The 144,179-nt window shown below is 33.4% G+C and overlaps 1 protein-coding gene across 1 annotated transcript; it reads right to left on the bottom strand.

Moving 5' to 3' along the window:
* Positions 1 to 49,290: 49,290 nt before the first annotated feature.
* On the bottom strand, positions 49,291 to 135,568 carry LOC139499075 (uncharacterized). The gene is made up of 20 exons (XM_071287746.1): positions 135,144 to 135,568; positions 129,837 to 129,954; positions 128,043 to 128,117; positions 126,734 to 126,757; positions 125,853 to 125,936; positions 117,397 to 117,495; positions 116,742 to 116,837; positions 116,095 to 116,196; positions 115,380 to 115,484; positions 101,330 to 101,404; positions 98,711 to 98,762; positions 88,194 to 88,424; positions 79,509 to 80,048; positions 74,845 to 74,951; positions 73,378 to 73,831; positions 70,434 to 71,209; positions 67,416 to 67,446; positions 63,438 to 63,709; positions 55,485 to 55,512; positions 49,291 to 50,037 (listed from the first exon to the last, which is right to left on the bottom strand). Exons 4-20 carry the CDS (start codon positions 126,749 to 126,751, stop codon positions 49,622 to 49,624), a joined length of 3,486 nt encoding a protein of 1,161 aa, XP_071143847.1. The 5' UTR covers positions 126,752 to 126,757; positions 128,043 to 128,117; positions 129,837 to 129,954; positions 135,144 to 135,568; the 3' UTR covers positions 49,291 to 49,621.
* Positions 135,569 to 144,179: the final 8,611 nt, after the last annotated feature.

Genomic DNA, 144,179 nt, shown 5'->3' with positions numbered 1-144,179 from the left:
TCTTATTTAATATCATACAAATTATCTCACTGGCACTCATACCACATCTCTTATTTAATATCATACAAGTTATCTCACTGGCACTCATACCACATCTCTTATTTAATATCAGTACAAGTTATCTGACTGGCACCCATACCACATCTCTTATTTAATATCATACAAGTTATCTCACTGGCACCCATACCACATCTCTTATTTAATATCATACAAGTTATCTCACTGGCACTCATACCACATCTCTTATTTAATATCATACAAGTTATCTCACTGGCACCCATGATACCACATCTCTTATTTAATATCATACAAGTTATCTCACTGGCACCCATACCACATCTCTTATTTAATATCATACAAGTTATCTCACTGGCACCCATACCACATCTCTTTTTTAATATCATACAAGTTATCTCACTGGCACTCATACCACATCTCTTATTTAATATCATACAAGTTATCTCACTGGCACCCATACCACATCTCTTATTTAATATCATACAAGTTATCTCACTGGCACTCATACCACATCTCTTATTTAATATCATACAAGTTATCTCACTGGCACCCATACCACATCTCTTATCTAATATCATACAAGTTATCTCACTGGCACTCATACCAGATCTCTTATTTAATATCAGTACAAGTTATCTCACTGGCACCCATACCACATCTCTTAATTAATTTCATACAAGTTATCTCACTTGCTCCCATGATACCACATCTTTTATTTAACATCAGTACAAGATATCTCACTGGCACTATTACCACATCTTTTATTTAATATCAGTACAAGTTATTTCACTGGCACCCATGATACCACATCTCTTATTTAATATCATACAAATTATCTCACTGGCACTCATACCACATCTCTTATTTAATATCATACAAGTTATCTCACTGGCACTCATACCACATCTCTTATTTAATATCAGTACAAGTTATCTGACTGGCACCCATACCACATCTCTTATTTAATATCATACAAGTTATCTCACTGGCACCCATACCACATCTCTTATTTAATATCATACAAGTTATCTCACTGGCACTCATACCACATCTCTTATTTAATATCATACAAGTTATCTCACTGGCACCCATGATACCACATCTCTTATTTAATATCATACAAGTTATCTCACTGGCACCCATACCACATCTCTTATTTAATATCATACAAGTTATCTCACTGGCACCCATACCACATCTCTTATTTAATATCATACAAGTTATCTCACTGGCACTCATACCACATCTCTTATTTAATATCATACAAGTTATCTCACTGGCACCCATACCACATCTCTTATTTAATATCATACAAGTTATCTCACTGGCACTCATACCACATCTCTTATTTAATATCATACAAGTTATCTCACTGGCACCCATACCACATCTCTTATCTAATATCATACAAGTTATCTCACTGGCACTCATACCAGATCTCTTATTTAATATCAGTACAAGTTATCTCACTGGCACCCATACCACATCTCTTAATTAATTTCATACAAGTTATCTCACTTGCTCCCATGATACCACATCTTTTATTTAACATCAGTACAAGATATCTCACTGGCACTATTACCACATCTTTTATTTAATATCATACAAGTTATCTCACTGGCACCCATGATACCACATCTCTTATTTAATATCATACAAGTTATCTCACTGGCACCCATACCACATCTCTTTTTTAATATCAGTACAAGTTATCTCACTGACACCCATACCACATCTCTTATTTAATATCATACAAGTTATCTCACTGGCACCCATACCACATCTCTTATTTAATATCATACAAGTTATCTCACTGGCACTCATACCACATCTCTTATTTAATATCATACAAGTTATCTCACTGGCACCCATACCACATCTCTTATTTAATATCAGTACAAGTTATCTCACTGGCACCCATACCACATCTCTTATTTCATATCATACAAGTTATCTCACTGGCACCCATGATACCACATCTCTTATTTAATATCATACAAGTTATCTCACTGGCACCCATACCACATCTCTTATTTAATATCATACAAGTTATCTCACTGGCACACATACCACATCTCTTATTTAATATCAGTACAAGTTATTTCACTGGCACCCATACGACATCTCTTATTTAATATCATACAAGTTATCTCACTGGCACTCATACCACATCTCTTATTTAATATCATACAAGTTATCTCACTGGCTTTAATACCACATCTCTTATTTAATATCATACAAGTTATCTCACTGGCACCCATGATACCAAATCTCTTATTTAATATCATACAAGTTATCTCACTGGCACTCATACCACATCTCTTATTTAATATCATACAAGTTATCTCACTGGCACTCATACCACATCTCTTATTTAATATCATACACGTTTTCTCACTGGCACCCATGATACCACATCTCTTATTTAATATCATACAAGTTATCTCACTGGCACTCATACCACATCTCTTATTTAATATCAGTACAAGTTATCTCACTGGCACCCATACCACATCTCTTATTTAATATCATACACGTTATCTCACTGGCACCCATGATACCACATCTCTTATTTAATATCATACAAGTTATCTCACTGGCACTCATACCACATCTCTTATTTAATATCAGTACAAGTTATCTGACTGGCACTCATACCACATCTCTTATTTAATATCATACAAGTTATCTCACTGGCACCCATACCACATCTCTTATTTAATATCATACAAGTTATCTCACTGGCACTCATACCACATCTCTTATTTAATATCATACAAGTTATCTCACTGGCACCCATGATACCACATCTCTTATTAAATATCATACAAGTTATCTCACTGGCACCCATACCACATCTCTTATTTAATATCATACAAGTTATCTCACTGGCACCCATACCACATCTCTTATTTAATATCATACAAGTTATCTCACTGGCACTCATACCACATCTCTTATTTAATATCATACAAGTTATCTCACTGGCACCCATACCACATCTCTTATTTAATATCATACAAGTTATCTCACTGGCACTCATACCACATCTCTTATTTAATATCATACAAGTTATCTCACTGGCACCCATGATACCACATCTTTTATCTAATATCATACAAGTTATCTCACTGGCACTCATACCACATCTCTTATTTAATATCATACAAGTTATCTCACTGGCACCCATACCACATCTCTTATTTAATATCATACAAGTTATCTCACTGACACCCATGATACCACATCTCTTATTTAATATCATACAAGTTATCTCACTGGCACACATACCACATCTCTTATTTAATATCATACAAGTTATCTCACTGGCACCCATGATACCACATCTCTTATTTAATATCAGTACAAATTATCTCACTGGCACTCATACCACATCTCTTATTTAATATCATACACGTTATCTCACTGGCACCCATGATACCACATCTCTTATTTAATATCATACAAGTTATCTCACTTGCACTCATACCACATCTCTTATTTAATATCATACAAGTTATCTCACTGGCACTCATACCACATCTCCTATTTAATATCATACAAGTTATCTCACTGGCACCCATACCACATCTCTTATTTAATATCATACAAGTTATCTCACTGGCACCCATACCACATCTCTTATTTAATATCATACAAGTTATCTCACTGGCACTCATACCACATCTCTTATTTAATATCATACAAGTTATCTCACTGGCACCCATACCACATCTCTTATTTAATATCATACAAGCTATCTCACTGGCACCCATACCACATCTCTTATTTAATATCATACAAGTTATCTCACTGGCACCCATACCACGTCTCTTATTTAATATCATACAAGTTATCTCACTGGCACCCATGATACCACATCTCTTATTTAATATCATACAAGTTATCTCACTGGCACTCATACCACATCTCTTATTTAATATCAGTACAAGTTATCTGACTGGCACCCATACCACATCTCTTATTTAATATCATACAAGTTATCTCACTGGCACCCATACCACATCTCTTATTTAATATCATACAAGTTATCTCACTGGCACTCATACCACATCTCTTATTTAATATCATACAAGTTATCTCACTGGCACCCATGATACCACATCTCTTATTTAATATCATACAAGTTATCTCACTGGCACCCATACCACATCTCTTATTTAATATCATACAAGCTATCTCACTGGCACCCATACCACATCTCTTATGTAATATCATACAAGTTATCTCACTGGCACTCATACCACATCTCTTATTTAATATCATACAAGTTATCTCACTGGCACCCATACCACATCTCTTATTTAATATCATACAAGTTATCTCACTGGCACTCAAACCACATCTCTTATTTAATATCATACAAGTTATCTCACTGGCACCCATACCACATCTCTTATTTAATATCATACAAGTTATCTCACTGGCACCCATGATACCACATCTCTTATTTAATATCATACAAGTTATTTCACTGGCACCCATACCACATCTCTTATTTAATATCATACAAGTTATCTCACTGGCACCCATACCACATCTCTTATTTAATATCATACAAGTTATCTCACTGGCACTCATACCACATCTCTTATTTAATATCATACAAGTTATCTCACTGGCACCCATACCACATCTCTTATTTAATATCATACAAGTTATCTCACTGGCACTCATACCACATCTCTTATTTAATATCATACAAGTTATCTCACTGGCACCCATGATACCACATCTTTTATCTAATATCATACAAGTTATCTCACTGGCACTCATACCACATCTCTTATTTAATATCATACAAGTTATCTCACTGGCACCCATACCACATCTCTTATTTAATATCATACAAGTTATCTCACTGGCACACATAACACATCTCTTATTTAATATCATACAAGTTATCTCACTGGCACCCATGATACCACATCTCTTACTTAATATCAGTACAAATTATCTCACTGGCACTCATACCACATCTCTTATTTAATATCATACACGTTATCTCACTGGCACCCATGATACCACATCTCTTATTTAATATGATACAAGTTATCTCACTGGCACTCATACCACATCTCTTATTTAATATCATACAAGTTATCTCACTGGCACTCATACCACATCTCTTATTTAATATCATACAAGTTATCTCACTGGCACTCATACCACATCTCTTATTTAATATCATACAAGTTATCTCACTGGCGCTCATACCACATCTCTTATTTAATATCATACAAGTTATCTCACTGGCACTCATACCACATCTCTTATTTAATATCATACACGTTTTCTCACTGGCACCCATGATACCACATCTCTTATTTAATATCATACAAGTTATCTCACTGGCACTCATACCACATCTCTTATTTAATATCAGTACAAGTTATCTCACTGGCACCCATACCACATCTCTTATTTAATATCATACAAGTTATCTCACTGTCACCCATACCACATCTCTTATTTAATATCATACAAGTTATCTCACTGGCACCCATACCACATCTTTTATTTAATATCATACAAGTTATCTCACTGGCACCCATGATACCACATCTCTTATTTAATATCATACAAGTTATCTCACTGGCACTCATACCACATCTCTTATTTAATATCAGTACAAGTTATCTGACTGGCACCCATACCACATCTCTTATTTAATATCATACAAGTTATCTCACTGGCACCCATACCACATCTCTTATTTAATATCATACAAGTTATCTCACTGGCACTCATACCACATCTCTTATTTAATATCATACAAGTTATCTCACTGGCACCCATGATACCACATCTCTTATTTAATATCATACAAGTTATCTCACTGGCACCCATACCACATCTCTTATTTAATATCATACAAGTTATCTCACTGGCACCCATACCACATCTCTTATTTAATATCATACAAGTTATCTCACTGGCACTCATACCACATCTCTTATTTAATATCATACAAGTTATCTCACTGGCACCCATACCACATCTCTTATTTAATATCATACAAGTTATCTCACTGGCACTCATACCACATCTCTTATTTAATATCATACAAGTTACCTCACTGGCACCCATACCACATCTCTTATTTAATATCATACAAGTTATCTCACTGACACCCATGATACCACATCTCTTATTTAATATCATACAAGTTATCTCACTGGCACTCATACCACATCTCTTATTTAATATCATACAAGTTATCTCACTGGCACCCATGATACCACATCTCTTATTTAATATCAGTACAAATTATCTCACTTGCACTCATACCACATCTCTTATTTAATATCATACACGTTATCTCACTGGCACCCATGATACCACATCTCTTATTTAATATCATACAAGTTATCTCACTGGCACTCATACCACATCTCTTATTTAATATCATACAAGTTATCTCACTGGCATTCATACCACATCTCTTATTTAATATGATACAAGTTATCTCACTGGCACTCATACCACATCTCTTATTTAATATCATACAAGTTATCTCACTGGCACCCATGATACCACATCTCTTACTTAATATCATACAAGTTATCTCACTGGCACTCATACCACATCTCTTATTTAATATTATACAAGTTATCTCACTGGCACTCATACCACATCTCTTATTTAATATCATACAAGTTATCTCACTGACACCCATACCACATCTCTTATTTAATATCATACAAGTTATCTCACTGACACCCATGATACCACATCTCTTATTTAATATCATACAAGTTATCTCACTGGCACTCATACCACATCTCTTATTTAATATCATACAAGTTATCTCACTGGCTCCCATGATACCACATCTCTTATTTAATATCAGTACAAATTATCTCACTGGCACTCATACCACATCTCTTATTTAATATCATACAAGTTATCTCACTGGCACCCATACCACATCTCTTATTTAATATCATACAAGTTATCTCACTGGCACCCATACCACATCTCTTATTTAATATCATACAAGTTATCTCACTGGCACCCATGATACCACATCTCGTATTTAATATCAGTACAAATTATCTCACTGGCACTCATACCACATCTCTTATTTAATATCATACACGTTATCTCACTGGCACCCATGATACCACATCTCTTATTTAATATCATACAAGTTATCTCACTGGCACTCATACCACATCTCTTATTTAATATCATGCAAGTTATCTCACTGGCACCCATGATATCACATCTCTTATTTAATATCATACAAGTTATCTCACTGGCACTCATACCAGATCTCTTATTTAATATCATACAAGTTATCTCACTGGCACTCATACCACATCTCTTATTTAATATCATACAAGTTATCTCACTGGCACCCATACCACATCTCTTATTTAATATCATACAAGTTATCTCACTGGCACTCATACCACATCTCTTATTTAATATCATACAAGTTATCTCACTGGCACCCATACCACATCTCTTATTTAATATCATACAAGACTTAGTACAATATCATGAATATAATTAAATGTATAACTAAATTGACATTTAATTAATTGAAAGTTTATTGTTAACTGAATTTTTTTAATAGCAAAATCAGCTCAATGGTCATATAAATTAAATGATATTTTAAAGTATTGTTTAATATGCTTGACTAGAATAAAATGCCATTTCTGTTATAAACAGTCCATTTGTAGTTAAGATTATCATACATACATGTACTGGTTAACATTGAGACTTTAAGCACAGTAAGCAGTCAATTGGTGGTATAAAAAAATTACAGCATATCAAGAAAATTAAAGGTTACTATAATATAAATATTCACTGAATATATGAAATCTTGTAATTCCAAATTGCTATTTCAAACGAATATTTTTCCAAGGCACTCATCAAACTCAGATACATGTATGATGCACTACAAATTTATGCACTAATACTTCCTATTCCAATAATTTCAATTGCTATTTCAAGTGAATAATTATCCAAGGTATTAACAGCCATCTAGCATGTCTAAAGTTGAATGATCTTTCTTAGAAATTATGAATTTGCTATTTATTCAATGCACTATTTGCTTCTTGTCCAGTTTACTCCCAACATCACTTCATGATAGCGGGTATACGTACTGTACTGTACAATGCTGTTTGAGCTATTCATTTTTTCTAAAATCAATGAATTACTTTAAATTATGAATTCATCCTCTCTTTCATAACTTGCAACTATTACCGATTGGCATTTATATTTCCTACAAATCATAAGTGTTCATTTATTATTTGTAGACTACTTCCCTTTTCAAGCTTGGAATCACTCTACAAAAAAAATATATATATATGTTATATATTGAGAATGAACTTGTTTCTTTAATTTCTATGTATTGTGCAACACATATTGTAAATAATCTTAACTAAAATAGCTACATGTATCATTTCCTTCTAAAACTTAGTACCTTTCACCATTTGATGAAATTATTGTATCCTGTAACTGACAAAACAGACATACCCCACCAAATGTCCCGAGAAAACAGTTTTTTTTTTTTAATATATATTACAACATTCCAGGATAGATCAAAATATAATAGATAGTCTTATTAGCTGTATTTCAAAATATGAATAATTTTATGTTAAAGGGTCTGTTATTCAGTTTGTTGGGTGCGTCTAAACACTGCTAAGAAGTCCTTAGTGCACCAAGGACTATACAATGCCACTAAGGACTAGAAGGACTGCTGTTATACGTATTATTTTTACATATTATGTCAGAGATTGATATTTAATGCATAAATTTCAATTTTTATAGAAAAATAATCATGAATAAACGAGATATTCAACATTATTTAGACACGTGCCCGTTTTTCTTTGATGTGCCGAAAATCAATGAAGCGTTTGACACGTGTCACATTACATAACTGAATACACGGGAATCATGCTATTTGTTGTGTTTAAAGCCTCGGTCACACCTTACCGGATGGCTCGAACGGACGCCTAACGGATAACCTTTTTTCAATCCGTTCATGTTCGTTAGACGTCCGTTCTTATCCGTAATACGTCCGTCCATATCCGTTGCATGTCCGTTAAGCGTACGTTTTATCCGTCGACGTCCGTTCTGTCCGGTGGAAAATTCTGAGCATGTTCAAAACTTTGAACGGACATCCAACGGATAAAATGTCCGTTGCACGTCCGTTAGGCGTCCGTTTTGTACGGTACTCGTCCGTTTCGTTTCCGTTTTGTATCCGTTACGTGTCCGTTATACATCCGTTGGAGGTCTGGAAGATAAATTCACCAACGGACTTCTACCGGACGTTTAACGGATAAAACAGATGTTAAACGGATGAGAAACGGACTTCTACCGGACGTATAACGAATAAAACGGATGATGAACAGACCTGAAACGGATAAATGCCAATTGAAAATTTCGCGTCAGAAATGCCAATTATTGGTATGTCAGATTTCTTAAGGTTCATGAATTCCTATTATTCATAATCGATCTTAGAGTATAGGCACGTCTTCACTATCAAGCAGTTCCTTTTCAGGCCAGACACTGCCCTTTGGTGGATATTTGAAGAACAAACCAAAACCAGTTACACAGAAACATTTTGAATATTTATGCGATTTACATATATTATTATTGTCGCCTTTGATTTTCCGTATACCTTGTTCATCCGTTTTATCCGGTACGCTTCCGTTAGGTGTCCGTTTTATGCGTTACTCGTCCGTTGGATGTACGTTCGACATCCGTTCTGACCGGTACGTGTCCGTTTCTCGTACGTTGCATATCCGGTGTGTGTCCGTTATGCATCCGTTACACGTCCGTTTTATTCGGTCAGTACATCAACGGATTCCCAACGGATAACAATTTTATCAAAGGACAACTTTTATTTTCATCCGTTCGGCGTCCGTTCGTGCTATCCGGTAAGGTGTGACCGAGGCTTAATGGACAAGCTTGGTAAAGTTGGATACTAATAAATGAATTGTTGTTGAAATATTATTCATGTTTTTTTTCAGAATGAAGAAGTATTTTTTCCAGTGTATTTTGCGGTTAAATTATTATTTATTTTAAATATTTTAATTCACATTTATACAGTTATTTACATTACATTTCATAGCACTGAATATAAGACATTCAAATGTTCAAAATCGCGGCTGTGTTCGGGCAACCCTAGGTCTTTTTCTTGGCAAGTCTTTGGGGGTAATGGCATGGTAAGTCGTACAGAGTACTTGTCACAGTATTTTCTTTTTCAGCAGTCAATCTAGACTTGTCACTGTCTTTCATAAGTTTATGAAAAAGACGATCTTTTTGATCAGATGATTTTGTAAGCCAGCATTGATACAATAATTGGTGGCGCTTATAGTATCCAATCAGCAGGTAATTGCCTTGGCTATACAGTGCTCGTCTTAAATCGGCAAACTTATAGTATCCAATCAGCAGGTAATTGCCTTGTCTGTACAGTGCTCGTCTTAAATCGGCAAACTTATTATATCCAATCAGCAGGTAATTGCCTTGTCTGTACAGTGCTCGTCTTAAATAGGCAAACTTATTGTATCCAATCAGCAGGTAATTGCCTTGACTGTACAGTGCTCGTCTTAAATCGGCAAACTTATAGGATCCAATCAGCAGGTAATTGCCTTGGCTATACAGTGCGTGTCTTAAATCGGCAAACTTATAGTATCCAATCAGCAGGTAATTGCCTTGGCTATACAGTGCTCGTCTTAAATCGGCAAACTTATAGTATCCAATCAGCATGTAATTGCCTTGGCTATACAGTGCTCGTCTTAAATCGGCAAACTTACAGTATCCAATCAGCAGGTAATTGCCTTGTCTATACAGTGCTCGTCTTAAATCGGCAAACTTATAGTATCCAATCAGCAGGTAATTGCCTTGGCTATACAGTGCTCGTCTTAAATCAGAAAACTTATAGTATCCAATCAGCAGGTAATTGCCTTGGCTGTACAGATGAGTGCTCGTCTTAAGTCGGCAAACGTATTGTATCAAATCAGCAGGTAATTGCCTTGGCTGTACAGTGCTCGTCTTAAATCGGCAAACTTATAGTATCCAATCAGCATGTAATTGCCTTGGCTATACACTGTTCGTCTTAAATCGGCAAACTTATAGTATCCAATCAGCAGGTAATTGCCTTGTCTATACAGTGCTCGTCTTAAATCGTCAAACTTATAGTATCCAATCAGCAAGTAATTGCCTTGGCTATACAGTGCTCGTCTTAAATCAGAAAACTTATAGTATCCAATCGGCAGGTAATTGCCTTGGCTATACAGTGTTCGTCTTAAATCGGCAAACTTATAGTATCCAATCAGCAGGTAATTGCCTTGGCTATACAGTGCTCGTCTTAAGTCGGCAAACGTATTGTATCCAATCAGCAGGTAACTGCCTTGGCTGTACAGTGCTCGTCTTAAATCGGCAAACGTATTGTATCCAATCAGCAGGTAATTGCCTTGGCTGTACAGTGCTCGTCTCAAATCGGCAAACTTATAGTATCCAATCAGCAGGTAATTGCCTTGGCTATACAGTGGTGCTCGTCTTAAATCGGCAAACTGATAGTATCAAATCAGCAGGTAATTGCCTTGGCTGTGCAGTGCTCGTCTTAAATCGGCAACCTTATAGTATCCAATCAGCATGTAATTGCCTTGGCTATACAGTGCTCGTCTTAAATCGGCAAACTTATAGTATCCAATCAGCAGGTAATTGCCTTGGCTATACAGTGCTCGTCTTAAATCGGCAAACTCCAGCTTGACTAGTTCGTCTGGAGAATTTTCACAAGTTCTGGTATACTTTTTGGTTTCTAGTTAATCGCCGTTTTGAACACATGATTTATTGATTCATGTTAACAGATGTTATTTATTTAGACGTAGTTTATTTCTTTTGCGTAATATGCTATGGTTCATTTTCAAAATTTATTATCATATGAAGAACACGTTTGAGCAATATATTTGTGGACAAAAAAGAATTTAATACGATAATAAATGTTTACTACATCCAACCAATATAATAAAAGATGTGGTATGATTTTGCGATGAGACAACTCTTCACAAGAGACAAAATGATACAGAAATTAATAACTATAAGTTACCCTACGGCCTTCAACAGTGAGTAAAGCACATACGAGTAAAAGCACATACCACATAGTCGTTATTTCATAAATTATTTCATACAATATGTTAAACAAGCAATGTTGTAATAAGAAAGAATACAAATTGGATTTCTTTCTCACAAACATGTTCTTCTTAAAGAAAATAGAATTAAAGAACTAGTATTTGAAAATATTTAATTTTATTTAATTCTTTATTTATTTAAAGAGGATTGCCAACAGCCAGAGGCTACGCGTGGATCTCCTAAAGATTTTTTAAAATATTTCTGTCGGTCTTTTTCATTTTTTTTAATTTTCACATCATGTGGTTGAGCTTTTTAGCTATTTTTTTCGACAATATTCTGGTCTCAAAGAAAAAGCATAGATTCATTGTTATTTAAGACTGATTGTACGGACTTGTACATATCTATAACTTCTGTGCAGATCTCATCTATAGCTAGTTTCGAGTGATTTAAACGACTCAGAGAAAATACCCAATTTTACAATTCATACTAAGATTGGGTATTTTCTCTTAGTCGTTTAAATCACTCGAAACTAGGTGAGACATGCACAGAAGTGATAGATATGAGGGCGCAGGACATTTTAGCGAAAAAAATAAGTACTAGGGGACATTTGAGCGCCAACACTACAGTCCATTTTAGCGCCGGATTAATCCGTTCACCTGTATTCCAGGCTATCTAACGAACTTTTAGCATTTGATTAAATCTTTTAGACATTATGTGCTTTATTTTAATGGACATCATATGTTTTATATTGTGATGTATTGAGTCTGTTTTTTTTATGTATTATGCTAAGTATATTATAAGGTACATATGATAATGGGTTAAAAATATTTCGCTAAAATGGGTTAACAATCAGACGCTAAAATGGGATCTACTTTGGCGCTATAAATCCGATTTGTTCGTTCAAATGTTATATCAATTCGCTAAAATGACGTCCGCCGATAGATATGTATTATAGATATAGAAAATTGAATATTTAATCAACAACAAAGAAATCAAAAAAGATATCAGTATTATATAACCAAGCGCCTGTGGTTTTATATACAAAAAAGGCAGTTTTGTATTCTTTGATGTCAAGTTAAAATCTCCTTGCAGAAACGACCATTTTTTTTTCTGTGTCCAGTAGCATCGTAAACTCTTAAAATATTTTCTCGCATAATCGCTGGACATCGGTGGGCATGCAACATTACACAGTGTGACACGTTTACAATGAAAATTAACACTCAGACTAGTAATTAAGTAGGACAATACATAAACCCGGGACACAGAAGTACAAACAATAGACCATCAACTCTGAAAACCAAAAGTAAAATAGAAACATGAATTACGAAAAACATGCAGGGGCGACATCAGAGAGTGAGGAGAACTTGCTTCTTGCAAGTCAATTTCCGTGAAAACAATTTGATATGAAGACAATTTTTTTTTTTTCTTTTTCTTTGAAATTTGAAACATGAGGCCTCATTTGCCTCAATGTAGTTACGGCCCTGAGTTGGCGCACATCAAATATAGCACCTATGGCAACTAGCTTTGTCGGGAAATAAATGAAACAAAAGCAAAATTATTTGTCCTTTTAATCATTTTAAATAATCTTTTCGATACAATTGTATATATATGTACATAAATATTCTATATGTTCTAAATTCTGATTATCACAAATACCGGTGCATTACGTTTGCGCGCATTACCATTACATTTGTGCGCAAAAATCATTACGTTTGCGTGCATCTATTGATTACATAAACTTAGGTAAAATACAGATAATAATACTTATTTATTCATTTAATTGTTCTGTTTACAAGTATAAGTACCCCCTTCGTTAGTCTAAGTCCTCTGCTCACCAACGAGGAGGTGGAAGTGGGATTTAGTAGATGTAGGAAGATGTGGTGTGAGTGCCAATGAGACAACTCTCCATCCAAATAACAATTTATAAAAGTAAACCATTATAGGTCAATGTACGGCCTTCAACACGGAGCCTTGGCTCACAGCGAACAACAAGCTATAAAGGGCCCCAAAATTACTAGTGTAAAACCATTCAAACGGGAAAACCAACGGTCTAATCTAAATAAAAAACGGGAAACGAGAAACACGTATAAATAACATTAACAAACGACAACTACTGTACATCAGATTCCTGACTTAGGACAGGTGCAAACTACGATATCATGTTGAGCTAAACAGTGTAAATTTAATCTGATTTGGATGGTAAGAGAGCAAATACTAGTCTAGTGGTACATACTGCCCCAATTTAAATCCATGAAAAGTGTAAAGTTGTTCAAAATATTTAGGACAGTAACTGAAAGTTCCGTCAATGAAACGTTATTATTTAATTATGATTTAATTTAGAATTATAGTTTTACCTGAGTTTACCTGTAAAATTAATGCGCGCAAATGTAATCAAAATCTGCGTGCAAACGTAAAACATAGTTAAGTTGATATAAAAGTTGGTTTTACATAAAATGGTTGAAGAAAATACAAAATGTAACTTGTAAATAAAAGACAAATTTAGCTCAAACTTTATGATAACTTTTCCTGGACCCCTTTGTTTATGGGCTTCTGTCCCGAATTCTCCAACTGGCAATAAACATAGATATAATAGATAAGTTATAGATATTTCATATATTTTGGATAGTTTTGTGGTGTTTCGTAAATTACACCATAGCTTTTGGTGAAACCCCCGGCAATAACCTCACGAGACGAAGTCGAGTGAGGTTGCCGAGGGGTTTCAACAAAAGCTATGGTATAATTTACGAAACACCACAAAACTATCCAAAAGATATGAAATATCTGTTTTAACCTATCGCATATATTGCTGTTGTAATTTCATATATGTTTGTTAGTTTACTTTAAAAATACTTTTATAAGAATCAGTCAAATTACCCTTTTTGGACCTTACACATTAAGCTCCGCCTTCTTTCTGAAATAAGCCCGGGCTTCTGAAACAGCGGGAACATCAGTTAGACAAGATTTTTCGACAGCGATGGATGCACATCTACATTGGTGACGGGTAACGTTACAGACAAAAGAAATTGGATGTTCTGCATATGGCTGCAAGATATATTTTAAAAGTTTTCCGGAAGTTACCCCAGATTAAAAGTTGAACTGCAAAGGGTTAGTGAATTTTTTTATTTTATCAAAATGTTAAATGTTCGAAATGTTTAAATTTTTATTGTTAATTAATTTTATAATTCTGTGGAAATTTGAATCTCAAGAATCTGTTAGTGAGTTTGGATGAAAAATTCCACGTTTTGATTTGTACCAGAAGCCCAAGTCACGCATTAATTAACAAGGATTTCAAAATGTCCACGATTAAAATTGCATGTGATGTATATTCTACTAGATAATTTAAACAAAACGTTCAGCTTCATTTAAAGGAACCTATCTATTTTTAATTCTCAAACATAATTATTATTACTTAAGCAACCTCGTTAACAGTTTAGATTTATATAAAATCGGGTGAGAATCCAGGATTTTTAAAGGGGGAGGGGTCTAGCAAGTCAACTTTATTTAAAAAAAAAGGACTACGCATCAACCATACATGAAGCTCCTTGAAAAGGGCGTGCCTTCCGCTCCCTTCTACCCAAAAAAATCTGCCTCGGCAATTTTAAAACCTTTTCCACCATATATTCATGTAGCTGTACAGTGGAGGCTATGGGACTACAATCTAAGTAGACATCTGAATCACCGAACATCAACTTATATTTTCATATATAATTTGATAATTAAATTTTAACACATTTGTACCTTTTTTAAATTTGTTCTTGACAATTTTTTGTTCATTTAAAAATATAGGGACAATGGAGTTGGTGCACGTGGGTTCGATTCCCACCCTAGGCATTCATTTATATCGGCTGGTGCAAAGCGGGCAGTTTAGCTTAGTGGCCCAACATTGACTCTGTTGTTCATATGTGAATTAAAAAATTCAGGCGGCCTCTTTCAGGTCTTGCCATCTTTGTTTTTCTTTTCGAAAATCATACACAACAAAACCATGGTATAATTTTGAAAATTATACCATAGATAGCTATGGTATAATTTTCGGTTATTGAGATTTATACTCTTGTTGCATTCCCATAGGTTACATTGTACAGCTATAGGTTAAGGAGATGTTGTATGATTGTACATGAAAACTATCCACCCAACACTAAAGGACGAGGATGTTTAAAACTATAAGGCATTGAACAATAATCAAAAATGACCATAACCCATACAGTTTTGGTCGGTGAGAATAAAATGCCCAGCATGACAAATTCTGAATTTGTCAAAAGAGAAAACTGATACCATTAGCATGATTAGTTATGTTCTTATATTTATTTCAGGAGATGTGGCATGATTGCCAATGAGACAACTATACACCGGAGTTCAAATGAAAAAAAATATAAGCAATGATAGGTCACCGTCTGGCCTTCAACAATGAAAACTCCCATAATGTATAGTCAGTTATAAAATGTCCAACATAAAAAAAATTGAAACAGTTTAAAGATATTAAAAGAGAAAAACAAAAGGCCTTATCTTCTATACTATTAAATGAGAAGACCTCATTTTGTGTGTTGCTTCTCTTCCTTCCTTTTTAAATTAATCATCATGCCTCTATATCCAATAGGTACCACATGTATAGTCCCATTTGTCATCCTCGCTTATGATATTATTCAGTTTGGGTTCTTTTGGGAGGAAAACGAAAATAAAGGCGTACCTATACTGTTTCCGTCAGCCGACTTACTTTTAAGTCATAGACAAGACTTTAAATTTTAACTTTGATAATTGCAAATCTCGAGCTTTGAAATTATTTCATGATAATTTTGATAATTAATCATAATCATAATTTATCTCAGGTGCACTATAAAAAAGTAAAGAGATGTGGTATGACTTCTACTGAGAATATCTTCCACACTGATCATTTACTAGCTAGTCAACAGCAGTGGCGGATCCAGAACTTTCCCTAAGGGGGGGCCCGCTCCAGTCATGCTTCAGTGATTCCCTATATAATCAACCAAATTTTTCCCACGAAAGGGGGGGGGGGGGGCCAGGGCCCCCCTCTGGATCCGCCTATGAACAGATTGATGTAAAGTACAACTTAACTTAAAATTCATATATTTCAAAAACATATTAAGAATTAGGTGCGACGCTAAATTCTTCAATAAACTATACAGACTTGTCTTCTTCTGTGTTCATAGTTGGTTGTTTTTTCAAGCAAATAAAAAAATCAACAAGTGTTGAAAACACCTTATTTTATATAGATTAACCAGCAAATAAGATAAACAAGTTTCTGGAAAGCATTACATACTAGTACATGTATTTTGATTGATTGGTGTTTAACTCCACTTTCAGAACTATCATGACTATAATTGTACTATTTCCTGGAGGTCTGTGTATATTGGTGGAGGAAGTTGCAGTGACATGCAATACACCCGTTTTTGCAGTGTTAGACATGTACCTTTCAGAATGTGAAATTGAATTGTTAAGAAATATAATCATGATTATGAGATATGACAAAATAATGTTTGACCAATAAATTGTTTTATATTTTTTCCTACCACACTTTGAATTCATTTAAGCTGTATAGGAAAAAAAACATTACTTTTAATACATGTAATCATGGTAATAGGGAATTTTCAAACCGAAAGATATACATGTGCCACTTTAATATAACTAAGTGCAATGTTTTAGCTCAAAATAGTCCACCTTCAAGTTCGTGTGCACTTTCTAGTAAATTTCAAGTGTCAACGCTTATGATAATATGTCACAGTAGGAACCAAAAGTGCAGTTATATAACTCCTTCATAAAAAAACAACTTGATACGGGTGTACGTGGTGTATAAATATTAAACTTTAACTTCTGATTGTACCAATAAAGTGTTGTAAAACCATTTCAAGCGAATGCTTTACTTTTTCCACAAAACAATGTTAAATTATGTTCATCCGATTAAGACTACGACACCTATAATGCTATATATATTAGTCTAGGTCAAACAGGCAGCTTCCCTTGTCATGGTTGTCAATATTGTTACCCCACTGACCTGTCCAGTGGCAGATCCAGGAGGGTTCCCAGGGGTTGGAACCTCCCCTTTTATGACGATCAATATTGTATACTTTTGAATTGAGGCATATGGGGTTGGACCCCACTTTTTATCCTGGGTTTTGACCCCCTCTTTGGTATAGCTGTTATGGCCCTCATCCAGTTTTAATACACTGAAAAGTACTGGATTTAATGCTAGGCGTTTTTTTCTTAATTACCTGAACTATTACTGACTGGTACTAAATCGACCTCGATAATTGGTATACTGAACATGTACTGAACAACTGAAAAAGATCTTGACATTTTTCCTTGCGGTAATTTCAGGCAATTTAAAAGAGTTTTTCAGTTTAAAATGACCGTTTCAGTAATAAAAACAGTTACTAGTGGAGACACCTATCCAACAACGCAAATTATCAATAGATGTCTAGTGGACAACACACAACATACGAGTAAAAGGAGGTGTGGGATATACGTCAATGAGACAACAATCAAACAACACAAATAACAAATAGACATCGAGTGGACAACACACAACGTACGAGTAAAAGGAGTTGTGGGATATACGTCAATGAGACAACAATTAAACAATCAAAAGATGTCTAGTGGGCAACACACAACGTACGAGCAAAAGGAGATGTGGGGTATATGTCAATGAGACAACAATCCAACAACACAAATAACCAATAGACATCTTGTTGACCACACACAGCGTACGAGAAAAGGAGGTGTGGGATATACGTAAATGAGACAACAATTAAACAACACAAATAACCAATAGACATCTAGTGGACAACCCACAACGTACGAGAAAAAAAGGAGGTGTAGGATATACGTCAATGAGATAACACTCCAACAACACTAATAACCAATAGACATCTAGTTGACCACACACAGCGTACGACTAAAAGGAGGTGTGGGATATATGTCAATGAGACAACAATACAACAACACAAATAACCAATATACATCTAGTTGACCACACACAGCGTACGACTAAAAGGAGGTGTGGGATATACGTCAATGAGACAACAATTAAACAACACAAATAACCAATAGACATCTAGTTGGCAACACACAACGTACAAGTAAAAGGAGGTGTGGGATATATGTCAATGAGACAACAATACAACAACACAAATAACCAATAGACATCTAGTTGACCACACACAGCGTACGACTGAAAGGAGGTGTGGGATATACGTCAATGAGACAACAATTAAACAACACAAATACTAGTAACCAAAAGATGTCTTGTGGGCAACACACAACGTACGAGCAAAAGGAGGTGTGGGATATATGTCAATGAGACAACAATCCAACAACACAAATAACCAATAGACATCTTGTTGACCACACACAGCGTACCAGTAAAAGGAGGTGTGGGATATACGTAAATGAGACAACAATTAAACAACACAAATAACTAATAGACATCTCGTGGACAACACACAACGTACGAGAAAAAAGGAGGTGTGGGATATACGTCAATGAGACAACAATTCAACAACACAAATAACCAATAGACATCTAGTTGACCACACACAACGTACAAGTAAAAGGAGGTGTGGGATATACGTCAATGAGACAACAATCCAACAACACAAATAACCAATAGACATCTAGTTGACCACACACAACGTACAAGTAAAAGGAGGTGTGGGATATACGTCAATGAGACAACAATCCAACAACACAAATAACCAATAGACATCTAGTTGGCAACACACAACGTACGAGTAAAAGGAGGTGTGGGATATACGTCAATGAGACAACAATCCAACAACACAAATAACCAATAAACATCGAGTGGACAACACACAACGTACGAGTTAAAGGAGGTGTGGGATATACGTCAATGAGACAACAATTAAACAACACAAATAACCAATAGACATCTAGTTGACCACACACAACGTACAAGTAAAAGGAGGTGTGGGATATACGTCAATGAGACAACAATCCAACAACACAAATAACCAATAGACATCTAGTTGACCACACACAACGTACAAGTAAAAGGAGGTGTGGGATATACGTCAATGAGACAACAATCCAACAACACAAATAACCAATAGACATCTAGTTGGCAACACACAACGTACGAGTAAAAGGAGGTGTGGGATATACGTCAATGAGACAACAATCCAACAACACAAATAACCAATAGACATCTAGTTGACCACACACAGCGTACGAGTAAAAGGAGGTGTGGGATATACGTCAATGAGACAACAATCCAACAACACAAATAACCAATAGACATCTAGTGGACAACATACAACGTACGACTAAAAGGAGGTGTGGGAAATATGTCAATGAGACTACAATCAAACAACACAAGCAAGCAATAGACATCTAGTGGACAACACACAACGTACGACTGAAAGGAGGTGGTGTGGGAAATATGTCAATGAGACAACAATCCAACAACACAAATAACCGATAAACATCTAGTGGATAACACACAACGTACGAGTAAAAGGAGGTGTGGGATATACGTCAATGAGACAACAATTAAACAACACAAATAACCAAAAGATGTCTAGTGGGCAACACACAACGTACGAGCAAAAGGAGGTGTGGGATATATGTCAATGAGACAATAATCCAAAAACACAAATAACCAATAGACATCTACTGGACAACACACAACGTACGAGTAAAATTTTGATAAACGATTCGCGAAATTTATGATTTAACACAATGAGAGTGTTGATCATAAAAGAAATAGGTTTAACAACTTGTGAGAATTGGATATCGCTTGATATCCTATTCTCGCTCGTTATAAAACCTATAAATATTGAAACGATTATGATAAAATGGTTTTTAAGTTATTTTGTAATAGCCTAATCAGACATTTTGAAAAGAAATTGAATAATTGCAACAACAAAAAAACAATAATTCTGCTCGTGAAAGATTGGGTTCCGCTTTTTGGTGTTCGTAAAAAAAATATGGTGAATGATCTTGTGCAGCCTATTTTTTTTATTGCAAAAATCTAACAACAACGTTTATTGTTTTCTTTTATGACGAGACATCGTACATTTGCAACTGGCATTGCAAAAGACTGGATTTACATGACTTATTCCGACTCCAATTGTTGGCAAGTAGAACAACGAAGTCCAATTCCATTAGATCTGATTATATTATCGTTAAACTTTAAATGTAAACAAACAGCTATCCGTTTCTTTCTAGTATTAAATGATAATAAGTGCTTCCTACATAAATGGTATCCATATAGCACAGACGTTAACATTGTAGTATTAAATGATAATAAGTGCTTCCTACATAAATGTATCTATATAGCACAGACGTTAACATTGTAGTAATAAATGATAATAAGTGCTTCCTACATAAATGTATCTATATAGCACAGACGTTAACATTGTAGTATTAAATGATAATAAGTGCTTCCTACATAAATGTACCTATATAGCACAGACGTTAACATTGTAGTATTAAATGATAATAAGTGCTTCCTACATAAATGTATCTATATAGCACAGACGTTAACATTGTAGTATAAATGATAATAAGTGCTTCCTACATAAATGTATCTATATAATAAGTGCTTCCTACATAAATGTATCTATATAGCACAGACGTTAACATTGTAGTATAAATGATAATAAGTGCTTCCTACATAAATGTATCCATATAGCACAGACGTTAACATTGTAGTATAAAATGATAATAAGTGCTTCCTTCATAAATGTATCTATATAGCACAGACGTTATCATTGTAGTATAAATGATAATAAGTGCTTCCTACATAAATGTATCCATATAGCACAGACGTTAACATTGTAGTATAAAATGATAATAAGTGCTTCCTACATAAATGTATCTATATACTACAGACGTTAACATTGTAGTATAAATGATAATAAGTGCTTCCGACATAAATGTATCCATATAGCACAGACGTTAACATTGTAGTATAAAATGATAATAAGTGCTTCCTACATAAATGTATCTATATAGCACAGACGTTAACATTGTAGTATAAATGATAATAAGTGCATCCTACATAAATGTATCCATATAGCACAGACGTTAACATTGTAGTATAAAATGATAATAAGTGCTTCCTAAATAAATGTATCCATATAGCACAGACGTTAACATTGTAGTATAAAATGATAATAAGTGCTTCCTACATAAATGTATCCATATAGCACAGACGTTAACATTGTAGTATTAAATGATAATAAGTGTTTCCTACATAAATGTATCTATATAGCACCGACGTTAACGTTGTAGTATAAATGATAATAAGTGCTTCCTACATAAATGTATCTATATAGCACAGACGTTAACATTGATAACTAGTTGATGTTTTGTTTTGGAGTGAAGGCTTTTGCATCTAATTTGATTTAAAAAAACATGATATAGAGAAGGAAAGCTATGTGTAAAGAGTTGAACGCTATTCTTTTTGTAAATTTATTTAGATATAAAAGCGTTGACCGAAGTACATTTTGTGTGAAACGCGGAATCGCGTCATTCTAAAAATGTTCGCACAGTAAACGCTTTCACAACCCTATACAATTGCTAAAAAAAGTATTCAATACTTATAATGACATTTTTTAGCTAAGACTACGATAAAAAACCACATTTTTTTCTTTTATTTACCTAAATGCACTTAATTGTGGAAGCTCGTGTCATCATGAAAGTTACACTTTATTTTGAAATGAAGGTTGATTTCTAAATGACGCGAGATTAATGTTAGCCAATCTAAATAACGTATTAAAATGAAACATACATGTAAGGCCAATTAAAATTTATTGATAGATTTTCATCCCCGCCCGCCCCTTTGAAATCGTGCCGCCCCGATTTTTTTATTGTGAAAAATTTACGATTTCCGGATTTTGTTCATTTCCGTTACCAGTAACCGTCAATCATTTTGTTTCATTCTAAACTTCCTGTTTCAAATTTCGGTTTTCATATTTCTTGTTTCGAGTACTTTAAAACGATTATGTTGACATATTCTGCTGCTCAATGATGACATATCATCTAGCGAGAATAGAAATGATTTACCAGAAGTGCATGAAATATTCGGGTTACGAGTAATACGGCGTGTCGAAGAACGAAAATCACGGTAATGCACAAATAGGATTTTTTTTTTTTTTTTTTATAATTCATTGACTTTGTGTCAGAGAATTTGGGCTGTGAATGATTTCCAAAGCGAAAGAATCGTGGAACACATTGGTACAAAAACATAACTGGATTAAAGAAATTGACACAAGCACAAACTTGTTAGATCTATGAACGTAATTTGACGGTTAAAAAAAGTCGGCAAACATACACAGTCATTTGATTTACCCATGGCTATTGTTTTTGTTGAAAAACACCAAACACCCTGTGTTCCAATACCCTTAAAACAATCATTAAACAACTTCACGTTTTGCATGAATAATTATATTTGCTTTTGTATAAGAATCTTGAAAGCACCAACCCTTCTATTTCAAACAGTATTTGAGTTTTCATTTCATTCATAATACATGTACTTGTGTTGCATACCAATGCATTTGCATCATTATATATAGGGACTACAAACCATTGCTTAGACAGCACAATGAATTTGGAATTGAACTGAAGAGAGAATTTCTCCATGATTTTACTGTTTATTGAATAGGTTTCTAAAGTATCAATTACATGTAGAAATGTGGTTGCCAAACAGAGATATTTATTTAAGAATTTGAAAAAAAATATGTACGATTCTGTATACATGTATAACGTAAGGGTACCCAAATTGCACCGAGTACCCAAATTGCACCTATTTAGAAAAAATAGCAACGGAAATCTTACAACATTTCCTAGAGACTAAACAATTTGTATTTTTTTGATTTGTTACTATGCACGTCTTTCAACATAGGTAAACATATTTAGATATACACAAAACGTTCACAGTATTTATCAACAGATGGACTGTTTACTGAAAAAGCAAAATGTTCGAAAACGTCACCGTACGACGTCATCAAAACGTCATCTTTTTAAAATTAGCAAAAACAATATATCATAAGCATCCATTTTGTAAAATATGAAGAGTAAACATGGACTAATATCCAATTGTTCAAAATATTTGAAGAAATTAAACAAAAGCTCGGTTATTAGACTTTTGACGATGTGAATTTAAGCATGGATGCAATTTGGGTACTCCTCATTACAGAATCCTGGATAGTTTGGAGGTTGATTCAAACCCATTTTTGTATGGACTCAATATGGATTAAAAATCAAATTAGTGTACCTATACAATGAAGAAGGATAGGGCTACAAAATAAACACAGTATGGACATATTTTACTTGATCATAAAAAAACGTAGGTGCAATTTGGGTACCGTCACGTTACACATGTTTATGATATAAGCTAATTATAACAGTTGCATATATATGAAGTGCACGTCACAGGATAGTTTCATATAAAATAAAATTTTAAAAATAAAATCCACCCACCCGCCCCATTTTTTTCAAAACTTTGGATGAAAATCTACTAATTAATTTTAGTTGGCCTAATGTAATTTTTTATATTTGAACTTTCTGAAGTGGAGTTTCATTGGCAATCATACCACATATCCTTATTTCTTATATTCCAACAAAAAAGTGTAATGCTCATAATATCCCATGTATCATTTTACACTCATAATATTCCATGTATCATTTATGCTCATAATATCCAATGTATCATTTATGCTCATAATATCCCATGTATCATTTATGCTCATAATATCCCATGTATCATTTTACACTCATAATATCCCATGCATCATTTATGCTCATAATATCCCATGTATCATTTATGCTCATAATATCCCATGCATCATTTATGCTCATAATATCCCATGTATCATTTTACACTCATAATATCCCATGCATCATTTATGCTCATAATATCCCATGTATCACTTATGCTCATAATATCTCATGTATCATTTATGCTCATAATATCCCATGTATCATTTTACACTCAATCTTTGTGAAATGATAAGATCAATTAAGATTGATGGTGTTAAATATCGGATAAAGAATAGATGTATATCATTTTATAATATGTTCATATCCTGCCGAAACAAACCTTGGTTGCACTCTTATGCTAATATTGTAATTTTATCTATAAAAGAAATGAAAAAAAGAAAGTACTTCATTGGATTTGAAATGTTTATCTATTACAATAATTTGGTGTACGAAGAAAAAAGATTGGAAATAATTTTTTATATGTTTTAAATATCGAATAGGGTGAAGAATTTTGTCCTGCATTTTTTTAAGTTGTAATATCTGTGTCCTGCCTTTTTTCTTTTCACTCTATTCGGTCCTGCCTTTTTTCATTGGTTTATTCTGAAATTTTTATTTACATAAATTGTCATCCTGCCTTTTTTCCCCCTCAAAACTCCTGTCCTGCCTTTTAAAAAAAATCAAATTGCATCCTACTGACTAGTTATCCGCCTCAGAATGTAATACAATTTGATCAACACGATTTCAATGTGCCAAATGAAATGCTTGTTTGCTTATTATTGTAGAAATTACATCTATATACATTCCGGATTTCAATATGTCGTTACAAATAGATAGATAGAGAATTATAGTGTAACTATCTTGTAGGCTTTAACATAAAGTTTGACTACGTTATATGCATGGAAATGCAGTACTCTCAGATCTGTTCCTAGTGTCTTTTTGTTGTTAGGATGTACAAGTACCCGGCCACGTCCACTTGTATTTTTGTCTATCTGATGAGTCAAGCCCTTTTCAACTGATTATTATAGTTAGTTCTTATGTTGTACTGTTATGCCACTGTCCCAGGTTAGGGGAGGGTTCGGATCCCGCTAACATGTTTAACCCTGCCACGTTATGTTTGTATGTGCCTGTCCCAAGTCAGGATACTGTAATTCAGTGGTGGTCGGTTTATGTGTTACATATTGTTTTTCGTTCATTTTTTATACAATTAAGGCCGTTTGTTTTCTCGTTTGAATTGTTTTACATTGTCATTTCGTGGTCTTTTATAGCTGACTTTACGGTATGGGCTTTGCTCATTGTTGAAGGCCGTACGGTGACCTATAGTTGTTAATTTCTGTGTCATTTAGGTCTCTTGTGGACAGTTGTCTCATTGGCAATCATACTACATATTCTTTTTTATATGTAATGATAACAGTGTTTAATTGATTTTGTTTATAAAAAATACTTGTAATATTCAAAGAATAAACCTCGATAAAGACAGCTCCAATGTTACCGTTTCATTATCAAATAATTTAGTTTGAATGATTCGTTTCTAGCGTTTATAGACAAAGGACGGTTTATAAAGCTTGACCTCCTGTATCAGCATCTGTCTATTGTATAAGAGTGTATATATTAGGACTTATATATGTCTCGGTTTTCTGTGTCGATGGGTTGCTGTCTCATTTAAGTATACTCCATTTCTCCTTGAACTCAAACCATAATGATACATTAAGACATACAAAATAAGGCAATTCCTAGACTTTTCCAGCCTGACAGTAAACCCTTCCTAAAATTGTGTGTCCGTTGAGCGGTGTGGGATGTACAAATATATATGCAGCTACGTCCGGTCGAAACATAGAAGTTAAGTTCGATACCTCGTGTAGGGAGTGTCACGCTCTCAGCAATTTAAAGAACCCTTGCAGCACTTCATTTAGAGAAGCATAGCTGGTCTGTTGCAAGGTCACATTTATGTCCGGCCTATCCAAGTAACATTTACGCCGCTTTACTTCCCAGTGGTAATCAAAATCTTTCACCATTTATCCCGGTCGACCTGGCGAGCATGTAATATTTGTCACAGGCTTTATAAGCAATCAATAAATCCCTTTATTTATATATCATATTGTGCTAATTTAAACATACCCATAAAACAAAACAGTATGCAATATGTTTTACTCTTGTGAATGAACGAATTAATCGTGCAAGAAGATTGTGTTTTCATGTTCTCTTTCTCCCTTACCACTTCTGTACACTCGTTGATCGATTTTTTCATGGATCTTTATTAATACAATCAATGCTTTTAAATAAGGTCGCACTGTGTTTTTTCCGTTCACCGGATATTAATGGTGGTGTTCCGTATATACAGGAAGATGTATTGTAAATTTGATTATCTAAGCGATTAACAAAAATAACCAAATAGAGGTCAGAAGTGTTGTTACGTTTTCAATTTAGACTCAGACAGTTCTTGATATATAATTGTTTGTATCAACATATTTATTTCAGAAAGCTTCGAATATCTTTCTTTCTTTGTACAATCTGAAAGATACAATTACTTCAATTCGTTTAATACTTAAGACACTGTGACATTTTGTAACGTTATCCCATTAAATGTGTATTGTTGTTATAACACTAGTTTTGATAGTAAGGCTCTACATTTATGGTGACTTAAGTAACACCGGTATCACTCAGATTACAATTCTACATTGACAGGTAAGTTTGTATTTAGCCTATAAAATACTTATTTAGCCTTGAGAATTGAAAGGTCAGTTTATCCCATTCATACAATAGGAGTTGATAAATTTGGCTTCATGCCATTTACCTTGTCCAAAATTAAGGTCACTTTATTTTTATTGTGATATTGTTAAAGTACAAAAGAACCCTATATTCTGACAACTACATAAATTTTGTGCATCTTGATTTAATTGTTCAAAATCTGTTAATGTTTAATTTTTGGGGTTACTTTCGGCTTTTTTTAATTTCTTTTCATGGATTTTTTTTTCAGATATATAAAAAACTATCAGCTTGACTTTATAGAATGAGACTATGCTTGCAGGTTCTCTTGTTTTTTTGTTTACACCAAAATCTGAAGGATTATTATTTAGTTGCAAAATATTTTAAATGAGAGCTGAACTTTTTTTCTATCTTTAAATGTGCATTGAAGGTAATGTGAACAAGAATGAAGAAAACATCTTGGTCCCAATAAACATCTTTAATCATGATCAGCATATAACATTCCAAATATTAATTTATTATACTTATATCAGTTCATATAGAATAAACTTTATCTAAAATTATGAAAAGTTAATGAAAATGAATTATTTCCAAAGAATTGTTGCATAAATGTAGAATATACTTATGTAAATAAAATATTCCAACTGTTTTTACAAAAATCGTTTTGCGTTTATCTTTTGAAACAAAACAGTAAGGTATGTCTATCCTAATGATAGAAATATCCGAGTAACCGAAACTTTTAGTAAATGTCTTACATTTTGACTCTAGTACCTCGAAAGTAGCATATTAAGGTATATGTTTTATTACATATTTGAATTCACTAGTTAAAAAAAATCGTGTATGCAAATGTTCGTAAAAAACCTCCGTGGGATCAAAACGGTATTGTATGTCCTTAAGGTACTGCAAATTCAGGCCAAACATCATGAACCAATATCAATAGAAAACAACATATGGACCAGAAATGGTTGTACGAATTAACTGCTAGAAGAAAAAAATACAATTTAAGCAAAATGAACTTATAATGAACATACAATGAACATAATGAAGAGCAGAGATTAAAAAAAAAATGCTAACAAATCTAACCTGAAACCACTAAATCGTCCTAATATGAATGAAATATTTGCTATTGTACCTTAGTCAAACATCAATCAATCGACCAAATTATTTCAAGCTGATTGATGAGTAAAATTAATTTCATTAATGGTCTACATCAGGAACGTTCGGAGATCTTCGTTGACTTTGCTTATAGTGTGTCGTTGATTCGAAAAGAAACACTGGAGTGGAAACACTGGAGTAGTAACACTGGAGTAAAAACAATGGAGTAGAAACTCTGGAGTAAAAACACTGGAGTAGAAACTCTGGAGTGGAAGCACTGACAACACTAGTATTCGAGTAGAAACACTGGAGTAGAAACATTGGAGAAGAACGATTGGAAACTCCGGAGTAGGAACTATGAAATAGAAAAACTGAAGAAACACTGGAAAACTTGGAGTAGAAACACTGGAGTAGAAACACGAAGTAGAAACAATGGAGAAGAACTAATAGAATAGAAACACTGGAGTAGAATCTATCATGTCCATATAAATAACCGTAACTACAATATCAATTTGCCTTCAGCCACATTTCTGATCTGATACACCTTGTTGTTATCACTTGTAAATGTACAGCCCGTAACAGAGAAGTGATCGAATTCGCGTTTCTTTACCGTCAGAATAAGTTACGTTATCGACAAACTTATTTCAGAAGTGACATTATATAATTTTCTTCATCGACAAAATATATTTCATGTCTAACGTGTAAGTTTTCATTGTTTAAGTCGAAGTTTTTTTAAAACAGTAAAACATTTTTTATAATCAACCTCTGTCATTGGCATTTTCATTTTAACGGTAAAAGCTTTTAAGGATCAAATACGGGATCTCCGAAATTTCTATCATTTGTTACGAGGAAATCATTATTCAATCGAACATATGTCTTTGTTCATGACGCATATTATGAAATACAAAGGAGTTGAAATGATAATACTTTCGAACTGATGGAAACAAAAATACATAATCTAGAATGTGTGTTCTGTCATAAACAATGGCTTCGTCGTGCGAATCGACGAGATCATGTTACATGTAACTGATCTTGGCTGTAGAAACAGTTGGTGCGACCTCGATAAAATCTTTATCAATTTAATATAAGCGATAAATATTCATGACTTCAATGATAATTATCGACTCCTAGTTATCGACTCCTAGGAGTCGATATTAAGAATTGAACGATGGACAGTTAGTGCGTGAATTTTTCTTGCTACCTGATTGGAAGATATTACGAGACGTGAATAATCAAAGTTTATGGATTGGTTAGGACAATCCAAACCTAGTAAATATCCTTCAATCCCGTAGAGTATCGGATTTGTCCTCTCTATTTTAGCAATTAGATTTTGCCTGGTCATTAATCATGCATATTCATGATATTGGTACACAGGTAACTTTTATCTATGAATAGTCGAATCTTCTGGAGTCGTTAAATGATATATACTACTTCATAACGTGTGACCTCACGTGTGTGGTTAAATTTGTTGATTGATACACGTGGCTATTCTAGTAAATGAATTAATCTACAAAGCGAGAGCACTTTCCATTTTCATCAGCTAAGAGTCGACTAGCCCTCTTTGAAAGGCTAATGCTTGTGAAATTATTGGAGTCACATCCACTGTTTCTACTGTAAACATGAACTCGTTGGTTAGTGCAATGAAGACACTTTTAAAGATTGAGATTGTTGGTTTATTCTTTACACCTTCGAGGTATTAAAATTATTTCAGTGTTTATTTAAAGTTAAATTTATTTTCAAATCTCTTCTGTTTAAAATTGTCGAAACTTCCGTTTAAGATTTCTGTGGTAAACTATCATTTCTATAGTTAGGACCATTTTATAATAAATACCCTTTTGTACAAGAATACTTTCTTTATAGAAGTATAGATCTGGTGGTTATAGATCTTTTTTATAACTTTCATTATTGTGACGACGCGCTATGAAATTCAGATTAATTTATAAATGAAGTTGTATATAAATTTTTGGTCATAAACACAAATCTTTTTTAAAAAGTTCGACGAGTGCGTCAATGTTACAGTAGTCTGTTTACTGTAAGTTACTAAGCTTGGCCCGATTCATCTGTCATTTATGGAAACTAATTCACCACTTTCTGAGACATTAATTTTTATTTCACCATCAGACATGGAGCTACATTTGTAACTAAAGGAAAACTCAAATTAAAGAAATTTGACATGATATGCTGAAACTTTCTTATAATCAATTAAACGACTGCTTTTCTTAGATATGTGATTTTTCATATACAAATCCTTGTTAACGGACATTTTGAGATTTTTTTATTGTAAAAAAATTGTGTTTTTTAAAGAAATCAACATTCAAAATTTAGAACTTCATGAACATGTACAGGAAGCTGAATCATGGCACATCTATGTACTACTTAAAATTGTACTTCGATCTGTTGCGTCCTTAAAATGTTCTGACCGTCTTAAGATTAAGTGTACGGAAATGTTTCGGTAAATTAAATTCAAATCCGAATTGAACGTTTATGACACACAAAAAGAGAAACCAGAATCTCTTGATGACCAAACGTATGTAAACGTTGGGGCGATTTAGAGCTTTTCAGAAGAAGTGAGATTCCACCCTTGTTGAAAGCCTTGTGAAGACCTCTAGATTTTTAAATTCGCCCCGTTTTTCTCATGGATGGAGTGTGGCCTCTCCGTAAATTATCCCATATCTTTTCATTTTCCTATTTACCGAAGGTTCCATGTGAAAATTTCCATTGCAACATATCTGTTAAACTAAATGTACAAAACAGGCTCAAGAAAAGGCGAAATTTCTTTTTCAAACCCGAACTAGAAATCCATTTTTTTTCTCATAGAGCACCTTACATTATCGTCAATGAGTTCAGGCACGTGAAATATTATATAATCATACACAAGAAAGAAACCCTGAACAGGCTTTCAGCAATAATTTTTACCTATTTAATATTAAGTAAATATTAACATGTACATGTATTTGATAAAGTTCAGATATAACAAAGACACGGCCCGGTATCCGACGTAAGAGTACACTTTTTACTGCACCCGTAGTCGGGTGCTTTCACTACGAGGACACTTGTACTCAACTACGCGTGAAGTATGAGTACAGAATCGTCCCATACAGGACATTTTCTATGTTATCCTAGTATATTATCCGACAGTTAAGAATAGAATCTGGTCAAATTTTGAAGTTGAACATGTGGGAATTTTTTATTTTTGCCACGGACCATTTAATTTTCATGAAGGAAGGGGCCTGGTAGTTTTTAGAAAACAATATTCTGACCCTGATTTTGACTTAAAAAATCTGCTGCCTCAATATTTTGTCATATGAAAAAAAAATTGTCAACAAAATTTTCCTGTATAAACTGTAATAGAAAACAGAGAAAATGTGTCTATGAGACACAGATGCCCCGCCAAACAGGAAGTTGACGAATGACAGACCTAAAAAGGGGAGACACGGTACAATTCACCTTGATAAAGCTTCAGACCAAATATCAAACCAATCCGACATACTTAAGCCGATATATATTTGACAAAAATTTTATAGACCGGACGTACAGACGTACAGACAAGGGTAAATCTTAATGCCTCGTCGCCCAATCAAAATGGTGCATGGACATATTTTGTTTCATATTATTAGAATTATTTTCAATATTATCGGTATTAAACTTGATTATCGACACATGAAAGTTTGTCAGCATTGTCAATCTTTTTAACGTTAAAGTACCAATAGTTCGGTCACTACTCAATTAAGTTTGTCGGTAACGTAGCTAATTTTGACGGTAAAGAAACATCAATTCGATCACTTCTCTGTTACGGGCTGTAATTTAATCTTACACCTTTCATACTTATGGACATTACGCACGATATTGCGTCTCAAATGGTAACGTAAATTTTTTACGTTTTACGGCGATTAATGATTATTGGGGATATGTTTTTACTTCGCTTGCTATTTTTGTTTTGCACATCAATATGGATACTTCTTAATGTTTGTTTGGAATGAATATGCATGAAATATTTCCCACTGAAAGTAATGTAAGCAAAAAACAACAAAACATATCGTATTTGCATAAGGCATATTAAAAGTCTATATGGAATGAGAAGATAGAAGATATATATATACGGTATGATGAGTACCAATGAGACAACTATCTACTAGAGACCAATTGACATAAAACGTTAAAAAAAATATGCAATGTTTCCAAATTAGATCCGAAAAGGAAGAAGATGTATATTTTGTTTTAATTTAAAAAGTTTGACCTTAATTACAAGTTAGTCGGTTCTTGTCATAAAATTCACTTTACTTTCTTTAATAACGTCAATAAAGGAACGATTAAATAAAGAAATAAAAGGATTGTCAGAAAAAAAGGTAGGTTATATCCATCTCATATGTTTACAAGCTTTGAATGATAAGGAGAGGTATATAGCCAAGCGTTAGTACCAATTTTATTTTCCCTTTCAAGTTTTCTATACATATGAATGTTATTGCAGAGAAATACAAAAATCGCAGTTTTACGCAATTTGAAAAAAGATGATTTTGTATCCTCTTATATTTCACAACCTTTTAACAACTTTTAAGAACCTCATCTAAACGAACAACCCAAGTCATCGGATATTTTTTTATGCTGTGTGGTCTTGTTAATATTATCTGACTATAAAGAAAATTCTATCAGAGGGAATATATGCAGATGATTCACCATATATAAATATCGTCTCGAATCGAAAACGTTGAAAACGTATGAAAATCATCCAGTGGAAAAACTTGCAAGACATTTCATTTCTTTGAAAACGAAGTCATTTTGACTACGCAAATGATCAAAAAGTATGTAGCTGTTATGTAGAGTTAAAGTACAATTACGGAAAAGCACTATTTAGCATGCAACAAATCTGAATTTTGAATAAATAACGTCGCAAATGACAGTTTATTTGTAAAAAGCGTCGAAATCCGACATTGAACATCTTGCAAGACATTTGCCAGAAGCCGTTACATTTTTAAATTAGGTGCGAGTGCTGCAAAAAAATCGATTTTGAATTGGTCTATCTATGTACTTTTATGAGCATAATTTACACTAACGAAATATCATACAATCTTATGTTTCAAAACCTATAAATTTTGATAGCTTAACATTTTCTGAATCTGACCATAATGAACGCTATTGGTTTTTGCCAAAATATAGCGTTGGTCGTTACAGGAACGCATATTCATAATATTGTAATACTTTATATATAAAGCCTATCATTCATTCGAATTTTCGAGGATATACCACTGTTTTGAAGAACACAAACATCCCTGCTAAGATTGTTATGTGCATAGTCTGTTACGTCTGACATGCATATTTTTGACGTTTTGTCAATATGTTGTCCTTATTTTATGCTATTGTTAAATAGATAAAACAATTTGTAGTTTTTTGACGGAATAATATTTACCTGTCTAGTCTATGGATATACATTTATATAACGTAACTGTTTATTAGTGTGGACTGGTTGATTACACGGTATTGACACAATAACGTGCGTAACGTCACTATGTAACCACATAAGGTAAACAGCTGTTTGATACACAATTAACACAAGGAGCTTTATTTCAATAATTGGTTATTTTCTGACTCTGTTTTATATATGTACAAACAGTAGGCTAAGCATACTTGAACTTTAAGTGTGTTTGAATCAACATTCTATTTGATTAGAACTCAAATACGGAGAAATATTTGGCGACTTCGCCTATGCCTATATCAATGCGACATCAACTCTTGAACACAGTAGTCAAGACAGGCATCTCAAACTCTGCATACGATCTTGTGTTGGTACTAATTACAGCCACTAGATAGGTTTTCTATGCGACGGACAAATGTTGTGAGTTCAATCCTCATTTGTTGTTTGGCATCTCTAATGCTAGTATAGCAAAAGATACATGGTCTAATTCGGCATTCTTTAATTTGTAGTGCATTTTTATTTATTCTGTATCTGTATGCCTAGTATTCTCGAATCTTCATATTTTAGCACCCACTAATGTTTCTTCTTTAATCGTTGGGCCATTAGTCATTATTTTGTAAACCCAATTGATATACATGTATGTATGCTTTATTTGTAAAATGTCATGTACAGTTTTATATGTTGCCCTCTAAATGTCTTTTAGTAGTTTGTTTGGTCATTGGTTTGCTGTCTCTCTGATGCAAACATACACTGAATCTGCTTAAATTCAAATATTGAATATTGTTTTTCATCTGTTACTACGAATGATTATTTTTTGTCTCTTTTGTTCACTAATTATAATTGCATTTTGTGTTGTGAAATGATCAAGTTCATCCTGTAATATTACACAAGAAGAAATCCTGAATGACTAAGTTTTTTTTCTTTCAACCTAAAGTCTTTCTTACTATATTTCATAAACAAATTACACAACTGTCATTACAAACAGTGCTGTCTTGCTAGATCTACTAAATGCGTAAAACCATCAAAATTTATCCATAACCTGAGTCCAGTTACTGTACGAGCCATAGGAATCAGATGTAGAGACTAACCTTTTTAAGAGATATCAGTAAATACAAATTATATGTCTCTTTCTTAGTGTTATGTCATTAACGCATTTGATATCTCTACCCTTTACCAAATATATCACACTATTACCAAAATGAAAAGAAAATAGGTCCAACCTTGTTTCATAAAACAAATGGTCACAGAAGGCATACCATTGGATTCAACTTTTTCCATTCAACATCTTAAAACAGAACAACAAAGGAAGGCATCAATAAAACGTTTGTTAAAATTAGATGTGTCGGAACGACAAAAATTGCCCCTCGTAGAAAAGGCTTGACTACATTTTTAGGAGTGGAAATTTGAGAATGCAAGTCTGTATAACCGTTATTTTCTCGGAATTTCAGAAAGTCAAAATCCCATAAATTTCAGCATACATCCATGCAGAAAACTACACGTACACTCAATCTGAAACTCATCATAGTAGACTCACATATTGTAAATCAGCTTAATATGTAAAGACGTTTAGAACAAAGGTGCTTATAACCATGATCACTATTTGTTACGGAATGACAGAATGATGGATAAGGGAAAAAACTTTATGGCCCTGACAATTTGTTTGCGTGCCATACAAAAGTTTCAACTTATCGGATATCATCATCATGCCTGTATTCCTAAATATGAGATCATCCGTTTTTGGTAGAGTTGTTGTTCGTCAGTCTCAGCCTTTTTATGTAGAATTGTGTCTACTGTTCTTTGATTTTTCATCTTTTTTTCTCTTATTTTGCCATAGCATTGTATGTTTTTCGTTGACACAATTTTTGAATGCACCCTCTGTATCTTCTGCAACTTTTTCAGTTTAAGAATTATTTGTCTACTTTTGGTAATGTCATTTAGTTCATTATATTCGGATTAAAAAGTTTTGCAAATAAATATTTTTAACTCTCTTACTTTGATACAATATAATACAAATGTATCCTCAAGCAACTATGGTTTTATAAACATACTTATGTATTATTTATCACATCTAATGTAAAGAAAAAAAAAATTCGCAAATTTTTATAATTTTAATATATTTATGATAACATACATGATAAATATAACATACAAAGAATCATACAATGAAAACAGTAAAAAAAGCTTGTTTAAGAATTGTATGTGTTTAAATTATGGTGAAAATATACAAATTACATTATTAATACAATGTGTTCTTATTGATGTTGTCCTATACATCATTAATACAATGTGTTCTTATTGATGATGTCCTATAATACAATATGTTCTTATTGATGATGTCCTATAATACAATATGTTCTTATTGATGATGTCCTATAATACAATGTGTTCTTATTGATGATGTCCTATAATACAATGTGTTCTTATTGATGATGCACTGTGTTCCTATTGATGATGTCCTATAATACAATGTGTTCCTATTGATGAGCGGGATTAAACGTTTTAATGGTATCAAACCTCTTCCGTTTATGAAACAATAGTATAACATCACAACATAGAAAAACATACTATAAAATATCATTTGGAAGGCTTAACGTAATCAAAAAACTCAAATTAGCACACAATGAACGAATTAATTTGATCTGTGATATCTGACTGCAATACATAGTTAATAAAAAATAATACGGGCTAAATAATTAAGGCCAAAAGTAAAAAAAACCCAGGTTAAAACAAATTTAAAGTATGATATCACTGTGAAATGTTAAACAAATTAAAAAAAATATTCATCACTTTTGAAAAAAACCTGCATAATATAATACACAGGTAAATGAAAATAAAAGTATACTTATTCTTCTGTGTGTAAAAATTACCAAGAAATGTCTTTAATATCAATAAAACTAATCTAACACTTGGTACATAAGGGGAGAATATCAACACTAAAAACAAGAGTGCACACGCTAAAATGTCCTGCCTCCTTTACTAATCATTGATATTATGTTGATATACCTAAATATAAAGCTTTATTACAACTGTCACATAAACTCAACATTAACCAAGAAAATGAAACATTGGTCAATGAACCATGAAAATGAGGTCAAGGTCAGATGAACCATGCGAGGCAGACATGTACAGCTAACAATTCTTCAAAACAACAAATAGCAGTGGATCGTGAAAATGAGATCAAGGTCAAACGAAACCTGTGTAACAGACATATAGATCATAAAATATTTCCATACACCAAATATAGTTGCCCTAATGCATACATTAGAGGTTGAGATCTCACAAACATGTTTAACCCCGCCGCATTTTTGCGCCTGTCCCAAGTCAGGAGCCTCTGGCCTTTGTTAGTCTTGTATTATTTTAATTTTAGTTTCTTGTGTACAATTTGGAAATTAGTATGGCGTTCATTATCACTGGACTAGTATATATTTGTTTAGGGTCCAGCTGAAGGACGCCTCCGGGTGCGGGAATTTCTCGCTACATTGAAGACCTGTTGGTGACCCTCTGCTGTTGTTTTTTATTTGGTCGGGTTGTTGTCTCTTTGACACATTCCCCATTTCCATTCTCAATTTTATACAGCATTAGAAAAATAGACCAAAACTCAAAAACTTAACTTTGACCACTAAACCATGAAAATGAGGTCAAGGTCAGATGACACCTGTCAGCTAGACATGTACGCCTTACAATCATTCCATACACCAAATATAGTAGACCTATTGCATATAGTATAAGAAAAACAGACCAAAACACAAAAACTTAATTATAACCACTGAACCATGAAAATGAGGTCAAGGTCAGATGACACCTGCTAGTTGAACATGTACACCTTACAGTCCTTCCATACACCGAATAAACTAGACCTATTGCTTATAGTATCTGAGATATGGACTTTTATCACCAAAACTTAACCTTGTTCACTGATCCATGAATTGAGGTCGAGGTCAAGTGAAAACTGTCTGACAGGCATGAGGACCTTGCGAGGTACACACATACTAAATATAGTTATCCAATTACTTATAATAAAAGAGAATTTAACAATACAAAAAATCTTAACTTTTTTTAAAGTAGTCACTGAACCATGAAATGGAGGTCAAGGACATTGGACATGTGACTGACAGAAAGTTTGTAAAATGAGGCATCTATATACAAAGTATGAAGCATCCAGGTCTTTTTCCTTCTAAAATATAAAGCTTTTAAGAAGTTAGCTAACGCCGCCGCCCAATCACTATCCCTATGTCGAGCTTTCTGCACAAAAGTTGCATGCTCGACAATATACAATTAGTGTTAGATAAATCATCTTCCTGTACAGGTACGAGAACAATATTTAAGGAGAAATGAAATAATTTTGATGTTCATATTAGCTTTTTGGTCATGAATGTTTGTCTCTAATATTTAATTAACTGTGCATTTGTATTCAGATATCGCAGATCAAATTAATTCGTTCATTGTTTAATCATACGTTTTTTGATTGAGTTAAGTCTGCCAATTGATATTTTATCGTATGTTTTTCTTTGTTGTGATGTTATGCTATTGTTTCAGAAAAAGGGAGAAGGTTTGGATCCATTAAAACGTTTAATCCCGCTGCAAATGTTTGCACCTGTCCTAAGTCAGGAATGTGATGTACAGTAGTTGTCGTTTGTTTATGTAATATATACGTGTTTCTCGTTTCTCGTTTTGTTTATATAGATTAGACCGTTGGTTTTCCCGTTTGAATGGTTTTACACTAGTAATTTTGGGGCCCTTTATAGCTTGTTGTTCGGTGTGAGCCAAGGCTCCGTGTTGAAGGCCGTACTTTAACCTATAATGGTTTACTTTTGTATGGAGAGTTGTCTCATTGGCACTCACACCACATCTTCCTATATCTATAGTACGAAAAAGTGAGAATTTGTAGTAATTCCAAATAATCAAAGATGCTATATAGACAAGATCCATGTTAACATTAAAAAACGAACCAGATGCTCCGCAGGACGCAGCTTTATACAACCGCAGAGGTCGAACCGTGAACAGTTGGGGCAAGTAGGGACAAAACATTCAAGCTTGATACTGCTAGGAATTTGGATTGTGATTAAATAGTTGACACAGAATAGGTTTCTGACACAGATTGAATATGGTCTAATGAACTTATTTTTTTTTGCTTTTGAGCAATATACTATGCTGTTGAATATTAATCCCCTAAAAAAAAACATTTCATGAAATTTTCTTTTTATTTTCTTAAATCTGATATGAGAAAAATTGTACTCCCCCTACAAATTCTTATTTACCCCCCAATTTTTTTCAGCTAATGTAACGTTTTTCGAAAATAAAAATATCTGGAGTACAAATGCAACTGCATGATATGTTAAAATATCTCAAATTTAAAGATTAAAGCTCCGTAACACAGGAACAAGAGAGTCAAAAGTTTTCAAAATATACTGGCTATCATGCAATTTGATTGGTTACCTTGACAGGGGATGGATGGATAAAAAAGATCACAATGGTAGTTAATGTTGAAATCAGAACTCTCCTGTATAATTGTTGTTCGTGCTTTTCAAGGGATAAGGGCTCCTATTTCCTACCTCTATTTTATCTCCCTGAGAGGATTGATGACATAATTTATTATGTTCATCATTCGTCGCACACATAATTTCCAGAAACTTCTGTTTTATCTCATGGGACAGTCTTATTATCTAATGAATCAGTTAACTGTTATTGTATAAATAATCACAATAAACATGCTGACATCCTATAGTTATAGTAAGTCAACAACTCGTAATCACAATTAGTCCTACCAAGTAAATCTTCTGGCAAACAGTCTCAGACGACTTGAGATCTATATTCTGTTAATGTGCTATACGTTAAAACAAGAGGGTATCGACTACTTTACTAATCATAATTGAATTTTTATTGAAAATCTCTGAGTTAATTTAACAAAAGCGATCCAAAGCTTTACACTAGTATCAAGATCCATACATAAAAGGTCAATGTCAAATGGACCTCACCAGAAACACGTGCACACATAAAAAGCATTCCATATATAAATTATCTATTGCTAATAGTAACGAGAAAGGAAATTAACCACAACTAGAGGCTCTCAAGAGCCTGTGTTGCTCACCTTGGTCTATGTGCATATTAAACAATGGACACAGATAAATTCATGACAAAATTGTGTTTTGGTGATCATGATGTGTACATTCTTCTTGCTACAATTATCTCTATCTATAATGAACTTGGCCCAGTAATTACAGTGGAAAATATATTCTAAAAATTTACAAAAATTTATGAAAATTGTTAAAAAATGACTATAAAGGGCAATAACTCCTTAAGGGGTAAACTGACAATTTTGGTCATGTTGACTTATTTGTAGATTTTACTTTGCTAAACATTATTGCAGTTTACAGTTTATCTCTATCTATTATAATATTCAAGATAATAACCAACCAGGTGCTCCGCAGGGCGCAGTTTTACACGACCCCAGTGGTTAAACCCTGAACAGTTGGGGCAAATTTGGTCACAATATTCAAGTTTGATTCTGTCTGAATTTGGATTGTGATCAAATTTTTGACATAATATAGGTTTTTGTCACAAAATTAATGTGGTCAAAGATCAAACAAATCTATTGCACAATACTGTGCAATTGAAGTTTTCTTCTTGAAACTTTTCAAAATTTCTAAATTTGAAAATTTTTGAAAACTAGAGGCTCTCAAGAGCCTGTGTCGCTCACCTTGGTCTATGTGCATATTATCAATGGATACAGATAAATTCATGACAAAATGGTGTTTTTGTGATGGTGATGTGTTTGTAGATCTTTCTTTACTGAACATTCTTGTTGCTACAATTATCTCTATCTATAATGAACTTGGACCAGTAATTACAGTGGAAAATATTTCCTAAAAATTTACAAAAATTTACAAAAATTTATGAAAATTGTTAACAATTGACTACAAAGGGTAACTAGAGGCTCTAAAGAGCCTGTGTCGCTCACCTTGGTCTATGTGACTATTAAACAAAGGAAGCAGATGGATTCATGACAAAATTGTGTTTTGGTGATGGTGATGTGTTTGTACATCTTACTTTACTGAACATCCTTGCAGCTTACAATTATCTCTATCTATAATGAAGTTGGCCCAGTAGTTTCAGTGGAAAATGTTAGTAAAAATTTACAAATTTTATAAAAATTGTTGAAAATTGACTATAAAGGACAATAACTCCTTAGGGGGTCAATTGACCATTTCGGTCATGTTGACTTATTTGTAAATCTTACTTTGCTGAACATAATTGCTGTTTACAGTTTATTTCTATCTATAATAATTTTCAAGATAATAACCAAAAACAGTAAAATTTCCTTAAAATTACCAATTCAGGGGCAGGAACCCAACAACGGGTTGTCCGATTTATCTGAAAATTTCAGGGCAGATAGATCTTGACCTGATAAACAATTTATCACCCTGTCAGATTTGCTCTAAAGGCTTTGGTTTTTGAGTTATAAGCCAAAAACTGCATTTTACCCCTATCTTCTATTTTTAGCCATGGCGGCCATCTTGGTTGGATGGCCGGGTCATCGGACACATTTTTTAAACTAGATACCCAAAAGATGATTGTGGATAAGTTTGGATTAATTTGGCCCAGTAGTTTCAGAGGAGAAGATTTTTGTAAAAGATTACTAAGATTTACGAAAAATGGTTAAAAATTGACTATAAAGGGCAATAACTCCTATATGGGTCAACTGACCATTTCGGTCATGTTGACTTATTTGTAAATCTTACTTTGCTGAACATTATTGCTGTTTACAGTTTATTTCTATCTTTAATAATTTTCAAGATAATAACCAAAAACAGTAAAATTTCCTTAAAATTACCAATTCAGGGGCAGCAACCCAACAACAGGTTGTCAGATTCATCTGAAAATTTCAGGGTAGATAGATCTTGACCTGATAAACAATTTTCTAATAGTCAGATTTGCTCTTAATGCTTTGGTTTTTAAGTTATAAGCCAAAAACTGCATTTTACCCCTATGTTCTATTTTTAGCCTTACGGCCATCTTGGTTGGTTGGCCGGGTCCCTGGACACATTTTTTAAACTAGATACCCCAAAGATAATTGTGGCCAAGTTTGGATAAGTTTGGCCCAGTGGTTTCAGAGGAGAAAATTTTTGTAAAAGATTACTAAGATTTACGAAAAATGGTTAAAAATTGACTATAAAGGGCAATAACTCCTATATGGGTCAACTGACCATTTCGGTCATGTTGACTTATTTGTAGATCTTACTTTGCTGAACATTATTGCTGTTTACAGTTTATCTCTATCTATAATAATATTCAAGATAATAACCATATAACGGCAAAATTTCCTTAAAATTGCCAATTCAGGGGCAGCAACCCAACAACCGGTTGTCCGATTCGTCTGAAAATTTTAGGGCAGATAGATCTTGACTTAATAAACAATTTAACCCCATGTCAGATTTGCTCTAAATGCTTCGGTTTCAGAGTTATAAGCCAAAAACTGCATTTGACCCCTATGTTCTATTTTTAGCCATGGCGGCCATCTTGGTTGGTTGGCCGGGTAACCGAACACATTTTTTAAACTAGATACCCCAATGATGATTGTTGCCAAGTTTGGTTTAATTTGGCCCAGTAGTTTCAGAGGAGAAGATTTTTGTAAAAGTTAACGACGACGGACGACGGACGACGGACGCCGGACGACGCCGGACGACGACGGACGCCGGACGCCAAGTGATGAGAAAAGCTCACTTGGCCCTTCGGGCCAGGTGAGCTAAAAACTCCTTAAGGGGACAATTGACAATTTTGATCATGTTGACATATTTGTAGATCTTATTTTGCTGAACATTATTGCTGTTTACAGTTTATCTCTATCTATAATAATATTCAAGATAATAACTAAAATTTGCAAAATTTCATTAAAATTACTAATTCGGGGGCAGCAACCCAACAATAGATTGTCTGATTCGTCTGAAAATTTCAGGGCAGATAGATCTTGACCTGATAAACAATTTTACCCAGTCAGATTTGCTCTAAATGCTTTGGTTTTAGAGATATAAGCCAAAATCTACATTTCCCCTCTATGTTCTATTTTTAGCCATGGCAGCCATCTTGGTTGGTTGGGCGGGTCACGCCACACATTTTTAAAACTTGATACCCCAATAATGATTTTGGCCTAGTTTGGTTAAATTTGGCCCAGGAGTTTCAGAGGAGAAGAATTTTGTAAAAGATTACAAAAAATTACGAAAAATTTGTCAAAATTGACTATAAAGGGCAATAACTCCTTAAGGGGTCAACTGATAATTTTGGTCATGTTGACTTTTTTGTAGATATTACTTTGCTGAACATTATTGCTGTTTACAGTTTATCTCTTTCTATAATAATATTCAAGATAATTACCAATTCAGGGGCAGCATCCCAACAAGTTGCCCGACTGGTCTGAAATTTCAGAGCAGAATTAGATCTTAACCAAAATCTGCAAAATTTCCTTCCAATTACTTATTTCGGGGCAGCAACCCAATAACCTATTCATTTGAAAGTTTCAGGGCTGATAGATTTTCACTTGATGAACAATTTTGCCCCATGTCAGATTTGCTCTAAATATTTTTGGTTTCATAGATATAAGCCAAAGTCTACATTTCACCCCCTTGTCTATTTTTAGCCATGGCGGCCATCTTGGTTGATTGGCCGGGTCACTAGATACCCAAAGATGATTGTTGACAAGTTTGGATTAATTTGGCCAAGTAGTTTCAGAGGAGAAGATTTTTGTAAAAGATTACTAAGATTTACGAAAAATGGTTAAAAATTGACTATAAAGGGCAATAACTCCTAAAGGGGTCAACTGACCTTTTCAGTCATGTTGACTTTTTTGTAAATATTACTTTGCTGAACATTATTGCTGTTTATAGTTTATCTCTATCTATAATAATATTCAAGATAACAACCAAAAAGAGCAAAATGTCCTTAAAATTACTAATTCAGGGCCAGCAACCCAACAACGGGTTGTCCGATTCATCTGAAAATTTCAGGGCAGATAGATCTTCACCTGTTTAACAATTCTACCCCATGACAGATTTTCTCTAAATCCTTTGGGTTTTGAGTTATAAGCCAAAAACTGCATTTTACCCCATGTTCTATTTTTAGCCATGGCGGCCATCTTGGTTTGATGGCCGGGTCACCGGACACATTTTTAAAACTACTAACCTAAAAGATGATTGTGGCCAAGTTTGGATTAATTTGGCCAAGTAGTTTCAGAGAAGATTTTTGTAAAATATAATTAAGATTTACGAAAAATGGTTAAAAATTGACTATAAAGGGCAATAACCCCTAAAGAGGTCAACTGACCATTTCAGTCATGTTGACTTATTTGTAAATCTTACTTTGCTGAACATTATTGCTGTTTACTGTTTATCTCTATCTATAATAATATTCAAGATAATAACCAAAAACAGCAAAATTTCCTTAAAATTACTAATTCAGGGGCAGCAACCCAACAACGGGTTATCCGATTCATCTGAAAATTTCAGGGCAGGTAGATCTTCACCTGTTTAACAATTCTATCCATGTCAGATTTGCTCTAAATGCTTTGGTTTTTAAGTTATAAGCCAAAAACTGCATTTTACCCCATGTTCTATTTTTAGCCATGGTGGCCATCTTGGTTTGATGGCCAGGTCACCAGACACATTTTTAAAACAACTAACCCAAAACATGATTGTGGCCAAGTTTGGTTTAATTTGGCCCAGTAGTTTCAGAGGAGAAGATTTTTGTAAAATATAACTAAGATTTACGAAAAATGGTTAAAATTGACTATAAAGGGCAATAACTCCTAAAGGGGTCAACTGACCATTTCATTCATGTTGACTTATTTGTAAATCTTACTTTGCTGAACATTATTGCTGTTTACTGTTTATCTCTATCTATAATAATATTCAAGATAATAACCAAAAACAGCAAAATTTCCTTAAAATTAATTATTCAGGGGCAGCAACCCAACAACGAGTTATCCGATTCATCTGAAAATTTCAGGGCAGGTAGATCTTCACCTGTTTAACAATTCTATCCCATGTCAGATTTGCTCTAAATGCTTTGGTTTTTGAGTTATAAGCCAAAAACTGCATTTTACCCCTATGTTCTATTTTTAGCCATGGCGGCCATCTTGGATGTTTGGCCGGGTCACCGGACACATTTTTTAAACTAGATACCTAAATGATGATTGTGGCCAAGTTTTGTTTAATTTGACCCAGTAGTTTCAGAGGAGAAGATTTTTGTAAAAGTTAACGACGACGCCGGACGCCAAGTGATGAGAAATGCTCACTTGGCCTTTTAGGCCTGGTGAGCTAAAAAGGAAGCCCTTCAAAAACCGTTAACGCAACCTCCCCCCAACTTTTTGAAACCCCCTTTGAGCAATAACCCTTAAACTCAATCCCATGCTTTCCATTGCAGTATTGAACCTTGTAGTACAATTTCAGAGAGATCCATACAGTTACACAAGTTATTGATTTGAAACTAGAAAAATGCTTGTTTTGACCCCTTTTTGGCCCTTAATTCCTAAACTTTGGCCCCATAAGTTATAACCGTAAAATGAATCCAAACCTTCTACTTGTGGTTTTACACATTGCAATATGATTTCAGAGCAATTGAAATACTTCTACACAAGTTATTATCCTGCAACTAGAAATAGAGGTTCTCAAGAGCCTGTGTCGCTCACCTTGGTCTATGTGCATATTAAACAATGGACACAGATAAATTCATGACATAATTGTGTTTTGGTGATGGTGATGTGTTTGTAGATCTTACTTTACTGAACATTCTTGTTGCTACAATTATCTCTATCTATAATGAACAATGATGAACTTGGCCCAGTAATTATAGTGGAAAATATTTTCTAAAAATTTACAAAAATTTATGAAAAATGCTAAAGATTAACTATAAAGGGCAATAACTCCTTAAGGGGTCAATTGACTATTTTGGTCATGTAAACTTATTTGTAGATCTTGTTTTGCTGAACATTATTGCTCTTTACAATTTATCTCTATCTATAATAATATTCAAGATAATAAAAAAAAAACGGCAAAATTTCCTTAAAATTTCCAATTCAGGGCAGTAACCTAACAACGGGTTGTCCGATCCATGTGAAAATATCAGGGCAGATAGATCTTGACCTAACAGACAATTTAACTCAATTACCCTGTCAGATTTTCTCTAAATGCTTCGGTTTTTGAGTTATAAGCCAAAAACTGCATTTTACCCCTATGTTCTATTTTTAGTTGTGGCAGTCATTTTGGTTGGATGGCCGGGTCACCGGACACATTTTTTAAAATTATATACCCCAAAGATGATTGTGGCCAAGTTTGGATTAATTAAGCCCAGTAGTTTTTGGGGAGAAGATTTTTGTAAAAGATTACTAAAATTTACGAAAAAATGGTTAAAAATTTACTATAAAGGGCAATAACTCCTAAAGGGGTCAACTGACCATTTCGGTCGTGCTGACTTATTTGTAAATCTTACTTCACTGAACATTATTGCTGTTTACAGTTTATCTCTATCTATAATAATATTGAAGATAATAACCAAAAACAGCAAAATTTCCTTAAAATTACCAATTCAGGGGCAGCAACCCAACAACGGGTTGTCCAATTCATCTGAAAATTTCAGGGCAGATAGATCTTGACCTGATAAACAATTTTACCCATATCAGCTTTGCTCTAAATGCTTTGGTTTTTGAATTATAAGCCAAACACTGCATTTTACCCCTATTTTTTGTTGGTTTGGCGGGTCACCGGACACGATTTTTAAACAAGATACCCTAATGATAATTTAGGCCAAGTTAAATTAAATTTGGCCCAGTAGTTTTAGAGGAGAAGATTTTTGTAAAAGAATACTAAAATTTATGAACAAGAGTGCAGACACTGAAATGTCTCGCCTTCTTTACTAATCATTGATATTATGGTGATACTCCTAAATATAAAGCTTTATTACGACTGTCACATAAACTTAACATGAACCATGAAAATGAGGTCAAGGTCAGTTGAACCATATGCCAGGCAGACATGTACAGCTAACAATGCTTCCATACAACAAATATAGTTGACCTATTGCTTATAGTTTAAGAAAATAGATCAAAACACAAAAACTTAACACTGAGCAATGAACCTTGAAAACCAGGTCAAGGTCAAATAAAACCTGCACGACTGACATATAGATCATTAAATATTTCCCTACACCAAATATAGTTGACCTATGACATATAGTATTAGATAAAAAGACCAAAACTCAAAAACTTAACTTTGACCACTGAACTATGAAAATGAGGTCAAGGTCAGATGACATCTGCCCGCTAGACATGTACACCTTACAATCATTCCATACAACAATCACAGTAACCTATTGCATAAAGTATGAGAAAAACAGACCAAAACACAAAAACTTAACTATAACCACTGAACCATGAAAATGAGGTCAAGGTCAGATGACACCTGCCAGTTGGACATGTACACCTTACAGTCCTTCCATACACCAAATATACTAGACCTATTGCTTATAGTATCTGAGATATGGACTTGACCACCAAAACTTAACCTTGTTCACTGATCCATGAAATGAGGTCGAGGTCAACTGAAAACTGTCTGACGGGCATGATGACCTTGCAAGGTACGCACATACTAAATATAGTTATCCTATTACTTACAGTAAGAGAGAATTTAACATTATAACTTCGTAACATGAGGCATCTATATACAAAATATGAAGCATCCAGGTCTTCCACCTTCTAAAATATATAGCTTTTAAGAAGTGAGCTAACACCGCCGCCGCCGCCGCCGGATCACTATCCCTATGTCGAGCTTTCTGCAACAAAAGTTGCAGGCTCGACAAAAATGGTTAAAAATTGACTATAAAGGGCAATAACTCCTAAAGGGGTCAACTGACCAATTCGGTCATGCAGACTTATTTGTAAATCTTACTCTGCTGAACATTATTGCTGTTTACAGTTTATCTCTATATATAACAATATTCAAGATAATAACCAAAAACCGGAAAATTTCCTTAAAATTACTAATTTAGGGGCAGCAACCCAACAACTGGTTGTCCAATTCATCTGAAAATTTCAGGGCAGATAGATCTTGACCTAATAGATAATTTAATCCCAATCAGATTTGCTCTAAATGCTTTGATTTTAGAGTTATAAGCCAAAATCTACCCCTATGTTCTATATTTAGCCATGGCGGCCATCTTGGTTGGTTGGCAGTGTCACGCCACACATTTTAAAAAAAATATACCCAAATGATGAATGTGGCCAAGTTTGGTTAAATTTGGCCCAGTAGTTTCAGAGGAGAAGATTTTTTAAAAGAATACTTAAATTTTAGAAAAATGGTTAAAAATTGACTATAAAGGGCAATAACTCCTAAAGGGGTCAACTGGCCATTTCGGTCATGTTGACTTATTTGTAAATCTTACTCGGGTTGTCAGATTCATCTGAAAATTTCAGGGCAGATAGATCTTGATCTGATAAACAATTTTACCCCCATGTCAGATTTGCTCTAAATGCTTTGGTTTTTGAGTTAAAAGCCAAAAACTGCATTTTACCCCTATGCTCTATTTTTAGCCATGACAGCCATTTTTGTTGGTTTGGCAAAATTTCCTTAAAATTACCAATTTAGGGGCAGCAACCCAACAACTGGATGTCCGATTCATCTGAAAATTTCAGGGCAGATAGATCTTCACCTGATAAACCATTTTACCCCCATGTCAGATTTGCTCTAAATGCTTTGGTTTTTGAGTTATAAGCCAAAAACTGCATTTTACCCCTATGTTCTATTTTTAGCCATGGCGGCCATCTTGGTTGGTTTGGCGGGTCACCGTACACAATTTTTAAACAAGATACCCCAATGGTGATTGTGGCCAAGTTTGGTTAAATGTGGTTCAGTAGTTTCAGAGGAGAAGATTTTTGTAAAGTTAACAACGACGGACGATGACGGACGCCAAGTGATGAGAAAAGCTCACTTGGCCCTGTGGGCCAGGTGAGCTAAAATGTATTGTTGGCAAAAACCATGAAAATGAGGTCAAGGTGAGATTAAAACTGCAAGCAGATATGTCCTCCTAACAAATATTCCATACACCAGATGAAGTTTATCTCTTACTATATCTGTGATTCAGACTTGATCACTGATTCATAAACCATATAAAAGCTTGCTGCCAAACGGTGTCATTGTGTATATTACAATAGTAAATAAAAAGAAACGTTCCAATGTCTTTTACACATTTAACTTGTCCAAGCGCAATATTTCCAAACAGTTCCTAAAAGCACTAAAACCTTAAAAAAGTGAAACTGTCCAGGAGATAAAATTATTAGTAAATACCTTAAAGCCCTCTGTTTATGATTGTTTCGGACAAATGAAGACTATAAGTGTATCCCCTGTAGATCGCTGCTGGGTAAAATTAGGATTAAACAAAGTTAAAAAATTCAGACATTACACATATACATATAAGAAATAATGATTCTTGTTTCACCTCTGTTTTACCATTAAATAATTCTCCGGATTAGAAAGCAATTGGATTAATATTCTGTAGTGCCAACATTCAAGATATTTGACATTTCTTTGACTTCTTCTGTGTACGTGGTTGTTTCTGGTCTGATTTTGTCTGATGTTTCTTTGGAATGGCTCCTTCTCCCCTTCCTTCAAAGCGTCTAAGGGTATTTGGATCCACATTCTCAATAATTTCCTGTAAACAATGTGCTCCCCTCCCAACGTTAACTAATGCCTGTACAAGTACCCTTATTGTAGGTTTCACTGATCTGTCTTTTCTCCATTGGAACAAGACTTCCTTGTTCTGAGCTTCTAAGTCTCTTGGAATATTGGCTTGAATATGCTCTAGGGTTGGAATTGCCAGTCCAACCTCAGCACCAAGTTGAAAATATACCTGACCAATTCGTGATGCTAATGCATCCAAAATCTCATCTGTTGGAATACAATCTTGGTATTCCAAAGGAATGTCTGAAATATCAGTATATATAATAGTTACAAAATTATGTCATTAGATAGTATTCCAAAGGAATGTCTGAAATATGAGTATATATAATAATTACAGAATGAGTTCACTAGATAGTATTAGACATGTTCACCATAAGCTGATACCGAAACCTAAACCATAACCAAAAAATAGTAGTGAGGTAAATGGTAAATGTTTATAATATTCAATTAACTCAACTCTTTTACTCTGTTGTATTGTTTGAAGTTTGAATACACTAGATGGAGTATTGCTTTAATTCAATTAAAAAAAAAGCAAAGAGTATTTAATACACTAATGCACGTGATATACAATTAAGATGTGGATAAACATTTATGTATGATGTTCATTAATCATGAAGCAAGTTTCGTCGAAGGGAACGAACTGGTCAACATAGTTCTATAATATGTGCAATATCGTTCCAACTATATATATACATAACGAGAACTTTTAATTTACAAATGCCGAAAACGAATACTTATAAAGTCAAACATTTTATTTAAGAAATAATTCATGGAAGCCATAGATTGTTGGAAATTTACACATGACCTGGTCCGTGATATTCGAATTTTATCCTGAGCGTTAGTACATGTATCAGAAAATGTTCAACTCACAGTACTGTTTTCTTATGTATGACGTCATGTTTTGAAAGGATTTACATGCGTCAAAAACATTAAAAGACTTTCGCGGAATTTTAATTTATTTTTATTTTGTTGATTTCTCCGAGCTTGTGTGCATAACTTCTTTTTATTATGCATCCGAATAAGAATAAAAGTTATTTTGTCTTTTTTTAACTGCAATTTTTAAAACAATAAAATCGGCAGAAGGTTTGCAAATAGGTTCCAATACATGTGGATTTACGTGGGAAGAACAGCCATTATCATGTATATCTCTGAGTCTGCGCTAAGTAAAGATATATGGAGAATTTTATCACGGAGTTGTTTACAAAGCAAAAGAAGCACGTCATATTAGAATTAAGTATAATTGTGTGACTACTATTTATCTGTATCCAAAGAGAAGGATCCAAAAAGTGTGTGTGTTTTCGGCAGAACTATTTTCAACTGTTTGTTAAACCTGTTTAAATTCTTTCTACATTTTCTTTTCTTTTCTCTTCCTGGATGCCCGTTTGATGGTCCCTCTTGATGAGCTAGGTTGCATTTATGTTTTTAATACATCTCCATCCTCCATCTTTTTTTTGTCACCTCCCAAAGAATTAATTGCCCAACCAAAAACGAGGCATTGTTTTACAGTGTACTTAAGGAATGACTGTAATATTGTTTCTGTCTATGAAGAAATAACATAATTGATGCACACTGAATAACGTGCGTAGCGGCTTATTTAACAGTGTGCACCACATTTTTTTATGTTATTTCGAATAGACAGAAAAAATATTAGTCATTTCTTATAATTTAATTCTAAATTCCATTTTAAACCGTAGATCACCATGAAAAAGGTTGATGACGTCACGGTCACATGACTTCAGGGGTCGAATGTAAGCTTTTTTTTGTACTGGCCAGCCAAACCGGTGGACTGAAAACTCTACTGGTCCAGCTCCAAATCTAATCCGATCTACTATATAATTCAACCATTTGCTATCTTTTCCACATGATTTTTGGTATTTGCGTTTCCTTCATAGATGCCAACCCCTTTTGACACAATCAGTAACAGACTATCAAAATTTCCGTATTTTTGAAAAGTTTTCAGTAATCATTCATAAACTTGCATTTACCAATAAAAATTACTGATGAGTGGTTGCAAAATGATGTGCACTAAAATTTTTCGTTCAACATGTTGTCTGTAGTATGCATTCCATTCATTAATTGTTCAGAATGAGATGTTCTCAACTCGTACATTTTCGTTTTGTCAAGGAGAAGTAGAGAAAGGGGGAAAGCTACTTCATAAAATGCATTTTGCCTCTTCGGAAGTCAGTTAGTTCTCAACAATAGGTTGATAACTCCCGAGAAACCGGAAGCTTTACATTGGCGTTTTCTAAATAGCGGACCAGGACGGAAAAGTAATGATCAAAATCCGCGTTTTACAAAATTGAACGGCGATGATTGGAAATCCGTAACTATTCGACTTTGACCGTAATAGCGTAGTTTTTATCGCAAAATCGGAAAAACTACGGAAAAATCGTAATGGTTGGCATCTATGTTCCTTTTGTCAATTTCATATACCTTATTTCGATCTTTCTCTTGATTTTGGGGTGATAACAAAATAACGTCAGCCAATCAGAAGACGCGTTACATCCAAAATTAAATTATATATTTATATGCAATGTATTCATACGCAAGTCATTATATATACAGGAAAGAAAATAAGATACATCAAATAATGTTTCCTAGGTCATAACAATGAGGCGATAACTTACAGATTGATAGATGCTATCAGTCCACAAGATATATTACTGTTGTCTCGTGATTGTAACGTACTTGGCGATACCATATATCCATCTGAACATTATATTGCAACACCATAAACTGGAAGGCAGCAATAATCTGCGATCAGCGCAAATTGTCAATAAAATATTCGTGCAAGAATAGTTTATTTAGAATTTTCAATAAGACGACTAAAAATGTATATAGGGATATGTTCTCTTGATAAAAATAGTCGAAACGATATTGCAGCTATTGTAGAACTATTGCAGCGCTTTCGCTTTGACGAAACCTGCTTCGTGATTAATGTTCATAATAAATAAATTGTATCAACTTCTTAGATTGTATAAAACTTGCATAAGTGTATCTAATAGTTTTGCTTTTTTTGGTATATTCATGTGAATTTATGAATTGAAGCAATTCTCCATCTTGTGTATTCATATTTCAAATAATATAATGAAGTAAAAGGGTTGAGTTAATTACAATTATAAAAAATATCCATTTACCTCACTACTATTTTTGGTTTCGATATCAGCTTAGCCTTATGGTGAACATGTCTATTCTAAAGTAATGTCTGAAATATCAGTATATATAATAGTTACACAATGATGTCATTAGATAGTATTCCATGTGAATTTCAGGAAGCCAAAAACTTCAGGGACCCCTTACCAGAAAAATTAGTGAATGCAACAACAAAACGTATTTGTTCTGTAAACAGTTTTACACAATTGTGAATATTTTTTCAAGTCAATAGCTAAAAGAACTCCAAATGGAAAAATGTACAATGTATTCATATAAAAGCGGTGATTGATGGTTGTAGTCACTTTTGAAACTTGATTTGCTGAGAATGACACTTACATTTCTCCTTTGATGTTTAGATAAGGAGATATGTAATGACTGCCAATGACACAACTATTCACACTTTAACAAAAACCCATTGACCTATGTAAGGCATATAGAGAATGTGACAGGATAACATGTTAGTGAGCCCTCAACTCTCCCTTGAATAGTGATAACATCACAATATAAGAACTAACTGATAATTCAGTCACAAATCAAATGACAAATGACACATAACTCGAGAGATCAGTACAAAGCACAAAACAAAGCCAAAAACTATTTTAAGGGAGCTCGCTTCTCGGTTTCAAAGTAATTAACTTTTCAAAACACTAGTTTATATTGATAGGGGACTAATAAAGGAATCCAAAAAGCAAAAAAAATATATAGGTCACCGTGCTTGTTTTCGAGATATTAGCCATTGAAATTTTGGCGGGAAAATATGAATTTTGACTTTCCATAGCTTAATCATTGACAAGTTTAAGTTCTCAAAAACTATTATAAAATAATTAAAATTTTATAAGACTTTTACAGATGACTTATCATTATACATGTAAAAGATTTACAAAAAGAAAAATGGGGGTCACCAGGCAAATTTTTTCAAGGCATTCAAATGGATAAAACCAGAGGATTCCGAAATTCTGACGAAAAATCCAAAACATGACAAGCCAGCTTCCGTAAACAATAGACACAAAGCATTTATAATCATATAATAGTAACTGTTAGCTTCTTCAAATTTCTGAAATGTTTGAAAAATTGTCTTTTATTGGTTCCATTCTCAAAAAAGAGTCTGACACTGGAAATTTCAGTCATGCTGGTAAAATTTTCAGCATTATTTACTAGATTTTGATGGTCAGTTTTTATTGGTAGAGGCAGTTGGAGCGCATGCTGAGATCCACCAACTGTTGGCATGACAACTTACAATCCTAGTTTAAGTTGATATGGATTGGAGTTAAAAGCAAATACTAGGTATAGGGTTCCAACTCACAACCTCAGTATTGACAGGAAAGTGACACTCCTCAAAGTAGTCAACTGACAATTTTGGAAGTAGTATGACAGCCAAGTATTGTACATATATATCTTTTGTTTGCTTATCATTTTTTACAGTTTATCTTGTTCTATAAAGAATATAGTTTAAGTGATAATAACTTATATCCTCAAGGGCAATATACATATACAGGGTCATTTTATAATTTTGTTAATTTAACGTATTTGTAGAAATCATACTGCTGATTATCTTAGGTTTTCACACCTGCTGTCTATCTATTATAATGTTTACCTATTATGTTTGTTTGTTTTGTTTACACATCGTTTTTAATATAATGGAAATTGAAGCTACTGTCATATAAAGGAGGAGCGAGAGATACCAGAGGGACATTCAAACTCATAGATCGAAAATAAACCGACAACAGCATGGCCAAAAAAGAAAAAGACAAATGAAAAATAATAGTACAAACAACACAACATAGTGAGAGGTTAAGCTAGCTTGAATCTAGATTTAAACTACCATTTTATACATAAGAACATGCTTGTACCAAGTCAGGAATATGGCATTTGTTATCCATTCGTTTGATGTGTTTGAGCTTGTTATGAGATTTTAATGAAATATTTAGAAGACCTAAATCATTGATTTTTCTATCTGAAACGCTATAAAATCGCCCCTCATATATTTTCAGGATACCATGTTATCTGTATATATTGTACATAGATTGATTGATTGTTGGTTGCTTAACGTCCAATGGCAAATATTTCATGCATATTCAGGAGGAGAACAAGTTCACAATAAATACAACAGGTAGGTTGTTGTAATAGAGGCCATCTAGGATGATGGTCGGGGAAATTTGGACTGCCACTGGAAAATGAGGGTATATTGGATAGGGACAGAAATTTTTCCTTGCAACAGGCCACCTACGGACCCCTCAAAGAGTTGTTGCAAGGGTTCTTAACGTGCAAAGAGCGTGGCACTCTCTTTACACGAGGCATCGGATTTAACGTCCCCTTCTGACGGACGTGACTGCGAACTTGATACATCCCGCACAGCCAAACGGACGCCCCACTTCAGCAAGCGTTTTACTGCCGGTCGGGAGAAGACCAAGCGACCATATTTCTATACCCCAGTCACCCTTGGGGTGAATTGTACATAGAAAGTTAGTCTCAAAAGTAATGTGTATCAATATGTTGAACTTTGCATAGTTTTGTCATAGATTTTAACATATACTTACTACTTTCTACAACTTTTATTCTTTTAACCTGCAAATAATAATCATAAATAAGGACATTAAAACAATAATACTGTACATTTATATCAGCAGATAAAGTAATACATTTTTTTCATATTCTGCTTAATAAACAATTGACCTATTAAAGGTATATTACATTTATCTTTTAGTCATATCTTTTATGGTATATTTAACTGGAATCAACAAGGGGAGATAATTAGCAATAGACTGAAGCAGTCATATCCTTTATGGTATATAGAACTGGAATCAAAAAGGGGAGATAATTAGCAATATACTGAAGTAGTCATATCCTTTATGATATATTGAACTGGAATCAATAAGGGGAGATAATTGGCAATAGACTGAAGCAGTCATATCCTTTATGGTATATAGAACTGGAATCAATAAGGGGAAATAATTGGCAATAGACTGAAGTAGTCATATCCTTTGTGATATATAGAACTGGAATCAATAAGGGAGATAATTGGCAATAGACTGAAGCAGTCATATCCTTTATGGTATATAAAACTGGAATCAAAAAGGGGAAATAATTAGCAATAGACTGAAGTAGTTATATCCTTTATGGTATATAGAAATGGAATCAATAAGGGGAGATAATTGGCAATAGACTAAAGGCCTCAGATCACAATTAATTCCCTTTGTTCGTGGTCTAGGAATATAGTTCCCAATTATTATATAGGGTATTTCTTCCCAAGTAATCTGTCTACTATTTTCTTTGAAATGTTTACTATTTAAGTGGTCCTATCAGTTGCATAAATATTGAAATAAGTAAAACATGTGGAAAAAAAATATTGTTGAAAGTGAAAGTAGTGATTAGGCCAAACTGAAAGTAGGGTAGAAATTAGCCTTCGTCATTTATTCAAGATTCAAATCCTACCATTGGCATGCTAATAGGGCCCTCAAAAGAAAAAGCACTGATGGATTGTCCTGGGACAAGCATATTTTATTAGAATAATAATGGTCTATAAGCAGTTAAATTTATTTCATGTTTGTGGCGGTGCAAATTTTTTAATTCACTTTGACTTTAACTAAACCAGAGTGCACACACTGAAATGTCTCGCCTTCTTTACTAATCATTGATATTATGTTGATACTCCTCAATATAAAGCTTTATTATGACTGTCACATAAACTTAATATGAACCATGAAATTGAGGTCAGGGTCAGTTGAACCATATGCCAGGCAGACATGTACAGCTAACAATGCTTCCATACCACAAATATAGTTGACCTATTGCTTATGGTTTAAGAAAATAGACCAAAACACAAAAACTTAACACTGAGCAATGAACCATGAAAACCAGGTCAAGGTCAAATAAAACCTGCACGACTGACATATAGATCATAAAATATTTCCATACATCAAATATAGTTCACCTATGACTTATAGTATTAAATAAAAAGACCAAAACTCAAAAACTTAACTTTGACCACTGAACCATGAAAATGAGGTCAAGGTCAGATGACATCTGCCCGCTAGACATGTACACCTTACAATCATTCCATACAACAAATATAGTAAACTTATTGCATAAAGTATGAGAAAAACAGACCAAAACACAAAAACTTAACTATAACCACTGAACCATGAAAATGAGGTCAAGGTCAGATGACATCTGCCCGCTAGACATGTACACCTTACAGTCCTTCCATACACCGAATATACTACACCTATTGCTTATAGTATCTGAGATATGGACTTGACCACCAAAACTTAACCTTGTTCACTGATCCATGAAATGAGGTCAAGGTCAAGTGAAAACTGTCTGACGGGCATGAGGACCTTGCAAGGTACGCACATACAAAATATAGTTATCCTATTACTTACAGTAAGAGAGAATTTAACTTTACAAAAAATCTGAACTTTTTTTTCAAGTGGTCACTGAACCATGAAAATGAGGTCAAGGACAATGGACATGTGACTGACGGAAACTTCGTAACATGAGGCATCTATATACAAAATATGAAGCATCCAGGTCTTCCACCTTCTAAAATATATAGCTTTTAAGAAGTGAGCTAACACCGCCGCCGTAGCCGCCGCCGCCGGATCACTATCCCTATGTCGAGCTTTCTGCAACAAAAGTTGCAGGCTCGACAAAAATGCATTGTAGCCAAGGGAAAGAATAATTGTGTTCTGAGGCCTAGGAGATGAGTATGGACAAAACACAATTATTGTAAATAAAGGGTCTAACAGGTAACAACATGATCTTTGTCTGATTACTTTTCAAGAAAGAAAACAGAAATTACACAAAGTCTATCAAAATAAGACATTTTCACCATATTTGGGCATATGAGGCAGATATTGGCATTTTTTACAGTTGACATGATTTCTAATGTAAATTAAAGGAATACAATTGTTAGAATGTACCACATTACTTCATTAAATCAATGAGGGTACCTTATAAATGCAATTTAGTAAGGTTTTACAAAACTGAGTTGATCCTGGGACATAACATGACATACAAAGACATTTAAAAATAATGAAAATAAAATGTTTTAAAAAATTTAAAAGTATCAAGTCTAAATTACTTTTAGTTGTTTAGAAGTAAATAACCAATAGGTGGGATAGAATGAAGGGAAAAAAATCAATTTTTCAGTGTCTATTCATCCACAATTATGCTTTTTATGTCTGTACCTTTATCATATTGACCAATTCTGATTTAATAAACATATAGAGATATAGATATAAAAAATAGTGGCACATAAGTGGCAGTTTGCTTTAGCAGTTGTCTCATTTCAACAAAATACAAGTTATGTTAACTGGATCAAGGCTTATTTTGGGAAAACAATACCAAAAAAATATTTTCTGAATAAAAGTTTGACTGAATTCTTAAAACTTTGCAAATAGCATGTTCCGCAGACATATATACTAATATAAAAACATTCCAAACTTTTTTGTTATTTGTCAGAATGTAATAAAATTTGACATTTATACTACTAAGATATAATGCTAAGTAACTGTGAAGTTTCATATGGATACTTTAATTTTTTGAGGTCTAATAGGCCTCAGATCACAATTAATTCCCTTTGTTCGTGGTCTAGGAATATAGTTCCCAATTATTATATAGGGTATTTCTTCCCAAGTAATCTGTCTACTATTTTCTTTGAAATGTTTACTATTTAAGTGGTCCTATCAGTTGCATATATATTGAAATAAGTAAAACATGTGGAAAAAAAATATTGTTGAAAGTGAAAGTAGTGATTAGGCCAAACTGAAAGTAGGGTAGAAATTAGCCTTCATCATTTATTCAAGATTCAAATCCTACCATTGGCATGCTAATAGGGCCCTCAAAAGAAAAAGCAGCGATGGATTGTCCTGGGACAAGCATATTTTATTAGAATAATAATGGTCTATAAGCAGTTAAATTTATTTCATGTTTGTGGCGGTGCAAATTTTTTAATTCACTTTGACTTTAACTAAAAAATGCATTGTAGCCAAGGGAAAGAATAATTGTGTTCTGAGGCCTAAAGTAGTCATATCCTTTTTGGTATATTTAACTGGAATCAACAAGGGAGATCATCAGCAATAAACTGAAGAAGTCATATCCTTTATGGTATATAGAACCGGTATCAATAAGGGGAGATAATTAGCAATAGATTGAGGTAGTCATATCTTTTATGGTATATAGAACTGGAATTAATAAGGAAGATCATCAGCAATAGACTGAAGTAGTCATATCCTTTATGGTATATAGAACTGGAATCAATCAGGGGAGACAATTTGCAATAGACTGAAGAAGTCATATCCTTTATGGTATATAGAACTGGAGTCAATAAGAGAGAAAATTATCAATAGACTGAAGAAGTCATATCCTTAATAGTATATAGAACTGGAATTAATAAGGGGAGATAATTGGCAATAGACTGTAGCAGCCATATCCTTTATGATATATAGAACTGGAATCAATAAGGGGAGATAATTGGCAATAGACTGAAGTAGTCATATCCTTTATGACATATAGAACTGGAATCAATAAGGGGAGATAATTGGCAATAGACTGAAGTAGTCATATCCTTTATGATATATAGAACTGGAATCAATAAGGGGAGATAATTGGCAATAGACTAAAGCAGTCATATCCTTTATGGTATATAGAACTGGAATCAATAAGGGGAGATAATTATCAATAGACTGAAGTAGTCATATCCTTTATGGTACATAGAATTGGAATCAATAAGGGGAGATAAGTAGCATCAGACTGAGGTAGTCATATCCTTAATGGTATATAGAACTGGAATCAATCAGGGAGATAATTATCAATAGACTGAGGTAGTCATATCCTTTATGATATATAGAACTGGAATCAATCAGGGAGATACTTATCAATAGACTGAGGTAGTCATATCCTTTATGGTATATAGAACCAGAATTAATAAGGGAGATAATTATCAATAGACTGAAGTAGTCATATCCTTTATGATATATAGAACTGGAATCAATAAGGGGAGATAATTGGCAATAGACTGTAGCAGCCATATCCTTTATGATATATAGAACTGGAATCAATAAGGGGAGATAATTGGCAATAGACTGAAGTAGTCCTGGAATCAATAAGGGGAGATAATTGGCAATAGACTGAAGTAGTCATATCCTTTATGATATATAGAACTGGAATCAATAAGGGGAGATAATTGGCAAAAGACTAAAGCAGTCATATTCCTTATGGTAAATAGAACTGGAATCAATAAGGGAGATCATCAGCAATAGACTGAAGTAGTTATATCCTTTATGGTATATAGAACTGGAATCAATAAGGGAGATCATAAGCAATTAACTGAAGAAGTCATATCCTTTATGGTATATAAAACCGGAATCAATAAGGGGAGATAATTAGCAATAGATTGAGGTAGTCATATCCTTTATGGTATATATAACTGGAATCAATAAAGGGAAATAATAAGCAATAGACTGAAGTAGTCATATCCTTTATGGTATATAGAACTGGAATTAATGAGGGGAAATAATTAGCAATAGACTGAGGTAGTCATATCCGTTATGGTATATATAACTGGAATCAATAAAGGGAGATAATTAGCAATAGCCTGAAGTAGTCATATCCTTTATTGTAAATAGAACTGGAATCAATAAGGGAGATAATTATAGAACTGGAATCACTAAGGGGAGATAATTATAAAACTGGAACCAATAAGGGGAGATAATTAGCAAAAGACTGAAGTAGTCATATCCTTTATGGTATATAGAACTCGAATCAATAAGGGGAGATAATTAGCAATAGATTGAGGTAGTCATATCCTTTATGATATATAGAACCGGAATTAATAAGGGTAGATAATTAGCAATTGACTGAGGTAGTCATATCCTTTATGGTATATATAACTGGAATCATTAAAGGGAAATAATAAGCAATAGACTGAAGTAGTCATATCCTTTATGGTATATAGAACTGGAATTAATGAGGGGAAATAATTAGCAATATACTTAGGTAGTCATATCTTTTATGGTATATATAACTGGAATCAATAAAGGGAGATAAATAGCAATAGACTGAAGAAGTCATATCCTTAATGGTATATAGAACTGGAATCAATAAGGGGAGATAATTAACAATAGACTGAAGTAGTCATATCCTTTATGGTATATAGAACTTGAATTAATAAAGGAGATAATTATAGAACTGGAATCACTAAGGGGAGATAATTATAGAACTCGAATTAATAAGGGGAGATAATTAGCAATAGACTGAGGTAGTCATATCCTTAATGGTATATTTAACTGGAATCAACAAGGGGAGATAATTAGCAATAGACTGAAGCAGTCATATCCTTTATGATAATATAGAACTGGAATCAATAAGGGGAGATAATTGGCAATAGACTGAAGTAGTCATATCCTTTATGGTATTTAGAAGTGGAATCAATAAGGGGAGATAATTAGCAATAGACTGAGGTAGTCATATCCTTTATGATATATAGAACCAGAATTAATAAGGGAGATAATTAGCAATAGACTGAAGTAGTCATATTCTTTATGGTATATAGAACTGGAATCAATAAGAGAGATAATTAACAATAGACTGAGGTAGTCATATCCTTTATGATATATAGAACCAGAATTAATAAGGGAGATAATTAGCAATAGACTGAAGTAGTCATATCCTTTATGGTATATAGAACTGGAATCAATAAGGGGAGATAATTAACAATAGACTGAAGTAGTCATATCCTTTATGGTATATAGAACTTGAATCAATAAGGGAGATAATTATTTATTTGGTAACACATGCAGCAATAAGGCCTAAAAAAACAAGTGAAACTGCGAGCTACTGCTCACTGATGATACCCCCGCCGCAAGTGGATAATATTAATAGTGTAAAAATATGCAAGTGTTCGGTAAACAGGAAGTTGTCGAGTGATGAATCTGAAAACGCATCACACGGTATAGCTGACTTATATAAATCCTGAAACCAAATTTCAGAAATCCTTGTATTGTAGTTCCTGAGAAAAATGTGACGAAAATTTTCAACTTGGCTATCATGTGTAAAATCATACAAGTGTTCGGTAAACAGGAAGTTGTCAAGTGATGAATCTGAAAACGCATCACACGGTATGGCTGACATATATAAATGTTGATACCAAATTACAGAAAGGGTGGATGTGTATTTCCTGAGAAAAATGTGACGAAAATTTCATGGGACGGACGGACGGACTGACGGACGGACGGACACACAGAGGTAAAACAGTATACCCCCCCTTTTTTAAAGCGGGGGTATAAAAAGATATGTGTTTCCGGTAACATCATTTTGAAAAATAGGGTCGGTAGGTTGGAATTCTTTTTTTTTTTTTTTTTTTTTTTTTTTTTGGTCATCATTAATGAAATCCGGAAAATTATCATGGTTTTTCCAAGTCCGGATCCGTAATTAGTTTCAAAAACCGGAAGTGTGCCATTTGCAATGTTTTTGAAGCACCTGCTGTGCAAATTTCTTGGATTTTAACCTATTTGGAATACCTTTTGACATTAATAAAATGTTTTACTGGCTTTCTATGCAAGTAGAAGCAAGAGAGAAAAAATATTATATCATCTATCAGAAGCCTGTGTCAAAAACGGGGTCGGTTGATACAATTTTTTTTTTTTTTTTTGAAGATCCAATAAAAAAGTTAGGGTCGGGGCTAAAAAAACAGGGTCGGTCGGGTTACCGGAAACATCGATCCTTTTTTTCTCGGCCTAAACGGAAGAACTCATATCCTTACACAGATAGTGGTTTAATTTGAATACTTTAGCATGGATATCATAATAATGTCTCCACGTTACGGGACTTAATTTGGGAAAAGAAGAACAATTAATCTGCATGTATCTGGCCAATATCATACACAAACACAGAATTTGTCTTTTTTTTAAATATCCTCCCTTCCTTAATGTGGATAAATGTGAAGTAGTTGGTTCCTATTTATTCTGCCAGCATCTGTTAGCAAGTTTAACTTTGAATAAACATGAAGGTTCAGTTACTCATAACTTGAACAACCTGAACATGAATGAATGATGTGATGTTCATTGTTTGTTTATTGTTTTTAACACAGCAACCATACTATACTACTACACATATAAAATGCATAACAAAATGCATACAAGAGGACATGTTTTGCAGAACAGAAAAGTGTCTATATATATCAAGCATGACAACTTCCAATCCATGCAATGTAAGTAGGAGACATGATAATGAAAAAAATCGACAATTTCCATATACACATCTTTATATGGCTATTTATTCTAGGTATTGTTGACATATAGCTCTTCTATGGTTTCGGTACTTATAAATCTTCGGATTTCAAATGTTTGGTTTTGAGGGTTCCTGATGAAGGTAAATACAGAAAAGTGCTTCGGATTTAAGAAATTATAAAACGTGTTGTTTCAATTTTTTTTGAACAGTTTTGATTGTTCAAAGTTTAAAATCTTGAAAAATTTGTTATAAAAACTTACTTGACACAAAACATGAGTTGATATATCCATGTTTGTCAAAGCTTCTGCCAAGGTTTTGAAATTGCTCTCAACTTTCATCTCTTTCCATTTTGATAAAATCAAAAACTTTGCTACCTCTATATTTTCTCTATAATTGTATGTGATATCATCCCATTTTTCATACATTCCGAGATATGTCACTAATTGATACATTTGGTTTGATGGACATTTGATTGACAAACGTAATAGTTCAATATCACTTGGTCTTTGTTTTAAAGCATCATCACTTAAACCTGAAAATAAAAATTGCCATGAAAAAATCATTTGCCTAACAATAAGCATAAAGCCTTGATCCATAGACCACCTTCCAATGATTCCCTTCATACAAATGTTGACACAGAGATATATCTTGACTGTATGTTATTTTGATAGTATAATGGAAATATTCAAATTACAATGGCATAACTTTAACATGTAATCTATGCAAATGTGGACACAGTGATATATCTTGACTGTCTGTTTTTTTGATAGTATAAAGGAAATATTCAAATTAAAATGGCATACATTTAATATGTTATCTATGCAAAGCATTCAATGTGCCAATGGACAGTGACAGAACTGCATTCCAAATGCCATCGTCTTATCCAAAGTGGTTCCCTTTAACATGACTTACTCATGTTAACAAGTTGAAACTGACTTAAACACAAACTTAAACATGTAAAATACGCAAAAGTTTCAGTAATATTGGTACTGTTAATGTTATATTATATCGTATTAAACTGCGATTTCAAAGAAATATAATTTCCATATTCAGTTTTATTAAGTTTCATCTGATCACGGAAAGTAAAATAACAAAAATATCGAAAATCAAAGGAAAGTTCAAAACCAAAAGTCCCTTATCAAATGGCAAAATCAAAAGTTTAAACACATCAAATAAATGGAATCAAAGTGCTTATAAGCACTCAGGAGTAAAGATTGCTAAAATTTATCAGAGGGAAGTAGAATTAAACATTGCATTGTATAAAGAATTGGTTGTAACTGATTCATCTACAACATTGACAAAAGAAGACAACTCTAATTTTAAAAACAAGAGGCTGTCAGAGAGACAGCAAACAGGATTTTCCTGCAGAGGTCGAACCTTAAACAGTTGAGCAAATATGGACACAACATTTAAGCTTAAAACAGCTCTTAATTTGGATTGTGATTGAATATTTGATACAACATGGGATTGTGACACATAATAAATGCGGTAAAAGAATGAAAAATTTAAAATTGGACATGTACCTATTTAATTTGTTCCTATATCCAAAATCTAAGTACATTGCTAGAATCAGCATATCAGGCATGGGGCAATGCAAATTTGTACAACCAATTACATTTTTCCAAATAATTGTATGTAATGTGTAATGCAGCAATTTTTGTATTACATGTAATTGTAATTTAATGCATTACTTGAGAAAAAAAGTCGTGTAATTTCATGCATTACAAAGCATTACATGGCATTATTTTTTTTACATACTATAATGTATCTTTCACAGATTGTTGGAGATTTAGCTAAAGCAGAATTTAAGATTTCTGGATTAATTGCGAAAATATTCATTTGGATATTGCCTTTTTTTTATTTAAAAAGCATTACTATAAAAGTGTTTTGTTGTTGTCAAAACATCAATAAATACCTTGTCATGATTAAATAACAGAAAACTGACCATTGTCATTAATCACGAATTAGTTTGTTTAGCAATCAATCTTTTCACCATTTTGATACTTGGTCATAAAATAAGCTCTTTGTTAATAATTCAATTAGGAAAGAAATTATCAGTAAATGTTTTTGATTTGAATTTATTAAAAAAATGTATATTTATAAAAGGGAAGTTAACATTAGTTAAAATAAATATTAAACTTCATCTCTGTAATATCTTTTTAGAGAAAGCACAGATATGTATACTTTGAAAACCTTATAATGTTAAAATTTAAAAGTTGTATTGAATATACTTTGTATGTAATATGTATGCGAAACAGTATTGGCATATGCTAGAATCTTTTGGGAATTCATGTTGATTTTCAAAATGTTTGATTTTTTTTTTCATTTACAAATGTAATGTGTAATTCAATGCAACACTTTGCAAAAGTAATTGTAATTTAATGCATTATTTTGATAAATGCATGTTATTGCAATTGTAATATAATGCATGGTTTTGTCAAAGTAATTGTAATATAATGCATTACATTGCAATGTTATTCGCCCCATGCCTGCAGCATATCGAAAAACCCCAAGAATTCAATTTTTGATGAAATACTTCTTTGTTAAACCTTTTCTGTTCAAAGGAAAATAATGTAAATCTAAAATTAGATATGATTTAACCCTAGACTCTTAAAGGCAATATGATGTAATTAGATATGATGTTATATTTATTTTTAAATTATAATCAAATATAATTAATAGTTTTAAAAAAATTCTGTCACTCCAATGATTGACAATTACCAGATGGTGTGTGTTATCTTGATAAAAGGGGAAAATCATTTTAAAACACTAAGTGTAATCAATCTTTATGTATATATAGTTGATAGTTCCCAATATTTTCTTTTGTTTGTTTTTAGCAAACTTATATAGATATGCAACTTATCTTAACTTTAACTTTTTAACTTATAAAAATAGATTATTATCTAATGAATTTGCAAGTCTTGAACCCCAAACAGGATAATGTAAAAATCAAAATTAACACACAACAACAAAAATTATATGTATAGCAGGCAGAAAAATTATTTATACAGAATAAACAAACACACCTACATTTGTACCACAAAATTCTTCAAACAATTTACCAAAGAAAATAAAAATAAAACTTATCCGTTATTATCTTCAAAATGTCTTATAATGAACAGTAAATTTCTGACTATATTTATACAACTCCTATATTGCTTGTTATTCATCAACACTTTTTCAACAAAATTTTCAAATAAAACTGTCATTCTAATTATCATAAGACATTAACAATATGGCTTAGTGTAATAAAATTTTATGTTTATAATTAACCATTTCTGAACAAAGAGAAATAACTCAATCACATTATAAATACCACTTTTGGATATTAAAAAGGGTGATAACTCAACAACGAGAAGAGCTAAAATCGTTAAAAATTGAACTTGACCTTAATAGTTATCAAAGGTACCAGGATTATAATTAAGTACGCCAGACGCGCATATAGTTGCCGGACACAACATTTAAATTTGATGTTATTGAAGAGACACTGTTTGGCAGCCGCCCGCCCGTCCGCCGTACATCCCCAAATTAATAACTGATTTTACTTCAGAAATCCTGTTTATTACTTTAACAATGACATCATTGACATTTTTAGAACAAATATCAGATTCCTGCACCTTGCACAAGTTATGTAATTTTCTTGACAAGTATAAAATCATTTTGTAACTTGAATATCTTAGCATATATTTCATTTATAAAATTCTGGAAATGATACATTGATAGGTTAAACTAGGCAGCTACCTGAATTTAAAGAACCCTTTTGTTGACTGATTCTTTTCATATGAAATCATTTAATTACAGATATTTTCGATGATTTATATATTATTGTTATCTGAACATGAAATCAAATAGACCTAGTAAAATCATTATTCTACAATTTGATAAAGTGTTGCATATTTTCATCTATATATAGTTTACATGAGGACATTATGCCCTACGAAACTCATCGGAGATCATCCCAATGGTTAATTAGATGGTATCTAGTCTAAAATTAACTTGAAATGTTGATACATTATAAGATTTCAGCATTGCAAATTGTTTCTTTATACGATTGTTTTGTAATTGGGAAAGCAATTTATAACTTCCATTTATAAATTTTGGAATATTTCATTTGGAATTTCCAAGCTGAACTGGGAACTTCTAAGTACAGGAAGTTTGAATATGTTACATGTATTAATACAATACGAGATTTTGAGTCGAATTGGTGAACATTAATCTCACAGCTACATAAATCTTACCTGAACAATTCTGATCACAATGATCTTTCTTCTGTAGAAAAATAAATATATACAGATAATTACATGACACAGTCGTATTATATTTTCATACTTTAAATATACAAAGAGTAAAAGTAAAACCATAAGCTGAAAAAAAGACCTACTTTACCATGGAAAACAAAAAAAAAGCAAAACAGAAATACAGCAATCCACCAAAAACATGACCAGCAAACATCCTTAAGAACATCAAGCAACAAGAAACAACCAGAGCATGAATAGAGCAGCTAAACCATCTATGATTACAACATATAATTCAACAAGAGTGCACACACTGAAATGTCTCGCCTTCTTAACTAATCATTGATATTATGTTGATAGTCCTAAGTATAAAGCTTTATTACAACTGTCACATAAACTTAACATTAACCAAGATAGCTAAACAAAGACCAATGAACCATGAAAATGAGGTCAAGATCAGATGAACCATGCCAGGCAGACATGTACAGCTAACAAAGCTTACACACAACAAATATAGTTGACCTATTACTTATAGTTTAAGAAAAATAGACCAAAACACAAAAACTTAACACTGTGCAATGAACCGTGCAATTGAGGTCATGGTCAAATAAAACCTGCGGGACTGACATATAGATCATAATATGTTTCCATACACCAAATATAGTTGACCTTTGGCATATAATATTAGATAAAAAGACCAAAACTTAAAAACTCAACTTTGACCACTGAACCATGAAAATGAGGTCAAGGTCAGATGACATCTGCCCACTAGACATGTACACCTTACAATCATTCCATACAACAAATATAGTAGACCTATTGCATAAAGTATGAGAAAAACAGACCAAAACACAAAAACTTAACTATAACCACTGAACCATGCAAATGAGGTCAAGGCCAGTTGACACCTGCAAGTTGGACATGTACACCTTCCAGTACTTCCATACACCAAATATACTAGCCCTATTGCTTATAGTATCTGAGATATGGACTTGACCACCAAAACTTAACGGTCTTAACCTTGTTCACTGATCCATGAAATGAGGTCGAGGTCAAGTGAAAACTGTCTGACAGGCATGAGGACCTTGCAAGGTACGCAAATACCAAATATAGTTATCCTATTACTTATAATAAGAGAGAATTCAACATTACAAAAATTCTGAACTTTTTTTTCAAGTGGTCACTGAACCATGAAAATGAGGTCAAGGACATTGGACATGTGACTGACGGGAACTTCGTAACATGAGGCATCCATATATAAAGTATGAAGCATCCAGGTCTTTCACCTTCTAAAATATAAACCTTTTAAGAAGTTAGCTAACGATGTCGCCGCCAGATCACTATCCCTATGTCGAGCTTTCTGCAACAAAAGTTGCAGGCTCGACAAAAACACAGATTCTCATTTCCTGTTTCGCAGTCCTTACTGTTTGTTTTTAAAACAGCACGAACACAAACAAAGACTCATTCATGTGGTGCCAAATTTTAAAACATATTAATTATAAAACTAACTATTTTTTCCTCTTTTTATAAATGTGTTCAGGCCACATTTAAAAGAATGTCTGTTTCCCCTCCCCCAGGTCTACCCTTTGTAAACAGACCAGGAAGGCAGGTTCTTTTTTTTTTTTTTTTTTTTTTAACTGGATGTGATTGTCATAGCATGGTCACATGAATGGTTTGACTTGTCCAGTCCAGGCCACTTATCAGTTGTTTGTGCTCAATTTGAGTGTATTTATTTAGATTATCAATCCTTCTGCTTTCAAGCACTTTCCAAAAATGGAAACAAATTATTTTCAGGAAAAAAATAATTTTGATTTTTTTGTGGAAAATAATTTTTTGACCAGGGGGCTTATTTTTGACCCGGGTGGGGGGAGGGGAAACAAACATATTTTTAATTTTGGCCTCACTTCTTTAGAAAATGATTAAAAACTGTTACATGTAATTAGGTTTTTACACTTTCTGCAGAATGTCATTTTAATTTTGTTCTGATATTTTTTCCCGCCAAATTTATTTTTTGTGCTGTTTTTTTTTTTTTTTTGGCAAGATGTCATATATATGTTTGGGATATGATATCAAATATAGTATTTCAATAAGCTTAACTTTGACCTTTGCTATTAAAGAAGTAAAACGGAAAAAAAAACTGATTTCCAAGGCATTTAAACCAGAAAATAAAAACCCCTTTTTAGGATAAGTCATCATGAAAGAGGAATAACTCTATTAAGAGACTACTGACAATTTGACAACTTTGTGGATCTTATTCTGCTGATGATTTATTTTTTAAAAGTTCTTATTTATATATCATAGTTTTCAAGATAATCATAAGAGGCAAAAAATGCCAAAAAATGTAAAACATTATCATCAAAATGCATAAAACAAGGCATCCTCAGACTTATAAATGCCATTTTGGCTTATTCGTGATCTTGTCTTGGTGATCAGTTATTCTATTAACATTTAAAGTTTATATCTATCTATTACCCTATTCAAGATATAAAGCAAAAATTGAGAAAAAAAGGCTATAACTCCAAAAATGATTCGACTTAAGATTTTGGTCATTTATAAGCTTATTTGAAGGTCTTGTCTTGCTGATCATTTTTGCTATCTACTGTTTCTATTTATCTAATATACCTTTTAAGAAATTGGGCTAACATGCAAAACAATTGTTAAAAATCGTTATTATAGGTCAATAACACTAATAGGGAGTCAACTGAAGATATCATATAGACTTAATAGTAGATCTTCTCTTGTTGATATTTTTTTCTATTTTAAGTTACTGTCTATTTATTATAATTTTCAAGATAAAAGGCAAACATTTTTATAAATGATAAGATTCATCTTTTAAAGCAATAACTCCTATAAAAAGTTTTTTGACAGTCCTAACGAGAAGAACAATAGGTAGAGGTCAACATTCTGAACTTTTTGCTTGTGCCAGATTTTCTCTACTTATAGCAGGTTCTGAATAATAGGCAAAACTTGCATTTACGAGATATGAAAATAGGTAAACTAATGTCACCTTAATTCACATACCTTATCTTGGTTCCAAACCAGCCAGTCTCCGGCTCTGTGTGTTAGTTTATGTTTGTCACAAACCCATTCATTGGTCTGCAAAGCTTCCTCTTCACTGATGAAGCATTTCAACTTGGAGCATGAATAATCAAGATGGAAAGGTAATTGTGGACTGCGTTTGACATTGATTGTGGACTGATAAAAATCTGAAATTCTCACCATTGTTGTAACCAAGCATTCCTTTACTCCAGTGGCAATATCTGGTACTATAAGTCCAGCAGAGGTTTTATGGACTACATATAGAATAATCTTGTTGCCTTCAACACATACTACAATATCATGTGCCTTGTCAAATGATACTACAATGAATCCTGAAAAGAGGAGTTTTCTCCCTTCATACTGCTTCAAAGTCCACATGCTCAGACATGCACTGATCAGACGATTGGGCAAAGCTGGTGGTATGACAGTCCCTTTAAAAACAAATGCTAAACATATTGCTCTCTCTGGTGTACATTCTTTGTCCATGAAGCTGGTGGTATTTCGTTCTTTGACCATACAGGGAACAAAGAAGTTATCTACTGGTAACCGACTTCCTGTAGCTGTATCATATCTACGTTGCTCTGCCAGTATGTCTAAATGGATGAGGATGTTGAATATAAACTCTTTGTATGGTATAATTGCCTGGAAGTCCTTTTGTTCCCAAATGTTGTACATGTCTTCTCTGCATATCATCCCACTATCTGACATTCTTCTGAATATTTCCTGCATTTTTCTCATCTTTGGCCAAAATAATTTGTCTGAAAAATATAATATACAGAGGTAAAACACTTTCTGAGAAAACATGAATTATTCTTTTTCCATTTTCATTACTGATTGTTTCAAGTGATACATGGACTTACATATAATACGATTGCCTGCATGCTGTCCACAAAAGTAGTTTAAGCACATGACCTATTAAATTACTAATTTACACAATTTAGGCAGTCAAATTGCATTGACCGTATATTTATTTGTGATCTACAGTTACTGACAATATAAATCTACCAAAAGCAATGCCCTCTAATTGTTTTATTCACACTACTTTTTTTTTTTAAATTACATAAATTCAGCTATAAGTTGAAATTAGTTATGGCTAATGTGCTCCTTTACCATGTTTACACTTGAGAAAGATGTTTTAAAATTTGTTTTTAAGCTTTTACATTTAAGTGATAACAAAATTGATTGGTTTACAATAGTTTATCAGGAACTTGTATTTCTCCAACAGAAACGTATAAAGATGTTCAAATTGTTTTATTACTTTTCAATCACAGGAGTGTCTAAATATGTGTTGATAGCTGTATTCGTCCAAATAAGAGAATACAGGATACAATATTGGTGAAGACAGATCATTTTCTGAATTCCTATAATTTGAAAATAATCAATCGGCACTGATTTTTGAACTTGTCAAGACATGGCTGATGAAGACCTATGCTACGAGTTTAATAAAAACCAGGCAGGATATACAGATGGGAGCTTACAATGAAATTTACCGTATATTTAGTATTATCAAGGGGCATAACTCATTTCAAAATAATTCATCAGCACTGTTTTTCAAACCTGTCCGAGACATTTAAGTTTAATAAAAAATCTTTAAAAAAATGTACATATGAAAGCGCTAATAAGACAAGAAGGACGGACCGAAGCCGGGTATTTCTAGATACCCCAGAATGGTTCGTGCTAGAGACAATAAATATCAGGACTGACATGGTATAATCTTCTTTTATTTTATTTTTTAAAAATAAATGATTTTACATGTTTTAGGAGATATCAATTTATATTTGCATTTTCCTCTGAAATAACAAGGTCTAATCTGATGGGCACCAACAACAGAATTATATTCTGATTCGCCAATATTTTTAAAACGTCTATACTTAATGTATAGTTTGGAAGGGAAAAGAATTGACATAAATACCTCTCACAAAGGATCTCATAACCTCCATAATAAGTATTGACATAAACACCTGTCACAAAGGACCTCATAAACTCCATATCAAGTATTGACATAAATAAAATTGAGAATGGAAATGGGGAATGTGTCAAAGAGACAACAACCCGCCCAAATAAAAAACAACAGCAGAGGGTCACCAACAGGTCTTCAATGTAGCGAGAAATTCCCGCACCCAGAGGCGTCCTTCAGCTGGCCCCTAAACAAATATATACTAGTCCAGTGATAATGAACGCCATGCTAATTTCCAAATTGTACACAAGAAACTAAAATTAAAATAATACAAGACTAATAAATACCTGTCACAAAGGACCTCATAACCTCCATAATAATCATTGATATAAATACCTGTCACAAAGGATCTCATAACCTGCATACTAAGTAGTGACATAAATACCTGTCAAAAAGGACCTCATAACCTCCATAATAAGTATTGATATAAATACCTGTTACAAAGGATTTGAAAACCTCCATAATAAGAATTGATATACATACCTGTTACAAAGGATCTCATAACCTCCATAATAAGTATTGACATAAATACCTGTCAAAAAGGATCTCATAACCTCCATAATAAGTATTGACATAGATACCTGTCACAAAGGATCTCATAACCTGCATACTAAGTAGTGACATAAATACCTGTCACAAAGGATCTCATAACCTCCATAATAAGTATTTATAAAAATACCTGTCAAAGAATCTTATAACTTCCATAATAAGGATTGACATGAATACCTGCCACAAAGGACCTCATAACCTCCATAATAATTATTTATATATAAACCTGTTTCAAAGGACATTATAACCTCCATGAAAAGAATTGACATAAATACCTGTCACAAAGGACCTTATAACCTCCATAGTAAGTATTGATATAAATACCTGTCATAAAGGATCTCATAATCTCCATTATAAGAATTGACATATTTTTGAACCAACGGATCTCATAATCTCCATAATAAGTATTAACATAAATACCTGTCACAAAGGACCTCATAACTTCAACCATGAGAAGGGGGTTGATTATGACATACTCTCTGAGCTGCTGGGTATCAAAGTAGACGATTTTCCCTAGAGAGTGCTGGAAATTAAGGAAGTCATGAAGTTGTTCTAAATCCAAAACTGATACTGTGCCGATTGCATTTAACTCTTCAACTTCTTCCAATGACAGGATTTGTTTTCCTGCAGCAACCAACTCAGCTATTTCCAGTTCAAGGGGGACCCAAGCGTTTGGCATCCTCTCCCCCCAACATGGATGGTCGAAAGTTAGCTCTGTTATAGCTTTCTTCAGGTCTTCAATTTCTTGGTCAGCTTTATCAGTTGCATTGACAAATATTTGTTTGTCAAGGACAAGATGATTTCTTCCTTCATGGCCCCTAAATAATTCGTCTACTTCGCTGTACAATAGGGCACGTCTGGTTTCTACATCCTCCTGCCAACAAAATAAATTAGAGTTACAATGAAGAAATCATCATTTTATGGAATGGCACACCATAACCGTTATCCCACTGCAGTAAGTACATTCTAAGACATCATATATAACTTACAAAGACTACAGACATAAATAAACTGGACTTAAAAATTAGGACATAATATTTGCATGGAATGGCACAACAAATTTCGTATCCAAATGCAGTAAGTACATTTTGAGACGGCATACAACTTACAATGACTACATACATAAATACTAAGCTGCTATTTTTAGCATGACCTATATGTTACCATTGTTCTAATGAACACAGATTACTTTGTATTTGGTAACCAAAGCAGCCCCTTCTTATGGTAGACGGTGGGACCCATATACAAAGTTCTGAATCCGCCACTGGTTAAAATTCAAAGGAGATCACTTACATGAAGTTTAATACCAAATCGAAATATCATGGAAAAATGGAATTATGGCAAAATATAAAGAAGTCTACCACCCCTTTTGACCTATTACGTTATATACCATTGATAATTATCTAGATCTCTTAAGGAATGCTTTGTATAAAAGACCTATTTATATGTTTTTTCACTTACCACTGGTATCTTGTCTAATGGGTGGTAACACACAAGATCCTAGGAATGTATATATACAAGACCTATTTATATCTTTTTCACTATTCACTGGTACCTTGTTTTAATGGGTGGTAACACACAAGATCTTAGGAATGCCTGTATTCAAGTTCTATTTATATCTTTTTTCACTTGCCACTGGCATCTTGTAATTATGGGTGGCAACAAAAAAGATCTAGGGAATGCCTGTATACAAGTTTTATCTTTTTTCACTTGTCACTGGTGTCTTTTAATTACGGGTGGCAACACAAATTATCTTTGGAATGCATGTATACAAGTCCTATTTATATATGATTCACTTACCACTGGTGCCTTGTGTCAATGGATAGTAACAAACAAGGTCTATGGATTGCCCTTTAAAAAAGACCTATGTATATATTTGTCACTTACCACTGGTATCTTGTCCTTATGTGTGGCAACAAACAAGATCTTAGGGATGCCAGCATACACCACTTTACAATATGTTAGGATTGAGTTTACCCAGTGCAGTAAGAAGACTGAAAGTAGAATAAAACTAAATTACAATATGTGATATAAGTTGTATACATGTTATATAATAACGTTAATTTTAATTACTTGTAACATGTGCATAGTTTTGAAAAAAGGTGGCAATCAAAATATAGAAGTTCAATAAGAGAATACAAAAGAGGGACGAAAGATACCAAAGGGATAGTCATACTCATAAATCTAAAAAAAACTGACAACGCCATGGCTAAAAATGAAAAGGACAAACAAACAAGAGCACACACGACACAACATAGAAAACTAAAGAATAAACAACATGAACCCCACCAAAAAACTAGGTGTGATCTCAGGTGCTGCGGAAGGGTAAGCAGATCCTGCTCCACATGTGGCACCCGTCGTGTTGCTTATGGGATAACAAATCCGGTAAATAGTCTAATTCGGTAGGTCACATTCATGAAAGGGAGGGGATTGTAGTTACGACGTAAGGAACATATCCGATATCATTTGTGAAACGGTTATTCCATAACGGTCAACCAACTCGTGATGGCGTCCGTAAAATTTACGAAGGGATGATTTCAACTTCACCATTTGGAACTCTTGGTTTAATAGCTTCCAAATATCACGTTCCAACACAAGTGAAACTGCGAGCTACTGGTCCGAGACCACACTTAATTCTTAGTGCATTTCTTTTAGAACATAGATAAAAATTTAAAAAATCCCACCTGCGCTTTCTCAATGAAATTTTTACAGTGTGTTGTACTACTTTTGGGACAAATTATATCAAAATTATAGAAAACTTCATCGGCTCTAACTCAAAATATGGACAATTTTGTGTTTAGGGTGTCTTGAAATCTTTTGACAGCTTCCGAAGTCCTAATTTTTAACCTTTTTCAGCTGGACCAAATCACTACTTTCCTGTAAAATTCTGGACCCAAATTTTTTTACAGTGTAATTTCACCCCCCTACTTACAATTTGAGGCATTAAACATGGATAAATAAATTTGGAAGGGGTATAAAAATTAATGGCAAGTAACCCACTGTTAACACTAGGGACATATCGTGAACAACGAAAATCAAGGGACGACAATTGTGGTCTCGGACCTAATAAGATAGAAAGAGTTGACAAATCTTTAAAAAAAACTTGGTATGACCAAAGCTTGATAAATTATAACACTGCTTGCAAAGTTTCATAACAATAGGATATATATTATAGACAATATGTTAAATTTTATACCTATCTTTGCGTGTTAAATTTTGACATTAAAATTGAAAAATTTCAACTATCAACATTTTGGGCTTTAAAAATTAAAATATTGCAAAAAACTATTTTTTAAATGCCTTAATATATCATTTATTATGTACTAAAAGCCATAGAGTACTCATTTGGTTTATCAGACTTAGCATAATTATTCAAAAGTCAAATTTTTATCAGCCTGGGCCTAAAAATTGAGGTTTTTCAATGAAAGGGGGCCTTACATGAAGATGTAATATTTTCCAGCAATTTTAAATTTGTGAAGCTTTTTGGTTATAAATAATCCTTAAAAATATGTATTGAATGTACTTTAAATGGAAAGAAAAGTTACAAATAACATATCATATTAGTTTAAAAGGGTCTTAAGCCAAGTAAGACTGGAAAAAAATAATGGTCAATTTAGGCCGTGCCACATATTTACATTAAAAAATGCATATTGAGGCTATAAGAAATAAAAAAAGTGTGTCTTTTTTATCATTTCTATACTCATGTGACATGATACAACAAATATGAGCACAAAAAGGCTCTTGCAATTAACTTTTCTTGCAGACAGTATGGTCTGATACAAAGATTTTTGCCTTTTTAGTGAAAAACTTGAATGCAATTTTAGTCTCTGAACAGGCTTATATTTAAAACACTTGCTATCCTACAGAAGAAAAGAAAGATATTATGTGAAATGGAACAGGTACAATAGACATTGTAAAGTGCTTTTGATACAAATTTAGTGAGGTCTTTATTGTGGACTTCAAATTTTATGTACCAAGAACCCCACTTTTGACTTCATCCAAACAGGGCGTTAGACAAGGGTCATTTATACAACACATTTTGCACATATTGTCTGAGATAATCTTCTTTTCTGTAGATTCTGAGTTCATAAACAAGTAAAAGAACTAGATAAAGGCATAGAAACACAAGTATTGACACATGAAAACCTGTCAGATAGAAAGTCAGGATGCCATGTATGCATCAATATTGAAAAAGCCTTAAAATGCCTATTTTGACCATAAAATGCCAAAATTGGTCATTTTTGCAGAAATTCTATAAAATTAAAGTTTAAAGACTTTAGTTTCATGCTATTTGACAAATTGACACCACCAAATCATTTAGGGAAGTTGCCAAAGTACAGATTCTATATTTACAGACTTCACCTCTTAGGTCCGAGACTACAATTAATTCGTAGTGCATTTCTTTTAGAACATAAATAAAAATTAAAAAAATCCCACCTGCGCTTTCTCAATGAAATTTTTACAGTTTGTTGTTCTACTTTTGGGACAAATTATATCAAAATTATAGAAAACTTCATCGGCTCTAACTCAAAATAAGAACAATTTTGTGTTTAGGTTGTCTTGAAATCTTTTGACAGCTTCCGAAGTCCAAATTTTAACCTTTTTCAGCTGGACCAAATCACTACTTTCCTGTAAAATTCTGGACCCAAATTTTTTTACAGTGTAATTTCACCCCCCTACTTACAATTTGAGGCATTAAACATGGAGAAATAAATTTGGAAGGGGTATAAAAATTAATGGCAAGTAACCCACTGTTAACACTAGGGACTATATTCATGAACAACGAAAATCAAGGGAAGATAATTGTGGTCTCGGACCTAACTGCTCACTGATGATACCCCTGCCGCAAGTGGATAATATTAATAGTGTAAAAATATGCAAGTGTTAGGTAAACAGGAAGTTGTCGAGTGATGAATCTGAAAACGCATCACACGGTATAGCTGACTTATATAAATCCTGAAACCAAATTTCAGAAATCCTTGTATTGTAGTTCCTGAAAAAAATGTGATGAAAATTTTCAACTTGGCTATCATGTGTTAAATCATACAAGTGTTCGGTAAACAGGAAGTTGTCAAGTGATCAATCTGAAAACGCATCACCATAAAAAGTAAAAACATGAAAAAAATAGTCTGCCCAAGAATGTAATATGTTATTTTAAAGCAATTTAATGAGTCTTCTTATGTAGACGAAACGCGCGTCTGGCGCAAATATAAACTAGAGGATCAGACAATGGACACAGATGGAATCATGACAAAATTGTGTTTTGGTGATGGTGATGTGTTTGTAGATCTTACTTTACTAAACATTCTTGCTGCTTACAATTATCTCTCTCTACAACAGTACTTTCTGTGGAAAATGTTATTGAAAATCTTCAAATTTTAAAAAAATTGTTAAAAATTGACTATGAAGGGCAATAACTCCTTAGGGGTCAATTGACTATTTTGGTCATACTGACGTATTTTTAGTTCTTACTTTGCTGTACGTTAATATTGCTGTTTACAGTTTATCTCTATCTATAATAATATTCAAGATAATAACCAAAAACAGCAAAATTTCCTTAAAATTACCATTTCAGGGCCAGCAACCCAACAACGGAATGTCCAATTCATCTGCAAATTTCAGGGCAGATAGATCTTGACCTGATGAACAATTTTATCCCTGTCAGATAGCTCTAAATGCTTAGGTTTTTGAGTTATAAGCCAAAAACTGCATTTTATCCCTATGTTCTATTTTTAGCCATGGCGGCCATCTTGGTTGGTTGGCCGGATCACCGGACACATTTTTTAAACTAGATACCCCAATGATGATTATGGCCAAGTGTGGTTAAATTTGGCCCAGTAGTTTCAGAGGAGAAGATTTTTCTAAAAGATTACTAAGATTTACGAAAAATGGTTAAAAATTGACTATAAAGGGCAATAACTCCTAAAGTGGTCAACTGACCATTTTGGTCATGTTGACTTATTTGTAAATCTTACTTTGCTGAACATTATTGCTGTTTACAGTTTATCTCTATCTATAATAATATTCAAGATAATAACCAAAAACAGCAAAATTTCCTTAAAATTACCATTTCAGGGGCAGCAACCCAACAACGGAATGTCTGATTCATCTGAAAATTTCAGGGTAGATAGATTTTGACCTGATGAACAATTTTACCTCGTCAGATTTGCTCTAAATGCTTTGGTTATTGAGTTATAAGCCAAAAACTGCAGTTTACCCCTAGTTTCTATTTTTAGCCATGGCGGCCATCTTGGTTGGTTGGCCGGGTCACCGGACACATTTTTTAAACTAGATACCCAATGATGATTATGGCCAAGTTTGGTTAAATTTGGCCCAGTAGTTTCAGAGGAGAAGATTTTTGTAAAAGTTAACGCAGGACGACGACGCCGGACGACGACGACAGACGCCAAATGATGAGAAAAGCTCACTTGGCCTTTCGACCAGGTGAGCTAGAGATCATCCTGGTATCGATAATGAGTTTATTATAATTATGGACAAACAAGACACAAGTTAAACATATAGATTTCATAATTTTAATTAACATAAATTACCTGCTGGGGTTGGTGTCATGTGCTGTCCTGGAAAACACAGAACATCAGTGACTTCTTCATTCAATCTTTTACTTCCGTCAAAAACTACCAGAAACAATGCTCTGAAAGTCATGAATGTCTGGTGTGTTGTATAATAGACATACTGTCCACCAAAGTCCCAGAAGATGAGTCTGCCAACTTTCATTTTATATTTCCCACTTTTGAGGACTTTCTCCATTCTCTTTCTTATTTCCTTTTCGGTCATTTTAGTGGTCATTTTCTTCTTCATTTGCTGTCTTTTAGACTCATCAGAGGACATCTGTTGTGACAAAGATTGGGCTGCTTGTGGCTGTATAGAGGGTTTAATTGAGAGGTTCACAGGGAAATCTGTTGACCTGGTGGCTTCAGACTTCAGAGAATGAGTATCATCTTTATTTGGACTATCAACAGGTTTTGCATCCGATTCAGGTTTTTTTGGTGTTTTTGTTTGTTTATTTTCATCTTCTTCTTCGGAGGTCATTAATACTTTATTATAAACAACATCCAAGGCATTATAAGTTGCTGTATAAATAAACAACATCCAAGGCATTATAAGTTGCTGTATAAATAAACAACAAATAACTGATGTTATCTATTATATATATAAATGTATAAATGTATATATGCAAAATAGATAAACTTTGGTGTGAATAGCTAAATTAATACCGACAATCACTTTAGGCCAACTAAAATTAATTAGTAGATTTTCATCCAAAGTTTTGAAAAAAATGGGGCGGGTGGGAGGATTTTAGTTTTTAAATTTTATTTAATATGAACCTTCTGGTGACGTGAACTTCATATATATGCAAGTGTTTACTTAAAAAATGTAGCTTATACCATGTACATGTGTAAACCGGTTTGCCGGGTCCAGTTATGTTTTTTTCTACCAATGTGTTCCACGATTCTTGGGCTTTTGAAATCTTTCAGAGCCCAAATTTGCTGACACAAAGTCAATGTTTTATTAAAAAAAATCAACGGTTTTCTAATGAAAGAAATTTTCAATTTGTGACATACCGCAATTTGCGTTCTTGAACACAGCGCATTACCAGTAACCCGAATATTTCATGCCATACTGGTAATCTATTCACCCTAGATGATATTGTCATCATTTGACAACATAATCATTTTAAAGTACTCGAAACAATAATTATGAAAACCAAAATTTGAAACAGGAAATTCGAATGAAACGAAATTGTTGACCGTTACCGGTACCGGAAAGAAACAAAATCCGGAAAGCATAAATTTTTCAAAATAAAAAAAATCGGGGCGGGCGGGGATGAAAATCTATCAATTAATTTTAATTGGCCTTATTGTAAATTTGGTGGATAGTTGTCTTATTTGCAATCATACCTCCTCTCCTTATTGATATATTAAAACGGTATACAATTTAAATTTAACTTTAATAACACGTAGAATCAATACAGGGATGACTTAGTCTACGTTATAGTCAATACCGTTACACCATGACCCACATAATAAGACTGACACCAAATCTGGGACTATTATACTATGGGGACTGGAAACCGTTACACCATGACCCACATGATAAGACTGACACCAAATCTGGGACTATTATACTAAGGGGACCGGAAACTGTTACACCATGACCCACATAATAAAACTGACACTAAATCTGAGACTATTATATTAAGGGGACTGGAAACTGTTACACCATGACCCACATACAAGACTGACACTTAATCTGACACTATTATACTAAGGGGACTGGAAAATTTACACCATGACCCACATAATAAGACTGACACTAAATCTGGGACTATTATACTAAGGGGACTGGAAACCGTTACACCATGACCCACATAATAAGACTGACACTAAATCTAAGACTATTATACTAAGGGGACTGGAAACCGTTACACCATGACCCACATAATAAGACTGACACTAAATCTGAGACTATTATACTAAGGGGACTGGAAACCGTCACACCATGACCCACATAATAAGACTGACACTAAATCTGAGACTATTATACTAATGGGACTGGAAACCGTTACACCATGACCCACATAATAAGACTGACACTAAATCTGGGACTATTATACTAAGGGGACTGGAAACGGTTACACCATGACCCACATAATAAGACTGACACTAAATCTGAGACTATTATACTAAGGGGACTGGAAACCGTTACACCATGTCCCACATAATAAGACTGACACTAAATCTGAGACTATTATACTAAGGGGACTGGAAACCGTTACACCATGACCCACATGATAAGACTGACACCAAATCTGGGACTATTATACTAAGGGGACTGGAAACCGTTACACCATGACCCACATGATAAGACTGACACTAAATCTGACACTATTATACTAAGGGGACTGGAAACCGTTACACCATGACCCACATGATAAGACTGACACTAAATCTGACACTATTATACTAAGGGGACTGGAAACCGTTACACCATGTCCCACATAACAAGACTGACACTAAATCTGAGACTATTATACTAAGGGGACTGGAAACCGTTACACCATGACCCACATAATAAGACTGACACCAAATCTGAGACTATTATACTAAGGGGTCTGGAAACCGTTACACCATGACCCACATAATAAGACTGACACTAAATCTGAGACTATTATACTAAGGGGACTGGAAACCGTTACACCATGACCCACATAATAAGACTGACACTAAATCTGAGACTATTATACTAAGGGGACTGGAAACCGTTACACCATGACCCACATGATAAGACTGACACCAAATCTGGGACTATTATACTAAGGGGATTGGAAACCGTTACACCATGACCCACATGATAAGACTGACACTAAATCTGACACTATTATACTAAGGGGACTGGAAACCGTTACACCATGACCCACATGATAAGACTGACACTAAATCTGACACTATTATACTAAGGGGACTGGAAACCGTTACACCATGACCCACATAATAAGACTGACACTAAATCTGAGACTATTATACTAAGGGGACTGGAAACCGTTACACCATGACCCACATAATAAGACTGACACCAAATCTGAGACTATTATACTAAGGGGTCTGGAAACCGTTACACCATGACCCACATAATAAGACTGACACTAAATCTGAGACTATTATACTAAGGGGACTGGAAACCGTTACACCATGACCCACATAATAAGACTGACACTAAATCTGAGACTATTATACTAAGGGGACTGGAAACCGTTACACCATGACCCACATAATAAGACTGACACTAAATCTGGGACTATTATACTAAGGGGACTGGAAACGGTTACACCATGACCCACATAATAAGACTTACACTAAATCTGAGACTATTATACTAAGGGGACTGGAAACCGTTACACCATGACCCACATAATAAGACTGACACCAAATCTGGGACTATTATACTAAGGGGACTGGAAACCGTTACACCATGACCCACATAATAAGACTGACACCAAATCTGGGACTATTATATTAAGGGGACTGGAAACCGTTACACCATGACCCACATAATAAGACTGACACCAAATCTGAGACTATTATACTAAGGGGACTGGAAACCGTTACACCATGACCCACATAATAAGACTGACACCAAATCTGAGACTATTATACTAAGGGGACTGGAAACCGTTACACCATGACCCACATAATAAGACTGACACTAAATCTGAGACTATTATACTAAGGGGACTGGAAACTGTTACACCATGACCCACATAATAAGACTGACACCAAATCTGGGACTATTATACTAAGGGGACTGGAAACCGTTACACCATGACCCACATAATAAGACTGACACCAATTCTGAGACTATTATACTAAGGGGACTGGAAACCGTTACACCATGACCCACATAATAAGACTGACACTAAATCTGAGACTATTATACTAAGGGGACTGGAAACTGTTACACCATGACCCACATAATAAGACTGACACTAAATCTGAGACTATTATACTAAGGGGACTGGAAACCGTTACACCATGACCCACATAATAAGACTGACACTAAATCTGAGACTATTATACTAAGGGGACTGGAAACTGTTACACCATGACCCACATAATAAGACTGACACCAAATCTGGGACTATTATACTAAGGGGACTGGAAACCGTTACACCATGACCCACATAATAAGACTGACACCAATTCTGAGACTATTATACTAAGGGGACTGGAAACTGTTACACCATGACCCACATAATAAGACTGACACTAAATCTGAGACTATTATACTAAGGGGACTGGAAACTGTTACACCATGACCCACATAATAAGACTGACACTAAATCTGAGACTATTATACTAAGGGGACTGGAAACCGTTACACCATGACCCACATAATAAGACTGACACTAAATCTGAGACTATTATACTAAGGGGACTGGAAACTGTTACACCATGACCCACATAATAAGACTGACACCAAATCTGGGACTATTATACTAAGGGGACTGGAAAATGTTACACCATGACCCACATAATAAGACTGACACCAAATCTGGGACTATTATACTAAGGGGACTGGAAACCGTTACACCATGACCCACATAATAAGACTGACACCAAATCTGAGACTATTATACTAAGGGGACTGGAAACCGTTACACCATGACCCACATAATGAGACTGACACTAAATCTGAGACTATTATACTAAGGGGACTGGAAACCGTTACACCATGACCCACATAATAAGACTGACACTAAATCTGAGACTATTATACTAAGGGGACTGGAAACTGTTACACCATGACCCACATAATAAGACTGACACCAAATCTGGGACTATTATACTAAGGGGACTGGAAACCGTAACACCATGACCCACATGATAAGACTGACACCAAATCTGGGACTATTATACTAAGGGGACTGGAAACCGTTACACCATGACCCACATAATAAGACTGACACCAAATCTGAGACTATTATACTAAGGGGACTGGAAACCGTTACACCATGACCCACATAATAAGACTGACACTAAATCTGGGACTATTATACTAAGGGGACTGGAAACCGTTACACCATGACCCACATAATAAGACTGACACTAAATCTGAGACTATTATACTAAGGGGACTGGAAACGGTTACACCATGACCCACATAATAAGACTGACACTAAATCTGAGACTATTATACTAAGGGGACTGGAAACTGTTACACCATGACCCACATAATAAGACTGACACCAAATCTGGGACTATTATACTAAGGGGACTGGAAACCGTTACACCATGACCCACATAATAAGACTGACACCAATTCTGAGACTATTATACTAAGGGGACTGGAAACCGTTACACCATGACCCACATAATAAGACTGACACTAAATCTGAGACTATTATACTAAGGGGACTGGAAACTGTTACACCATGACCCACATAATAAGACTGACACTAAATCTGAGACTATTATACTAAGGGGACTGGAAACCGTTACACCATGACCCACATAATAAGACTGACACTAAATCTGGGACTATTATACTAAGGGGACTGGAAACCGTTACACCATGACCCACATAATAAGACTGACACCAAATCTGGGACTATTATACTAAGGGGACTGGAAACCGTTACACCATGACCCACATGATAAGACTGACACCAAATCTGGGACTATTATACTAAGGGGACTGGAAACCGTTACACCATGACCCACATGATAAGACTGACACTAAATCTGACACTATTATACTAAGGGGACTGGAAACCGTTACACCATGACCCACATGATAAGACTGACACTAAATCTGACACTATTATACTAAGGGGACTGGAAACCGTTACACCATGACCCACATAATAAGACTGACACTAAATCTGAGACTATTATACTAAGGGGACTGGAAACTGTTACACCATGACCCACATAATAAGACTGACACCAAATCTGGGACTATTATACTAAGGGGACTGGAAACCGTTACACCATGACCCACATAATAAGACTGACACTAAATCTGAGACTATTATACTAAGGGGACTGGAAACTGTTACACCATGACCCACATAATAAGACTGACACCAAATCTTGGACTATTATACTAAGGGGACTGGAAACTGTTACACCATGACCCACATGATAAGACTGACACTAAATCTGACACTATTATACTAAGGGGACTGGAAACCGTTACACCATGACCCACATAATAAGACTGACACTAAATCTGAGACTATTATACTAAGGGGACTGGAAACCTTTACACCATGACCCACATAATAAGACTGACACTAAATCTGAGACTATTATACTAAGGGGACTGGAAACTGTTACACCATGACCCACATAATAAGACTGACACCAAATCTGGGACTATTATACTAAGGGGACTGGAAACCGTTACACCATGACCCACATAATAAGACTGACACTATTATACTAAGGGGACTGGAAACCATTACACCATGACCCACATAATAAGACTGACACTAAATCTGGGACTATTATACTAAGGGGACTGGAAACTGTTACACCATGACCCACATAATAAGACTGACACTTAATCTGAGACTATTATACTAAGGGGACTGGAAACTGTTACACCATGACCCACATAATAAGACTGACACTAAATCTGAGACTATTATACTAAGGGGACTGGAAACTGTTACACCATGACCCACATAATAAGACTGACACTAAATCTGAGACTATTATACTAAGGGGACTGGAAACCGTTACACCAATGAGTGTAATAATACTCAACATCACGTCGTAAGAACGAGACTTTACCTGCACAATTTATCAATACGCCATATGATTTTGACAGTGACAGCGTGCCGTGGTCTCTTAGTTTTAATTTCGGTAATTTGTTTTTTGTTTTTATAGTTATTCGAATGATAATCCCTAATGTAAACACGATTACTATAATCATGATAATGATAAAATATATCTCGATCTTTGACAGTTGTTATTAATCACCAAATCCCACCTTAAGTGTAAAAAATGACATTTAAAGGTTGAATTTTTCAGGATGATAATAGTGTGGGGACAATGTGCAAAAAATGAGATTGATAAAATTTCTTAATACAGTTGATTGAGTTACACGAGTTCAGTTTGTTGTAAAATCACATTTATAGGTTATAGGTTGGATTGGCCTATTTGTATTGTCACTTTTTAAAGTGAAAAATGGAATATTAATCTCTGTCTCGTTACAACTGGAAACCATATGCAGAACTCAAATAAATTATACTGTTCCTATAAAATTGCCTACTCCTTTTTATATGTGCAATAATTTTATTAAAATCTGTTTTCTTTTTTTAAATAATGGTCTTCAGGTGGCATTGGCATAATGACTTCGTAAAAATATGTAAAATAGGTTCCACAATCAGAACTACAAAAAGTAGGCCCGTTCACAGCGGCTTTTTTGTTGTTGCTGTCATATTGAAAATTAGGTGTAAACACGAAGTTAATAAGAAAAGTTCAAAACAATGTGGCTATAGACCCAGATAACTTTTGTTATAGGAATTAATAATGAACTGAAATTGCCAACATTTATTTTATTGCACACTTATCGTTCTTATTAGGATTAATTATGATTTGTTAATCTTCGACCAGAGACATATATACATGTCTCTGCCTTCGACTCATAGCGGTCAAGTAAAGTGCCGGCATTTCGACTATATTTGTTTTATTTTCAACACTAATATATTGACTACTTATTAATAATTTTTCGTAAACAATAAGAAAAATATTTATCTTTCAAAACTACTTCGACGATTAAGTTAGAATAAAGAAGAACTTAGAAAATAGTCCCAGTTTTGATCAGCATTAGTTTATCCCCGTGTAAAAACATTTATTTCAAGCAAGGATTTCTATACAAATCCTTGTTTCAAGTAAATGTATTTCATCTGTTAAAATAATTTTATTATTCAATGACATATTTTCATTGTTTGCATCTAATTATATATATTTTTTATTTCAAATCCACTAATTTCAAAGGTATTCGATATTCTGACTTGTTCGCCATAATTTATTGTTCACATGTACCGAAGGCTGATTAACCACGTGACAGGATAAGCTGTCAATCAAAACAAAAAATCAATATTCCACTATCGGCACAATGAAATCTCCACAGATCGATCAATTTCAAGTCCGATAGTATAATAGTCCCAGACTAAATTACCTACTTATTAAATAAAGCCCCTCGTTATTAACCTATCACTATTCACCTTCTAACATTTGTCAAAAATAAAAAAAACATAATCAATTTTAATAGTCAAATAATTTTCTATTAAGTTAAGTTGCTAAAAAGGCAACCTCTTTCTCTAAAATGAATAATTCAATAAATTTAGACAAAAAGAAATCCCTGTAAAGCGCTCTAGTAAGTAGGGCTTCAAGATGCTAAACAAAAAACCATCACTATAAGAAGAACTATAGTATGTCAAATGATTTGATATTCAATTGTTAATGCCTTTTTCATTATCCGCCAGGTATGCCAGGTGTAAATTTATTTTCTAAATATTTACCTACCAAAATATATATAAAAAACGAAATTTTATACTGTCAATTGATTCAAACCCTGTTAGACTGACAATAAATATACAAAATGACAGAACCTTCGTGACCACAAACCCCACTCCCTCATTGTCATTAGGCAAACACTGAACCTTCCTCAGGTATAAATAGATGTATGTATTTGTGTATTCTTACCTGGATCAATCATGATCCAACTTCTGGTCTCAATATCAAGGCCACAGCGACCTTCTATGAGCGAAATGCCATCAGTGGGTTGTCTCCCTTCTGGAACATTATCCCCAACTAAAAGCTTGACCAGACTTGATTTTCCAACGGCGAACTGGCCGGTAACCATGCAGCGCATGTCAAATGATTCATAGCTTCCACTGCCAAGCAACTTGTCCAACATGGCAGATCGGACGGAATCTGAAAATATTTTTTTCCAAATGGTCAATTATTGATGTATTTCTGATGATGTCTCAAGAAATCTCTGCTTTCACCTTATAAATAGTGACTAAAAAGTTTTATTCTTCAGAAATTTTGGATATTCTTATTTCCATCCCACATTTAAGTTAAACAGTTGCTAGCTTAAGGGAAATAACTCAAATTTTCTGACAGTTTTGATGAACCTAAAAAAAATTAACTTTTTGACTGTCAGATTTAAAGCATACTTACATTCCAATAAGATTTTTGTATCTATATTGTTGCTATCAAAGTATTGCCTAAAATTTCTATTAATTGATAGAATGTTTGTTTCTCATTTATTAAATTGTAGATATAAAATTGTAACCCATTAAAAATGCATCCGTAAATAGTGATATTATATTTAATTTTATGGCGTTACTTGAAGCAACATAGGTGGTTTCTTTTTTTCATTGATATTCAGGCATTTTTAAAGAAACCATTTACATCGCTTCCATTACATGTTTGCATGAGAAATGTTAACAGACTGAACACTTGCATTCCATTTCACCTGGCTCTTGTAGTATTGTAATAAATACAAATGTGTATCAACAGAATTGAGGTATTTTTTGTATTTTCAATAGTGTGACTACATGTTAAAAATTATGTCATAGGAGTTCTTTTTTAATTGCATCCTGTATCGCAGTCTGTAAATATTTGAATTGACATGTTGACCTACATACAAACATATACAAAACAAAGATGTTATTTATTTTATCTATTTATTTAGTACAAAAAGTTTTAAAATTCAAAGATGTTACTGTATTTCATGAAAACAGGAACAACATGACAAGAGTTCACATACGTCAAGTCTTTTGTCTAAAATACTGTGAAGTTTCTATAAATCAAGCGGAATAATTAATTTCCATGAAATTTTATGTCCAAATTGTCTTTCACAACTGTTTTTTTTTATTATTATTAAGAATCATGAAGTTTTTAGTGTAAACAACATAAACAACACAACATAAGTCTTAGGAGTTGCCATTAATCGTATCATGTCACGTCAGATTTTTATTCATGTTTTACACTCAATTTCAGCCACCAAAAGATACCTTTAAGAGATGATAAATGTACAACCACGACAACAGATGGGCATTAGACACAGAAGACAAGACAGAGATGGATCAAGAGTCTTTACAGATGACAGAAAATCATGTGATCTTCGATAAGAAAATAAGATAGTGTGTCGAGAGATCAGAGCAAGTCACTCAAGAGGAAAAGAAATAAAAATAACACCTAACAAAGAAGGGATTCACAAGTCAGAGTTGTAAGTATATATATCTATAGCCTGAATATTATTTTTATACTCCCGCTCAATAGAGTAAGGGACTAAATTGCAATCACCTTGTCTGTCTGTTTGTCAACGTGGGTCAAATATTGGTATCACACACTTCAATATGAGTTTGCAAAAAGGCATTAATTTCTTCATACTTGGCCACCAGCTTAACAGTAATGAATTGTAATGTGTGAGCACTTTTCAGATACCAACTTCCTGTTTGCCTATTCTTTGAAAAGTTTTCATTGTGCATGGCGGTACATGTATGTATGCTTTCCACAACATTGCTCAACTGGTTCAATTGGAATCACTGTCAGTATGTTTTGTGTTGTTTTTCTCCTTTGGTGATAATATTATAGAATCAAGATGAAATTCTTTAAGTTTTCCAGTTCATCTTAATTTGTTCAATTACAAACACTGCCACATATTTGACCCTCACCTTACTCAGACAGACAGGTAGGAAGGTTTTACTATTCTTGTTCAAAAGTGTACAAATGCTATAATATATGTTGATAATGGCAAACAAAGAGTAAAAAAAACAAGATTTTGGAAGGGATAAGCTAAATCAAAAAAATGTATTGCTGCCTTTGTTAGTAGAAGGGCATTATGTTTTCGGTGAAGTCTTACATGAATGATATTTCCCTGTAAACATCAAAATAACTATTCAAATGTGGGTTAAGTTGATTTACAGTTCTTGAAATTAATAAGTCTACATCAATATTGTCCAAACAGGCTTAAAAACCTTACTGGAAACATAACATTCATTGTTCCATTTTTAATGCAGATATTTTCCACATGCTGAAGTTGCTAGTGTACTGTTTAGCTCAGAAAGTAACTGAAACAATTTGCACTTAAATTTTGATTACTTTTATATTTTCAGATCATTGATTAAGAAAATGCAGGCTTTGTGTCGGTCCAGTAATTCAAGAGGTGGAAAGATGTATGGTCACTGGAAGAATATACTGTGTCCACTGTTGACATTACTGTTTTGGACACCCTGTTTTGGTTTATTCCAGGGGATTGAAATCCCGTTTTTTTTATAAACTTAATAAAGTTTTATCACATTATTTATTTTTCATTGATTTCAGATTTTGAAATGCGGCAATTTTATTTGGTAGAAAATTTGTTAGATTATAACATTAGTTTTTGGGCTTAACCCAAAGAGAAAAAAACATTATGTGGAAGTTTTAGAACTTATTATGGTGCCAACTACCTTATATTAGTAGATGGCATAATGTTTTCGAATCTATGCATCTGTCCGTCAGTTCACCAAAGATCAGGTTAATGTGTTAGGTCAAGGTAGTTTATGAAGAAGATGATGGAAAGAATTAAGTTGGTTTTTTTTTGGCACCACTAGTCACTGATTGAGGCTCCAAGTATTGTACTCACTTGAAGTCGGGTATACTTCAAATTTGGCATCCAACTAAGTTTTAACATGTTTAGAACAACCAAACTAATAACGTGGATTCAACAATGCAAATATTTGTTTTATCATCATATGCTCCATGTGGGAATATATCATGTTACCCTTTTTTTTGTATGTTTGGTCGTTTTTCCATCTTTCACAAATCAGGATATAGTTTTTGGTGGTTTTAGTTTCGGGTGAGTTTATTGTCATATATAACTTGACACTTAGTACACATGTTCCTTTCTTAGTGGTTTATCTAATTTGCCTTCTAAATTCAGGTTTTGACACCAATTCCTGCCCATATGTATAGATATAAATGCATAAAAGAACCGTTTTGTAAATCGTCAATAACAATGTTGCACCATACATAAAAGCTGTGGTGAAGCTCATGTAACTATCATGTACTGTCTACCTTGCCATTAATTGGATAGTATACACAATAAATCATTATATTGGGTAGCTTATGAAGTAAAAAACACATTCATAATAAGATTACCAACTCTACTATTTAAAAAAAATCGATGAAAAAATTGATGATGTTCTGGAAATTTGTTCATGGTTTGTGTATCTTATTGAATTTTACTACAAATGTTTTTAACAAAACAGGTCTTAAAACAAGAGGCTGTCACAACGACAGCAAACCGGATTTATTAACATTTACTTGTGTCCTATCAATATCACAAGAACCATAACTGATGAATGCTGAAAGTGAAAATCGTCAATATCAAATTTGACCTCCATTTTGTAGTCAGTATCAACATATTAAAATTTGAAAAGCTTAGATTGAATGGTTCATTAGTAAATGCAACGTGAATGGAAACACCATTTTACGATCTTTCAAGAACCATAACTCCTGAACGGTAAAAGTCAAAATCATCATTATTCAACTTGACCTCTATTTTGTCATCAGTAACAACATATAAAAATTTCAAAAGCTTTGGTTGATGGTTTATGAGAAAATGCATGGACACGACTGGAAACACCATTTTTCAATCTTTCAAGAACCATAACTCCTAAACGGTAAAAGTCAAAATCGTCATTATTGAACTTGACCTCCATTTTGTCATCAGTAACAATATATTAAAATTTGGGAAGCTTTGGTAGAACAGTTCATGCGTAAATGCACGGACACGACTGGAAACTCCATTTTTCAATCTTTCAAGAACCATCACTCCTGAACCGTAAAAGTCAAAATCGTCATTATTAAACTTGACCTCCATTTCGTCATCGGTAACAACATATTAAAATTTGGGAAGCTTTGGTAGAACAGTTCATGTGTAAATGCACGGACACGACTGGAAACTCCATTTTTCAATCTTTCAAGAACCATAACTCCTGAACGGTAAAAGTCAAAATCGCCATTATTGAACTTGACCTTCATTTAGTTGTCAGTAACAACATATTAAAATTTTAAAAGCTTTGGTTGAACGGTTCATGAGTTAATGCACGGACAACATTTGATTGCCGCCCGCCCGCCGTACATCCCCAAATCAATAACCGACATTTTTGTCACAAAAATCCGGTTAATAATGAAGAAGAGAAGTGTTGTTGAATTGTTGGATTTGTTTTTAATTGTAGAGTTTGTGAATCGGTTAATTTCTGAAGTTGACCCAATTTGGTATCTTTTGGTATCTAGTCACAGATTTTTTTTTTCCTTTGAATCAGATTTAAATTTCATCAGCAACCAAGTTCTTAGTAATGCATTCTAATTTAGTTAGAGAAAAAATATGCAAAAGCTCCATTATTGTATTGCTCCTAATGGGTTCTTGTCACGGTCGTCAAAAAAGATAAATCTGAGTTTTGAGAATTTGCAATCCAACATATTTTGTATTATCATGATTATCTGACGGGTATAAATAAATTGCACATTAAATTTTTTACAACGTTGGAGGATAAAAATTTGGATACCAAAGAGTTGAATATGACATTTACCTGAGTCTTCATCATATATGAGAAGAACATAACCCTTGTCATGCCAATAACTGGTTTTTAAATGTGTTTAGTTCCGATGCAAAGACCCTATTTTAGTGAATCAATATTAACGCCAAAATATGCAATCTTTAATGACCTGACACCAAGCTTAAATTATAAGTAAACAATAGTTAAGATTTTAATTTAAACACTGCTTTGTAAAGCACATATAAATAAAGAGCTGTGACATGAGCTCGTTGCTTTTTCAAAGAATGAAGTATCATAACTCCACAATCATGACAATGTCATAACATAAATTTATCAAAGAGCAGATGGCTCTGAGGCCACGGTTTTTTAATTTGTTGTTTTACGGATTTTCCCCATAAAAAAGTCGGGTCGGTCGGTCGGAAAAAAAAAAGAAAAAAAATATCTTTCAAGACAGAAAAATATGCAAAATAGATATATATTTCACCTTTCTAACAATATGTTTAATATGCTATTTTGTTATCATTTCTTAACTTAAAGTTCGATGAAATATTATTGTTCAGTTGTCACAAACATCGTTTGACATTGTTTAATAATTTCCCGTAAAAAAGGGGAGTTGCACGGACAAAGACGAAATTGAATCGTCATTTCACAAACAAGAAAAACACATTCGCGTAACTCTTAATCAATTCCAGAAAACTTGATGAATAATGATCTCCAAGCACGAAAACTGAGAAAGAACAAAATGTAAAAACGTCGTACTTAAGACACAAAGTGTCGAAAAACGTAATAGACTCGTCCACTGGAAAAACGAGAGATCGGGTTAATCTGTTGTCATGCATTCCCGTTTTATATCCAAATGGTCGATATTTTTTTAATTTTCTATGAAAAAAGAAATTTCCAAATGATTTGTTAGCATTCAGTACTTTAACTGATGTATTCCACCTGTCCACATTTGGACAAGTCTATTTCTCTGAGATGATGCATCTTACGGAATGATGACAAATAAGGGAAACGAATTTATGGTGTAATTGGTTTTAAACACAGGATTCGTTTCGCAAAACTAGTTGCGCAAACAACATTTCAAGGTCAGTTATAATTGATTTGTCTATTTATAGAAACGTAAACTGGAAGTTTTATTTTTTCACAACAGAAAGTGTTATCACTTTTGTTTGTGATTAATGCATTTGATTTGATAAAAAAAATATTTTAATTATTTTTCAGGGATAATGCATTTGTTAGGGTCGGCGGGAATAAAAAACCATGAAAAGTCAATTTTATTTTTATTCTGAAAATCGGCAAAATCGGGTCGGCGGATCCGTAAACCAACAAATTAAAAAACCGTGGCCTGAGGGATACTTACACTTGCCATTGTTTTCATTGACACATATATACATGTAGCTGGATAATAAAATTTTCAAAACTTATTCAAGACAACTGCACATGTAAAATGTAATTTGCGTAATCTGATTAGTTACAAAATAACCAATCCCAGTTACAAGTGTATAAACAATGTACTTAGGCCTATTGTGTTTTATTTTTGTACTATCAATTCCAAGTTTACTTTCCACAGAAGTCACGAGAGAAGGTATAATTTCACCTCATATCTTTATAATCTTATCACCTATTTTCCTACATTAATTCTAGGAGGAACCCCATTCCTAACTCTTTAAATATTAAATTTCCTTTGGGTCAGTCGTCATGACTCCTTTCCGTACACATCCCTCTGTTTAAATTGCGATAGTTTTTAATATAATACGACGTTAATCGACAGAACAAGTTAATTTGTATTGTATATTTTGATCTCTCAGAATTGAAGGAATTTACTTCCGGAAGGGAGACAACTCGAAACGATAATATGGAAGACTCCATTTCGCCTGAAGGAGTGTTGTGGTTAAAGTTCTAGGATGTGGACTACACTTATTTTAATTTAAATGATGCATATGATTCAAAATTATGCAACAACAATAACCCTCAATAGCAGACGTACATATATTTCAATCTAATACCCCTTGAAGTCAGGAAAACTATACATATGCGCACAATTACCTAAACAAACCATGGAGCGAGAACGAGTATTAAATGTTAATTAAACGACCTAGATGGTTCTCTATTTCTTTATTGAAGTACAATATCAAATATCATTTTCAAAACTTGTTAAAAACAGGCATATAAGTCAAGGGAAATATCAAACATGAAGATTATGAAAAGAACATAATAGGAAAGTTGTTTAAGTTCAATCCCTTTGTTTGTTTCTACTTTTTAAAGCAAGACAATCATACGAATCTAAGATGTTCCTTAGTGTTTAGAATAAAACGGTTGACGTGAGGACATAGACCTGAGCCACTGGTATAAGTCTACAGATTGCTTGAAAGCAATCATATCCCAATAAAAAAAAAACTAAAGTCACCAAATATTCTTGAATACTGCTCCAATCACTTTGAGTTTTTTTCAAAAACTGAAAAACCCCCTGTTTTGATAAATTAAACCCCCTAATTCGAAAAATGTAAAATCTAACTCTATAAAAATAAAATTGAGCTTTCATGTCAACAGTGTTCTCCCCAGAAATTTTGGATAGCATCACATTTTGCGTAAAAAAATAACTGCATATTTTTTTTAATGTCATTTGTCGCGTCGCGTTGATGCTCTATTTCCTTTATATGTTTTAGTTTATATTGTTCAATTCATAACTGAGAATACAATTAAACTATAACAACAAAAACAGTTGTTTCAGTTTATGTTTTCTTTATTCATTTATAGTTACAGAATTATTTTTTTCCTCTTGTGCCAAATAAAAATAAATATATGTGCTTTCAGTTACCCAACAATAAGTCAAATGAATGAATGGTTCATTATAGTGCAACCTGTATACAGGGGTGTGGAAATGCTATGCCCGACTTGCCCGACTTGTACATTTGAACAACCGGACAAGTAATTATTTTTGTCTTGGTTGCCCGTGGACAAGTAAAAAAATATACAAGACAAAGTTCAAATCCAACAAAAACATAAAATTAATTTCAAAACGTATAAAGATGTTTAATTTATGTAAAAGAAACCAATGTTCAGCAAGTAAAAAAATTAATGTTCATGACGATAAATATTACAGGATACCGAAAATAGATCAATTACCAAAATAAATAAAAATAAGTATGCGAACCCAAATCGCGTAACATTGCATTGGCTTTGTCCATTGACCCGGGATTGGTGATTAGGTTTTATCCATGATTTACCAGAAGTGTCATTTCTTTAAATTTTGTATCGAGATTCAGATTGATAAATACTTAATAAAAAGCTGGGCAAGCAAGACAAAAAGAGTTATGAGTCGAGTAGAAAACCTTAATAGAATTTGGAGGACACAGAGTATTTAAAAAAAAAAAACGGAAGCGGGAATTTCAGACATCGTGGATATCAGATTGCCCCTGGCTATCTTTGGATTTTCCGAAAATAAATTAAGCTTTTGTCTTATTTATAGATGAAAGGTCAACATTATTTGTTGTCAAAGTGGTAAATAGAAGGGACGCTTTAATTGCCCATCAAGACAAAAATAAATAATCAAGAAAAAAAAACAAGTGTTACAGTTGAGAGAAACACCACAAAATCAATAGTTTATCTATTATTTAGTTTACATTTCTTCAATTACTGTCCTTAAATTTTGTATATATGTACCTACTGGCTACAATTTTTATTCAAAAACTGCTGCAAAATTGTCCTTTACATGTTATTTCATTGGTTAGTTTGCTGTTAGGTTTCTGTCCCATTGATGTTAACCCATTTCCTATACTTTCCTAATTTTTTACACATATAAACAAATGGATTTTGTTTGTTTGTGATGTACAACAGTGCCAAGTAATAATCATATATTAGCTAATAAGAAATACTTCAATATTTATTGGGATCATCAGGGCAAGTAAATTTTCTTCCGGACAAGTAAAAAGTTTAGTTTTACTTGCCCAGGGACAAGTGCTCACAACAAATATTTCCACACCCCTGGTATATATACAAAACTGAATATCTAGTACACAAAATTAACTATTTTTTTTAATATTATATTAAGTAAAGATAAAGTAGCAAAAGTAGCAAAAAAAATATCAATTTAAAAACTTTTTTTTATTATGTTTATGAAATTCATTGTTTCATGGCACTGAATGAATTAGTCCCTGTTGTTTTTTTATCTTGACATCAAAATGATACGTATTTTTAACAAAGTTATCTAACAAATAGTCTATTAATGCGTAGTTTTCTCTATTGGTATATTTTTTCTGTCTACCTTCCATCTGTTGTCATTATCGTGAAAATGCGGATTTTTGTCATATCTGGTCCGGTTCCGATCCGTAGTTTACACAAAAATGTGCAATGGCGGCCGTAGAAAAAAATATGAAAATGAGTCCGAGAATAAACATTGTTTGACTAGAGATTGTGAATGAATAAGACGCCTTTAATGCATTAAATGAATTATACATAAACTTAAGCCAATTATGATCACTTTTTAAAGAAGTATGTATAAAACTTATTTGAGCTCAAAACCAAAATTCTCGCTCTCGTAATTTACCGGAAGAGAAAGGAAGTATTTTTTTTGAGATTTGCACAAATAAACAACCTTTTAACAAACAAAAAAATCGTTTTAATATTTGAAATTTCGTTATACAAAACATAGATTTCAAATTGTTTTTGTGATTGCATTTTTCCATGTCGAAGTTGGTGATTGCAGACACGTGGTATTAGTCATGTCACAAGTGTCAGCTTGGGATATTCGCATCAAAACAGTTATCACCCTGAGGGCAATTAACACCTGGCTATTTAATCTCTTAATTGCCTTTAGTGTCCGACTTTTAAAAAGGGATTACAATTACAGGTGATATAATTTTTATGATCATAATCGATAAAAGATGAAAGTTCAAAATTGAGGACAAGGAAAATAGCATCTTCAAAATAATTATAGCGTCGCGGGAATAATTATAGCATCACGGTGAAAAAATATAGCGTCGCGGTACCGTACCGCGACGCTAAAACAGCCTGGGGAGAACACTGGTCAATAGATACAAACAGTTAACCAAAGTTTCATGGAAACTGCTCAAAGCGTTTTTTAAGTTATTGTTCAACATGTTGACGATGAACAGCCCAAATGGAGGATTAATCCTCCTTCACCTATTTTTGATGTTAAACTGGTTTATCCAACACACACTTAAAGGCAAAGTGCCCTAGTTTGTTGTTCAGCAGCAGTTGAAAGCAGAACAAATAAAAAGGTTCAAAGAGTTATTAAACACACTGTCACAGCGTTATTATTGGCAAGGAAGAGGATAACCATTATTCTAAATGAATTTATTAGAAAAAATCAGAAAAAAATGAAGTTGATGTATTCGATTATGACGAGTGATTTCTAAGGGAAAGCATTTTTTTTTTTTACTAAATTGATATTTCAATTACCTACTAAGAATAAAGGACCTTTTGCTATTTTTGGTGAAAGGTCCATGATGTTCTATTGCCTAAAGTAAATATGAACCCCAGTATCGGGACACCCCTTTGATGAACTGATTTCTATTGAAATGTTTATTGAATGTAACCTTGATCTTCTCATTTGACCTGGTGACCTACAAATATATAGGAATCCTCCACTCATTATATTTACACATGTTAATTCTAATATAAATGAAATAATGATTAAGAAAATACCTTCCATTTTCGGTCCAGCAGGAACACTTGAGGATTTCTCCGACATAACTGTCTGAAAAAGGAGAAATATGCACTGTGAGGTATTTTTTTACCTTGCATGCTGATTTTTGTCTACTTTAAGTTTTTTTTAATGACTGTCTGAAAAAGAAAAAGTATGCACCGTGAGTTTTTTTTTTAATCTTGGAATCTGATTTTTGTCTAATTTTAGTGTTTTTTGCATTTAATCTAAAAAAACAACAATAAAAATTTGTAAGGGTTCCACGGAACCCAGTGTCTACTTTTGCTGAAAATCACAGGCTCAACAAAAATGAGGAAAAAATCAATAAAAATATTCCTCTTGATACTATCTTTTGATTGAAAGAAGCTTCTGTCCAAGTTTGGTAAAAATCCATGATAGTTTATGAATCTAATAAATGTTTAAAAACTTTAACTGCAGACGGTATGTAATGTTAACTGGAAGAAAAACTAAGTCCATTTATAAGTAAAATACAGATACACAGTACAAAATATTAACAAAATTTCCTTCTAAATACTAGCTTTTGATCATAAACAAGCTTCTGTCTAAGTTTGGTACAAATTAAAAGTAGTATAAGAAAGTTATTAAATTTTTTAAAAATTTAACCACAGAGTGAATGTGTTGTTTCCTGGCAGAAAATCTAAGTCCATTTAAAAGTAAAATACGGAAAAAACGGATTTTTTTTTTTACAAAATTTACTTCTGTATATTATCTTTTGATCATAAACACGCTTCTGTCCATGTTTGGTACAAACCCAGGATAGTTTAAGAAAGTTATTAAAATTTTAAAAACTTTAACCACAGAATGTAATGTTTCCCCGCAGAAAAACTAAGTCCATTTATAAGTAAAATACAGAAAAAAATGGAATTTTATTTTTACAAAATTCACTTCTGGATACTATCTAATGATCATAAACAAGCTTCTGTCCACGTTTGGAAGTAATCCAGTATAGTTTAAGAAAGTTATTAAAATTTCAAAAACTTTAACCACAGAGTGAATATTTGTGGACGCCGCCGCCGACACCGACGGAATGTAGGATCGCTTAGTCTCGCTTTTTCAACAAAAGTCGAAGGCTCGACAAAAAGGTCAAAATTGTCAACAGCAAAAAAGACCAAATATGCCCATCTTCAAAGATGCCAAAATAGCTAAAAAGTTTTGAGGACATCTTAAAGTATTTATCTCGCTGATGATATTTGACTAATTTTTCAAGTGTTTGCCCATTATCTCATTAACTATAACAGATAAGTAGAAACTGTAAACAAAAATAAAAGACGAATGTGTTCGAGGACACTGGTTCTTTATCATTGTGTATGCGTTTCATAAAACTTGCAATTTTCGAAGTTAAAAAGGTGATTACTCTAGAACAGTACCTCACTGCCCAAATTCAAACTCTGTCTGCACGTTTTAGTTCTAAACATTGTGTATGAGTTTCAATAAATTGAAAGATACAAAGGGGCATAACTCTAAAATGGTAAGTAACTCACTGCCTGAAATCACCCTATGTCTGGGAGTTTTGGTTTTTAACATTGTGAATGAGTTTCATAAATTTTTAATAAGGAAAACTTAAGTTAGAGTGCGGATTAAAAGAACAATTTGCAATTTTGCAAGATATAAAGGGGCCTTTTTTTACACGGTTGTTGTTTACCGTGCCCTGAAATTTAGAAACAACCCTGGTAAATCTAACTTATCCATCCTCTAAATAAACTTATTGTAATAGGTTCCCAATTCAACACTGTAATCTGATCTTTGAATATTGTTTTTATTGGTATTAATATTGATTTTGTTATCAGTAAGTTAAAAGCAAACTAAATATTATTGTTATTTACATATGCACATTCATGGATCTACAATCTGTTGGTACCTGTATCTTGGCATTGCACAAGGTCATGTTTTTCTCTGACTGTTTATGACGTCTTTACACTAAATCCATTGGTTGTTGGATGTGTAATGATTGATAATTTAGTCTTGGATGCATGATTTTTTTATTAGTTGTTATTGGCTTTGAACAAGCTGTCAGTATTGGCGAGTACTCTCAGATCTGTACTTGGTGTCTTTTTGTTGTTGGGATGTACAAGTACCCGGCCACGTCTACTCTGTGTTTTTGTTAGATGTATTTCTATTAGTATCCATCTGATGAGTTAAGCCTTTTTCAACTGATTTTTATAGTTCGTTCTTATGTTGCCCTGTAACACCATTGTCCCAGGTTAGAAGGACAGTTGGGATCCTGCTAACATGTTCAACCCCAACGCATTCTGTATGTATGTGCCTGTCCCAAGTCAGGAGCCTGTAATTCAGTGGTTGTCGTTCGTTGATGTGTTACATATTGTTTTTCCGTTCATTTTTTTGTACATAAATAAGGCCGTTAGTCTTCTCGTTTTAATTGTTTTACATAAATTTGTCATTTCAGGGCTGAGGTATGGTCTTTTCTTATTGTTGAAGGCTGTACAGTGACCTATAGTTGTTAATTTCTGTGTCATTTGGTCTCTTGTGAAGAGTTGTCTCATTGGCAATCATATCACATCTTCTAATGTTATGTATGGTACATCAATAAATATTGATTTCATGTTATTCTGTTTAAAAGTAAGAATTTGTGATATACATACCTGTAAGTATTGCATTACTTCCTTGCGTCTTGGACCATCCTTCAGTTGTGCTGCAAGATCATATGGAGTTTTACCCTGAAATCAGTGGGACATACATATCAATTGATCTCTTTTATAACACTTATCTTACAGTACATTTATACCATCAGTAACATCTGAGTGGTATTTTATTTTATTATGTGACCTTTCAGCTCTGATTTTCACTTCATACCAGTAACAACTGAGTAATATTTTTGTTTGTGACCCCTCAGCTCTGATTATTAAGTACAGCTCTTTGTAAGAACCAGTCAGAGTGCCATATACATGTGATACATGGGGGGTTCCAGATTTTATCTATAATTGGCCTAGTAGAAGCAATAAATGAAAACTGCTCAAAAAATAATTTTGAGTAGGAAAATATGAGTGGTGGCCATGGTAACGGACCCACTATTTTTTGGTTGGTAAGCGTGGTAAAATCTTTCAAAAATCAGCTAAATCACCACAATTCAGAGCCTGATTATGAATAGAATCATGCGTTTTTCATTAATGTTCATATGTAACATTGATACAACTTGGTTTAAGCTTCATTTAAGTGAGGATTGCATGTCAACCAAATTTGTAAATATTTTGAAAAATTTTGCCAAAAAATGTATATTTTCAACTTTTCTGAAATTGGGAGTTTTGCGAAATTATCAAATTTTCTCTGGTGTTTTTCAGAAAAGTGCAAATGTGTACAGAATAGTTAGCACTGTAGTATGAAGTTTGGATACTTCTTTACCATGTTTACCAAATTGAATAGAAAAATTTGTGGGATTTTCTTTAGTTTTCTCACCATAGCAACCATTTTTTTCCTTGGAAACGGGAGTTGTTATTTGCAGAATATTGCAGTTTAAGAGCTCAAATGTCCTGAATTGTTTTATAATCGATAAGAAAATACATAAAAGCTAACGAAAACTTAAAATTACCATCGTCAAGTGTTTTGACTTCATTTGTTACCACAGAATCACATAATAACCATAGTAACATGAGTAACATCCCCTCAAAAACTGCATAAATAGAAATTAATGTATAAAACATAAACATGGGGTGTTTATTTTCAAATTGGAATATGAGTTCATTCTTTGCTTCACTCTCAGTACTAATCTTGTCTGGTTTTTTTCTTCAGATTGTTCAATAAATATAATATAACATTTGGGTTGGGGGATGAGTAGCTGGCGTGGAAAAAAGGGGAGGGAGGTATGTTGACTTTTTTAAATGTTGCGTACAAGTAGATACTTGTTAAGATAATTGTGTTTGGTCGGACTTTGTTCCGAGTTCATCATCTTATAATCAAATTTTTGAAAGTAAACAGATGATGAACTTCATGGGATTGCAATAGCTGGTCCAACCTGGCTTATGGCAAGGTAGATAATGGCCCAAATAATTGTAAGAACATTCTTAATTTCTCATGGCACACACCCGTCTGAGATGTTATTCCACCAGCATAAATCACAAAATTGACCTGTAACATAATATTAAGCTGTACAAACCAATAATAGAATCATTTGGTCAAAGTATTTCTAAACTGAAACTGAAGTGTGATGGACAGACGGATAGACGGACAGGCAAATTGAACACATTTTAAGTTGGTGGTGACTTAAAAATAATATTAGTCAATAGTTGATCACTAATATCAGAAGACCAGTATAATGGAATCCTCTTTATATATACATTTGCTATTTTAAAACATTATTAATATAACTTTGTTGTACTACTATCCCGCAATCTCCGAGATAGACAAATAGAATACATCTGCTAAGTTGAAATTGTGCTGATCCCGGTAAAATAATTATGCTATTACCGGCAAAATTATCAAATCAAAATTTATATCAAGCAAAATTATTGAATCAATATATCTCATAAGTTCAAGCTCTATCTCAATTACAATGCCTAGGCAAACATGAATACAAACCAAGCAAGCAAGTCTTAAGTATCTGCTGTATATTTAGACCGAAATCGTAGACTGCTTTTCCGGTAGCATTCATTTGATTTTCAGGGGAGGGGGGGGTAAGTTACTTGAAATGACACATTAGTTTACAATCTCCAGCGCAGAGATCACATATCCGTTCCGTTCAATACAACGGATTTCTTTTTGGAAAAAGAACTATATTTAATGTGTTATTAAAGAAAATGAGTATAGTTTAATTTTCAAAATTTTCCTAGGGGCGGGAGGGAGACCCAAACACTCCTAGCAGGTTCGGATTGTTTTTGATTGGCCCTGGTAAAAAATACAAGTTACTTTGCCTGGAAAAGATTGCAGGTTATTTACATGGAAAAACATTACAAGTTACTTTAGGTCAATGTAAACCCCCACTCCCCCCTCAGAAAATCATATGGTTGCTACTTTAGCTGTCCAAGATATTTGTATTTTCGAAGGTTTTAAAAATATTTCGCAGTGGTGACTTACCGTGGCTTTGTTTGGACTTGTTTGTTTGCTTTTTGACCTTGAAGGTTTGTCCCTAATAATTTTTTAACTGTGCATTTGCATTCAGATATCGCAGATCAAATTTATTCGTTTATAGTGTATTAATGTACGTTTTTTAATTGAGTTAAGCCTGCCAATTGATATTTTCCGTGTGTTTTTCTAAGTTGTGATGTTATGCTATTGTTTCAGAAAAAGGGAGAATGTTTGGATCCATTAAAACGTTTAATCCCGCTGCAAATGTTTGTACCTGTCCTAAGTCAGGAATCTGATAAACAGTAGTTGTCGTTTGTAATTATGTAATTTATACTTGTTTCTCGTTTCTTGGTTTTTTATTTTATATAATTGTTTTACATCGGGGCCTTTTATGGCTGACTATGCGGTATGGGCTTTGCTCAGTGTTGAAGGCCGTACGGTGACCTATAGTTGTTAATGTCTTTGTCATGTTGGTCTTTTGTGGATAGTTGTCTCATTGGCAATCATACCACATCTTATTTTTATATAGACTGTTGTTTTTCCCGTTTTAATGGTTTTTCACTAGTAATTTTGGGGCCCTTTATAGCTTGTTGTTCGGTGTGAGCCAATGCTCCGTGTTGAAGGCCGTACATTGACCTAAAATGGTTTTTTTTTTTTAAATTGTTATTTGGATGGAGAGTTGTCTCATTGGCACTCACACCACATCTTCCTATTTCTATATACAATGATGGCGTGTAATAGGAAAGGATATATTTATTCATACATATAAATCTGGGTCTGTTCAAATTATCAGAGAATATAGAAATGACAATATAAAAAAAAAGATATGGTATGATTGTGAATAAGGCAACTCTTCACAAGAGATCAAAATGACACAGACATTAACAACTATAGATAACCGTACCGTCTTCAACAATGAGCAATAAATGCCATTTTTACAGCATTTATAAATATATTACTTCAGACTTTCACTCACAAAGTATGCATACATAATCAATCCTTCTGACTTCATAAATTATGTTAGAGAGTCGGCTAAATTAAAATCCTTCTGTGAAAATACATCGCATATCCAACAGTAATGAATTGCTCAACGGTGAAAATGAAATTTTGATATCACTATTCAACAGTAAACATAAATCGCATCACAAAAACAACAAAGTTGAATTGATTCAATATCAAAAAGCTGAACAACAAACCCTGTTTTAAGTTATACTACATTATTTAATAATCATGTTAAAAGGTACATTTTTACACAAATGAAACTTGCTGCTACTTTTAAAACCCTTGTACAAGGTCCGCATCAAATACATTTATCATGAATTTATAAAAACAGTACATATTGTATATTATTTCTTTTATTCAATCAAAGTGCTGTAAGCACTGTAGGCAGTTAACCAAAAACCAAGGCAAACATAATTATGAAAAATGTGGCAATGTTGCTTCAATTTTTTTTTAAAGATTTAAAAGAACAAACATTAAACATCCATATATAATTGTACATTTATGTTCATTTAATGAATTAATCATTAAGGCAAATAATTCATATTTTATCAAGGTTTTCAATAGCAACGTATATATCAAGTATATTTTTTTTCATGGTCATGAGTCTCGAGTCAGCAGTGGTACAAATTCGCAATGATTGCAGTTCTTCTAGTTGATCGTAATTGTTCGTATTAGTTGACTGTTAGTATTTCAAGTTGACTTTAGTACGAGCTTGTAAAAGTATGAATGTACTTGCTTCCCTGGAAAGAAACTGAGTTTGTGTTCTACAGTACAAAAGTTATGAGACACAAATCAGACAAATGTTTACTACTACAGGGATCAATAGTGAGGTCTGACTGACCTGTTCATAGTAAATGTAAATGACTCCCACCTTCAACCCAAGTCCATGATGTCTACGTTTGGAATAAAATGACAGGTGTTAGGTCTAGCAAAGTGATATGCATATGTGACGCCTATGAGATTGACCTTGTATGTCATTCAATCTTTTTGAAATGACAAACAGGAAGAATATGGTTTAGGAGTTGGTATCTCAATCTTTTACAAGTTCTCAAAACACACACAAGAGGGTGTGAGTGACCCTAGGGACTACCCCTATTTTTCATTTGATTTTTTATATTGTCCCATACATGAATTTATATGGTTTAGGGGTGGGGGATCCCAGTGACTTCCCCTATATTTCATTTGATTTGTTATATTGCCCAATACATGAATATATATGGTTGAGGGGTGGGGAATTGGGGATCTCATCTGTTTCCAAGTAATGAAACAGGATTGGGTAGGGTGACCCTTAGGACTCTCCCTATATTTCATTTGATTTGTTCTTTTGTCCCATACATGAACATATATGGTTTAATTTAAGGTTAGGATCTCGACTGTTTCCATGTTCTCAAACAACAGGAGGGGTGGGGTGACCGCAGGGACTTCCCCTATATTTTATTTTATTTGTTATTTAGTCCCATACATGAGTATATATGGTTACGTGGTGAGGATCTCGACTGTTTCCAAGTTCTCAAACATGAGGGTGCAGTGACCCTAGGGACTCCCCCTATAATTCATTTGATTTGTTATATTGTCCAATACATGAATATATATGGTTCATGGAGGGGATCTCAACCGTTTTCAAATTCTCAAACAGGAAGGGATAGAGTGGCCCCACGAACTCCACCTATATTTCATATGATTTGTTATTTGTCCCATACATGAATATATATGGTTTAGGGGTGGGGATCTCGACCGTTTCCAAGTTCTCAAACAGGAGGGGTCGGATGACCCACAGGGACTCCCACTATTTTTCATTTGATTTATTATATTGTTCCATACATGAATATATATGGTTTAGGGGTGGGGATCTCGACTGTTTCAATGTTCCCAAACAGGAGTGGTGGGGTGACCCCAGGGACTGCCCCTGTATTTCATTTGATTGGTTATATTGTCCCATACATGAATAAATATGTTTGAGGGGTGAGGATCTCGACTGTTTGCAAGTTCTGAAGCAGGAGGTGGTGGGTGACCCTAGGGGCTTCACCTATATTTCATTTGATTAGTTATATAGTCCCATACATGAATGTATATGGTTGAGAGGTGGGGATCTCATCCGTTTCAAAGTTATCACAGGAGGGGTAGAGTGCCCCCAAAGGACTCCACATACATATAATTTGCTTACATTCAGGTATCATATAATCTAGTTGCACTGTATGTGTAAAATAAGAAACTTCCAGCTATTTTAACTGACCCATCAAAATTGAGAAAAAAATACCCATTTAGTAATATGTCTACACTTTAAAAGCATCTAATTTGCTTTACCAACATTTATTACTGATAAAGACCATATATATTGTTAGATATACTGTTCCCAGCTGTCACAAAGACTCACATTGTATTGGATTTTGACATTAAAATTTGTCAAAAAGTAATTTTACGTTTCTCACATTTTCAGTACAAAATATTTTCTGTTTTTTCATTCTTTTACATATATCTTTTAGTTTTCAGTGTCTGATTTTTTTAAAAGTTCAAAGATCGCCAAAACCCGGAATTACCCATATCCGCTTCCGGAATCGGATCCGATATTAGAATTTTCTTCTCATGTCAGCCATTTTGTTTTCAATGTTGTTTTTGTCAGAAACGATTTTACTCGAATTTACACCTTATTTGTCGGCGATTTTCTGTATAAAGCTAGCGGTTGAACAAAATGAACATCGCTGTCATGAATAATAATGCTAAAAACAAGTTTTGAGATCGTTTACTAGGAGACTTTGGTAAAAAGGTTTGCAAAGTTATTTTTTTATTTCCTCTCAAGTCATGCATGTCGAGCGTAGCTAGTAACCAAATCGAAAGTCCGACTGCAAAAGTGGAAGTTCGCAGACCTCGGACAACCGCTAATTGAACCCCTGCCTCCAAATTGAAAAGATACAAAAATTTCGTCTTATAATTTAAAATTGCCGCCAACAGCATGAACAGTGGAACTTATTTTAAGACTACTGACGTAGTTGACTACGTATTGACGACAAACAATATTCCTACGACTTTTGCCATTTGGGAAATCTGAACTACTTGTCTTTAGAAATTTTCGGCGATTAAACATTTCATACATTTGATCTTTGACAGCTTCGCCAAAATCTCAGGGGATAATAAACTACATAAAGATTCCTAATGTGCCCTACTTCCTATGTGCAACTTCAAAACTTTTGGATAAATCGACGATCATTTAAGGTTTTTCAGATCATATTTTTTGTAATCAAGAATTAAAAGTATGAAAAAACTGTCCAATTAGTTATGAATAACATAACATCCAGCTAGATAATAACAATGGCACATATTTCAGCATTTATTGGGTAGAACACAAATCTAGGGTGCTCGCATAGGGCAGCTTAACTGCCTAAAAATCGTGAATTTGTCGTCTGTTTATTTATCCTTCTACATAAAAATTCACCACCGATACAGTGAAATGGTATTTCAGGATTCGCACATTACATACACTGATTACAAAGATTTTTGTCGAGCCTTCGACTAATCGAAAAAGCATGACTAAGCGATCATACTTTCCATCGTCGGTGTCGTAGTCTTCCTCGTCAGCGGCGTTCAACACAAATATTCACTCTGTGGTTAAAGTTTTTGAAATTTTAATAACTTTCTTTAACTATACTGGATTTCTACCAAACTTGGACAGAAGCTTGTTTATTATCATAAGATAGTATCCAGAAGTAAATTTTGTAAAAATTAAATTCCATTTTTTCCGTATTTTACTTTTAAATGGATTTAGTTTTTTTCTGCGGGGAAACATTACATTCACCCTGCGGTTAAAGTTTTTAGAATTTTAATAACTTTCTTAAACTATCCTTGGTTTGTACCAAACTTGGACAAAAGCTTGTTTATGATCATTAGATAGTATCCCGAAGTAAATTTTGTAAAAAAATAAATCCATCTTTTCCGTATTTTACTTTTAAATGGACTTAGTTTTTCTGCGGGGAAACATTACATTCACTCTGTGGTTAAAGTTTTTTTTGATCCGTAATAATAATTGTTAAACTTAAATCCAAATCGAAATTGTGATCATTCATATTTTAAATTCGAACTTTGAAAGTGGTTTTTATTGTAATTTAGCATATAGTTTTAAAACCAATAAGTTTTAAAACTGTTGTTCATGTCACGCGTAACAATTCAGTTTCACATTTAAACAAGCTTTTTTTCTTCTTAGGCAGTAAATATATAGTGTAACTTCGTTCAATAAGGCCAATTAAAATTAATTGATAGATTTTCATCCCCGCCCGCCCCTCTGAAATCGTCCCGCCCCGATTTTTTTTATTTTGGAAAAATTACGATTTACGGATTTTGTTCATGTCTGTTACCGGTAAACATCGATATGTTCGTTTCATTCAAAACTTCCTGTTTCATATTTCGGTTTTGTATTTCTTCGAGTTATCTAACGAAAATGATTAAGTCGACATATTCTGCAGCTCTATGATGTCAACATCATGTACCGAGAATAGATATAGTTTACGAGAAGGGCATGAAATATTCAGGTTTATACGAGTTGAACGCTGTGTCCAAGAACGCAAATCGTGATATGTCACATTAGAAAACCGTTTTTTAGCTCACCTGACCTGAAAGGTCAAGTGAGCTTTTCTCATCACTTGGCGTCCGTCGTCCGTAAACTTTTACAAAAATCTTCTCCTCTGAAACTACTGGGCCAAATTCTACCAAACTTGGCCACAATCATCCTTGGGATATCTAGTTTAAAAAATGTGTGGCGTGACCCGTCAAACCAACCAAGATGGCCGCCATGGCTAAAAATAGAACATAGGGTTAAAATGCAGTTTTTGGCTTATAACTCAAAAACCAAAGCATTTAGAGCAAATCTGACGGGGTAAAATTGTTTATCAGGTGAAGAACTATCTGCCCTGAAATTTTCAGACGAATCGGATAACCTGTTGTTGGGTTGCTGCCCCTGAAATGGTTATTTTAAGGAAATTTTGCAGTTTTTGGTTATTATCTTGAATACTATTATAGATAGAGATAAACTGTAAACAGCAATAATGTTCAGCAGAGTAAGACCTACAAATAAGTCAACATGACCAAAATTGCCAGTCGACCCCTTAAGGAGTTATTGCCCTTTATAGTCAATTTTTAACAACTTTTCATCATTTTTTGTAACTTTTCTAAAAATCTTCTTCTCTAAAACTACTTTGCCAAATTTAATCAAACTTAGCGACAATTATCATTGTGGTTTATAGTTTGAAAAATGTGTCCGATGACCCAGCCTACCAAACAAAATGGCCGACATGGCTAAAATTAGAACATAGTGGTAAAATGCAGTTTTTGCTTTATATCTTTGAAACCAAGACATTTAGGGCAAATCTTTCAAGATTTTAATGTCCATCAGAATAAGATATATCCCCTCACAAATTTTCAGTTGAATCGGACAACCTGTTGTTGGGTTGCTGCCCTTAAATTGGTTATTTTAAGAAAATTTTGCAGTTTTTGGTTATTATCTTGAATACTATTATAGATAGAGATAAACTGTAAACAGCAATAATGTTCAGCAAAGTAAGATCTACAAATAAGTCAGCATGATCAAAATTGTTAGAGGACCCCCTAAGGAGTTATTGCCCTTTAGAGTCAATATTAAACAACTTTTCCTCATTTTTGTAACTTGTATAAAAATCTTTTCTAAAACTACTTGGCCAAATTTAACCAAACTTGGCCACAATCATAATACTAGGGTATCTATTTTTAAAAAGAGTGTCTAATGACCCCGCCTACCAACAAAGATGGCCGACATCAGTAAACACATTAACAGGTGAGTGACACAGGCTCTTGAGAGCCTCTAGTTTTTATTTATGATCATTTATACAATGACTTTGTGTCAGGAAATTTGGACTATGAATTCAACGATATCGAAAGCGCAAGAATCGTTGAACACATTGGTACAAAAAACATGTCAGGATTATAGAAATTATAAGGAATTGACACCAGCACGAACTTGTTAGATTGATGACCGTATATTGAGCTAAAACAAGGGTCGACAAACATTAATATTATAGCAATTCCTTAGACTTTAATACCCATGGCTGTTGTTTTTTGTTGACAAACAGCAAACACCCTCTGTCCCAATACCCTCAATATAGTCATTAAACAACAACTTCTTTTTAGTTCAGTTCATGTTTTACATCATAATTGTATTTGCATCTTGCTTTAGCACCAACCCTATTGCTTTCAACATTGTTGGAGTTTTCATTTAATTCTGTACTCATAATACTTGTATTGCATATATTTGTACAAGTTTACTTAATTTTATGGGAACTTCAAACCATCGCTTAGAAAGCAAAATAAATTTGGTGTAGGAATAGTCCAACTGAAGAGAGCATTAATTTTCTCCATGTTTTTGATGTTTACTATAGATAGGTTTTTAAAGTAGCAATTACATGTAAAACAGTCAATTGTGGTTGCCTATCAGAGATATTTATTTTTAAAGAGTTTGAAAATTTATGAACGATTTCTTATATATATATATACATGTATATACAATATACATGATATATCAGCTTATTTTACACTTGTTTATACCCCTGCGGTATAAAGAATTCGTCACTAGAGGGTTTCTTATGAAATAAAATTTAAAAAATAAAATCCTCCCACCCGCCCCATTTTTTTCAAAAATTTGGATGAAAATCTACTAATTAATTTTAGTTGGCCTAACAGGTGCTATCAAACACATTTTCAGTATTAAAATGAAACACATATATTTATTTTGATCTAAACCATAACAAACTTGACCAAAACCATGACGAATTTCTAGACTCTTAACCGAACTATCTCAATCGCTTAACCAAACCATAGCAATTCCAATATATTCCTCATTCTGCACTTATTTCGTAAAACAATAATTCCAATGTAGATCGTTTGACCTCCAATTCAGATTCAAACATCTCATTTGCTTTTCATCTGCTCGTGTGAATAGATTGATTGGTTGTTGGTTGCTTAACGTCCAGTGGTAAATATTTCATGCATATTCAGGACGAGAACAAGTTCACAATAAATACAATAGGTAGGTTGTTGTAATAGAGGCCATCTAGGATGATGGACGGGGAAATTTGGACTGCCACTGGAAAATGAGGGTATTTTGGATAGAGACAGAAATTTTGCCTTGCAACAGGCCACCTCCGGACCCCTCAAAGAGTCGTGTGAATAGAACTGAGGCAATAGTTTAGGAAAGTAACATAAATTAACCATGTCAAACTTATCCAAACTATGACAAAATCACTATTAAACGCTCCTTGATATGACGACCGTTAATACTACCCGTGATGCTTAAACCAAATGTTTCTATCATCGGTTTGTAAGCTTATATTCAAGTTGGGTCTCTTGCTGTTTGAAATTTTTGTGAGTGTTATTGCGCTAGAAAAATTAGAATTTTGCCATTTTTTTAAAAATTTGTCCGATTTGTAAAGGACATTATATTGTCGGAGCAATACTTTTAAATTTTATACGGACCTTAACAAAAGCTAGAATGTGCTATTGCAATCCCCATGAAGTCGATCGTCTGTTAGTAACATTTCATGAATATTTATAGATTACCAGATTGAAACCAAATGTTGTAGGAAAAAGTAAAATAACAAATATACAAAACACTGAGGATAATTCTAAACAGAAAGTCTCTAAGCAAATGACAAAATCAAAAGTCCAAACACGTCAAACGAATGGATAAAAACGGTCATATATTACTGACTTGGTACAGATATTTTCTTATGTAGAAAATGGTATATTAAACCTGGTTTTATAGCTAAACCTCTCAATTTTCCTTATAAGGATATATGAAATGTTCAAACAAAAACTACCCAACCTCCACTCCTTCCCCACAGTGTATATATTCAAATTTGTTGAGTCTTCTCAATGAGCAAAGACAGGACTGAGAGTTAAACAGATTAAAGCTTGCAGTTATATTCCCATTAGAAAATTGAAAATTATTAACATAATTATAATTATTTTTTTAACACAAAATCATATTATATATCTTATGATTGGATGTTGTTATGGGCGATATTTGTTACCATGACAACTGTTGTAATAATACTTAACCGTCGTAGTTTAGATTTAGAGTATATATAAGCTTCTATGTATTTTCATAAAGGTTTGGAAAAAATTGAGAACATTGAATTCCCTATACAGCAGAATTCAATAAATAATAACTCTGTTTTCCAGGGGAAAATACGTTAATATGGTGATTAATAGAGACTCACACAATATTCTATTTATTTTGGTCAAGTAGTATTCAAACTTTGTTACTACAATGCTAGCTAAGCTTTTCAATTAAAAAAAAAAACATATGAGAAAATTTAATAATTTCACAAAACTCCATGATTCAGAAAAAATGAAAATATGTGTTTTTTTGGATATTTTTGTATATTCTAATAACAAATCTAAAAGTTGGGTTGAACTGCAATCTGAAGCAAGTACGCTTCTCAGTTTCAAATTAATTAAATAGTTAATATCGATAGGGGATTAATAAAGGAATCAAAAGAGTAAACAAAATATACAGGTCAATGTGCTTGTTTTCAAGATATTAGCCATTAAAATTTTGGCAGGAAAATATTCTCTCTTGACTTTTCATAGCTGTATCATTGACAAGTTAACATTCTCAAAAACTATCAAAGAATAATTGAAATTGTATACAACTTTTAAAGATGGCTTATCATCATACATGTAAAAGATTTATTAAGAAGATAAATGAGGGCCAATGCCATTTTTTTAAGGCATTCAAATGAATGAAAGCGAAGGTTTTCCTGAAAATCTGACAAAAATCTCAAAACATGACAAGCGAACTACATTGTCCCTTAACTAAGCTCTGAAGCTAAACTCAAGTTATATCGATGTGATATATGAAATTTCTAAAAAAATTATTCTATTTTTAAAATAATCAGGCTCTCCGACCAAACGTTATCTTTTCAAGAATCTACATTTATGATATCTTTAAAAAATAAACATACCCCCTTTTTTCTAAATCCCCCAAACCCCAATATTACATTATATATTACATTTGTTTAACCTAATGAAAAGAACAGAAAAAACTGTGAGTGAAGCAAAGCATGCAGTCATATTCCAATTTGAAAATAAACATCCTCTATTTATGTATTTTTTACATTAATTTCTATTTATGCAGTTTTAGAGTGGATGTTGCTATGGATAATATGTGTTTCCATGGTAACAATTGAAGTCAACCACACTTGACGATAAAAATTTAAAGTTTGCGTTAGCTTTTATGTATTTTCTTATCGGTTATAAAACAATTCAGGACATTTAAGCTCTTAAACTGCAATACTCTGCAAATAAAAACTCTGTTTCCAAGGAAAAAATTGGTTGCTATGGTGATAAAACTAAAAAAAATCCCACGCATTTGTTTATTTAATTTGGTAAAGAAGTATCCAAACTTCATAACTACAGTGCTAACTGTTCTGTACACATTTGCACTTTTCTGAAAAACACCAGAGAAAATTTGATAATTTCGCAAAAATCCCAATTTCAGAAAGTTGAAAATATGCATTTTTTGGCAAAATTTTTCAAAAAAATTACAAATTTGGTTGAAATGCAATCTTCACGAAAATGAAGCTTAAACCAAGTTGTATCAATGTTACATATGAACATTAATGAAAAATGAATGATTAAATTCATAATCAGGCTCTGAATTGTGGTGATTTAGCTGATTTTTGAAAGATTTTACCACGCTAATTCACTAAAGAAATAGAGTGTCCGATACCATGGCAACCACTCATATTTTCCCACCCAAAATTATTTTTGAGCAGTATTCATGTATTGCTTCTTCTAGGCCAATTATAGACAAAATCTGAAACCTTCATGTATCGCACTCTGCCTGGTTCTTACAAAGAGCTGTACTTAATTCATAAACTTAGTTACATATTTCAATAAGCTGCAACTTGCAGTTGCTGAGGAATAAAGTGACCAAAATTTTGTATATGACAGAAAAAGAGATAAGAAATTAACTTGTATGCTCTGTGTGAAGCAAGGTATAAAAAGTATTCATGTAAATTAGTGTCTCTGTGTTGATTGCTGCTTAACGTCCAGTGGCAAATATTAAATGCATATATTAATAAGGATTGTAAATCTTACAATAACACAATTATTCTCAACTAATTTGTATTAGACTGACATGTTAACTCAAGCAATCTAGCTGCAATAGCCCCAGTTCACAAGAAAAATGTTATCATACTCTGATATATTATTCTGACTCTGAGCCAAAAAGTATAAGCATTTTTCCCTAAATGATGTAGAATTGGCAGATAGACACAGAACACCAACTTGTCGTGTTAAAACTGGTGGGGAATAAACCCATGAACATTTGCACCTTTCAGAAACAGCTGGATATCATCAGACCGACCACATTTTTGTCCATTCCTGAAAAATCCCAATAATAAATGCATGCAATAATTTCTGAATCTAAAATAATGTATCTAGACTGGTCCATAATATCTGAACTCAAATTTGCCAGAAATATCACTTATGTGTAGTATCTTGGTTAACATTTATAACAATACAAACTTTGTACTAAACAGATTTCACACATCATTCTAAGTGATCCATAAATTAATTGAACACTGAGCATATACTATGAAATTTTACCACATGTGTTGTAACCAACGGACTGGCACCTCTTTCTACTAGATATCTTGTGGTCTGCAGATGTCCCCCCTGAGCAGCCCAATGTAAAGCTGTTTCTCCATTTCTCTATAATATAACCAAATAACATGTAACTATAATGTACAATACTTTGTTATCAATATCAATAATATACAACATATCCTACAATTGACATTAAAACTTGTCTGATAAACTGGACAATGTTGTGTAATATATATCACATGAATCAGTGGTCAAAACTGAATAAAATGACCAGTCACACTTGTATTTATATTCTATAAACAATAAATAAACAAGTTTTGTTGTGAAATGTCAAATCTTCCATTAAACCTGATATCTTAAAAAAAATATTTTTTTCAAGAAATATGTGAAATAATTATATCAATGGATTCAGTAGAACAAAACAAGTAAAATGAGACCCCACTTTATATGATTCTTACAAATATTTGTTCGTTAAAACTGTCTAATTAACATCAGGAATTAGTGTAGATTCAGTATTATTGTTCATTTTAATAAAATATTTTTTTTAAGAAACATGAAAAAGAGTAATATTTTCTAATTCAGAACAATAATACGAGTAAAATGAGACCCCACTTTATATAATTATTACAAATATTTGTTCATTAAACCTGTCTAATTAACAACATGATTTAGTGTAGATTAATAGTAATGTGATCAGACTAAGTAGATAACATACTGTATCTGTGATGTCGATCTTACATCCTGTATCAATGAGGAGACGACAGATCTCCAGGTGTCCTCTGTAGGCAGCCCACATTAATGCTGTCAATCCTCTACCCTGGAATAATACAACTGACATCAAAACTTGTCTGAAAAACTGGACAATGTTGTGTAATAAATATAAACAAAATATATATCACATGAATCAGTGGTCAAAACTGAATAAAATGACCAGTCACACTTGTATTTATATTGTATTTAAACAATAAATAAACATGTTTTGTTGTGAAATGTCAAAACTTCCATTAAACCTGATATCTTAAAAAAAAAATTTTTTCAAGAAATGTGTGAAATAATTATATAAATGGATTCAGTAGAACAAAACAAGTAAAATGAGACCCCACTTTATATGATTATTACAAATATTTGTTCATTTAAACTGTCTTAGTGTAGATTCAGTATAATCATTCATTCTAATAAAAAAATTTTTTTTAATAAACTTGTAAAAAAAGTTATATTTTCTGCTTCAGAACAATAATACGAGTAAAATGAGACCCCACTTTATATAATTATTACAAATATTTATTCATTAAACCTGTCTAATTAACAACATGATTTAGTGTAGATTAATAGTAATGTGATCAGACTAAGTAGATAACATACTGTGGTGTCGATCTTACATCCTCTATCAATGAGGAGTCTACAGATCTCCAGACGTCCATACAAGGCAGCCGACATTAATGCTGTCCATCCATTAACCTGGAATAATACAACTGACATCAAAACTTGTCTGATAAACTGGACATTGTTGTGTAATAAATATAAACTAAATATATATCACATGAATCAGTGGTCAAAACTGAATAAAATGACCAGTCACACTTGTATTTATATTGTATATAAACAATAAATAAACAAGTTTTGTTGTGAAATGTCAAAACTTCCATTAAACCTGATATCTTAAAAAAAAAATTAATTCAAGAAATGTATGAAATAATTATATCAATGGATTCAGTAGAACAAAACAAGTAAAATGAGACCCCACTTTATATGATTCTTACAAATATTTGTTCATTAAAATTGTCTAATTAACAACAGGATTTAGTGTAGATTCAGTATAATTATTCACTTTAATAAAATATTGTTTTAAAGAAACTTAAAAAAGAGTAATATTTTCTGATTCAGAACAATAATACGAGTAAAATGAGACCCCACTTTATATAATTATTACAAATATTTGTTCATTAAAACTGTCTAATTAACAAGAAGATTTTGTGTAGATTAATAGTAATGTGATCAGACTAAGTAGATAACATACTGATGTGGTGTCGATCTTACATCCTCTATCAATGAGGAGTCTACAGATCTCCAGGTATCCATACATGGCAGCAAACATTAATGCTGTCAATCCACCATCCTGGAATAATACAACTGACATCAAAACTTGTCTGATAAACTGGACAATGTTGTGTAATAAATATAAACTAAATATAGATCACATGAATCAGTGGTCAAAACTGAATAAAATGACCAGTCACACTTGTATTTATATTGTATATAAACAATAAATAAACATGTTTTGTTGTGAAATGTCAAAACTTCCATTAAACCTGATATCTTAAAAAAATATTTTTTTCAAGAAATGTGTAAAATAATTATATCAATGGATTCAGTAGAACAAAACAAGTAAAATGAGACCCCACTTTATATGATTCTTACAAATATTTGTTTATTAAAACTGTCTAATTAACAACAGGAATTAGTGTAGATTCAGTATAATCATTCATTCTAATAAAATATTTTTTTTTAATAAACTTGTAAAAAAGTTATATTTTCTGATTCAGAACAACAATACGAGTAAAATGAGACCCCACTTTATATAATTATTACAAATATTTGTTCATTAATCCTGTATGATTAACAACATGATTTTGTGTAGATTCAAAATAATTCTTTATTAAAATAAATAATTTTTTAAAGAAAAATGAAAAAAAGTTATATTTTCTGATTTAGAACAATAATATGATTAAAAAGGAATTAAGAGAACCCCTTCATGCCTATTTTCCCATTTAAACTATCTGATTAAAAACAGAATTTTGATTTAATGTTGAATCAGTATAATGATATCAGCATCAGTTTCAATACAGACCTATGGTAGTTGAACTTTGCAGGTTTTTTATTAGTGTTTTACTTTTATTACCAATGCTGAATGGTCTAGATATGTGGACTGTGCATAGAAAATATGGTTCAACCCTCAACAGTTTGTGCCTGTACCCAGACCATGTGTTGTTAGTTGTTGAATTTGTTTGTTTATTTACTCTGAGTAGTCGGGTGTTTGTGGTAGGTGTGGTTTGTCTACTTACTCGAAGTAGTCAGGTGTTTGTGGTTGGTGTGGTTTGTCTATTTACTCGGGGAGTCAGGTGTTTGTGGTTGGTGTGGTTTGTCTATTTACTTGGAGTAGTCGGGTGTTTGTGGTTGGTTTAGTTTGTATATTTACTCCGAGCAGTCAGGTGTTTGTGGTTGGTGTGGTTTGTCTATTTACTCTGAGCAGTCAGGTGTTTGTGGATGGAGTGGTTTGTTTATTTACTCGGAGTAGTCAGGTGTTTGTGGTTGGAGTGGTTTGTCTATTTACTTGGAGTAGTCAGGTGTTTGTGGTTGGTGTGGTTTGTCTATTTACTCAGAGCAGTCAGGTGTTTGTGGTTGGTGTGGTTTGTCTATTTACTCGGGGAGTCAGGTGTTTGTGGTTGGTGTGGTTTGTCTATTTACTTGGAGTAGTCGGGTGTTTGTGGTTGGTTTAGTTTGTATATTTACTCCGAGCAGTCAGGTGTTTGTGGTTAGTGTGGTTTGTCTATTTACTCGGAGCCGTCAGGTGTTTGTGGTTGGTGTGGTTTGTCTATTTACTCGGAGTAGTCAGGTGTTTGTGGTTGGTGTGGTTTGTCTATTTACTCTGAGCCGTCAGGTGTTTGTGGTTGGTGTGGTTTGTCTATTTACTCTGAGTAGTCAGGTGTTTATGGTTGGTGAGGTTTGTCTATTTACTCTGAGTAGTCAGGTATTTGTGGTTGGTGTGGTTTGTTTATTTACTTGGAGTAGTCAGGTGTCTGTGCACGTGGTTGGTGAGGTTTGTTTATTTACTTGGAGTAGTCAGGTATTTATGGTTGGTGTGGTTTGTCTACTTACTCGAAGTAGTCAGGTGTCTGTGGTTGGTGTGGTTTGTCTATTTACTCGGAGTAGTCAGGTATTTGTGGTTGGTGTGGTTTGTCTATTTACTCAAAGTAGTCAGGTGTTTGTGGTTGGTGTGGTTTGTCTATTTACTCGGGAGTAGTCAGGTGTTTGTGGTTGGTGTGGTTTGTCTATTTACTCGGAGTAGTCAGGTGTTTGTGGTTGGTGTGGTTTGTCTATTTACTCGGAGTAGTCGGGTGTTTGTGGTTGGTGTGGTTCGTCTATTTACTCGGAGTAGTCGGGTGTTTGTGGTTGGTGTGGTTTGTCTATTTACTCGAAGTAGTCAGGTGTTTATGGTTGGTGTGGTTTGTTTATTTACTCGGAGTAGTCAGGTATTTATGGTTGGTGTGGTTTGTCTATTTACTTGAAGTAGTCAGGTGTCTGTGGTTGGTGAGGTTTGTCTATTTACTCGGAGTAGTCAGGTATTTGTGGTTGGTGTGGTTTGTCTATTTACTCAGAGTAGTCAGGTGTTTGTGGTTGGTGTGGTTTGTCTATTTACTCGGAGTAGTCAGGTGTTTGTGGTTGGTGTGGTTTGTCTATTTACTCAAAGTAGTCAGGTGTTTGTAGTTGGTGTGGTTTGTCTATTTACTCAGAGTAGTCAGGTGTTTGTGGTTGGCGTGGTTTGTCTATTTACTCAGAGTAGTCAGGTGTTTATGGTTTGTCTATTTACTCGAAGTAGTCAGGTGTTTGTGGTTGGTGTGGTTTGTCTATTAACTCCAAGTAGTCAGGTATTTGTGGTTGGTGTGGTTCGTCTATTTACTTGGAGTAGTCAGGTGTCTGTGGTTGGTGAGGTTTGTTTATTTACTCGGAGTAGTCAGGTATTTATGGTTGGTGTGGTTTGTCTACTTACTCGAAGTAGTCAGGTGTCTGTGGTTGGTGAGGTTTGTCTATTTACTCGGAGTAGTCAGGTATTTGTGGTTGGTGCGGTTTGTCTATTTACTCGAAGTAGTCAGGTGCTTGTGGTTGGTGTGGTTTGTCTATTTACTCGGAGTAGTCAGGTGTTTGTGGTTGGTGTGGTTTGTCTATTTACTCAAAGTAGTCAGGTATTTGTGGTTGGTGTGGTTTGTCTATTTACTCGGAGTAGTCAGGTGTTTGTATTTGGTGTGGTTTGTTTATTTACTGAGAGTAGTCAGGTATTTATGGTTGGTGTGGTTTGTCTATTTACTCGGAGTAGTCAGGTATTTGTGGTTGGTGTGGTTTGTCTATTTACTCGGAGCATTCAGGTATTTGTGGTTGGTGTGGTTTGTCTATTTACTCGGAGCCGTCAGGTGTTTGTGGTTGGTGTGGTTTGTCTATTTACTCGGAGTAGTCTGGTATTTGTGGTTGGTGTGGTTTGTCTATTTACTCGAAGTAGTCAGGTGTTTGTGGTTGGTCTGGTTTGTCTATTTACTCGAAGTAGTCAGGTATTTGTGGTTGGTGTGGTTTGTCTATTTACTTGGAGTAGTCTGGTATTTGTGGTTGGTGTGGTTTGTCTTTTTACTCGAAGTAGTCAGGTATTTGTGGCTGGTGTGGTTTGTCTATTTACTCAAAGTAGTCAGGTGTTTGTGGTTGGTTAGGTTTGTCTATTTACTCGTAGTAGTCAGGTGTTTGTGGTTGGTCTGGTTTGTATATTTACTTGGAGTAGTCAGGTATTTTTGTTTGGTGTGGTTTGTCTATTTACTTGGAGTAGTCAGGTGTTTGTGGTTGGTATGGTTTGTTGTAATATCCTATATTTAGGCATTCCTGATACCCAGTAATGAATTATCAAAATTATGACAATTTCAAGATAGTCAAACTCATATTGAGTGTTGATTTGATTAATGTTGGAAAGTAGTAACTAGTTTACACCGTTGTACTTTGATTACATATATGTTTTACATTTAGTGTTGTTTAGATTACATGTATGTTTCACAATCAGTGTTGTTAAGATTACATGTATGCTTCACATTCCGATTTGTTTAGATTACATGTATGCTTCACATTCAGTGTTGTTTAGATTAAATGTATGCTTCCCATTTAGTGTTGTGCTTTGATTACAGGAATGTTTAACATTTAGTGATGTGCTCTGATTACAGGAATGTGTCACATTCAGTGTTGTGCTTTGCTTACATGTATTACATAGTCATGTGCTTTGATTACAGGAATGTGTCACATTCAGTGTTGTGCTTTGCTTACATGTATTACATAGTCATGTGCTTTGATTACAGGAATGTTTCACATTCAGTGTTGTTCTTTCATTACAGGAATGTTTCACATTCAGTGTTGTTCTTTTGATTACAGGAATGTTTCACATTCAGTGTTGTTCTTTGATTACAGGAATGTTTCACATTTAGTGTTGTTCTTTGATTACAGGAATGTTTCACATTCAGTGTTGTTCTTTGATTACATGTATTACATAGTGATGTGCTTTGATTACAGAAATGTGTCACATTCAGTGTTGTTCTTTGATTACATGTATTACATAGTGATGTGCTTTGATTACAGAAATGTGTCACATTCAGTGTTGTGCTTTGATTACAGGAATGTTTCACATCCAGTGTTGTGCTTTGATTACAGGAATGTTTCACATTTAGTGTTGTGCTTTGATTACAGGAATGTTTCACATTTAGTGTTGTGCTTTGAATACAGGACCATATTTTACCACTCGCTATTGCTGAGGATAAAATAATCGAATATAAATACCCAACCAATATATACCTTTTTTGTACTTGTAGTTGTGTGTTTGATACGTACAACCTTGTAGTTGTGTGTTTAATGTACAACCTTGAAGTTGTGTGTTTTATATGAACAACCTTGTAGTTGTGTGTTTTATACATACAACCTTGTAGTTGTGTGTTTTATATGTACAACCTTGTAGTTGTGTCTTTTATATGTACAACCTTGTAGTTGTGTGTTTTATACGTACAACCTTGTAGTTGTGTGTTTTATACGTACAACCTTGTATTACTGTGTTTTATATGTACAACCTTGTAGTTGTGTGTTTTATACGCACAACCTTGTAGTTGTGTGTTTTATATGTACAACCTTGTAGTTGTGTGTTTTATACGTACAACCTTGTAGTACTGTGTTTTATATGTACAACCTTGTAGTTGTGTGTTTTATACGTACAACCTTGTAGTTGTGTGTTTTATACGTACAACCTTGTAGTTGTGTGTTTTATATGTACAACCTTGTAGTTGTGTGTTTTATACGTACAACCTTGTAGTTGTGTGTTTTATACGTACAACCTTGTAGTTGTGTGTTTTACATGTACAACCTTGTAGTTGTGTGTTTTATACTCTCTATGTATAACCTTGTAGTTGTGTGTTTTATATGTACAACTTTGTAGTTGTGTGTTATATACGTACAACCTTGTAGTTGTGTGTTTTATACGTACAACCTTGTAGTTGTGTGTTTTATACGTACAACCTTGTAGTTGTGTGTTTTATACGTACAACCTTGTAGTTGTGTGTTTTGTACTCTCTATGTATAACCTTGTAGTTGTGTGTTTTATATGTACAACTTTGTAGTTGTGTGTTTTATACGAACAACCTTGTAGTTGTGCGTTTTATATGTACAACTTTGTAGTTGTGTGTTTTATATGTACAACTTTGTAGTTGTGTGTTTTATACGTACAACTTTGTAGTTGTGTGTTTTATACGTACAACCTTGTAGTTGTGTGTTTTATATATACAACCTTGTAGTTGTGTGTTTTATACTCTCTATGTATAACCTTGTAGTTGTGTGTTTTATATGTACAACTTTGTAGTTGTGTGTTTTATCATACAACCTTGTAGTTGTGTGTTTTATACCTACAACCTTGTAGTTGTGTGTTTTATCAACCTACCTTGTAATTGTGTGTTTTATATGTACAACCTTGTAGTTGTGTGTTTTATACTCTCTATGTATAACCTTGTAGTTGTGTGTTTTATATGTACAACATTGTAGTTGTGTGTTTTATATATACAACCTTGTAGTTGTGTGTTTTATACTCTCTATGTATAACCTTGTAGTTGTGTGTTTTATATGTACAACTTTGTAGTTGTGGGTTTTATACGTACAACCTTGTAGTTGTGTGTTTTATACCTACAACCTTGTAGTTGTGTGTTTTATCAACCTACCTTGTAATTGTGTGTTTTATACGTACAACCTTGTAGTTGTGTGTTTTATACTCTCTATGTATAACCTTGTAGTTGTGTGTTTTATATGTACAACTTTGTAGTTGTGTGTTTTATACGTACAACCTTGTAGTTGTGTGTTTTATACGTACAACCTTGTAGTTGTGTGTTTTATACGTACAACTTTGTAGTTGTGTGTTTTATACGTACAACTTTGTAGTTGTGTGTTTTATACGTACAACTTTGTAGTTGTGTGTTTTATACGTACAACCTTGTAGTTGTGTGTTTTATACGTACAACCTTGTAGTTGTGTGTTTTATACGTACAACCTTGTAGTTGTGTGTTTTATACGTACAACCTTGTAGAAGAGTGTTTTATATGTACAACCTTGTAGTTGTGTGTTTTATATGTACAACCTTGTAGTTGTGTGTTTTATATGTACAACTTTGTAGTTGTGTGTTTTATACGTACAACCTTGTAGTTGTGTGTTTTATATGTACAACCTTGTAGTTGTGTGTTCTATACGTACAACCTTGTAGTTGTGTGTTTTATACGTACAACTTTGTAGTTGTGTGTTTTATACGTACAACCTTGTAGTTGTGTGTTTTATACGTTCAACCTTGTAGTTGTGTGTTTTATATGTACAACCTTGTAGTTGTGTATTTTATATTTTATTTGTACAACCTTGTAGTTGTGTTTTTTATATTTTATTTGTACAACCTTGTAGTTGTGTATTTTATATTTTATTTGTACAAGCTGCGTTGTTTTGAAATTACTTATAGTTTTGTACTGTTAATGTTCATACTGTCATGTTTTGAAGTGACTTGTAGTTGTGTGTTTATTCTGTTAATGTACATGTTCATACTGCCATGTTTTGAAGTGACTTATAGTTGTGTGTTTATTCTCTTAATGTTCTTACTGACATGTTTTGAAGTGACTTATAGTTGTGTTAAAGTCATTTAAAGTACGTGTTTTATACTGTTTATGTACAACTGTCAGGTTTTGAAGTAACACGCAATTATATTTCATTCTGTTAGTGTTTTATACTGTTTAAATTTATGTTCATGATGTACAACTGTCAGGTTTTGAAGTAACATACAATTATATTTCATTCTGTTACAATTTGCTGTATTTTGAAGCAGCATGTAGTTATGTGATTTATATTGCTCAAGTAAGATCTGTTATGGTCTGAAGTTATCTATAGTTGTATGTTTTTTACTGTACATAATTTATTTGCTCTAGTACTAATTTGGATGAAACTACTGTACCTGATCAGGGGCGGATCCAGGAATTTATGAGGGGGTGGTCACCTTTTGAATTTTAAATTAAAATTCAATTTTTTTATGGCCCCTTTTAGGAAGAATCTGAGATTCAAGAAACACACTTGCATATAAATTTCAAAACAGTTCTGTTTGCTTTTATACGTTCATCCATTGCTTTATCAATAAATATTTGAATATCAGTAGTCCTTTGCTCAATGTTGTCAAGAAAAAGTTGAGCTTTTGCTCTAGCTTCAGTATGACTTTTTTTACATGATTTCTCATCAAGGCCGAAATGATCGTTAAGTCTTGTACTTGTGCCATATCTGTTAGTGGTTTGCATGATAATGTTCCCAAACTATCAACCCCAAACAGAGAACAGTATATGCAGTAAGCTCCTTCTTGTGAAGGTGAGTACACTAGCCCATCATAGCGATTAAGCCAATTCAGCTGAAACAGTCTGTTCTTTCCTGCATATTTTTTTTTTATAGGAAAGTTATAGTTTATTCCAGGTTGGAAATGATTTCTTATCAAACTAAATTTCTCTTCGTTTGTTAATTTACGTGTTGATTGTTTTACAAAACCAATGTTGTTTGTACTTATATTTAAGTCGGGGGTTGTTTCTTTAATCTGATCACTTTTATTCGTATCAATGCTAGGTCCATTACAAGTCGTTGGTACTTCAGAGGGGGCTGATTTGTGGCGTTTCCTGAAGGAAAGAGGGTATAAGTTACTAAAAAATTGGAATGAACGAAACTTTTAGACAAACAGATGATGGAACGGGGGTATTCATTCAATATAGAATATTTATGTGACTTTAAAACTTTAAAATTATTTTTGAATTTCGGCATCACAGTAAAAAAATATTATTGGTCGAGAAAAGTTATTATACAGACTTTAAAAATTAAGATAAACGTAATGTAAAAAAAGTATAAATTACCTGCTAAAAACAAAGTAATAAGCGCGATTGTTGATTACATGTTCATTGTATAAACATACCTGTCAATATACATGTATTTAGCCTTATTAAGGTAAGTAATGACAACTTTATGATTGGTGATAGACAAATTGATTTGATCGACAAATTTATTTTTCAAAATGTTCAAGGTGCACCATTTTTTGGTACATGGTGCACCATTTTTGCAAACCCAGGGGGTGGTCACCGGCACCGAATGACCACCCCCTGGATCCGCCTCTGCTGATGAGACTATTTTACTTACATCTTGATAATCAATGTCTGCTTTATTCTCTAGGCATATTTTCACATCTCCTATATCTCCATTCCTAGCAGCTGTAGAAAGTTTCTGTAAGTAAAACATTAGATTTTACACTTAATAGATTGTAATGAAAAATGAATGAAATAACTGTTAAATAAAGCAATAATTATTTATTCTTCTGCATGGCAAATAACTATATAAATCTGGGGTATCCTCACCTCTAATAACTATATAAATCCGGGGTATCCTCACCTCAAATAACTATATAAATCCGGGGTATCCTCACCTCAAATAACTATATAAATCGGGGTATCCTCACCTCAAATAACATTCAGGCAGAGAGGATATGTACCGATTATCAGGTTGTCTACATATTTACATTGTTAAGTATCAGCTGTGTATTTTGCATTATAGAAACAAGTGTTTTCTTTGAGTCATCAGCAAACCGGAAAATGACTTGATAAGTCGGGTCAAACTTATAAAAGTTAGTTTATTCATTATGCATTGTTATATTATTGGTGATATGTAGTTGTATTTGTCATTCATTAACACCTTTAGTTGTCCCCTTGATAATTTCTCATCATTTTCTTACTAATTTTATATCAGATAGTAGAAATACCACCATGCTTATTTAATGATAAAATTATATATGTAGACTGAATAAAAAGAGATGTTGATAATAAAATAAAGAGACAGTAACCTAACAAGAAAGCTAGACAAAGTGATGCCTCCACTCTGAAGTAACTGTATTAAAACAGTCAATGTAGGACTTTCCTTGAGATATTATGTTGTCTGGGAGACACAATTATCACATACATGTATTTTTGGTAAGAAAATGGAAATAAAAGATCATATGACAATTGGACTTAAAAAGTAAATCTTACCTTACTCCAATATTCCATTATAACCTAAAAAAAAGAAAATAAAACTATGTGTAGTTGTCATTGAGTTATAATTGTTAATGCCAGTTGAAAATACATGCTCCTTATGGACTTGTGAATTACTGACCTAATATTTTCAGATATGAATATAATCCAAATACATGAAATACTAGCATCTAAAAGACTATGTCAACTTTTCTGGAATATTTTTACTGACCATTTATGTTGATATTCCTACATATAAAGTTTTACTAAAAGTATCACATAAACTTAATATGATCAAATCAAGAAATGAGGACAGAAGTCGCAGGCAAAAACGTGTAAAAATCAATATTTCAGGGGCAATAACTCCAAAACTGGAAAATCTGAGTAAAAAGATCTTGTCATGCTGATCGTATTATAGTTTACACTTTTACCCTATAGCTAGCTCCTATTTTTTTAAATAACAGGCAAAAAGGGGGAAAAGTATCTTTCAGGGGCAATAACTCAAATACACAGGTTGACATATATTTTTCAACATTTTCAGAGTAATAAAATCTTGTCAACTGATCATTTTTGTAATTTACACGTTTAACCTAGCTCCTACATGTTTATAAATAACAGCAAAACACTTCAAAAAATGATTTTTCAGAGACAATCACTCTATAAAACAAGGTGACAGATTTTTCTCCAAGTTATAACTTTAAAAAACAAATTCTCGTCTGTTCTAGCCAACTTTCACAAAATTTAAGTTGTTTACTTTAAAAATTTAGATCATGGATGATGGTTAATTGCATTTTTGCAGTAATCAGATATACCGCACGTTGCTATCCTTAACATGAAGAAAAACACCAGAGAAGGCCCACAAATATATAGGTGGTGCTCCTGTCATTGGAGGGAACACAACACAGTTTTGTACACAAATATAGTGACACTAAACACGATCGGAAATTCATTTTAATAGATCTAAACAGTTAGACACAAACCTGAAAATATCGAGCGCCACACTGGCGCTGACATTTGCAACTCTATGCGCCATTTCTCGTCAAAATGTGCAATTTGTGCATGGCGCAGGGCCTTGCCGATCACAGCAATAACTCAAAATAGGGTTGTCTGATTGGTTTGAAATTTTCGTTGCAGATAAATCTTTACATGCTTATCATTTTTATTTAGGTCACTTTTTGGTCTGGGGTTTTCAGAGAAGATCTCTGAAAAAGTTTACACTGGAAGAAAGACAGACGACCAACGCAAAGGGATGGCCAAAGCTCAGATCACCTTTTAGGCCAGCTGAGCTAAAAACTAAACTCAAAAGCTTGTATATCTGATTACTTACCTAAATGAGGTATTCTACAAACAGGGTGTGATTTTTTCCATCAAACACAAGAACATCAATTGCACATCCACAGACCTAAAAATTTCAAAAGTTTTATTTACCAGCATTAACACAATATTAAATTCATTAATTTCAAGCCTCTCTAAACTGTCAACAAATAAGCAAGGAAATGATGGCAATCACATTAAACAATTGATCTGTTTACAATCTGATTATGTGCCTGTCGAGGAACCTGTAGTGTAGTGGTTGTTGTTGGTAGCTGTATCCCCTGTCCATATCGAGGAACCTGTAGTGTAGTGGTTGTTGTTGGTAGCTGTATCCCATGTCCATATCGAGGAACCTGTAGTGTAGTTGTTGGTAGCTACATATCCCCTGTCCATATCGAGGAACCTGTAGTGTAGTGGTTGTTGTTGGTAGCTGTATTCCCCAACCCTCTTCATTGTTGTAATAGGCTGTTGATTTTCTCTTTTGAATTGTTTCACATTTTATCATATCAGTGCTTAATTATCTACAAAGTTTCATGAAATTCTGTTGTGTGGTTTTAGAGGAGTTGATATGACAAGAACAGGACTGAGGGACAGATGGACTGACTAACAGACTGACAGATGAGTAAAAAACAGTATACCCTACGGACCTTTGTTCCATAGGGTATAATCATTAAATAATAAAATGATATAATACCAATAATAGATGTTCTTACTGAAAACATAAATGTTTCTATTTTCAGATTGAAATAATTATTTCAAATTTGTCTTTCCTTCATAAGACAATTTAGATAACATGTTATATTGTCTATTGTTGAAGACCATTTGACATGTTTTTTTTATTGGTTACTGTCTCATTGACATATAGGACCATTTTGATATGTTTCTTCGATTGGTTACTGTCTCACTGACATATGGGACCATTTTGATATGTTTCTTCGATTGGTTACTGTCTCATTGACATATGGGACCATTTTGACATGTTTCATTGATTGGTTACTGTCTCATTGACATATAGGACCATTTTGATATGTTTCTTCGATTGGTTACTGTCTCACTGACATATGGGACCATTTTGATATGTTTCTTCGATTGGTTACTGTCTCATTGACATATGGGACCATTTTGACATGTTTCATTGATTGGTTACTGTCTCATTGACATATGGGACCATTTTGACATGTTTCATTGATTGGTTACTGTCTCATTGACATATGGGACCATTTTGACATGTTTCATTGATTGGTTACTGTCTCATTGACATATGGAACCATTTTGACATGTTTCATTGATTGGTTACTGTCTCATTGACATATGGGACCATTTTGACATGTTTCATTGATTGGTTACTGTCTCATTGACATATGGGACCATTTTGACATGTTTCATTGATTGGATATTGTCTGATTGACATATGGGACCATTTTGACATAGTTCATTGATTGGTTGCTGTCTCATTGACATATGGGACCATTTTGACATGTTTCTTTGATTGGTTAGTGTCTCGTTGACAAATGGGACCATTTTGATATGTTTCATTGATTGGTTACTGTCTCTGGCCATGACATATTTCACATTTTTTTTCATTTAGCACAAGTTCAATGCTAAAGTTCAACCAATCTATATTTGTAGGAATATAATTTTATAATTATTCTTTCGGCTTTTTTGTGTCTTGTTTAATGTTACAGTATTTTGAACGAAAAAACTATATGCTGATTATCCTTTTAGAGTTAAGACACTCTTTCATTTCAAACAAATTTCAGTAGTAAATAGTCCTACATATAGTTCACATATATTAATGTACACTTACCTTAAAAAGGAACTAGACGGCATAAGGTTCACATTGACTGGACAGTTATATAATTGACTGGACAAGGTTCACATTGACTGGACAAGGATCAAATATATACAAACAATAGATGTTCAATCTGGAAATATAAATCCTAGTCAATTAAGATTAGAGTAACCACCAACCTTCACATGCTTCAGTAGAAAAACTGACAATCCTAGTCAATTAAGATTGGAGTCGAGTGCTCCAGCCTCATGTAGGAATTGAACTCCCAACCTCAGTGTTGACAGGCTAGTGATACAGTAGGTCCACTACTTAGACCACTCGGTCACCAAGGCCTCAAAATTTTATCAAAAAGATCATCTTTTGTTGAATACCACATGTTGACCTGTCTCATTGATTGTTTCCTGTTTTTTTTTATATATAGACCTCCTAGGGTTCTGATTAAGCATGCTAAGGACTATTGATTCGGAGTCCAGGGAATCTATTGTTGAATACCATTTCGACCTGTATCATTGATTGGTTGCTGTCTGTTTTATATATAGACCAGTGGGAAAGCCACGGATCAGTTCTGCGCCTCCTTCCATATGACGTAACGGCCAAAAAATCAAGGGCGACAATTGCGATTTTTACATAGACGGCGACAGTATCGCGCCATCTCGGTAATTTGTTTACATCGTGTACGTGTGATTTTTCAAGAAATTTACTATTAAAGACAATTAAACTTGTGTCATTTCATCATTAATTAGTTATATAGGTAAGTTTTACAGGTGACTATGCTATATTTTCTTCTTAGGAGATTTTATTTTACAAGAAACAAACATCTGAAAATGGCAAGAGACATGTTATTTTGGAAGATAAAAATATGGCGGGTGTTTTCCGCTTCTGAAAATAACTGACACATTCGCATCCTATTGGCTATTTAAAAATAAAATGACCAAAAATAGTATCTATGATGATAGGAGTCCCTAAATATTTGCATAAATACCCATCACTCCTTGTCGAATTGTAACTGAGGCTGCAAAAAGGAAGCACATAAATCGACGCCATTTTTCAACAAATTAAGGTTTCTGAGCTCACGAAATCCTACTAGATAATTACTTTTGATGGTTAGCAGAAAGATATGAACATTATCCATAACATAATTTATTGATCAGATCGGGTTATAGCTATTTGTTTGCCTCTTTTTCGATGCTGAAATCCATTAAATTCCCACAGACCATACGAAATAAACGCCCCTTTCTTAGCCCGAGACTTCAATTTTGATTAAAACTTGAATTTTTGGCATGTCAATGTTAGCATTTAAATTTTAATTAAATTATTACGGTTGTGTAAAGCATTTGTGCTGATTTGTTTGGTTGTCTCGAATAGTAAAAAGGTTAATTAAATGGTTTTATATTATTATTTTTGAACCCAAAAAGTGTGTGACAAAAAACAAAAACAAACAAAATAAAATTATAGGAAAAATATAACAACTACATAAGTATACTTTAACTTTATCCTCAACCTCTATCCATCATTTCTTACAGATAGTACAGGGTGAGGGTTCACAAAATAGGGAACCAGGGGTGGATACAGCCATTTTGAAAAGGGGGTTAATTCCCTACCCAGGATAAAGGGGGGTTCCAACTAAATGTTCCCTTTCAAATGCATTGATTGTCCATAAAAAGGGGGGATTCCAATCCTGAAACCCTTATCCCTGGACCCGCCACTGGGAACTACGGCTAAAAGCATAAAAAATTTGAGAACTATGACTAAAGGAACAAAGAATAGAGAAAATTGACTGTAATAAGGAATAGAGCAAATGACATACTTGTCAAAATAATTATGACGTCTGACAAGGCTATTTTATTTTTTATCTGGGACGCCTTCCTACGCATCCCAGAAATAAATTATAAAATATCCTAGCCAGACATCATAATTATTTGAACTTTTGATGTGCTCATTTATATATTGAGAAAATAGAAATGATGGACAAAAAGTATAAAAATAAGAATGTGTCCTCAGTACACGAATGCCCCACTCGCACTATCATTTTCTATGTTCAGTGGACCGTGAAATTGGAGTAAAATCTCTAAATTTGGCATTAAAATTAGAAAGATCATATCATAGGGAACATGTGTACCAAGTTTGAAGTCGATTGGACTTCAACTTCATCAAAAACTACTTCTACCAAAAACTTTAACCTGAAGCGGGACAGACGGACGAACGAACGAACGGACGAACGAACGAACGGACGGACGAACGGACGGACGGGCGAACGGACGCACAGACCAGAAAACATAATGCCCCTCTACTATCGTAGGTGGGGCATAAAAATAGAGACAAATGAGTGTAAAGAATAAATGCAAAGGTAATGGAAAACACCCCATCCAGACCCTTGTTTATCTGAACAACAGTACTATTATTTTTGCTGAATAGTGCATATAGGCATTTCCCATTTGAATGGTTTTACAGTAGTAATTTTAGGACCCTTTTTAGCTTGTTGTTCGGTATGAGCCAAGGCTCCGTGTTGAAGGCCTCACATTGACCTATAATGGTTTAATTTATAATTTGTTATTTGGATGGAGAGTAGTCTCATTGGCACTAACACCACATCTTCCTATATCTACCGGTATGTAAAGTATCTTTTAAAGATTTCAGGTATATGAAATATTAACCAGTAGGACAGTAGAAATTCTGCCCCTCCTTTCATGCTAAAAAAAGCAAATTATGTGATTTATTGTTGAATTTTATTGCCACATTCAGTATTGGCTAGGTGTTGTGGCCAGGTTTTATTGGTGGTGGATACATTTAATATCAATTACTGGTATGAAGAATTAAAGATATGAATGATTGAATGAAAAGTTACCTTTTAAATAACAGATACATGTAAGATAATTTAATGTTGCACTTTATAAAGTTATACTTTATTTAAACATTATTTAATATATCTATTAAAAAGATTGATATGTTATTATGTTGATGGATTTAAGGTATTGAAGTAAATGAATAAATAAGTAGAAAATTTGTGTCGCTGTATATGATTATTAACTTTTCTTGATGGAGGGCAGGACTTTTTCAGGACGTCTGGATTGGGTGTTTTTAAGCTCAGGATTTTGGGATCCAGGATTTTCTTTCGTGATTTTTTTTTTTATTTGGGACCTCAGAAGATCATGTTTTTAGCCCGGGATTTTGGAATCAGGACCCCTGCAACATCCCCCACCTCCTTCTTTGACATATAATATAAAGTCATTAAAAAATAAATCAATTACATGTATTTACATCAAAAGTCTAAAATAATTTCTTTATTTTTGTTGAATCATATAAACCTCCTTTTGATTATTTAAGATAAAAATAAGAAGGATTTTAATTTAAATGAAATGATAACAAACATCTGAAAACAATCATAGTATATACATTATGGGATTTTCTCATGTTTAAAGGCTTTCATGTAGCAAAAAAATGCCTATATATCCACTCCAAATGAGTATTTTGGGATAGTTGTCTCATTGGCAATTATTCACATCTGATTAGTTTTCCATTAGTAAAATTCAAATAAAAAACATTCAATTCCAATTTAAATGTGAACCTTCTCATTCTTGGATCACATAGAAATTTGTAGACAATTAAAATATATTATAATTTCATATAGCAACTGTAGAAAATTAACAATAATACTCTTAAATTATTTTAAATATTTTTTACGTATGTTTCATTTTAACATTATTTTTATGACTGTATTTATTTATCATTTAATAAACGTTTATTTCTAAACATTTCTATATTTTTAAATATACAATGTGAAACACTCAACCATTTTTTATTGCTAAAGTGGGGTAAATGTACATGAGACAATAATGCTGTTGCAATACAATAAAACTTATTGTCATTGAAAAACCTGAGATTCATAGATGCAAAGCTAGCATATTCATAGGGGTCCCCTTTTCAGTTGATTAAATAGGGAATCACTGGAGCGGGCCCCTCTTAAGTCAGTCAGCAGCCCCCTAGAAAAAGTTCTGGATCCGTCACTGATATCCTGCATATACATGTACATGTATGTACTGTAGTATTTGGGACATAAAAAAATCAAAGATATAAAAAGTCAACTTGATGGTCTTTAATGATTGATTAGGTGTGAAGGACTGAAACAGAAAGGTTTTTAAATTGTTCAGTTCTCCTAGACATAGTGAGGTATCCTTGATGTCTCTCAAATGGCCTATCATGACGACTTTTCACTGTTTTTCTGAAGTGTGGTAACGCCTGCACCTAAATAAATCATTTTCAGTAGTCTCTCTTTTTTCATACTTTTTTTATGAAAAACTAATATTCAAATTAGAAAAAAAAGAAAACTAAGCAACTTGAACCCCCAACATACAATTGATATCAGGTGTTCTGGAAGAGTAAGTAGATCCTGCTCCTTGTGTAGTATTAGGAATGAGATGTCCGAGTGCCCTTTTCCTATATGTAATCACATGATTTTGCAAATTATTGCAATTGTGTGCTTTTAGAATGGAGTAAAATGTGTGAAAAAAGTATTATATAGCAGAAAAATCAGCACACAGATATAGGAATGGTATGATTCTGATTAAACTATAAATCCTGTGTCCAAGATTTGTTTTCTTGTAGATTGGTGTAAAATTAAAATGTGGGTCAAGCATCAATATCAATGCAACAAAACAGGATCACCAAAATCAGAGTGAGACTTTCATATGCCAATTTCATAGTAGATCTTAGAAGTGATACAGCATTTTGTTAATGCTTTAAATGGTCATATAGCTCTAACATGTATTAAGAATTGGATGTACTAGGCATTGGGCATTCCTATTGAATGTTATTCTCAAGTTCTCAGGAGTTAAACATGCCCCAGGGCCCAGACACACTCTAACATGAATGGTTAAGTGTACACCATGTTGCTTGATATGCATGATAAGGACAGGACAGACATTTATAAACATGTGTGAGTGTCAACTTCCAACTTGCTTAGGTTTTTTTATATAAACAACAAGAAGGAAGACTAAAAATCAGGTGAACATTATTCATGCATCAGATTAATATTTGTTGATTGGTACTTTTTTAAATTGACAAGTTGATTTCAGATTAATATTTACTGAATCAAAGAATGACTGTAACCATTAACCTAAAAAAAATGGCTTAAAACAAAGATTAACTGAGTGCTTACACTTTGCACTTGCGTAGGCTTTTTATCCAGACAATAACTTTTGACTTACCCCTTGCTGAAATTTTTGAAAAGTTGGGGGGAAAAAAGGGGGGTACTTCCAGACAACTGAAGTCATTTATATGGACAAATTCGTTCATAGATTAACCCAGTTTCAATGTACTACATACATCTGTTACACACTGCAGCATAATTAAATAACTACTGAAAATGTAATACGAGGAGTTTGAGCAACATGAAAAACATCAACAAATGACGGTGTAAAGCCTTCAATCCATCCTCATTTTTAAGTAAAATATATTTAAAATCCTGGAAACATCATCACCCTTCATTGTCTCAATCAATTTCGTGGTTAAAAACTGTTAAATATGACATAATTTGCTTAATTTTGCGCCGAAATAACTCCAAAAATGTTTGAAAAGTGTTGAATTTTGACCTCCGGTTGAAGTATTTATTATGTAAACAAGACTCAGAGTGACGGGGAATCCTATACATAGTCATGTGCCCATATGTTTCTGGGTCACATTTATTTATATCTCGACCAATGAAAAGCTTTAGGATGCATTTGTGTCAGTTCCTAGCAAACAGGGGGATTACCCGCATTTTTTTGGAAATCTACGAAGGACGTCTTTTGATTTATCATATTTCAGTAACGCAGCACTTATTTTAATACCTATTTTGGCAGTCGTGTGCAAAAATCTATTCTAATGAAAAACTAACCTTAAATACTTATGGATGTTAAGTTGTTTTAATAAATTTATTGTCTGAAGCACAGGCTATGTTTTTGTTTACACGCTGGTTACAGCGCCACCTCAAAATTTTAAGATTATCTCCCTTTTCCCGCGTGACCACCGGAAGGAGCTCTTCAATGTCACTGGCTTTCCCCACTGGACCTCCTAGGGTTCTGATTAAGGGTGCTATAAACAGTTTCGTATAAAAAACTAGGGGTTATTCCCAGACTAAAAATAACCATGGAGGGAAACCCCCTGTTTATTGACTTAATTGGTGAAAAAGTATCATGTTGAATGATTGAAATAATTTAAAAAATTATATTAAATATACATGTTTTGAGGGGAGACAACACCATGAACACTGTAAACACTCTGTTTTACTGGCATTGAAAATTTAAAACTTATTTGCAGCCACTGTAGCTCTTTTCGGAGCAGGTGACCGTACTCTGAAACAAGATTTTTTTGATAGGCAAGGTAAAAACCTATAAACACATGATAAATTTCATACAGTTTTGATTATGTAAAATGTGCATGTATCATGATTTCAGGTTTTTTATGTTCAAATTAGGCATTTTTTTCCCCATGTTCTTTGGATGGATTTTTTTTAATATATTAAAAGTACACTTTATTTTTATGTCATTATAAACTACATGAACTAGAGAACATTCTGATTCCAGTGATACATTGTATCTAGTTTTATACAAGTATCTTTATTAATCAGTCCACCACTAAGGGTCACTTATGCATGGTCCCTCAAAATATGATGTCATAGAAAAAAACTGTTGATTGCACCCTTAAAGGGACAAATATATAATATAGTGATGTTTTAGCATAGAAATGTGTTAGCGAATGGAGTAAAATAATTCTGAAAAATATTGTACGGCATGTATACATTAATTTAAAAGCATCAGTTTGGTATATTAAATGCAAATATTACAGATTTGTACATAGCAACCAAATATAAGAAAACCAGACTCAGTACGAATATTGAAGTTTTTTCATCTTTTTGCGACGTCATGATATTTTTATTCAATCTCTCATATATTTTGAACCACAAGTTGCTCATGAAAAGTGTAGATTTTTTCTACTTTGGCCTTTACTACTGATCAGTTGGTACTTTTTATAGTCAATTTTATTTTATCTGTCAATGACATCAATGATATTTTCTTTTACAACCTTATACTGTAGATTTAAAGTTATCAAATATACAGAAAGCTCTGTTAATTTCTGAATGTGCCCATCCCATGTCAAGGGCCTGTGATTTTATTATTTTTTATTGATTTAGGTCTTTGATATTTGTTTTTAGTAAATTGTATTGTTACTGCATGTACTAATTAGGTCGTTAGATTTCTTGTTAGAATTGTTCACCTTTTTTCATATCGGGACTTTTTATAGCTTACTATATGGTATGAGATTTTCTTATTGCTGACGACTGTATGGTGACCTATAATTGTTTTATATATCTTCCTCCTTTGAACTCTTTTGGATAGCTCTGGTTCATTCGCAAAAAATACCAAATCTCTTTAAGCCCGACTTGTTTCCCGAAATCTCTCGTTTACGTTCATGTACTGAATGCTCATTTACTACGTGACACGATAAGTTGTCAATCAAAACAAAAATTCAATAATCCCCTATCAGGGCAATGAAATCTCAACAGATCGATCAGTTTCCAGTCCCGTTAGCTACATTTATATATATATAGTATACATGTAAAGTCCCAGTTCAAACTAAAGAGTACATTTTTGTACATCACACTGGTGGATCCAGATATTTTCATAAGGGGGGACCCACTGACTGACCTAAAAGAGGGCCCTCTCCAGTCATGCGTCAGTGATTCTCAAAACAATCAACCAAATTTTTCCCACAAAAGGGGGGGGGGGGGGGGGCCCTACCTGGATCCGCCTATGTCATCATTAAGGGGAGACACTCATAAAGATCAGCTGTTTGAAATAACTACATATCACAGGCACTGTCTTGTTACATGTACCTCGGGGGGTTTACTATCCACACTCGTAAGAAAGTGCCCCGCCGAAGTGGATAGAAACCCCCATTTGACAGAAACAAGTGGCGAAGTGCCTGTGCTACATATATGACAACCTGAGATTTGCTCACATGCACTTGTTTCTATCCATTGGAAGGTCGACTATCTATATAAATAGAAGCTTCTATTTATATGGATAGTCGACCTTCCAATGGAAAGAAACAAGTGCCTGTGGATTTGCTGTCCGGCTGTGGGACCAATATTTTCAAAATGCACGTCTTATTTTAACAATATAATAACATACTTCCTTGTGTAGTCACAAAACCTTGAATACATCTTGGTGTATGTTTCACCAAAACCGTCTGGTATTGTCATTTCTTCACGTAACTGGAAAAATATTTTGACATGAAGCGGGAAACTACTGCACATAATATCCAAATCGTTTCAGGAATTGTTTCCGGAAATTTTTATCACAAGCCTTTGATAAACACATTTTTGATTCATTTTTCATGTTTCTCACGATTTATATGATATTTTAACACAAAATCGTTAAAAAATGTCTCTTCGCACCTAAGTCTTTAATTGAATGCTCTATAGTATAATATGTTAAACAGCTGATCTTCAAAATAACTTTTTATGGGGGGCTAGGATGAAAAATGTCCTGCATTTTTTTTAGCTGTAATCTCTGTCCTGCCTTTTTATTTTTCACTCTAGTGTCTCATCCTGCCTTTTTTCAGTTTTACTCAAAACTCCTGTCCTGCCTATTTTTTTTCAAATTTCATCCTAGCAATAATTTATACAAATAAGTTCTGAAGACGTAGTATGATCTAGTATGGTGCACAGCGAGACACTGACTCTCCACCAGAGACCAAAATGACCAACTGGGATTGCTTTAACACTGTTCAAGTTTATAGTAATCTCAGATATGACGCAGAAGTTATAAAACGAGAAAACTAACGTTGGGCCTGATGTGGTATGTTCAAAACAACTTAATAAACGAAAAACAAATATGATATACAACTGTAAAATAATAATTATTTTGGTTTTAATTTATTGATAACAAAATCAATATTTATACCGATTTAAATATATATATATTCCGTTTTCTGGAATTATGCCCCCCCCCTTTTCAAAAATCATGGATCCGCCCTTCAGTCTTGTATATTGACCGTTCCATACGGTCTTATATATATGTTAAACAGCTGATCCTTGAAAAATCAAATTTAATGCTGCATAGAAACGTTTTGTCCGAAGATATTGTGGGGGTGAGCAACTCAAACAGACATAATAGGTTAATAACTTTGCATCATGAACAAAAGATAAACCAAATGTTTTGTCTTTACCCATGAATGACATTTGAACGATTCTTATAATAAGAAACCGTTCTACTCAAGTGAAAAATCGAGCGCTTGAATCTATTATGATGTTATTCGTTGCAATTTAAGAAATAGCTTGCAAAATTTGGCTATGTAACACTTTAAAATGCTTTTACGTAACACTCTGCCGGCAGTTTTCATAAACAACAAAATTCTACAAAGGGTAAGGTACAGTAAATGAGCTACGTCACAGATTTTGGTTACATTTTGCATACAATTTTGGCTGGTTGAACTATAAACGTAATGCATTTGTCTGTTTAATTTTCTGAAATATTACTAAAGTGATCCTTTCAAAAAAAAAACTACACATGGTTTGTATAGAAACCACATTAAATAGCGAAAACTTTCTTCAATTTGTATAAAATCAATCAAATCGCCAATCACCAATATATAGATTTTTTTTTTTAAATTTGTATATTGATGAAACATAAATTTCCGTTTTAATGATGTCAAACAATAACACAGTTCAAAGTTTAAGTTTAAAGTTTTAATATCTATTTCCGTCTTTCTACATTTGTCCATGATAAGAGTTTTTCCGCTATTCCGGGAATTAGCTCCTTTCTCATGAATTCACTTGACAATCATGTCAATATACCAAATTTTGACAGGGTTTAGAAATTTTCTGAACTATACGCTTAAACTTTCCCGATAGGAGAGATTTCATCAAAATAATGTATTCTTTTCCTTGATATAAAACACTAATATATACTAATAAGTAATTAACAATTGTCTTTATGAAATCCTCAATGTTTTAATTTTTATTTTGTCTTAGTTTTTGGAACATTTATTTCAAAATTGGAAATTCTAACATCATGATTGTCGTCAATCAAATCTTCCAGTCGTCCTTTTGTTGTAATTGTGTTTTAAAAAAAAATCATTATCATATTTATTTCATTTAGATTATAAATCCGTTTTATGCATATCCTTCCTATGTTTAGTCTTTCTTTTGAAACGTTTGAAAATAGTGCATTTTAAACTTCCGATTTTCTCACGGTTTGAAAAGTCTTTTTAAATATCTTTCTTGAAAGTTGAAGAAAATCTGAACATAGTGTGGGAAAATTATCATACATTTAACAATGCTTACCTTTCTGAGCAGTACGTTAGAACAACGCCTCGTTGCCTTAAAAGGCATCAGTTCGATTAGTAATGAACACAGGAAGAGAAAATATGTAGTGAAAACGAGACAATAATAAAAGCACTGACGTACTGTGAACTCGGAAGACCTAAAATATCTTGATTGATTTCTTGTCCTGCGCTTGCCACACTTCAAGCACAAAGGATTGTACGTGCATTTATATGTCTATTTAAGAGAGGAGGGGTTCGATATAGGTTTTCATTGTTTTAAATTATGATTCTTGTTATTTTAAGAAGTGTTGCAGGGCTAGTGAGATCATACAAATCATTAAATAAAACGTAAACATTTGTATTTAGTTATCAGAAATACAATTTTGTTGTTACTTATCATAAGAATTGATAAGATTTCATATGGAAATGAAATTCAAAACTCTATGACACGACGAATTGATACATACCAGTCGTTTAAACTCATTCTCTATTCAAGGAACCTCTGCACAAATAGACCCGTGCTTAAAATCAAGTCATGTTTATATTAAAAAAGAAAAGAAAAACTTATTCGAAATAGACCCAACCGCACAATCAGAAGAACTTTTTAATTGGTTCTTTTTATTTCATTCTTTATATACGTAAACAGCCAGTATAAATATAAATTAAGGTTTGCATGCGATAAATGTATTCCCAAAGCACCATATCAAATCAAATTTACACAAAACTCCTATAGCCTGATGGTCTCATGCTACATTAAGACGGAAATGATAACATAATATAGAAAGTTTAGTTTTTCTTATCATTTTTACTATATACCGAAACGTTTTCTTGTGAACGTATGACCAGTAGCGTGCACGCGGAGAACGAGTAAAACATTGAAGAGTTTAATTTCCCAGCGTTTAAGGAATGTGTTACCTCTAGATTACACTGTCATTCATTCTCGAATACTTTTCAAACCGTGAGAAAATCGGAAGTTTAAATTAGAAATGAAAACAGGTCTTTTTAAATATCTTTCTTGAAAGAAGAAAATCTGAACATAGTGAGGGAAAATTATCACAAGTACAATTAACAATGCTTAACTTTCTGAGCAGTACGTTAGAACAACGCCTCGTTGCCTTAAAAGGCCTCAGTTGGATTAGTAACGAACACAGGAAGAGAAAATATGTAGTGAAAACGAGACAATAATAAGCACTGACGTACTGTGAACTCGGAAGACCTAACATTTCTTGGTTGATTTCTTGGCCTGCGTTTGCCATACTTCAAGCACAAAGGATTGTACGTGCATTTATATGTCTATTTAGGAGAGGAGGGTTTCGATATAGGTTTTCATTGTTTTAATTTATGATTTCTAACTTTCACATTCTGAACTTAGTGTCTTTTTTGTTGTTAGGGATGAGGGATTGATAATTAAAATGTACCAATGATGACGTCTTATGGGGGGAAGTATTAACACTTGAAATGAAGCAGTACAGTCTATTTTTTTTTCAACAGATATCGGAGTTGTTCATTTATTTATTCTTTGGTTGTTTGTTTGATTATTTGTGTTAGTAAAGTACGACTGCTTCAACCTGATTGTTTTTTGTTGTTGTTATAGCATCGACTAGTGTAGAGTGTGAAACGTGTTACATCTTCATCAGAGAACACAATAAATAAATTTCCAACTATATTTACATCATTTCAAAAATAATCATTAAAATGAAAAGCTTCACACATATGTACGGTTGTTTTTGTTGTCAATGAATATCTTATCTATTCTTTGTAAATTAACTGCAACGCTGAATGCCCCAAGACTCTTTTGATTTATTTTAATAATAAGTATCCTAACAATTTAAAAGTTTGTTTTAGATTATTTGGTTTTATTGGACTTCTTGATTATATTTTTGAAAAAATTTAGACGGGTAATTTGTTATATAAAATATATTGTAAGCCTTATATTCAAAACATATAGTAGTTGCGCCGCCATTATTTTTCAAATCGTTATAGACTGCGTTGGTTTTAAAGAAGGTGATACATTATGCAAAGCTATTCTAAATTCATTATGAGGCCATCTCATAAGAGAACCAACAAATTAAGTTGCTTCAGACAGTGATTCAAACTACGGTTAGATTACATGTATGTATACTCAGTCCAATATTTGTACTAGTACTAGTGCAATATAAATATGGAGTTTACCATGCAAATAAGTTTACTTAAGGGTATCTTAATACCAGCTTCGAAGTTCAAGCTAAATTACATTGATGTCGTTTTTGTGGATTGATTAAAATAAACTCTTTGAATTGAATTATAATAAGGCTTGAGCATGTTCATATATTTCCGTTTTAATGATGAAAACTAATAACATAGATGAGAAAGTTTAAGTTTTAGAAATTTCAATTTCTATTTCCGTCCTCCTTCATTCGCCCATGATACAATGTTTCCGCTTTTTACTCTTTTCTCATAAATCGATGTTTTAACCAAATATTAATAAATAAAAGTTACTATACCATGTTTCCATATGGTTAAGAATTTCTGTTATTGAAATTTACACTTTTTTGTTTGATTTAAGCATACCTTAATATGAAAGACTTCACCAACAATTATTCATTATTTTCCTATGTGTATACATTGAGGTATGAAACTTTGATTATATACTAATACGTAATGTATAATTGTCTAAAGTTTATAAATTATTTTTCATGAAAGTTGATAAAAATCTAAACATGAGGGAAAATGGTCATATACTTGATAATATTTACCTTTCTGAGTAGAACGTTTGGACAACCCCTTGCTGCCTTAAATGGCCATAGTTCTATTACTAATAAACAACAATATAAGCACTGACGTACTGGTGACTCGGAAGATATCAAATATCCTGATATATTTACTCGTCTGCGCTAGAAGTTCTTCATGCACAAAATATTTCACGTGCATTTATTCGTATATTTAGAAGAGGAGGGGCCATAACAAGATTTCACTGTTAAAAATTGTAATTTTTGTAATTTTAAGATATGGTGATAACGTAAATAGCTATCAAAGGTACCAGGATTATAATTTAGTACGCCAGACGCGCGTTTCGTCTACATAAGACTCATCAGTGACGCTCAAATCAAAAATATTTATTAACCCAAACTAGTACAAAGTTGAAGAGCATTGAGGATCCAAAATTCCAAAAAAGTTGTGCCAAATACGGCTAAGGTAATCTATGCCTGGGATAAAAAAATCCTTAGTTTTTCAAAAAATTCAAAGCTTTTTATACAGGAAATTTATAAAAATGACCACATTATTGATATTCATGTCAACACCGAAGTGTTAATAAAATCATTAATATTTGTTTCAAGCTGCTTGAAAAGCAATCTTGTCAATGGCGGATTCAGAGGGGGGCGTAGACGGCGTCTCTTTGCTCGGACTTTTTTTTATTTTTTTGGTAAAATGATTAATCAGACTAGACTTCGTGAACTTTGCCATTTCCCGTGTTCTCTTTATTTTATTTTTATGTGACAATTCTTTAATTATAAAGAGTTTTTTCGCTGGAATCTACTGATTATCAAAGTCATGTGTCTGTGATTCTCTATGGTGGAGTTTACCAGTGCATTGAAAAACCGTCGTTATTTTAATATTCAAATTACAGTAACACATTGCTTTTGCTGAGGATGACAATCATGACACCTTCAAAGCGACAGAGGATAGAGCTAGAACGTATTGACTTCTATTTCATTATTCCACCAAACAGAAAGTAATACTCTCTATATATAGACTATTACACTCTCATGACAAAAAAGTTCCGCATCAATATTAAACACCTACGAAAACATGTTTAACCCCAAACGCCCCAGCCTATTTTAAAAATAACATAATACGTAGCTGAATAATGATCCCCAGTTCGTATAAGCTCTATATACATTTAAAGTCTAATGTACGAACAATTTGATTTGAGGAGACAGTCTTAAATATTGGAGAGAAAAAAAATTGACTCTGATTTTTGCCTTAAACAAAAATTCTGGTCGTATCTGGATTGAAAACAATAATCTTGTCCACATTTTTGCTATCAGTAGAAACGAAAATGTCCAACAGAAT

The sequence above is a fragment of the Mytilus edulis genome, chromosome 12, assembly GCF_963676685.1.
Source record: "Mytilus edulis chromosome 12, xbMytEdul2.2, whole genome shotgun sequence".
NCBI lineage: Eukaryota > Metazoa > Mollusca > Bivalvia > Mytilida > Mytilidae > Mytilus > Mytilus edulis.
The sequence above is the reverse complement of the archived record's forward strand: the minus strand, read 5'-3'. Positions and strand labels throughout refer to the sequence as shown.

What these genes read in the sequence shown, in the direction of transcription:
- LOC139499075 (XM_071287746.1), bottom strand. An exon ending in TGGTTTGGAACCAAGATAAG is followed by an intron (nt 67,447 to 70,433) that starts GTATGTGAATTA and finishes ATTTTTCTACAG; the next exon opens with AAGAAAGATCATTGTGATCA. An exon ending in TTGTGATCAGAATTGTTCAG is followed by an intron (nt 63,710 to 67,415) that starts GTAAGATTTATG and finishes TTTTATTTTCAG; the next exon opens with GTTTAAGTGATGATGCTTTA.